The sequence below is a fragment of the Lithobates pipiens genome, unplaced genomic scaffold (assembly GCF_037356315.1).
Source record: "Lithobates pipiens isolate NorthernLeopardFrog02 unplaced genomic scaffold, aLitPip1_a1.2 Scaffold_1, whole genome shotgun sequence".
Lineage (NCBI taxonomy): Eukaryota > Metazoa > Chordata > Amphibia > Anura > Ranidae > Lithobates > Lithobates pipiens.
The window spans coordinates 209,065,242-209,209,420 of NW_027507685.1; the positions used below are offsets into that span (position 1 = coordinate 209,065,242).

Below are 144,179 nucleotides of genomic sequence, written 5' to 3' on the forward strand. Positions count from 1 at the left end.
GCGCTCTCTCGTCCCCCTCTCTTTTCCTGTGGCCTGCCAGGTTGCGTGCTCAGATAAGGGCCTGGTATGGATTTTGAGGGGGACCCCCACGCCATTATTTTTGGCATGGGGTTCCCCTTAAAATATGGAAAAGTATGGAATTTCGGGGGACCCCCACGCATTTTTTTTCTTAATGTTTTTTTCTTAATGCTAATGCTAACATGACCTGTATGCAATGCAAATAGCCTTAAAAAAAACATAGAAGACCTACACCATTAGAATCCTACTATAGCTTGTACTCGAAATATAACGGCCGGGAATGTATGATTGCAGCATCATAAGTGAGTTTCGCTGCTCCGTCGAATCTTCTTTAAACATTTCAACAGACACCATAAGCCTTCAATGACAGATTGAACGTAATTCATTTGGATTTTCAGATGAATGTAATTTTTTAACGAAATGCAAAATAAATAAAAACTAATTTCGGGAGTAACTAAATAAATGCATTTTTCAGACGAAAACGAAATTCCGAAACAAAATATTTCAGTCTGCACATGTCTAATGCTAACCCTACCCCTAAACCTATACTAATCCTAACACAACTCAAAGCCTATCATAACCCTAACTATATACTAGCTCAAACCATATCCATGTGCTAACCATAACTCAACACTATGCTAAACCTAAACCAACACTATCACTAGGCTAACCATAAGCTTACATGGAATTTGGGTTGGGATTGGGGGATTGGAACTAGTGGGACTAAAATTAGGGTTAGGGTTAGGCTATTGGGACTAGATTGTGACTAGTTTGACTAGGATTAGGGTTAGGGTTAGTGAACTGGGACTAGTAAAACTGGGATTAGGGTTAGGGTTAGGCTATTGGAAAAAAAAGACACTTTGCCACAATGATGTTAACAAGAAAAAAAAAGGGATTCTGAGAGTTAAGCTGATTTGAATCCATGAACAACAAAAATCTTACTGAGTGGTAATAAAAAAAAAGGCTATTGGGACTAGATTGTGACTAGTTTGACTGGGATTAGGATTAGGGTTAGTGGATTGGCACTGGTAAAACTGGTATTAGGGATTAGGGTTAGGCGATTGGGACTAGTTTGACTGGAATTAGGGTTAGTGTTAGTGGTTTGGGACTAGTAAAACTGGGATTAGGGTTAGGGGATTTTGACTAGTAAGACTGATAATGGGTTATGGGATTGGGACTATCTTGACTGGGATTAGGGTTATTGGATTGGGACTATTAAAACTGGGATTAGGTTATTGGGACTAGTAAAACTGGGATTAGGGTTATGGTTAGGTAATTGGGATTTGTAATACTGGGATTAGGGTTAGGGGATTGTGATTGTTTGACTGGTGTTAGGGTTAGTGGATTGGGACTAGTAATACTGGGATTATAGTTAGGGTTAGGCAATTGGGACTAGAACGACTAGGATTAGATTTGTAGGATTGGGAATAGTGGCACTGGAATAGGTTTATGATTGGGACTAGTGGGACTAGCATTTTCATGTATGTTGCGATGCTCATACGTGTGTAATTTCTGAACTTTATAGGATGCTCTCTCAAGTCTTAATAAAGCAAGACAAGTTGTCCCCTTGAGCAGTGGGTTTGTAGGATGGGATGAACCCAAAAGCGACATTGCTGCCTCTGTTTAAGGATTTATTCTCAATAATTTATTCTCAGCAGCTCTGAAAACTCCATCTTCCCTCTGTTCTCTCTCTTCACCCATGGAATACCAGCAAGAGCACAGGATGTGATGTAGGGGGTTATCACAAATCAGCTGCGGAGCTGATCGGTGTCTTACTGATTGCATACATTTTTTACCTTTTGCTGCTGTAGGTCTGCTGGCACCTGTGGTTCCACGAGCTTGTACTCTGCTCTTGCTGCACTGACTTGCAGCTATGGGTGTCGCCGGCTTCACCTGATGGTTAATATAACTTCCTTCCTGCTACTTCCTGTCCAGCCTCCCATGTGTTTCCCTATTTAAATTCCACCCAGACCAGTTTCTGATTGTTCCTGAGTTTGTTCCTGAGCCCCTTTTGTGTAACCATTCCTAACTTGACTTCACATGAACTGATCTCTTGTGTACCAACTCAGCTAGTTCTGATTACGTTTGTCTGCTGCCCCCCTGACCTTGGCTCATTATCCAGCTCTCCTTTTGCTCCATCCATCTATCCATGCCTGCACTGTGTCTTTGGGTACTCTCCTCGCAAGCAGGGTGAACCTTGGGGTCGTGACCTAGGGTCAGCATGCAGCAAAGTCCAAACTCCCGTGAGGGGGTCCCTGGCAGAATAGCGGCTGGCTCTTATGCTCTCTGTACACGCGATCAGACTTTCCAACAACAAAACCGTGGATTTTTGTTCGAAGGTTGTTGGCTCAAACTTGTCTTGCTTACACATGGTCACACAAATGTTGGCCAACAATTCAGAACGTGAGAAAGCGGTGACGTACAAGACATACAACAAGCCAAGAAAAAGGAAGTTCAATAGCCAGTGTAGCTCCTTCTGCTTGTTTCCAAACATGCGTAAACTTTTGTGCGACGGACTTGTGTACACACGATTGGACTTTCCGACAACAAAATTTCGTTGGCGGAAAATTTGAGAAACTGCTAAGAAACATTTGTTGGCGGAAAGTCCAAAAGCAAATGTTCGATGGAGCATACACACGGTCAGACTTTCCGACAACAAGCTCACATCCAACATTTCCCTTTGGAAAATCCGACCGTGTGTACGAGGCATTCGATTCCACACCCTGGGGGATCCCCTGTCACCTGCTAGCCTGTGGGCCCACACCAGTGGCATTGTGACAGAGATGGGGTTGTCAGCTAACTCAAACACTTCAAAGTGATTGAAAAATGCCTTAAAAACACATGCACGCTAGCGCTACTTTTAACGCTAGCACTGTTAAAACGCGGCTAAACGCATTAATTGCGCTGAAGTTTTTGAGGTGTTTTTCAAGGGCCTCAGTGCCAAAGTGGCGTAAAAGTTATATACAGTATAGCTTGGCAGTAAAATATCAATGTTAATACAAGCACAAGTCAAATATTATAAAATACATGTGGCAAATAAAGAAACATTGTAATTTGCATCATGTGTCAAAGGTGGATGTTTCTATACACTCATCTCTTTGTTTCTGATGTTCTTTAACATGTCATCACATTGTTCTTTTCACAACGTACCAAGTTAATCTTTATTTAATTAACACTTAAGACTTACATAATCAGGAAAGGAAAATAGACAGTTGGCAGCTCTAATATTATGATAAAGTTAATACAAGAGTAAATAAATGTAATTAAAGTTAAAATAAAGGGTAATAAAAGTTATTTAACGTTAATACAAACAGTTGTAACTGTAACCTGTTTAGATGTCTTTTCTGAGCAATAGCTGTTGAGTTATTTTGAGGGGACAGAAAATTTACACTGTTATACAAGTTGTACACTCACTACTTTACATTGTAGCAAAGTGTCACTTCCTCAGTGTTGTCACATGAAAAGATATAATAAAATATTTACAAAAATGTGGGGGTGTACTCACTTTTGTGAGATACTGTATGTACAAATGGCACAAAAGTCTTTATACTAGTGATGGGAAATGTAGTTCCAAAACATCTGGGGTGCCAAGGTTCGCCATAACTGCTCTATACAATATCTGCATGTCCATTTTAGGATAAACAAACTTTACTGGTTTATTTATCAAATAGATAATATAATAAAGGGTGCAGCAGACACGGGCAAATTAATCTGTCAGAGCCTGATACTGAGGTTGGAGTGTCCATACTTGATACGTGTGCTCCCTCCCCCATCACTGTGCTGTCACACACGCAGAATTGAAGTTTGTAGTGCCATGACTATAGTTTCTCAGTTCTCCATCAATATCCATCAATATCCATCTAGTTAATCAAGTAATATCCCAAATATGTTGTAAATAAATAAGATGCTCTGTTTTTGACTGGGATATTATCCTAAAAATGATTAGGTAACAGATGCAGTAAACAATGTGCAATAAGCAAAATCAAACAATAATGAATGATCAAATGGCAAAGTGTCACTAGATAACTGAAACTCTTGTTGCCTAGAATGGTGTATCAAGTGAATTACATAAAAAATATTTTTCTGAATAAGTAACCACGATCTGTTAACAAAAAAAATTACAAATAATAAAAGGTGTAAAAAGTTCATAAATAGTCCCGTGCTCCACAAATCAATGTGTTTAGTAAAAAGATAATGCTCCAACTTTTCGTTTGTAGTGCAGCTGAAATAAGACACTGGAATGTGTTTTACTGCTGTGCTCTATGTGTGAAAATTGGCCGCTTACCGAATCAAGAGATCATATGAGTGTGCGTTGAAGCACCTCTGAAGACAAGCGGTCATCCAGCTTCAGGGAATGTATTCAGCCTTATGGTGCTCCTTAAACTGGAGGGCCACTTATAAAAAAAAATTGCCTAAAAATGTTCCTAAAAAATTGGAGGAAATTTTTTTTTTAACTGCCTGTTGCTAGGCAGATCTGCCTCTTCCTATTCTGCGGTAATCTTCAGTCTTCTTCTCTTCACGTCTAGTGAATGTGGTGCGGTGTGTTCTGGGAATCGTGTGTCCCAGAACACATCGTGCCCCATTCACAAAGTGCTGCGTGACTCGTGCATGCGCAGTAGGAAATGGCCAGTGAAGCCACAAGGCTCTACTGCCTGTTGGAATGGCGGCACCAGGACCTAAGAGCCGAGGGATGGTCGGCCTCGGGCGGCTGACCTCGCGGGCACCCGGGACAGGTAAGTGTGCTTATTAAAAGTCAGCAGCTACAGTGTTTGTAGCTGCTGACTTTTAAAAAAAAAATCCCAGCTGGCTCTCCCTTTTAAGCTCGTTAATCACATCATGTTGTTATAAAAAATAACAGAAGATGCTCATAGTGCACTAATGTGTATAAAGCTGGTTTAATAAATAAAAGTTGCACTTACATCAAGAACAGTGAATTTGAGTGATATAGGATAAAATCTTGCACAGCCACCTGCAGTGGGGTCCACGCTATTTGACGTCCTTTTGCTAGCTACAACCCATCGCGTTTCCTCTCAGAAGGCATCGATTGGGGTGAAGGCATTGCCCTATTGGGTAACAACATCACCACTCTCCCTGGCCCCTTTGTTTACATTTAGCTTTCAGCTGGGAATCTCCCGGGCCAACAACTGAATGGGAAGAGGATTAGAGCTGTGTTAAATTAATGACAGATTTCTGGCACAGACATGCCCCACCCTGATTCAGCCCAACATCATTAGTTGGTTTTTAGACATTTAGGTGCAAGGTACCATGTGGAGAGCATGTGGCCTGGTATGGTTCAGGGAGAGGGGACGGCATAGGCTCAATGCCCCTCTCTCCCCTGGCCTGCCAGGCTACATGCTTGGATAAGGTTCTGTTAAAGGTTTTTAGGGTGATACCATGCAGCTATATCAGGTCACATTACTGTTAACATGGTACTTGGTAAATGTCAAGAAATCAACCAGTGATGCTGGCTGGCATGGGGCTGGCTCAGGGTAGACTATCTAGGAATGGGGGTCAGTTATGGATTTTGGATTTTCTTTTCTCAAATTGTTGTTATTCAGGAGGGGGCACGTAAAAAAACAGAAAAAATAAATAAATCATAGGGTCCCCTAAAAATCCATACCAGACCCTTATGTTTCCTTGATAAGGGTCTGGTGTGAATTTAGGGAGGGTCCTCAGCCCCAAACAGAAGTGGGGCCCCCCCAAAATCCAAAACAGACCTTGATAAGAGCTCCCCTGGCAAGGCACCATGTTGATAGGGACAAAGGCTTCATCTCCACATCTCTGGCCTGGTGGATGTGGGGGTTTGCAAGGGAATTTTTGGAAACTGGAAGCCCCCTTTAAAATAAAGGAGCCCCTCAGAAAACCAGCCCCCCCCCCCCCCCCGTGTAAATGATTGTGTATACATAGTACTACTTATTACTAGACATGTACATTTGTTTTCGTCCAAATGCATTTTCGTCCAAATTTCAGGTATTTTCGTTTTCGTTTAGACAAACGATAACGAAAGTGCAGAATCCGAAAAACGAAAGATCCAACATAAATAAATGCTTAATTTTTGTTTTCGTTGTTACAACAGTTCAATATAGAATAGGAGATTCGACGTGACTCTGACAATAACAATCTGTGTCTATTGAACATGTGGTCGAATGTGCCTAACCTTACCTCTATTAGTCCAAGATTATATAGAGAAAAGATTCGACAGAGAGAAAATATTCGACATAGAGAGAAAAGATTCTAGAATTGGGTGGGGGGAGTAAAATACAAATAATTATGTTGATGAATGTTATTGGCTGATTGTAACCAAAGAGGAGGAGCAGTAAAATAGCTAGAACTAAGTACACACCTACAGCCAACTTACTTTCACTTACGATTGCTAGCAGAGGGAGACACAGACACTGAATCATTTTAGAAGACAGTCAATCTTAGCTGGTCCATTTGAATTGTCACATTGTTCAGAGAACCTGAGTTATTATTAAGCAAAAGCACAGCAGCAGAACAATAGTGAAGCAAGCTACAGTTCAACTTAGCTTATTCCTAATAATCTGCTGCTATTGTGTTAGTGTGAGAACCTTATAGTGATACTAGTGTTGCTGCTAGTGTTGTTGTGATAGCCTCAGAGGCTGCCTGTGTTGTGGGGGGGGGGGGGGGGTTTATTATTATAGAATCTTGTTGCCTGTCTGATCAGTGATCGCTATCACCAGTCCACCAGTTTCTGTTTGAACGAGTATATAATATATATACAGAAACACTTGTAGATGGCCCAGGAACCTCCTCCAATGCCTCCATGTCGCTCTCACAATGGGTTGCCGCCATATTCGTTATTATTAGTCACTCACTATCTGACACCTGACACTGTGAGACTTAGACCATTCATTCAACATGATTCGACAAAGCAACGAAAAACACACACGTTTATAATAATATTTGACGGAGCATCGAAACTGTACGACGCTGCAATCATACATTTCCGGAGTCAAATGCTCCGCCTATAGGCTATATAGAGTTTAGCAGCTCCGTAGAATCTTCTTTATACATTCGACAGACACCATAAACCTTCAAAGACAGATTTGACTGTAATTCATGTGGATTTTCGGACGAATGCAATTTTTGAATGAAAAACTAAATAAATAAAAACTAATTTCGGGAGTAACTAAATAAATGTATTTTTCAGACGAAAATAAAATTCCGAAATTAAATATTTCACTCTGCACATGTCTACTTATTACTCATTCACACACAAATTTTTTTTATGAAAACCAAACAAGGAAAAATGTCCTATAGTGTAAATACATCATTAACTACCTCCCACCCACCGTATAGACAAATGACAGTGGGCGGGATCCTCTCTAGTCATATGAGGTTGCCCCAGTCTCACCGCGCTTGAGCACCTGCGGTGGTGTGCCGCATGGTGATCGCAGGCGCTGTATGTCCCTGGCAAACGGCTCAAGCTTGGTAAAGAGTCAATGACGCGGCTCTTCACCTATGTGATCAGCTGTATCCAATCACAGCTGATCACGTGTAAACACAGAAAAGCTGTTTATCGGTTCTCCTTGCTTCACACTGACAGACTGTGAGGAGAGGAGAACCAATCAGCAGCATCTCCTCACGGGGGAAACCTGTACAGATAATCAGGACACTGATCATCAGTGTCCTGATGATCAGTGCTGCTCAACAATGCCCAGCAGTGATGCTAGTCAGTGCCCATCGGTAATACCAATATGTGCCCATCAGTGATGTCAAACTGTGTCCATCAGTGATTCCAATTTGTGCCCATCAGTGATGTCAATCTGTGACCATCAGTAATTCCAGTCAGTACTGCCTTTTAGTGCCCATCAGTGCCTGCTTATCAGTACCTCCCATCAGTGGCAGCCATCAGTGCCCATTAGTGCTGCCCATCAGTGCCCACCAGTGCTGTCTATCTGTGCCGCCTATCATTGCCCATAAATTCCACTCATCAGTGCCACCTATCAGTGTTCATCAGTTCCGTCTATCAGTGCCAATCAGTGTTGCATATTGTTGCCTCCTCATCAGTGCCCTTCAGTGTCGTCTCATTAGTCCCATCAGTGCAGCCTCATAAGCGCATATCAGTGAAGGAGAAAAATTACTTATTTACATTTTTCAGTTATTTTTTATTTATTTTTATTTTAGCAAAGAACAAAAAACTCAGGGGTGATTAAATACCACCTATTCTATTTGTGTGAAAAAAGTGCTAAAATGTATTTTGGGTACATTGTTGCATGACCGCGCAATTGTCATTCAAATTGTGACAGTGCTTAAAGCTGAAAATTGGCCTGAGGTGGAAGGGGGTAAAAGTGCCCTTTATTGAAGCGGTTAATCATGTCGCCCAGTAATGTAGATCTATAACCAATCACAATGAATAAAACTTGTGTGAGGACACTTTTACTGAGGGGTGTTGCTGTTACCCAGTTATGCCAGCACAGACCACTGAAGTGTGAAAGCATCAATTTTTAAGAATTAACAGATTTTTAGAGCATTTCCAAGAAAAAAATGTGCAAATCACAACATTCTGTGGGTATAGGAATATGAAGTGGTAAAAAGTTGTGGGACTTCAGCTGGACTTTATGGTATTAGCAAATCATACCATCTCTACTGTGTGACAGTAAAAGTAGGCAAATACATTTCCTTATTTCTGTTTCCTTTTGTGCCTTTTCTTATACCTGAAGTGTTCCTTATGTGCATATTCTAAGAACAATGTCTTAACTAATCCAACCACAAGACAAACATCAGCTGGGAAGAGTGATATACACGTATACATAAAACGTGCCAAATGGCAGTTGAGAATGTTCCTTTGTGCTTAGAGACCTCATTGTCCTCATATCCCCCACCTATGTGTGCTCATTCCTTGCTTCATTATCAAAATGAAATGTTTAAAAGCATTGTGATGCAACTTTATCTTCATAAATACATATATTTGCCGTTAAGTGATGGACAATGTGGGCAATGCCAACTTGCTGTTCTTTATGACTTTATTTCTAGTGACTCGGGTCACCTTCAGTGTAACCGCAGGTCACTTCATTCAGTTCTTCTCATATTATAATTTATTAACTGGGAAACTAAAGTGATACTAAATTCTGGTTTAAAAAAATTCAATTCAAGTATGTTAACTCAGAAGTGTCCCTTTTTTTGCTCTCAGCCTCCTCTAGATCTTCAAATTCCTTTCTTTGCTGATGAGATTCGACTACCTATTAGAGGGTGGCTACATTCTTTCTCCATGGCCCCACAGTATGTACAAAAACATCCTATCTTGCTCACTCCAGTCATGAGATGGATTATGGACTATGATATGTGTAGTGTGTATAGAGCAGTGTATAGGTCAGGGGCGGACTGACAACTCACGGGCCCCGGACAATAGGAGATTATGGGGCCCCCTGGCAATCAGAGATTATGGGGCCACACAATATACACACACGCAGTATACAATCACAAAGTATACACATACACACAAAGTATACACAGACATGTTTCTATTGGCTGAGAAGGTACTGGAGAGGTGGGGCAGATATAATATCAGGATTTTTAGACCAAAAGGATGTCAGTAAGGGAGACAGATGTAAAAAAAACACAGATTTTTACATAGTGTACCTGGATTTACTGAGGCTGGCAACCTTGATGGGGCCCCCTAGTGGCCTGGGGCCCTCGGGCAGTGCCCGAGTGGACGAATGGTCAGTCCGCCCCTGGTACAGGTCCACAACTAATGTGCACTTTTCATTCCAAACAAATGAAAGAGAGGAGAGAAAAATCAAACTCCTGTAATTTAAAAAAAAAATGTTTATAATGTAATTTGTTGTAATACTTACTCAATTGCTCAGTCTGTGACAACTGGTTTACTAAAGCTGCTCTGTGTGCTTGTCTTGGACTGGTCTTGTTGTTTGTTGCCTCCTAATCGGTGTAGGATTGGATGTCATCGGGTGCTCGAGGTCCACTGATTAAAGTAAGCATCTGTCTGAGAAACTGTATTTTTAAAAACAAGCTATAGTTGCTTTTGGTGGGGGAGGGGGCAATATGAATATTTTTTAGATGGTCTTAGTTCCGTTTTAATGCTCAATGTGTCAATGGTTTTAAATTCCTGCCTATTGAAATATTTAACTAGTGTGTTCTCTGTTCTGCCACGATTCTTATAGCTGTTCGGTCCTCACTGACAAACCTGGTTGTAGGTTGGAGGCTGTACACACCTGAGTAACTTAGTATGCAATCACTTTATAACAGTACACAGAAATAGGCCACAAGCAACTGGTGGTAGATGCACTAAGGCAATGCATAAATCATTCAACATGCAAATTAACAGATTTAAAGACACTAACCAAAAAGATAGGCATCAACTAAACTATAGCAATGTTCAACCAAGTTATAACTGTGCAAACAGGGTGTCACGGTCGTTCCACCACCCCGGTCACCCAAGTAAGACTTACCCGCAGGTTCCCGGTACGAGGGGATCGTCGGTGCCTTCGGACGCGGGTTGGCGCTAACGAACGCACGCGAGTGCACATAGTCCCCAACAGGCGCACGCGGGTGCGCGTTGACACGAGCGGGCGCACGCGGGTGCGCGACGAGCCGAACGGGCGTACGCGGGTACGCGGGGTCACGAACGGGAGCACGGTCACCCGCGGGGATACGTAGACGTACCGTGCGACCGTTCTTGGCGCCCAGTTGCCTACTTAAGGGACCTGCTTCTGCTCCTCTGTGCTGTCCCGTCTGCAGCTTTCCCGTGACTCCTGCTATCTGTTCCTGTGTGTGTGTTCCTGATTCTGTACCCGGCCTGTTCCTGGACTTTGCCTGTTTGCCGCCTGCCTCCGACCCTTTTGCCTGATTGACCACGCTTCTGCCTTCTGCCTTGTACCTCTGCTGCCCGATTGTTGCCGACCCAGCTCGTCCCTGACTACTTCTGCCAGTCTGCCTACGGACCTGCTCTGACTACTACTTCCGCAGCTCCTGCCTGCTCACCTGTGCCAGCCGTCCAGCAGTTCCTGTCCGGCATCCTGCGCTGGTTGCACCCTCTGCTCCGGTCCACCATCTGCTCCGGTCTTCTCTACCAGCTGACCAGTCTGGCACTTGTGCCCTCCGGACTCCTGAATCCCTGTTCCCATCTCCAGGGGCTCTCGAGCCGGGGCTTACGAGGCACCGCTCCCTGCACGCTTGGGCTCTCCAACCAGGTACGTGACACAGGGTCAAAATATCAGCCTCAACTAACCCAGAAGGAGGAAGAGGTCATTGTGTGCAAACTATACATACAGACCAAATAGTGGGTGGGTCTATGCATTCCTGACAAAGGGGTACTCCTGGAGATGATTGCAAAGTACCTTGCGCCTACATGTTAGTGTTTGCTGGCTTTTGTTGGGGCCCTTCTGTAAGGTAGTGCACATAGAGCTGTCCCTTTAAGTGTGTGTAATGAAATGGCTGATAAAAAGCCATCTCATTTGTGTTAACTGTGTGTGTAGTAAGAGAATAAGTGTTGTGTTTCCACTCAAACTACTGACAAATGACAGGCCTGGCCCCATATGCCTGGCAGTCAGCTGTTTCAAAAGTCCCTGTCCTCACAATTGGTTCCTCCCTGACCAGAGGAAGTCACCAGACTGTGACGAAACCGGTAGGAGGAGCTTGATTGGCTGACGAGAGTGGTACCAGGAAGTTTTGCAGAGCTGACATAGGACAAGGGGAATGCCGTGAAAACCGAGGGTTGCAGAACTGGACCACAGGTGACTTTATCAGCCCTCAGAACTATAGCACTTTAAAGGGCATTTTTATTTAGTTGAAATGTGATTTGTATATATGTGGAGTTCTGTATGCAATTAAAATGTTTTAAACATTATCACGCTATTGCATGCCTCTGTCATTTCCCGCATGTGATGTATGTGAGGAGAGTCTCTGAACATACCAGTAGAAAATAGTGACCTCTGAGCTGGGTTATTATCGGAAGTAGCAGGGGGCCTGTGTTCCATACAAGTGTCCCATAAACCTGCATAGGATAAAGGAAGAAAAGGAGGATTTCTGCAGGCTATTGCTATCAATTACAGGCTTATTTTTTAAGCCCCTAAGGTGAGGGTACACCTGGTAAGGGTTGTGTGTGCACAACGTATGAAGTCACAATTATCACATGGTTGATGTTAATATTGAATTTTACTGTTTCGTTTAAACACTCATCAAGGATTAATTGAAAGCCATGAAGCACAAGCACTTTATTTTGTTATATATGGACTGTTGCTGTTTAGTTTAATAACTTCACTGAGGACTGAGTGCAATATTACGGAGCATAAGCACTTTATTTACAGTGTTCATATGTTGATATGTTTTAGACATTTATGTTATATATAGTGTTTATTGGATTCATATATTTATATTAGCATTGTTTCCATATACAGTATCTCACTAAAGTGAGTACACCCCTCACATTTTTGAATTTTTTTTTTTATCTTTTCATGTGACAATACTGACGAAATTACAATTTGCTACAATGTAAGTAAATGTAAATGTCCAAATTGGGCCCAATTGGCCATTTTCCCTCCCCGTGTCATGTGACTCGTTAGTGTTACAAGGTCTTAGGTGTGAATGGGGAGCAGGTGTGTTAAATTTGGTGTTATCACTCTCACTCTCTCATACTGGTCACTGGACGTTCAACATGGCACCTCATGACACAGAGCTCTCTGAGGATATGAAAAAAAAATATTTTTTTGCTCTACATAAAGATGGCCTAATCTATAGGCAGAATGCCAAGAACTTGAAACTGAGCTGTAGCATGGTGGCTAAGACCATACAGTGGTTTAACATGACAGGTTCCACTCAGAACAGGCCTCGCCAGGGTCGACCAAAGAAGTTGAGTGCACGTGCTCAGCGTCATATCCAGAGGTTGCCTTTGGGAAATAGACATATGAGTGCTGCCAGCATTGCTGCAGAGGTTAAAGGGGTGGGGGGGCAGTCTGTCAGTGCTCAGGTGATCAACTGGCTAAGCATGTCTCCAGACCTAAACCCTATTAAGCATCTGTGGGGCATTCTCAAACAGAAGATGGAGGAGCACAAGGTCTCTAACATCCAGCAGCTCTGTGATGTCATCATGGAGAAGTGGAAGAGGACTCCAGTGGCAACCTGTGAAGCTCTGGTGAACTCCATGCCCAAGAGGGTCAGGGCAGTGCTGGAAAATAATGGTGGCCACACAAAATATTGACACTTTGTGCCCAATTTGGACATTTATTAGTTTATAGTTATTTTGAGGGGACAGCAAATTTACACTGTTATACAAGCTGTACACTCACTACTTGTAATTTCTTCAGTGTTGTCACATGAAAAGATATAATAAAATATTTACAAGAATATGAGGGGTGTACTCACTTTTGTACTCTCCTCCTCTGTATACAGGGAGTTGTGGGTAGTGAAGTCCAGCTACATCAGCATCCATTGACTTGTACTGTGTAGTCCCCTTTAAGAACCACATTTCCCAGAATCCTTAGTTTTACTTCACAACCCCCCAGTGTTCTGGCTCTCTGACACTTCTTGCCAGGAGGGAGGGTGGAACAGGAGCGAGTGGAATCACCACAACCCACTCTTTCATTCAACATTAACTATTTTTAATCCTTATCCTGCTAGTATTAGTACATTAATAGGGGGGTATATTTATATTTACTTATTTCTGCTTTCTGTTTTCTTGCTTAGGCCACAATGATGTCATACATGCCAGGAATCTTCATGGGCATTTGTTTTTACTTCATCTGGAGGAGGGGCTTTCTCAGCTAAGTACACCATTCTGTCTGCATGCCTGAGCAAAGGGCAGATTGATTCCAGGAAGTAAATACAACATTAAAGCGGTGTTTCAGCTGAAAATTATTTTTTTAAAGTCAGCAGCTAAAAAAAAAGTAGCTGCTGACTTTTTATAAGGAGACTTACCTTTCCAGGGCGCCCGCAATGTCGGTCTCCAAGGCCGACATGTCCCTCGGAGGACAAGGAGACGGGGAGAGAAGACAAAGATCACAGAGGAGCAGGAAGAAGGCAGATTAGGAAGACTGCCTAGCAACAGGGATTTCTGACCAGGAATTTTTTTATTTTTTTTATTTTTTTAAGAATATTAATGATCTTTTTTTTTTTTTAGAGTGGCCCTCCACTTTAATTATTTTTCATTACACAATATGGCAACGGCTAAAAATGCTAGGGAGGCGTTTTTCAGAGTGATCTCTCAACAAAATAAAGCATGGAGACATGGATGGATGGGTGAGTTTGCTTTAAATATTAACAATGAAATAAATAGCATTCTCAGATTGTGGTGCTCAGATAAAGTTGAATTCTGCTTTAAATGGAGCCTACTGTTGTAGAACTACTTAGGTTGACAAAACAGATAGCTTTGTGTAAAAACAAAAATTGTAACTCAATTGAAGCCGTACACCTTTTTATCTTTTTAGAGTCCTGTACATCCACATGTTGACTGATTTTTTTCTTTATTTCTCAGTAGAAGTGCTGCCTTCAAGCTTTTCCACTTCAGCATCCTGTGCTGGCATAGCTGAGTTAGGCCTCATTCACAAAGGCAATAAAACAGACAGTTCAGCTTCATTTTTACTGCACCTTACCTACCTCCAAAAGAATATGGTGCCTTTTTGAGGTCAATAGGACCTTGCCATATCTGTAAACAAAAAGCTTGGATCGCTGTTTTGGCACAGTAGTTGCCATTCTCCATTCAGCTAAGAAAAGCAGGCATTTGGAAGGTTGCAGTATCACCTCCTGAAATCCTACAAAATGTCTCAACTCCAGTAGGGATTTCCTCTAGTATGAACTCCTAGCATAAGCAATAAGTGAAAGTCTCTGTGTAGCAGCAGTAAAGGGATAGTCTTAAGTCCTAACTCTTCACCCGGATAGCATTGGGGCCCAGTTGTACTGTTGATGCATATGAGAATAATCCCATCCAAGCCTGTAGGCATCAATAAGGCTATTAGATGGCTGTATGGTCAATTCTTAAAGGGCTCTCTAGCAGCAGATAGTTAATCCTTACAGCAGTAGCTCACGATCCCCAGCGATATTGAAGCTCATCATCCGATTACACATGGCAATTAGTCCGCTCTCTGCTCTGCACAAAGGTAACAAAGCACACTTGGACTGAGCACTCCAGATTATGCTCAGGCTACCCGTTATGGAGTAGTAGTGGTGCAATATGTGCACTCTCTTCATGGCAAGAGGAAGCTGTGTCCTGTAAAGCTTGAGAGAATGCAGGTCTTTGCCCTCCTGGCAATCTCTGTCTTTGAAAATGCAGTTCAAAAGCTCTTGTAATAGAAAAACGCATGAGAGGTCCTACGGTCAAAAAGATCTCAGATCTCATATTTGGACTTAAATGCAATAAAATAAGATAAAATTGTCATTGAAAAAATGACATTGAAAAAAAATGTGCCTTTAATAGGTATGGGTGGAAGTGACATTTTGAATCTAGGAGCGTTGTCTTGCATATTTAGGGGCCCTTATTCAATTCCAATTCAGGAAATGGGCCTGGCAGGAAACTAAGGAGCCCTTAAATAGATGTGAGCCATGCCAGCAAGGGGAGTCAGATGGAAGATGGAGATGCAGTGCTAAGGAAATCTGATGGTGGTTCCTCGTGGGACCCTTTCTGGGAAGGGGCTCCACCTAGGGTTGGGGCTCAGGTGGAGGGTCTGGAAGTATCCTACCACAGGACAAGTTGGAGGAGGTTTTCCAGAAGAGGCAGAGGGAGCAAGAAGAGACAGAGTGATTAGATCAGCATGATGCAAGGACAGACAAGGGGAGAGACTGCCATCTGTAACAGGTCTCTCTTGAAGACAGCGGAGTGCTTAAGTCTTCAGCCTTGCCCTGAAAGATCTCCAGTGTGTGTCAGTTGGGTAGACTGGGAAGAAGAAGCAGCCAGGCGGGCTGGTGAAGTGGCAGCTAGGTGGGCTAGCATATCCTGCAAGAAGAAGAGCTGGGACCAGTGTCTACAGGGGAGCTGAAAGTGTTTCAGGAAGCAGTTCACTCCACATATCCTACTTTTCTAAGGGACTGAGAGTTCCTAGCCTGTAAGGGGCTGATGCTAAGCTGATTTAGCACCCTGGTGTTTAGGCAGGGTTGCTAAGTAAATTTAGTTTGCCAGTCAGTAGTTGCCCTGGTTAATTGGTAGTAGATCCACTGATTCCTCACTAGTTCCTGACCTGATGCGCCCTCTCTCTTCTGTCACTAGGTGGCGTTATGCTGCTGACATTAGATAGACAAGGGATTAGCAAGGTCAGGTTATGAATGGATGGGGTGTCTCAGCCAATTGGTGGGGGGTTTCTTTACCTGCTGGGAGAGCTTATTTATTTTGGTGGAGTCAGGTGATTGGGGTGCTGTGCCACTTGGATGGCTGTCTGGGTGGACATGTGTTAAGCTGCCCAGGCCTATCTCAGTGGGGAATCTGGCTGCTAAGCTGTCTGAGGCCTATCCTACAGTAGGAGAAGCAGCGCAGGGTTGGGACTACAGTATTGGAGTCCAACCGAGAGTAACAGTTCCACCGGACAGGGAGCCAGTTGTGGTCGGAGGTAGAGGGCAAGCTGACACCACTAAAGGACCATCCACCTTGTTACCGGAGACCACTGTGAGTAAGCTGGAGCCAGTACCAGAGCAGTCTTCTCACCAACCGGGGATGATGAGGAAGTGGGAAAACTTCAGCAAGTGCCAAGCCAGGAACCCAGCGGGACATCAGAGGTAATGCTTAGGAGCATCAGTGAATGCAAAGCCAGGGACCTAGTGGATCAGCAGGGGTGACGCTTCAAGAATATCTGTAAGTGCCAAGCCAGGGACCCAGCATGGAATCGGGGGTGAGGCTTGAGGAAGATACTGAGTAGTGGAAGAGCTCAGGGGATTCAGTGGCAATTGGGTCTGAAAGTCTAATAAGAGACTGGGAGCTCAGTGAGTGAAGACCTACAGTGAGCGACTGTAGTGTGCAAAACAAACTATTCTGTTTTACCAATAGTTAAGTTCAATTAACTTTAGTGACTGTTACAAGATTTGTTGCCATAAGAGACAGCTGTCCTACCTATACAGAAGTGGTGCCCGGCTAGAGGCCTTCCACTGTATAGCTGTCTACCTCTAGAAGTCTCAGAGTCTGCCAATCATCATTGCATCTACTTAGGGTGTTCTGGCCCTAACCCTCTATCCCACAGTTCTTGTTCAAGAGACAATTAATCTCTTTGCATTCAAAAAATTACACTTCAACTTGTATTACGCCCATCATGCCTTGTAACCCAATCTACACAGAAGGATGTCAGCCTTCCTGACCCTGGAGGTCACCATTAGGCCTCGGGAGGTCCGAGACCTCACTACACTAACAAAAAGATTGTTAGCTATTAAAGGAGTGGATCCAGTGGAGCTGTACAGAGGCTCAAGATATTGTGCAGGAAGAAGGAGACAATGCTGTAAATAGGGAGGAAATTGTCCCTGGTTCTGACATTATTGTCAAGTTGGGCATCCCATAATCCCTCACCCCATCCAAGTTGTTATTCTCTAATAAAACAACAAAACCAAACAAAAGACTGTTTTCTGTAAAATCCTATGTGACTGACTGTAGGAGTTGCAAATGTCAGAGTACCCCACTGCTGCACAGAGGTAGTGCTAAATGTACATTGGTTCCTTAGGAATGACAAATTACACAATTTGTAATAAAACACTCTGACTTCCACACAGTGAGAATGTACCACACAGATCTTATAGAACATAATGGATACTGGCAATAATCATTATTGAACACAAGCATCTTTCCTTACAGTGGAACTATAGGCAAACCTTTTTTTTTTCATTTAAAAAAGTAAGGGTAGTTCATAACCCCTGTCAGTTATTTTTTCCATTTGCCATCTGTGTCCCATCGGGGAGATTTTCCTTCACTTCCTGACCCGCTGCCAAAGCAGAAAGTGGGAGGAAAGCGATTGAAATCCTTGGTAGTCACCAGAACTAGTGTCACCAATGGAAGATTTAGCTTTAATACTATGCTGGTGGCAACCCAAAATTAGGGATTTTATTTTACTTTCACTCTTGTCATAACAGTACGGTAAATAGAAAAAAATAAAGAGGAGGGATCTCCTTAATGGGGGGACAGACCTGACAGGGGTTCTAATCTCTCCCCACGCTATCCGATGCTAAAAAAAAAACCATATATCATTATAGTTTACTGGATAGGCTTCAGTACTTTTTTTTTTTAATCCAATCGATTCATCGATTCATAATAAGCACAAACTGCCTAACAGCAACTAATATATATTTGGAGCAAGCAAATATATATTTGGAGTTGTTTGGCTATAATCAATATCAATATAACCATGAACAACTGAAAAATTGCGTTGCTCTCTATTTGATTCAAGATGCAAGTTGTTATACAGCCAGTAGATGGAACTGTGCATCACATACTATAATTGCAAGTGTTCACTGAGCTGCAGAAAAATATACAACCACAAGATGGCACTATTTGTCATTAGACTTACATCTGTGATCTCTATGCAGAAAGCTAAAGCGTATGTCAGGGCAAAATAAAAATTCAACATATTTTGTGCATCTCTGCAGTGCATGCACATTTCCCCAAGTCGTGTCCCTTCAAATACACTGCAAGTACAGAAAAATATGTGTTGATGTGCCAGAAATATAGCTCCTATATTCCTCTTTGACATGACAACACATCTCTGAATTCCTAAAAATGAAGTGTCAGCCCTGCCTACTTCTTTTCTAGTGGAATACAGACCTCCACTCCTCTTTTTTTCTGCGGATCACTGCTTCATTGCTGTGCTGTCAGCTGAGCAAGTAGTATCACTACAGAAAGCAGTGGCTGCCACAAAGCACCAGCACTTCGCTGATCCCCGCTGAGCCGGTGGATGACAGGTCCGTCTCTGCTCACTGTGCAGAGCGAACACGGACACTCTCCTCTATGGGAAATCGGGTGGAAATGGACTGCATGTCCGTTTTTATCCAATCCTATCCGATCCTGCCAAATGGATGGAAATAGGACCACCATCTATCTGGATTTTGGGGACAGGATCAGATGGTCGGCGGGTGTCAGAGGACATGTGTCCGCTGACATCCGCCTCTCCATAGAGGAGACTGCAAGGTCTGATCAGGCCTTATTTAAAAGATGCCACCACAGCACAACAGTACAACACACAGTATATGATGTACCTGACAGTACCTGAGTGGCTGAAAATGAGCAGAGGGGGAAAGTGAGAGAGGGGTACAACCCCAGCAAGGCAGGATGTCATCCAGGGGCAGATCACCGCAAAGTGGAAGGAAAAGCTGCTATGTTCCACTGGGTGGCAGAGCTCCAAAGATGTAGGGCACTGTTGTCCCCTGTCAACTCCCCACAGCTCACCTATCTGGGCCATTTTCAGCATGTGTGCAGCAGACCGTACCATTTTTATTTGCACTCTCTGCCTCCAGTGTATCACGCATGGCAATACCCCCAGCCAGGGGCGGACTAGGAGGTCCCATCAGGGCTGCCAGCCTCATAAAACCAGGGACAGTATGTAAACATCTGTGTTTTTTTTACATCTGTCTCTGAAATGTCCCTTACCGACATCCTTTTGGTCTAAAAATCCTGAGATTATAGCTGCCCCACCTCTCCAGTACCTTCTCAGCCAATAGAAACATGTATGTGTATACTGTGTGATTGTATACTGTGTGTGTGTATACTGTGTGATTGTATACTGTGTGATTGTATACTGTGTGGCCCCATAATTTTGGATTGCCTGGGGGCCCCATGAGTTGTCAGGCCGCCCCTGCCCCCCAGCCTTTCAGATACCATTCATATGAAGAAACACCAGACCTTTTACTATTTGACTCGTTGGGAACAGCACTACAATGCTATTCAAGAGTCACACTCCTCCTCATCTTCCCAGCTTCTCCCTTTCCATTTCAGTCCCAACTGTATGTAGCAATATTGACTACAATCGTAAAGTACAGTACCCTCTGGCACTTCCATGCATTGCATGTCCCTTTAGTGATCAGTATAGGGGGGTGACATCATATTTGTGTGCCAAACAAAGGGTTTGTGGGATGAGTAGTTCTCCCGACTGATAATTGTTTTGCATGATTATGTGCCTGGACTACATATCCCAGATATCTTTGCTACCATCTGGAAGATTTCTGGGAGTAGCTCTAAAAGAAACAAAACCCTACACGGAGCTCTCTTCCCCCCAGGCCTGATCCAACCTATGTGTGTGATTATATGTCAGTATTACATTGTATATCCCTGTATGTTGAGTCGTTCAGGTGCTTATCTAATAGTTTCTTGAAACTATCAATGCCCCTCGCTAAAACCACCGCCTGTGGAAGGAAATTTCACATTCTTGCCGCTCTTACAGTAAAGAACCCTCTACGTAGTTTAAGGTTAAACCTCTTTTCTTCTAATTTTAATGAGTGGCCACAAGTGTTGTTAAACTCCCTTTTGCGAAAAAAAAGTTTTATCCCTATTGTAGGGTCACCAGTACGGTATTTGTATATTGAAATCATATCCCCTCTCAAGCGTCTCTTCTCCAGAGAGAATAAGTTCGCAACCTTTCCTCATAACTAATAACCTCCAGACCCTTTATTAACTTTGTTGCCCTTCTTTGTATTCGCTCCATTTCCAGTACATCCTTCCTGAGGACTGGTGCCCAGAACTGGACAGCGTATTCCAGGTGTGGCCGGACCAGAGTCTTGTAGAGCGGGAGAATTTTATTTCTGTAGTTGATCCCCTTTTTAATGCATGCCAATATTCTGTTTGCTTTTTTAGCAGCAGCTTGGCATTACATACCATTGCTGAGCCTATCATCTACTAGGCCACCCCAGGTCCTTTTCCATCCTAGATTCCCCCAGAGGTTCTCCCCCCATTGTATAGATTGCATTCCTACTTTTGCCACCCAAATGCATTATTTTCAATTTTTCTACATTGAACCTCATTTGCCATGTAGTTGCCCACCCCATTCATTTGTTCAGATCTTTTTGCAAGGTTTCCACATCCTGCGGAGAAGTTATTGCCCTGCTTAGCTTAGTATCGTCTGCAAATACAGAGATTGAACTGTTTACCCCATCCTCCAGATCATTTATGAACAAATTAAATAGGATTGGTCCCAGCACAGAACCCTGGGGAACCCCACAACCCACCCCTGACCATTCAGAGTACTCCCCATTTATCACCACCCTCTGAACTCGCCCTTGTAGCCAGTTTTCAAGTACTCACTTGTGTCAAATGCTTTTGCAAAATCCAGATACACCATGTCTATGGGCCTTCCTTTATCTAGCTGGCAACTCACCTCCTCATAGAAGGTTAGTAGATTGGTTTGGCAAGAATGATTCTTCATGAATCCATGCTGATTACTGCTAAAGATACCGTTATCATTACTAAAATCTTGTATATAGTCCCTTATCATCCCCTTCAAGAGTTTGCATACTATTGATGTTAGGCTAACTGGTCTGTAATTCCCAGGGATGTATTTTGGGCCCTTTTTAAATATTGGTGCTACATTGGCTTTTCTCCAATCAGCTGATACCATTCCAGTCAGTAGACTGTCAGTAAAAATTGGGAACAATGGTCTGGAAATTACTTGACTGAGTTCCCTAAGTACCCTCGGGTGCAAGCCATCTGGTCCTGGTGATTTATTAATGTTAAGTTTCCCAAGTCTAATTTTAATTCTGTCCTCAGTTAACTATGGAGGTGCTTCCTGTGATGTGTCTTGAGGATAAACACTGCAGTTTTGGTTACTGAAGCTCCCCGATTCCCTCATGAAGACTAAGGAGAAGAATAAATGCAATACCTTTGCCATCTCCCCATCCTTTGTAACAAGAATTCTTTCCGCATTCTTTATTGGGCCAATATGGTCTGTCCTCCTTTTTTACTATTTACATACTTAAAGAATTTAGTGGGATTTTTTTTGCTCACCTCCGCTATGTATGATAACAAATAATGTAGCGCTATAGTGTCAAAAAATGTAAAAAACCTAAATATAAATCACCAAATGATCTGGTAGTGAAATCAAACTTAAAAGGCCAGCACACATATCACATGTTGTGCAGTCCCATAAGGAATACAGAAAATGTGCTTCAGTGAACTAACAATATGAGCATAAAAAAGTCCAGCTATGACAAAATGTGAAACGTGAGTCCAGATATTCCGTTTGTATGAACTATGTATAGCCTTCCGTTCACAGCCAGAAAATATTATAGAAAATGGTGAATACCCTTACAGAAAATGGTGGACACAAACTACTATATAGTAAATGTGTCATGCAAGCTTATGTGCGTCACACACCATTCGTATACATCAGGTCATGGATCACCATCCGAATAGTCGCTGCCCACTTCAGCATCGATACACCTCAGATCTCCAGGGTTTTCAATTCTCTCTCGAAGGTTCCGGTCAGCTAGGAGCTCGGAGCGGGTTCACCATAAACAAAAGGTAAGGACACAATGTCTCTCATAGTGAAATTCCACCATTAAAAGGTTTTTATTTGAAAAAAAAAATTCCAAATGACATAAAAAATGACATAAAAAATATCCAAAAAGAATCACGTGATCCAATAAAAATGAACGATAAAAAGAGCAATATGGGGAGCAGGAAACGCTAGCCCGATGCGTTTTGACTAATAAGCCTGCTACTGGGGCATTACCATTAGAAATGCCCCAGCAACTTCCGGTTCCGGCGCCGCATGGTGTAGCTGTCCCCTCTTACAGCTCCCGCACACCGGCCTCAAAAATCGGCTTTTACAGCGGCGATTTCGCCTGCAAAACCGACCGGCAGCCTCCCCGTCACACCGGCTCCACGATGGACCATTTTGTAGAAAAAACTGGGCCGCGATCGTATGCAGCCGCCACCGCGCGGCAGGCCTCACCGCAAATCGAGGCCCCGGCTTCGGCCTACTCAGCTTCGGCCTGCGCGGCCCCTCCGGAGGAGACGGCACATAATATGGAGGTAGGCGAACACACAGCAGGCCAGACAGCATCAAGGGACACACCATCCCCACAGTCTCCTGCCCATCCATGTCTGGCTGGCCACGTTTCACCTCTCCACATGCAGCAATCCCTGCTACCTCCGCCATTGCAGGACTGTAAAACAGAACTACTGGCACAGGCTGTGGCTGCTCTCCTCTCCCCTATGATAGCTGCCTCAGTGGAAAAAGCCATCAGTACAGGCATACAGAAATTTCAAGCCCAACTAGGGGAACATGCTTCTAGGTTGAATGAGGATGAAAATCGCATCTCCAACTTGGAGGAAGAACTCTATCAGACGCAGTCCCTGGAACAAGCCCAGGATAGAACTAATAAATATATTCTGGAAAAGCTCGATGACCTCGAAAATAGGTCCAGGAGGAGCAACCTGCGATTTGTAGGCATTCCTGAATCGCTTCCCCAATCTACCTTGTCGGAACTCTGCTCGCGCCGCATTCCTGAGGCTCTGGGTCTCGGGGGGCCCTTCACAGTGGAACGCGCACACCGTGTGGGAGCTTTCAACTCAGAACGCAAATCCGATATTAGCTAAATATCTCAATTACTCGGACAAAACCTCCATTCTGCAGCAGTATCGACAATCCAGGTCTCTTCAGATTGATGGGGCCAAAATCTTAATTTTTGCTGACTACTCGGTGGATGTTTCCAAGAAATGAAAGGCCTTCCAACATATATGCACGGTACTCCACCAACGACAACTGAAATTCACCCTGGCATTCCCGGCGGTTCTGCGGATCAAAGCGCCTAACGGCGAACAACTTTCGTTTCATGACCCCAATGAGGCGACCCGTTTCCTGAAATCATTACGCTCGGGCCCTCATCTCAGCCCCACACCCAAGGCGGCTCCAGTCAACTGAGCCCTGGACCAAAGAAGCCCATGGAAAGACTCTCCCAAGCGCTTCAGGGCACGCTAAAACCCCACGTTGAAGGGCTTTGATACCCTACAGGTTTTCTCACTTCTCCCCCGGACTTTAGGCCTTACACCAACCCTTCTCTCGCCTGGATGAAGTGACCCGTTCTGAACCGTTCCCCTCCTGGGCCGTTCACACTTCTCAGGTAGTATTGGGGTAAAGTAAGGGCTCTTTGAGCCATCCTGCTATATACCGTGTTCTCCTACGCAATTTATACTGTTCCTCATCTCAGATGAATGTTTTCATGTTTTCTTTCTCTATGTTTGTACCTGGCATTCACACCCTCCCCCCTTCCTACTCCACCCCCTCTTCCTCCTCGCTAAGCCTACTCACAAGCAGTCTCCACTCGCTGTTATCGCTCAGAAGGGCATGTCGGCCCACCATAATTTACCGTCCTCACTTTTGCAGCTCTCTAGGCTGACCAGGCTAATGATTTTACTACGTGCCTGTTATGTCCCTTTTAACACTCCATTATGCTTCAGATAGTCTCATGGAATGTGAAAGGGCTTCGTTCCCCCTCTAAAAGATTGAAGGTACTGAGGCACTTTAAAAGGCTTAAAACAGATATAGCGCTGCTACAGGAAACCCATCTCTCCTCAGCTGACTTTGTCCGGATGAAGAAGCTATGGGTGGGTGATGTAGTTGGCTCTGAAGCCATTGGCCGTAAGGCGGGAGTACTTATCCTCATCAACAAGACTCTTCCCTGTAAGATCTTATCTACAGACGCAGATCAACAGGGCAGACTCCTCTCTATCAGGGTCCGAATAGGGTCCAAAGAGCTTGCAATATCTAATATATACGCCCCGAACAATCCTACAAAACAATTTTTTAGCACGTTAACTAGCTGGCTCCTGCTTTCCCCTCACCTTCCACAAATTGTAGGGGGCAATTTCAACTCCGCTTTCCACCTGCTTGACGATAGGTCCTCGTCTCTGCGCCCAGCCACACCCCCAGCCCCTAATAACCCCACGAGCCTTGCGTCGACGATAGGTTCCCTCCACCTTCATGACATCTGGCGACTACACCACCCGACCGACATCTTATGTACAAACGACCTGATACCCTTGCTCCCAGGAGCAGACATTCATGACATAGCTATATCAGACCACGCACCCATCTCAGTGATCTTAGAGACACCAGACGTACACCCCAACCCCAAAATATGGCGCTTTCCATCCTACCTTCAACACAACTCAGACTTTCAATCATACATGGAGAAGGAGTGGGCAATTTACACACAAACGAATGTGATACACACCGATAGCCCCAACCTGTTTTGGGATGCTGGCAAAGCATTTCTCAGGGGACGCATTATCTCCTATGCATCCTCATTTAAAAAACACGCCCTTCATAACTACAAAACTTCCAGCTCCAGATTGCATCAAGCCCAACGAGCACTCTACACTAATGACTCCCCCGAAAATCGGACGGCTTGGCACTCAGCCAAACAGTCTTTTGACGCATGGGCTGAAACCTTGGAAATCACCAAAAAAACATACCTTGATGCTACTTTACATAAATTTGGCAACAAAGCTGGCAAACTTCTTGCCAGACTTTGCAAAGGTCCCTACCGCCCGACGGTCATTCCATCCATTCGCGACACAGACGGTCATGTTACAACCACCCAGAAGGGCGTAAACGCGGCAATGCTACGCTACTACTCTGCCCTCTACTCAGCAGACCCTATTGACCAGGGCACGGCGTGAGACTTCCTCGGTAAAGTCGAGTTGACCCGAATATCCTCCGACCAACTCAATGATTTAAATGCTCCCATCTCCCCTTCGGAAATATCCTCCACGATTCGGACCCTAGCCTCCTCCAAAGCCCCTGGCCCTGACGGCCTGACAGGCGAACTTTATAAATCTTTAGGTCATTTGCTGACTCCGACTCTTGCTACAGTCTACCAACACATATGGTCTGGCGGCATCTATATATCTTCAGGCAACCAAGCGATTATCAAACTGCTAGAAAAAAAAAGGGAAAGACCCACAAGAACCTGGGTCGTACAGACCCATTTCGCTCCTAAATCTTGATGTCAAGATCCTTTCTAAAATAATAGCCAACCGCCTGGCCAACATCATCCCCTTCCTGATCCATTCCGCCCAATCAGGTTTTGTTAAGGGCAGAACAGCAACCATTAATATGAGGAAGGTGATGATAGCACTGGAACACGCTAGATGCAACCCTAACAGTGATCTGGCCATTGTTACCCTAGATGCCGAAAAGGCTTTTGACAACGTTAACTTTGAATGGCTGTCCATGGTTTTGGGCGAGATGGGCTTCTCTGGCCCATTTCTTCACCTAATCAGCTCCATGTACACCTCCCCAGCAGCTAGGCTTGTTGCCGCAGGCCTCCTATCAGATGAATTTCGCTTGCATAAAGGAACCAGACAGGGCTGCCCTCTATCCCCTCTCCTTTTTAACATTGCTATTGAGCCACTTTCTAGGTACTTATCAAATGTAGCCCCTCTACATGGGATCAAAATAGGGTCACGCGAACTAAGAACGACTCTCTTTGCAGATGATGTTCTTATTTTCTCTGCCAACCCATCTGCTGACATGCCCACGATCAAAGACACTTTTGACCAATTCAGAAAATGCTCGGGATTACGTATAAATTACTCCAAGAGCGAGATACTCCCCTTAGGCTCCCGCCCACATCCAATATGGATACAACACTCCATTTTTACAATAGCAAAAACAGATATTACATACCTGGGCATTAAAATAGGGAAACTACCTTCTTCTCTCTACCACCTGAATTACCCTCCCCTCTTTGCCAAAATTATACATGAATTTGAAAACTGGATGGATCTGCCTCTTTCGCTTCTGGGAAGGTGTCATCTAGTTAAAATGGTCAGTTTCGCACGCTTATTATACCCTATTCAGACGATCCCACTACTTCTTCGGCACAAGGACATCAAACTCCTGAATGCCGCAATCTCCAAATTTATATGACGAAACAAGAGACCACGCATAGCATTTACCAAACTCCACCTTCCTATAACCGAGGGAGGTATTAGTCTCCCTAATCTGAGAACCTACAACCTAGCCTGTCTGTTGAGGGTAGGCATGGACTGGTTAACCCAGAAAGCCCGTTGCTCAAACTATCAACTGGAGGCTGAAATGACACGTCCCTATTCACTAACTGCCCTTCTGCACTGTCAGTGGAAACGTCTTGAGCCGAAACTCCAACATAATTTTCTCCTGAGAGATACAGCTATCGCCTGGAGAGAGGCCAGAAAAGGTCTCAAGCTATCTCCGTTCATGTCAAGACACCTCCAGATACAGGGTCATCCAAACTTTACCCCAGGTCTGGTCCACCATCCTTATGCAGCATGGCGACAGAAGGGCCTTATTAACTTCTCATCCTTATGTGACTTGGACTCTGTTCATGCATTATCTTTCCGGTCCTTGGCCCAAGAATACTCCTTGCCGGATTCATCTGCCTTTCACCACGGACAATGCCTCAGCTTTCTTCAGAAATCCTGCAGGGTAGAGCACTCGAGGTTCAAATCTTCTTTCATTGACACACTTCTACGCAAAGACTCCTACAAAATCTCTGAAATCTACAAACCTTTGCCTCTTAAAACAACGCCTCCTCTAAATTCATCCTCAGTCTCTAACTGGGCGAAAAACTTTTCGGACGATGACATAGTCGAAAAGATTCTGCACGGCCTCAACTCTGTGTACAACCTAGTCCCGAATGAATCCTGGAGGGAAACCCAGTTAAAAATTTCCCACCGAGCAAACATACCGTTCCTGCCATCAGGGACGCTACATAAATCTCCTGCTTCATTGTGCCCTCTCTGCCAACACTCAAGACCTTCCCTTGCCCACAGCTACTGGTCCTGCTTGGTCATCTCATCGTTCTGGGATCAAATATTGGCATTTATCTTTGAGATTACACTTCTGAAACTTCCCAAGGATCCGTTACTCCTCATCTTTGGGTACTGGGACCCCAAACTGCTCCCATGGTCAGCTACTTCCTCACCCCCGGGCAAGGAATGGGCCCTGATTTGCCTGTTACTTGCCAGGAGAGCCATTCTAGCAAATTGGACCTCCACTGCCACACCTTCAGTTTCTCAAGTCAATAGAGACCTCATGCACCTTCTTTTCCGGGACAAACTTAATACAAACCTGCACCAACCAAAAGCCACACAGCGTTTCCATAACAGATGGGACCTGTACATTGCCTCCAAACCCACTCTTCAGGAACAGACCCACCTTGAAGATTATTCTTTCATTCGCAAGGACCCCCTGCTACCAGCAAACTTTACTATATCGTGAAACTTTAGTTTACAGTTTACAAAACAGCGCACCTTCTTTTCTTCAACGCCTCACCCCCATCACCGGTTAGGCTCCCCCCCCATGTGCGGACTGCTATACCAGACTCAGCAAGTTCCTCCCCCCCCCCCTTCTCCCCGCCCCCTCTAGTCGTCTGTTATATCTTTATACATGTTTCATGTATGACCTTGGCTCCTCTGAAGGATACCAAGGTGCCATACTATTCGCAGATCCATCCAGTTGAGGCCACCCCCTTCTCCTTCTTTTGAGGGAGATTGGTTTGGCTTCCTGCAAAGAGTACTATGTTCACAATACATTTAAATGTCATGTGACTGCTTGTATACGACTCATACTTCCTCTTCAAAAAAAATTCTTTGTTCTTATTACGGTATTTTCTTTGCCATGTACCATCCTTTTCAATAAAAAAAATTTGAAAAAAAAAAGAAATGCCCCAGTAGAAGGCTTATTAGTCGCAACGCGTCAGAATAGCGTTTCCTGCTCCCCATATTGCTCTTTTTATTGTTCATTTTTATTGGATCACGTGATTCTTTTTGGATATTTTTTATGTCATTTTTTATATGTCACTTGGAATTTTTTTTTCCAAATAAAACCTTTAATGGTGGAATTTCACTATGAGAGGCATTGTGTCCTTACCTTTTGTTTATGGTGAACCCGCTCCAAGCTCCTAGCTGACCGGAACCTTCGAGAGAGTTAAAAACCCTGGAGATCTGAGGTGTATCGATCCTGAAGTGGGCAGCGACTATTCGGATGGTGATCCATGACCTGATGTATACGAATGGTATGTGACGCACATAAGCCTGCATGACACATTTACTATATAGTAGTTTGTGTCCACCATTTTCTGTAAGGGTATCCATCGTTTTCTATAATAATTTCTGGCTGTGAACGGAAGGCTATACATAGTTCATAAAAACGGAATATCTGGACTCACGTTTCACATTATTTTGTCATAGCTGGACTTTTTTATGCTCATATTGTTAGTTCACTGAAGCACATTTTCTGTATTCCTTACTGGACTGCACAACATGTGATATGTGTGCTGGCCTTTTAAGTTTGATTTCACTACCAGATCATTTGGTGATTTATATTTAGTTTTTTTACATTTTTTGACATTATAGCGCTATATTGTTTGTTTGTTTGTTATCATTCGTTATTTTGACTTAGTTTGTTTGTATGTTAGCTGCTGTTTTGTGTTATATCACTTTGTTGTATACAAGTTACTGTCCGGAAGACATCATATCGGCCTGGTTGTTGGTAAGAGGGCAGTCGCCAAACCTTTACAAATCCCTTATCCTGGTTCCACTGGGACACTATCAGGGAATGATTAGACCAGACTGTGTGGTCTGCACAGAGGAAACCCAGAACGCATGTGAGTGAAATAACAAAGTGTTTATTATAAATAAAAGGAAAGTGAAAACAAACCATGCACTACCAACCACAACAACAGGGAATATATGTATACAATAAATGGGAACTACCGGAGACGTCAACGAAAGCCAGACCGAGGTCATACACCGGGGAATCAGTAGATGGGTAAGGACGGATGGATGGGCTCAGGATTGGAAAGGAACAGGTCAGATAGATACAGGGTTCAGGTTCAGAAGTCAGGGCACATGGAGAGAGCGATATCAAGGCCAGCATGTTAGGGCTTACCGGGTATTTATAAGACTACTGATGATTACCCTCACGTAACAGCTGATCACAGCAGGTGCTGTCTGCTCCACACTGCCGGAGTACACCCGCTGGTGGGCGCCGGTACTACAGTCCAGGGATCCAATAGTGCCACCAGGAGGTAGGTCCTCTTATTACAGGCCCTGGGTGTTAGAAGACACCCGCTGGTGGACACTTGTACTGCAATCCAAGAGATCAACAGTGCCACCAACGGGTGGACCTTTTCATGACAGTACCCCCCCTCAAAGGAGCGGCCTCCGGACGCTCCAACTAGGTGTAATTGTCCAAAGTTAATGGCCTCAAACCACACCACGGATGAGGGCACGTCAAGCTGGGTACCAGGCACTTCAAACCGGACAGCGGGCACCTCAGGGCAGACAGCGGGCACCTCAGGGCAGACAGCGGGCACCTCAGGGCAGACAGCGGGCTCTGGGTCTTTGAGCTGGGCAGCAATCACCGGGTCGTCGAGCTGGGCAGCAATCACCGGATCGTCGAGCTGGGCAGCAATCTCTGGGTCCTTAGGCCGAACAGCAAGTACTGTAAGGGCAAGCTGGATCACAGGCACTGGCTCAGCAAGCCAAGTAACGGGCCCCGGCCCAGCAGGCTGGGTGACGGGCCCCGGCTCGGCGAGCTGGACACCAGGTACTGGTCCAGCAAGCCGAATAACGGGCACAAGCTTAACAGGCCAGTTAATGGACACTGGTTCAGAAGACTGGGTAGCGGGCACCGACTCCGCAGACTGGGTAGCGGGCACCAACTCCGCAGACTGGGTAGCGGGCACCAACTCCGCAGACTGGGTAGCGGGCACCAACTCCGCAGACTGGGTAGCGGGCACCAACTCCGCAGACTGGGTAGCGGGCACTTCACACTGGAACACCAATATCCAAGCATCAGGCTGGGAAGCTGGCACATCAGACTGGAAATCCGGCACATCAGACTGGCAAGCAGAGACATCAATCTGGAAAGCTGGAGCATCAGGCTGGGAAGCTGGAGCATCAGGCTGGGAAGCTGGAGCATCAGGCTGGGAAGCTGGCACATCAGACTGGAAGGCAGGCAGTAGGACATCAGACTGGAAGGCAGGCAGCAGGACATCAGACTGGAAGGCAGGCAGCAGGACATCAGACTGGAAGGCAGGCAGCAGGACATCAGACTGGAAGGCAGGCAGCAGGACATCAGACTGGAAGGCAGGCAGCAGGACATCAGACTGGAAGGCAGGCAGCAGGACATCAGACTGGAAGGCAGGCAGCAGGACATCAGACTGGAAGACAGGCAGCAGGACATCAGACTGGAAGGCAGATAGCAGGACATCAGACTGGAAGACAGGCAGCAGAACATCAGACTGGAAGGCAGGCAGCAGGACATCAGATGGAAGGCAGGCACGACATCAGACTGGAAGGCTGGCAGCACGACATCAGACTGGAAGGCTGGCAGCACGACATCAGACTGGAAGGCTGGCAGCACGACATCAGACTGGAAGGCTGGCACGACATCAGACTGGAAGGCAGGCAGCAGGACATCAGACTGGAAGGCAGGCAGCAGGACATCAGACTGGAAGGCAGGCAGCAGGACATCAGACTGGAAGGCAGGCAGCAGGACATCAGACTGGAAGGCTGGCACGACATCAGACTGGAAGGCTGGCATGACATCAGACTGGAAGGCTGGCACATTGGACTGGAAGGCAGGGGACAGGACATCAGACTGGAAGGCTGGCATGACATCAGACTGGAAGGCTGGCACATTGGACTGGAAGGCAGGGGACAGGACATCAGACTGGGAGGCTGACACGTTGGACTGGAGGGCAGGCACTGGGACGTCAGGCTGGGTAGCCGGGGCGTCGGGCTGGGTAGCCAGGACGTCGAGCTGGGTAGCCGGGACGTCGAGCTGGGTAGCCGGGACGTCGAGCTGGGTAGCCGGGACGTCGAGCTGGGTAGCCGGGACGTCGAGCTGGGTAGCTGGAACTGGGACGTCGGGCTGGGTAGCTGGAACTGGGACGTCGGGCTGGGTAGCTGGAACTGGGTTGGTTCGTGCGGAGGCGGGTTGGGTTACTGGCAGGATTGTGTGGGTCGGAAAGAACTTTTGTTTCTTTTTTGACTTAGCCACTGCAGCTTTGTATGTAGGTGCAGGGCTGTAAGAAAATAAAGTATCTGGGCAAAAGGAAGACCAAGGAACAGTGGCAGGAGGAGGGTTTTGTGGGACTGTTACAGGTGGAGGAGAAGAGGCAGGTGGATTGAAGGCAGGATAGGTGCAACACTTGGTGACAGGATAGTAGTATTTGGTAGGAAGTTGAGTAGACTGGGCTGTAGCTGAGGTTGCCATAGGCAATGGGGAGATAGATACTTGGGAAGGCAGGTGATTAATGACAGGGCTGGAAGGTTGTGGCTTGGCTAAATGCAGGAGACCTGACCATGCCTGTAGCACAAGTTGAACAAACACTGATTCACACACAGCCTGACTAAGCAGAGATTGCACTGAATGGATGCAATCAGACAACACCTGCTGTGGACAAGAGGAATAACATTCCATGAAATAGGCTGGATCATCCTCTAACAACCATACCAGAGATTCAACTTGGCCCAAATTGAAGGGGGGAGAAAAATCATCACTTCCTTCGGGATAACATGACAGGGCTGGCTTTGCACATAATTGGATTAAGGGCTGAACATCCTCAAATGACATGTAGCCCTGATCCACCAGGGAATGAGCTGATCGGATGGTTTCCATCAGCTGGTCACTAGTCCACCTTTTTAGAAGCTGGTGACAATATTCACCATCCTCTTCTGCCAGAGAGTAATACGAGATTTCATTGAAATCCATATTGGCCGACTAACAGGTCAGGATGGTTCCTCAATGCAGCCACGTCTGGTCAAGGATGGCCTTGGTATACTATCAGGGAATGATTAGACCAGACTGTGTGGACTGCACAGAGGAAACCCAGAACGTATGTGAGTGAAATAACAAAGTGTTTATTATAAATAAAAGGAAAGTGAAAACAAACAGTGCACTACCAACCACAACAACAGGGAATATATATATTCAATAAATGGGAACTACCGGAGACGTCAACGAAAGCCAGGCCGAGGTCATACACCGGGGAATCAGTAGATGGGTAAGGACGGATGGATGGGCTCAGGATTGGAAAGAAACAGGTCAGATAGATACAGGGTTCAGGTTCAGGTTCAGGTTCAGGTTCAGGTTCAGGTTCAGGTTCAGGTTCAGGTTCAGGTTCAGGTTCAGGTTCAGGTTCAGGTTCAGGTTCAGGTTCAGGTTCAGGTTCAGGTTCAGGTTCAGGGCACATGAAGAGAGCGATACCAAGGCCAGCATGTTAGGGCTTGCCGGGTATTTATAAGACTACTGATGATTACCCTCACGTAACAGCTGATCGCAGCAGGTGCTGTCTGCTCCACACTGCCGGAGTACACCCGCTGGTGGGCGCTGGTACTACAGTCCAGGGATCCAATAGTGCCACCAGGAGGTAGGTCCTCTTATTACAGGCCCTGGGTGTTAGAAGACACCCGCTGGTGGACACTGGTACTGCAATCCAAGAGATCAACAGTGCCACCAACGGGTGGACCTTTTCATGACAGACATTTTGCACAGACATCTTTACCTTAGAAATCCTTTTCTGAACTCGCTTTAAACACTGTGCCTAGACACCTTTAGTTTTCTTTACAAGGAACCTATTGCTTGTTACCACACCTTATTGGATTACAGTTAATGAGCTCCTACATGCCAGTGCAGAACATCAGATCTGCAACAGGGACATTACTGGCATTACTGCTATAAGGGCCCTTATATTATCACCTCTAAGTCTGACATCTCATTAGGGTAACGGTTATAGGCTGGCCAAGGACCCTATCTTTAGAAATGGGTCAGTATATTCTGAAAGCTGTGTCCATCCTTACAGATGCTAGCAGTACTTCATTAACCCAATGTATATAATATATTGTTTTACTTGATAATATCTTGCTTTGTGTTACTTGGAGGAATTCCTTTGCTGAGTTGGTGCTGTCACCTAACACTCAGCAGATCTATTACCTCCTCTTTGTGTCAATATGCTTTTCAATCTATTCTAGTACACATTATCAGAATGTGAATACACAGAGTTGTCTGACTTATTTTAAGGTGGTGCGAGGATTTCGGAACCCAGAGTGTCAGGTGGGTTGGAATTTTCACCAGGTCATGGCAGTGCAGATGACCAGGTAATTCCAAGCAGTCCCTTAGGGGGTCATGCTACATGTACATGTTTCCCTCTCTGCTGCAGTCTTCAGCAAAAGGGATGATGGTACTGTATATAAAGGTGTGTGATGCCGCGTACACACGAGCAGACTTTTCGACAGACTAGGTCCGACGGTCTTTCCGACGGAGTTCTGACGGACTTTGCGAATTAATGAACTTGGCCACACCCAATCACACTAAAGTCCGACAAATTTGAACATGATGACGTGCGACCGTACTAGAATAAGGAAGTTCGAAACCAGTAGCCAATAGCTGCCCTAGCGTCGCTGTTTTTCCGTCGGACTAGCATACAGACGAGCGGATTTTTCGTTAGGAACTGGATCCGGCAGAGTTCCTGGCGGAAAAATTTGAAACAAGTTCCATTTCTAAAGTCTGTCGGATTTTTGCAAATCAAAAGTCCGCTGCAGCCCACACACGATCGAATAGTCCGCCGGAATCGTCCGCTCGTGTGTACGCGGCATTAGAGGTCTATCCTATGGCTGCTCCAAACAGGGAAGAGTGTCTGCATGGGTCCACGATGAATAGGGGCAAGCAAAGGCTGCAGCCTTTCACTAATTCTGCCAACCCCACCTTAGTAGCTTTAGCACTGAGTAGGCAAGTTTCGCTGCTCCCCCCATGAACCCCATTGTACAGCAACTAAATGCCAGCTTGGTCAAATTGCTGGCTTTATAACACATGCATTTCTAGCTGGTGGATTCTGCCCCCATTTGGGAATTTCAAGCCAAAGCTGTACCACAGTGACATGTTCCCAGTCACCATTTCTTTGCCCATAAGGCCATCCCTGCCCTTCACCATCGATGTTTCCGTGTCACTGGACCACGTAGTCAGCACTGAGTCCACCTAACCAAGTCTACATAACCACAGACACATGGTCCAGCATGTACGGGTGCGGGCACGGGTATAATTTAAAACCCATTGGCTGACTTTGCTGGCAGCTAGTAAGGGTGAAGCACAGTGTGTAGTGGTGCCCCCGTGGGGCCGCTGAGTGTTGTAGTTCCACCTGTCACCCTGCTCAGCCAGGCATTCATTTCCAGTCACTCTCCACTAAACAATGAACAGTCCAGCAGCTTGTTTTTGTTGTTTTTTGAGGGATTTCACTTGGATGGGGTAAGGGGAACATGGGATGCTCAGATAAACTAATTCAAACAGATGAAGAAGATAGTTTGAATCTGTAGCTGCAGTCTCTATAGCTCCTCACTCCTCCAGCACATCACTTATGAGTGAATGTTGTTTTATCTACTGCAATGGTTGATTCTTGACACAGCTAGCACATTGTTAGGCCCCGCTTTGAATAAGGCCTATCCATGCAGTCCCCCTAATCTGCAGTCCCCTTTGGTGTAACAACCAATAGCTGTTGAAAAGAGTCCTTGTGTGCTAGCTATGTTTTAGGTGGACTACTCTTCCCAGTCAGTCCTGTACAGGCTCTGCCAACCCTCCTGGCTGCAACAGCCTGTCTTTAACACCAGCAACATCACAGTCTCTCACTTTGACTGTGCCTGTTTCTCACTGAACCACGGATGGATCCCTCCTGATGATTTGCCTGGCAGTGTTCCTGTCCTTTCCCCTGCTCCTGTTCAGGACACTCCTCAAATGGGTTGTATGGAGGGTTTCCTTCCCAGCTCTCTGAGCCCTGGCCCAAGTTCACCCCCCCCCCCCCCCCAGGATAGGGGGCTCCCTCAAAGGCCCCCAACAGCCTAACAATCCATCACTCAGTTCTTCTACCTGACATCTCCTCCCACAGCAGGCTGACCCTGTCTATATCAAGGAGGCCTGCCCCCTGCCAATCCTAGTTGGCGATTGGTCAGGGCTCCCTGATACACCCCATGCCACGCCAATTCTCTCTCCCCGCCTCTCAGGACCTTCTAGAAACCAAAGGAAGGCACCAGAGAGATGAAGTAACATGTCAGTTACCTGCTTCTACTCTAAACCACTCCCCAGCCCCCAGATCAAAAACAACAGCTAGGCCTGCCTAAATTTACCTGCACTGGCTGAAATAAAAAAAAATGCCTCTAGCATAACCTACCTAAGGTAGAGGGTGCTATAAGTGCATATAGTAAGAACTTTACCACCTGCCCTGCACCTTCCAGCTGCTGGTGATGGTGCCAGAGCCGTCACCTCCTCCTCCTCCTCAATTCCTGTTTCCACTGAATCTTCTATTCCACCCACCCCCCTTAAGTGTTAAAAAAGCTATTCTATGGCTCAAGCTAAAAGATGTCACACATTGCTTTAGCCGGTTTGCCTAGGGGACAGGAACCACACAGGGAAAGAGATTCTTTCATCTCCGCAGGGGCAAATCCAAAGATGATTAACCCCATGGCAGCATATGCCAGGAATGGTGGTGTAAAACAACTGCACCAAGCTGCTGTCTACCCTCCAGCAGGGAAAGTTGAGACACGTATCTTGCTCAGCACACAATCTCTATCTGTTGGTTCAGAGGTTTCCAGATAGGTACCTAGAGTTACAAAATGTTCTGAGGCTGTAGCCATTTCAGGAGGTTCTACCCAGCTGGGTAAAATTCAGCGGGAATTGCAACTGTCCTCAAACCGCCCGATCTGTGACATGCCCACCAGGTAAAACTCTGCCATGTGGGAGAGAGCTATTGAGGAGAACCCATGGGAGTATGGCATGAAGACTTTTTTCCCCATGCCAGTGGTTGCTGATACAAGATGCATGCATTGCACTGTCATCATTTGGGGAGGCAACAAGAATCTAAGAAAGGGAACTCGAGGCAGAGCAGCGGAAGAGCAAAGAGGATTTCCTTGAATCTCAGAACTCTATCCAGATACTGTTCCTGTGAGGTCATAGCAAGTACAGGGAAGGAAAAGTATGGTTGCTGTGGAGACACTGGGGCTGAAGTAAAGTAAAGGAATAGACAAGCAATTAATATGATGCCAGAACATGGTGTCGCTGACGCTGTCTCTGTGAGACATAACTTTCTCTAATACCATGTACAGCTTTAGGGTACCCCTGAAGCATGTAATTTAAAGGTATTGCATATTTCTTATGTTGGCCTTTCATTCACCCCAAAAAGGATATCCCCATTGAACTTATCTTTTTTTTTTTTAAATCCTATGGTACATATCCCCCAGGTCAGTTCCCAACTCCCACAGATACAATTTTTTTGTCAATTCCTAGACTTTTAGCTTAGAAAATATCTATTATTGAAAATAATGTTTAACTCCCATTGATTTCAAAGGGGTTTGGATTCCAGACCTTAGCTTCAATAAAGTTTGTCAAACATTGCCGAACAGGGGCATTCGGGTCATCATTATATTTTACTATTTCGCTATTATACTCGTGGAGCTGTCTGGCACTCTGGAGAGGACCTCTTGTTAGTGATACTTTATAAATATTGTGTATTTTTGTGTTGAATATCCTCTGCTGGCCTACGTACTGATACAGGCTGCCAGACAGCTCCACAAGTACAATAGCTAAATAGTGAAACATAGTGATGGCCCAAATGATCCTGAATTTTAAAAGCAGCGACAAGCCTGCTCATCTCATAGGTTTGCTAAACTGTAAAATGCAAAACTCAGATGGGTGTAACAAGATGTCCGCTTTCCCCCTTCTCAGTGTATCCCTACTATGAAGGAGTGTGGGGTGTAGCAAGATGGCGGCAACGGAATGTCACTTCCGTTACACATTCTAATGGGTCACCTAATCTGTTGAAACACAGGTACAGAAGAGAATAGGAGAGCTGTGTGTGATGCAGACACGCACAGACTATTATCTCTCGGCTTAGCAGACATGGTAATCGTGGTCAGAACTTGGGGGGGGGGGGGGAGTCAGGACATGGCATTATCGAACAGCTATTGTAGGGAATACAGAGGGATAATTTAAAAAGCAAAAGCGCCATGCTGCTAATTGCACATTAAAGGGACAGGAGCACTTTTTTTTTCTTTTTTTTTTAACAAACACAAACACTAAGTTTTACTGTTTAAGCTGGCCATTACTTGGCCTTTATTATTTTCAGCAATTACAACCAATGCAAACGGAAAATAATCACTTTTCTAACAACACGTACAGTAAATCATAGTATTGTGCATTGAACTCTTTGTATTTAGAAAGGTATTTATTTTTAACTGATACTGGTGGTTACTCTGATGCTTGCTTAATTACAACAATTGTGCTAAATCTTCTACATGATATTACTTTTCCAATTTTCTAGAACCCAAATTGGTAGTAGTTGCTCTGAAACTGAACACAGGTGGTGCCCAGGGATTGTAGTAGGCTGTGTATATTTTCCAATAGCCTGGGGATCCTAATGACTAGTTGTGGGTTCTCCTTTGTGGTCCTGTTCAGAAAGCCTGGGTACAGTAACGCTTAATTAGAAAACATTGGGATGTACCCCAAAGCAATAACGCATATCAACCAATCATAATCAATTTCCATCAGTTTAGAGCAGTTAGAAGAAGTAGTATACAGTATCAATCTATAACAATCACATAATAAGGGTAAATGATGAATTGTTCAATTCAGTATCTCATGATGATATCAGCCGTATTTGATTAAATTAATTTTTGTGTCAGATTGGCCCAGAAATACTAAAAGTTTATTTCTTTTTTGGCATGAAAGTGACATAATACGTGAACAGGAAGCCCTCACTGTACATGTAGAGCTTGTGGTCATTTGGGTTGTAGGACAGACTATGCATTGTGTCCTTCATTTTCTCAATGTGGATACTCAGATGCGCTTCCTTGCCAGTTTTAGTGTCGTACATGTAGAAAATTTCCTCCATCTTTGTTCTGTAAACTCTAGTAGCATACAATACTCCACAGACCATGAAAGCATTGGAGACACCTGGCTTGTATAGGGAGGTGGACCAGGTTTGCTTTACTTCCAATGTGTTAGCATCAAGTTTGCTAATAAGAATGTTCCCTCCCTTTTGTTCAGTAGCATAAATGACCCAAAGACCCTCTTCATCAGCCGCAAGATCAATGTCCTGCCAAGGTGTGGATGAATAGGAGAAGCGGTTGTTGTAAGTTGCATCCCTTAATGCTAATTGTTCTATTACATTTGTTTTCATGTTGTATTTACAGAGTTTATTGGAATTGTAGCAATTATAATACATTGCATTGTTGTACATAATCATTCCACTACCTTGCCCATAATTTGCACCGCTAAGGCTTTTTGATGAGGCTTGTTTGTAGAGCAGGAGATCATTATAAGAAGCATAAGTGCAGATATAATTCATTGTGCGTCCATCAGTATTTAATGGAGCAACCCAAAAAGTGTTCTGGTCAGCCCCTAATAATGAGTCTTTTCCCCATCCTCCCCATTTGTAGCCTGCACCATATTGATTGAGCTGTACTAGATAAGGCTTACTGATATTTACGATGTGTCCATGGTCACAAGTACCTATGCAACATAAAAAGAAATTATACAAAATAGAAAAGTCATTTTCTAATATCTGCCTGGGAGAAAATTTCAGTGTTAATTCCAAAAAGTGCATATGTAAAAACAGAAATCTTATCAATAAGTCCTACCAATTGGCAAGCAAGTGAAGATCAGTTCACTAACTATGCTATGTGACACCAAGATATTTCAGGAAAACTATTGGTGAAAATCACTCCACTTGAGTTACCAGGTCCAAACACTTTTAGAGAAAGTAAAATAGTCCTTTTGGCCTACTTACCTAAATTAGGCAGCTGCAGCCCACAGGAATCAAAATAGAATCCGGCCAATATCTTTTTCCCTTGGTTACCTAGGCCAGTCAATCACTATAGACCAGGGGTCTCAAACTGGCGGCCCTCCAGCTGTTGCAAAACTACAAGTCCCATCATGCCTCTGAGTGTGGGAGTCATGCTTAAAACTGTCAGCCTTGCAAAGCCTCATGGGACTTGTAGTTTCACAACAGCTGGAGGGCCACCAGTTTGAGATCCCTGCTATAGACTTATACTGGGCTGTCTCCTGATACACAGCCCTGCTTGGGAGCGCATCCACATGTGTGCCCTTGAAGCTCATGGCTTGCTATGGGGGCACACTCAGGAGAGGAGGAGCAGACCAGAAGAAGCAGTAAGGGGCAGTTCTGTGCAATATCCTTGTACCAAGCAGGTTAAGTATAAATTAGTTTTTTTCATATTCGATAAAAAAAAGGGGGATATAAATAAGGGGATAAAAAAGGGGATATAAATATCACTTTAAATGTATTTCTTCATTGAAGATCCTGCCTTTTACTGTATCTATACTTTTGCTATAATCTTTTTTGATGTAAAAAATCAAATTTTTTTGATTTCTGTCAGAAACACCAAAGACATTTGCCCCAGAATGCACTGGGCATGCACATTCGGAGCACACACATAGTTTAAAATTCCACTACTGTTGTTTTAAGCATTATTAGAAAAGAATTGAGGTTTCACTGTAGAATTTCTATTTCTGCTCTTAACTAAATACTGCATTGAAAGATAATAGAATACAGTAAAATCTTGGATTGAGAGTAACTTGGTCTGAGAGTGTTTTGCAAAACAAGCTAATTTGTTTTTATAAATTTTGACTTGATATACAAGCAATGTCTTAATATAGCATCTTATCACAACTGAGTATGAAAGAGAAGAGAGGCGCCTCTAAGTGTAGCAATATGGTTACATTTAATGAAGGTACAACATTTAGCATCTCACATGGTTAATTATTAAAACAGGCACATCTAAGTATGCAGGCATCTGGGGTAAAGCTGTCCACATAGACCATCCTCCACACCTTTCAGATCGCTCTACTGCAGGGTAGTCTTCCTGGACACAATTGCAGACTAACAGCGGTGAGAGCCGGCGGTGAGGAGGATGGTCTATGTGGACAGCTTTACCCTGGATGCCTGCATACTTAGATGTGCCTCTTTTAATCATCAACCATGTGAGTTGCTAAATATCATACCTTCATTAAATGTAACCATATTTCTACACTTACAGGTGCCTCTTTTATACTCTGTAGCTCGTGTTGGATTTTGCTTCTACTCCCCCGTGGAGGCTTCCATTTGTGGATGGACCTTTTATGGTTACACAACCTATCACATTGCTATAATCTTTTTTATGGACTATAAACTGAAGGACTTATGAATAAATGGTTGTGGAATGAATCATCTGAGTTTCCATTATTTCTTATGGGGAAATTTGTTTTGCTATACAAGTGCTTTGGATTACAAGCATGTTTCTGGAACAAATTAGGCTTGCAATCCAAGGTTTTACTGTAATGTCAAAAAGAGGGAGAATTCCCTACAGTACAACAGCAAAGTTGCCAATCTGGGATCTAGCCAGTAATGGATGCTTGGTTGGTTCAGTGCAATGTTCTCAGCAGTACATAAAAGGTGACATATCCTTTGCCAAACTTTCAACATTAACCAATTGCATAAATGGAAGGAATAATCAAAGACTGTGCAAATCCGCAAATAAATATATAAAAACATAAGAATTTATCTATCAATGTTCAGTGACTAGTGTAAAAACAGCAGCAAAATGAACAGATGATTGTTAGCATAATTAGTCCATGAATAGAATTGTGAATAATCACATAACATTCATAGAGTATTATACAATCACTCCAGCAGCCCAGCAGCAATATTCCATACAAGTTATATATCACATTAGCTACAGATAAGCTACTAGGTGCCTGCAGCAGTTGGCCATTTAACATCACTGTATTCTACTCAGAGTGATAGTGCGGGAGTATCCACTACACATTTATTACACACTACATAAGCTACATGCCTAATGGGGCTTACATTTTAAAGTCAACAATTCAAATTAACCTTTATAGGAACGTTGGCGCCAATCAGGTTAATGGGGGATAATTGGACTAGTCAGACCCAGAAAAAAAAAAAAAAACGGGGAGCTTTCGATCCAACATTCTAATATTTATAGTTGCCTTTCCTTTCCTAGTGCTATTTTCTTTATGCTTTTCTGACCAGTAGCATAACCAGTAGTAGTAGTTCTGACCAGTAGCATAAAGTGTATCACAGTGTTTAGTTCACCTTTACAGAAATAATGTAAAGGTGGACTAACATCAGACACCCTCCCACAGTTGTACTTACCTCCAGGGTTGTTGAGCTATCAGCTGCTCCAGCAATCAGGAAATTTGAAATCGCCAATCTTCTCCCTCCCACTTACAGCACAGACCAGATCTATTCTGATTGGTCACATTGACACCAATTTCTGCTCCCACAAACCCTACTGAATCTTATTTTTACGTAGCGGTCAAAATTTGAATCTGAATTAAAAGGCAAATCACGTTGGGCCTCATCACTTCACTGTCTTACTTAAAACCATATTTGCTTGCCATGTTTATACTCAGAAAATACATTCTACTGTTAGGTACATTTTTGGCACTGAACTAATTATATAGAATTTGGGTCCATAGACACAGAATGCCAGATTCTGCCCCGTCCCCCCCATAATTGGATTTGACTGACAGCAGTGGGAGCCAATGGCTGCGCTGCTACCAACATATCCAATCAAGAGCCGAGTCAATGGGCAGAGAGGGTGAGCTTTTCTCCGGCGTGGGAATTACGGGGCTCAGGTGTGTAAAACGGGGGGTTGGTCAGTGACAGAAATCTTTTCACCTTAATGCATAGGATGCATTAAGGTGAACAAACACAAGGGTTTACAACCCCTTTAAAGTGGTTGTAACCCTAAAAGAAAAAAAAAATCAGAGATCATGTTCCCTTATAGCAGATTAAACACAGCATAGTGATTGTGCTGTCTAATCTGCCCCTTTCTAAGCTGTAAAGAACCTGGCTGATCCTGCCTGTTCCTATGTCCCCCTTTGTGTGTTGACCATGGTAATCATGGCTGCTGTTTACCATGGCAAGTTTACGTGCCTCTGCCATCCTGCTGCTCTCCTCTCTGTGTGCGTCTCCCCCTCTCAGCTCCCCCCCTCCTGCCGCTATTAGTAGCTGGCAGTAAAAGTAAAGAACAATTACAGCCAGCCTGGTATAGTAATCTCTCCTACACATGTAAATGGTTTTGTAAAAAAAAAGCCTGCAAATACCTTATTTTTTTATCTCATCTGACCGGTCACAGCGGTCACATGATGTCAGAGGGGGATCTCGGCCCCTCCCTCTTTAGTCTATAGTTTGGAAAAGGAGAGCAGCCAGAGGTCACATGACCGGCCACAATAGATTAAAGACATTGGTATTTAAAGGCATCATTTAAAAAGAAAAAAACAATTACACAATGTAGGAGAGATTAATAGAAAAGAGGAGCTGGCAGTAATTGTTCTTTACCTTTACAACCATTTTAAGTAACTACTAAGGGAATTATTTTGGACAGCGGTATGACAAGTCGCAGGGCACAGCCGTAAAGTCAGGGAAAATCAGAGAGGAGCACAGGTCTTTGCTGGCTATAAAGGTAATAGTAGGCATGTTGTCCTGCCTAATCTTAGACAGCACGTTTACTTCTGCCAGCTTCCATGTTTCAGTCTTGACCGGTTTCCAGGTATAATAGGACGGTGGCATAATCTAGTCAGTTTTAGTCAGATCATAAAACAGTCATGGTACTGAGAGATCCCTGAAGATATCACCTTGCTCACCAATCCCAGGGGGAGATATAAAGTTGTTTTACCTAGTCACTGTTATACCTTGTGATAAAGCTAATGTATGGAGGTGTTTACCATGCAAGAGCATGAAAACGGGACTGATACTAATTTACACTTGCACTCATACCACTAACTAACCTATTACTCTGCATGTTTTTGGAATGTTGAAGAAATTAAGATAAAAAAATACATACATAGATACAATAGGATTCATTAATAGATATTGTGGGGAAACTGTTAGAAGTATATTTTGAACAATGACATGCAATTACTCCTGTGACCTACCGTAAGCTGGCGGAGGAAGAGAAGGATAGTCTGGTTTTGTATTGTTCTCACAATCCTCAAGGCGTTTTTTCAGACTTTGAATCTCACGTCTGATCACCAACACGTTGTTCTTATCATATATTTCCAGCTGATTCACCATGATGGAAATGTTACGGATCTAAAACACAAAGGCTGATTGTTTGTATCTCAATTGATTAGCTTACCAAAAAAATTACGGTACAGTATGCATACTTTGGGTTGCATGGTTATAAAATTAGTTTTATCTATATATTTCTTTCTAAGTATGCTATAGATATAAAATTCATAGCAAAAATATGTCTATAGAGCAACAAATATTCTACAGTCAATAACTCAAGAAAAGAGAGACTAATTAAACAGATGTGTAATATTCTGATCCCTATCTTCAGTTTTTTTGCCACTGTTCCCCCTTTTCCTTCATGCATTATAATATACATACCGATATAGCACCCTGGGGTCTAGGCAGGGATGCTCCTCACAAATTTACTTGTCAGGAGCAGATACCCTAGTTGATTGTTAGAGTGCTATTGATTCCTCCCTAAGTTTTGCCTGATTGCACTTGTCTCTACTACCACTAGGTGGCCGGGTACTTGGTGGTGCTAGATATGAGAAGGGCAACGCAAGGTCAAGTTATGGGTATGTGGGTATCTCAGTCAACGGGCAAGGGTTTCTTAGCCTGCTGGGATCACCTATATATTTGGGTGGAGTCAGGAGATTTGTGCTCTGTGCCACTTGTAAGGCTGTCTGGGTGGACGTGTGTTGTGTTTCCCCGGGCTGCTAGGCTGGAGATTGGGCCTATCCTGGGGGCATCTGGCTGCTAGGCTGCCTGAGGGCCTATGCAGAAGCAAGAGAGCAGGGTTGGGATTGCAGCTTGCAGTCCAACCAGAAGTGATGGTTCATGGTTCTGAGAACCTGTCAGTGGTCGGAGGTAGAGGGGAAGCTGACGCCACTAAGGTACCATCCACCTTATTACCAAGGACCACAGTGAGTAAGTACAGGAGCAGTATTCTTGCCGAACGGGCACGATGGAGAATCGGGAAACCTGAGGTGGTAATCAAGTAATCAAGTCAGGGACCCAGCCAGTGGAGGTGATGCCTGCAGAGCAGCTGTGTGTGCCAAGCCAGGGACTGGGCAGGCCAGTGCGGTGACGCTTGAGAAGTATCTGTGAGTGCCAAGCTAGAGACCCAGCAGAGAGGCGGGTGATGCTTGAGGAAGATACCACCATGAAGATTGGAGGACCTCAAGGCAGTGGCAGTGAATCAGAGGGCCTAGTGAGAGACTGAGAGCACAGTGGGCTGAAGAACTACAAAGAGAAGTTGTAGTGGAAGTGAAAGGACTGTTTTGCTTAGTGTTAGGAACTGTTAAAGACTGTTGCCATAGGAGACAGGATTCCTACACATGCAGATGTGGCGTGTGGCTGGAGGCTTTCCTCTGCATGACTATCCTCCTATTAAAGTCTTGGAGTCTCCTTTTTGAACTTGGAACTACTTAACAGTGTCCTGGCCCTTACCCTCTTTCTCCCATAAAAGTTTGTAAGAGAAATAAAAATCTCTTTTACATCCAAGGAGTGTCAGACGCCCAATAACTTTATCCATCTTGCACCCACTATGCCTCACAATCCACCATATACAGAAGAATGTCAGCTATCTCTGGCCCTAGAGGTTTTCATTAGACTGAAGGAGGCTGGAGACCTTGCTACATCAACATACAAGTTTATAGAATAGGCAGCTAATAGACATGCTCTGAGGTGGGCAGATCTTACCCCCACATGTCTCATGTTTCACCCCCTTCATGACCAGGCCATTTTTTGCAGTACATTGCTTTAACTGACTATTGCGCAGTTGAGCGACGCTGTACTCAAACAAAATGTATGTCCTTTTATATAGCTTTCTTTTGGTGGTATTTGCGGTTTTTATTTTTTGCACAACAAAAAAAGACTGTCAGTTTTGAAAAAAATTTTTTTTTACTTTCTGCTATAAAACACATCCAATAAAAAAAAATGTAAAAATCAAATTTCTTCATAAATTTAGGTCAATATGTATTCTGCTACATATTCCCAATAATCCCAATAAGCGTATATTGATTGGTTTGTGCAAAAGTTATAGCATCTACAAATGGGATAGTTTTATGGAATTTACATGGAATTTACATTTTTTAAATTTATTTTTACTAGTAATGGCGGCAATCAGCGATTTTTAACGGGACTGCAGCATTGCGGTGGACAAATTGGACACTAAGTGACACTTTTTGGGGATCAGTGACAGTAATATTGTGATTAGTGCTAAAAAATGCACTGTTACTGTATAAATGACACTGGAAGGGAAGGGGTTACCACCAAAGGGTTAAGTGTGAGTCTAGGGGGTGGACTGATTGGAGGAAGAGAGACATCTGTGTTTCTGATTACCAGAAACACAAGATCTCTCTCTTCCCCGCAGACAGAATGAGGGTCTGCCCTGTTTATATAGGGGGGACTACTGTTCTGTAGATTACGCCCCTTTCCGCAAGTGCCCGCCCCTTTCCACAAGTGCCCCGCTGCCTGCTGGGAAACACACAGATCCCAGAGGCAGCGGGGACCGTCCTTATTGCGCAGCGCGACTCGCGCATGCGCAGTAGGGAACCGGGAAATGAAGCCGAAAGGCTCCACTTCCTGATTCCCATACCCAAGATGGCGGCGGCAGCACCCGAGAGACGATCTACAGATCAGCTTCGGGTGCCGACATCGTGGGCGCGCTGGACAGGTAAATGTCACTATTTTAAAAGTCAGCAGCTGCAGTATTTGTAGCTGCTGGCTTTTAAAAAAAAAAAAAACGTGGAGTCCCGGCGGACTCCCGCTTTAAGGCCAGTTTCACACTGGGTCGGTATTCAGGCGTTAAAGCGCTAAAAATAGCGCCTGTGTAGCGCCTGAAAAAAAGCGGCCCCTTTCACTCCAGTGTGAAAGCCGGAGGGCTTTCACACTGGAGCGGTGCGCTGGCAGGACAGTGAAAAAAGTCCTGCTAGCCACATCTTTGGAGCGGTGAAGGAGCGGTGTATTCACCTCTCCTAAACCGCTCCTACCCATTGAAATCAATGGGACAGTGCGGCAATACCGCCGGCATAGCGCCGCTGCAGCGGTGCTATGCGGGCGGTTTTAACGCTTTTTCGGCCGCTAGTGGGGGTTAAAACCACCCCGCTAGCGCCCGCAGACCGCCGCTAAAACGACGGTAAAGCGCCGCTAAAAATAGCGGCACTTTACCGCCGACGGCCGCACCGCCCCAGTGTGAAAGGGGCCTAACAGAGGTTAGTAAATATAAGTTCATGGTGATGTGTACATCTACAGTATTTGTTCAACTTTATTACTTTGCTACTCTATGAAATACATGTTGGTTTACTCTTTGCACTGTTGCCAGCACTCAGGTGTATTGCTCAGGGAGAATGTACTAGGCTGCAAAGTATGATACATAAAATAACAGTCGGAAATACTGTAATGCCGCATACACATGATTGCACATTCCGACGACAAAATCCATGTTTTTTTCCAACAGATGTTGGCTCAAACTTGTCTTGCATTCACACGGTCACACAAATCTTGTCGGAAATTCCGAACATCAAGAATGCAGTGAAATAAAACACGTACCACAAGAAAGATGAAATTCAATAGCCAGTGCGGCTCTTCTGCTTGATTCCGAGTATGCGGGGAACACTAATTGTGTACGGGAGAGTATGAGAGAGTGAGAGCGATGACACCAAATTTAACACCCCTGCTCCCCATTCACACCTGAGACCTTGTACCACTAACGAGTTACATAACACCGGTAAGGGAAAATGGCTAATTAGGCCCAATTTGGACATTTTCACTTAGGGGTGTACTCACTTTTGTTGGCAGTGGTTTAGACATTAATGGCTGTGTGTTGAGTTATTTTGAGGGGGCCGCAAATTTACACTGTTATACAAGCTGTACACTCACTACTTTGCATTGTAGCGAAGTGTAATTTCTTCAGTGTTGTCAAATGAAAAGATATAATAAAATATTTACAAAAATGTGAGAGATGTACTCACTTTTGTGAGATACTGTATATATATATATATATATATATATATATATATATATATATATATATACCGTATATACTCGAGTATAAGCCGAGATTTTCAGCCTCTTTTTTGAGGCTGAAAGTGCCCCCCTCGGCTTATACTCGAGTCATCGCTGTCTGCCCGCTCGATCAGCGTGTCGAGCAGACAGACAGCGGCCATTCTATTCAAAAGCCGCGCCTCCGGCTCCGCCTTCGCCTGTGATAGGCGGAACACTGAATTTCCCAGCAGCCTGTGTTCCGCCTATCACGGACATCGTATCATCCTCGTACTACGGACGAGGATGATACGACGTCTGTGATAGGCGGAACACAGGCTGCTGGGAAATTCAGTGTTCCGCCTATCACAGGCGAAGGCGGCGGCGCAGCTTTTGAACTTTACAATGGCCGCCGACGAAGAGGGCACGGGACGGCACGGCACGGGACGGGACGGGACGGGGGCAAGATAAGGCACGACACGGGACGGATGCAAGGAGGCAAGGCACGGGACGGAGGCAAGGATGCAAGGCACGGGACGGAGGCAAGGATGCAAGGCACGGGACGGAGGCAAGGATGCAAGGCACGGGACGGAGGCTCGGGACAAAGGTAGGCTGGACACACACACACACACACACACACACACACACACACACACACACACACACACACACACATGGATGGAGACACACACAGGGATGGATGGATGGATGGAGACACACACACACAGGGATGGATGGATGGATGGATGGAGACACACACACACAGGGATGGATGGATGGATGGATGGATGGAGACACACACACACAGGGATGGATGGATGGATGGATGGAGACACACACACACAGGGATGGATGGATGGATGGACACACACACACACAGGGATGGATGGACACACAGGGATGGACGGACACACAGGGATGGACGGACACACAGGGATGGACGGACACACAGGGATGGACGGACACACACACAGGGATGGACAGGCATGTCTCACCCTCGGCTTATACACGAGTCAATACGTTTGCCAGTTTTTTTGGGGGTAAATTGGGGGCCTCGGCTTATATTCGGGTCGGCCTATACTCGAGTATATACGGTATATTTATTTTTTTACTAAAATGAATCAGAGTGAGGTATGTTGCTGTAGTTAACCAAGGCATTTGTACAGGAAGTAAATCAATTACATAGCTAAACAGACACCAACTTCCTGTTGCATATACTGTATGTGAATGAAATGGAAAAGAGATGGCTTCAGTTCCTGTTCTCCACCTGTGAAGAACTCCTCAAATAAGTTTGTCCTTATCAGGACTTACCTGTAGAGATCTCTACGATTAGGCCCCAGAAAAGGGTGAAACTCGTCTGAGGAGTTCTCTATAAGTGCGTAACAGGAGCTGAAGCCATATTTTATTCACATGTTTACAACAGAGATTCGATGTCTGTGTGCAGATGGCTGCCATTTTGTTGAAATCTCCTGGAGCCTGTCTTGCACCAGTCTATCCACAGGCTGATCCAACTGATATAAGTTTGGGGGGGGGGCGGGGTGAGTGGTACTATTTTCTTTGTTATAGCCTAATATGTGATTCGGAATCCAGCTGTCCGATCATGTGCCATGTGGAACCAATCATACCTTGGGGCTGCAGACTAAAAAATTGTCTGAACGCATCAGTCAGACGGCCACCTTCTCCACCGCTCCTTCTGACCGAAGCCTCAGCATAACATTTTCCAGGAACAGGAATTTGTAACCTCCCAGTCTCTGGGAACGCGTTGCACAGACCTTTCTGCAAGGCCTCCCGGAGATGTCTCATCCTCTGCTCCCTCTGCGACAGAAAGATAAGGTCGGCAACCTTACCCTTGTACCGCGGATCAAGGAGAGTGGCCAGCCAGTAATGGTCCCTCTCCTTGATCCGAAGAATACGAGGATCCTTCCGCACGCTTTGCAGGATCAGGGAGGCCATGCAGCGTAGGTTAGCTGAGGCTTTCGGTCCGGAGTCCTCTGGGTCACTAAGGACAACATGATCCGCAGCTACCTCCTCCCAGCCACGTACAAGTCCATGGGTTTCTTGGGACTGTAAATCATCCCTACAAGACTGCTGCTCCTGAGTGCCAGCCTCCACCTCCATACTGACACAATCATCCTCCTCCTCCTCCTCCTCGTCCTGTGTGATGGGTGGGACAGCAGGAACACTGTCTGAATAAAGGGGGCCTTGAGAGGCAAGGAAGTCCTCCTCTTCCTGCCTCTGTTCTGCCTCAAGTGCCCTGTCCATTATTCCATGCAGCGTATGCTCCAAGAGGTGGACAAGAGGTAAAGTGTCACTGATGCATGCACTGTCACTGGTCACCATTCTTGTGGCCTCCTCATACGGTGACAGGACAGTGCATGCATCCCTGATCATGCCCCACTGGCGTAGTGAGAAAAAACCGAGCTCCCCTGACCCTGTCCTGGTGCCGTAGTCGCACAGGTACTCATTGATAGCCCTCTGCTGCGTGTGCAGCCGCTGCAGCATGGCCAACGTTGTGTTCCACCTGGTGGGCATGTCACATGTAAGTCGGTTCTTGGGCAGGTTCAACTCCTTTTGGAGCTCAGCCAGCCGAGCACAGGCATTAAATGATCGGCGGAAATGCACACAGACTTTCCTGGCCTGCTTCAGGAGATCCTGTAAGCCTGGGTACCTGCTCAAGAACCGCTGCACCACCAGGTTAAGGACGTGAGCCACACAGGGCACATGGGTCAGTTGTCCCTGTCGGAAGACGGAGAGGAGGTTGGTGCCATTGTCGCAAACCACCAATCCTGGCTTAAGCTGGCGTGGCATCAACCACCTCTCGGCCTGCCCCTGCAGAGCTGACATCTGCCCCAGTGTGGCTCCTGTCCCCCAAACAAACCAGCGCAAGCACGGCATGGCATAATTTTGCCTGCAAACTTGCGTAGCCCCTGGAACGCCTACGGAGCACCGCTAGTTCTGAGGACAGAGCACTGGAAGAGAATCTCCAACAGCTGACTGAAAGCTCAATTACAGAAGAGCAATATAGCTAGCTATATAGGTGGATAATGGTGTATACTGGGGTCAGGGCACGCAGACAACACCCGCAATCTCCTACAGCTGACTGAAAGCTCAATTACAGAAGAGCAATATAGCTAGCTATATAGGTGGATAATGGTGTATACTGCGGTCAGGGCACGCAGACAACACCCACAATCTCCTACAGCCGACAAAGCTCAATGACAGAAGAGCAAGAACGCTAAATCGGTGGATAATGGTGTATACTGCGCTCAGGGCACACAGACAACACCCACAATCTCCTGCAGATGGCTGAAAGCTCAATTAAAGAAGATCAAGAACGCTAAAATGGTCGATAACAAACGGTGTATACTGTGTTGAAGGTACACAGAGAATACCCACTAACTCCTACAGACGCCAACACACTACACAAGCCTGCCGCGTTGGCGGCCTTATATAGTGTGGGGCGTGTACTACACAGACTGAGCTACGATTGGCCACAAGCATCCTGCCTGTGGCCAATCATGGCTCTCCTCGCTGCCAGCACTGTGATTGGCGAAGCATGCGTGGGTCACAGTGCATGCTTGGCCAATCATGAGCCAGCAATGCACTGGGATGGCGCAGTACATTGTGGGCCATGAGCGCCACACGAATTTGGCGTGAACGGCCCATAACGTTTGTTATTTGCCGAACGTGCGAACAACCGATGTTCGAGTCGAACGCCAAGCTCATCCCTAGTCCCTAGCATGTCAGTTTGAGAATGTGACCTGAGCAGTTAGATTTTGTGTCAAAGTCCTAATATTTTACCCTTTCCTCAAAGCTCTCTATTTTTTCATATGTGTTGCCATTGATTTAGAAAGTTATCCTGCCATGACATAGACATAAGAACATGTCTACCACAAAAGTAATAGCAACAGTTCTGTTCTCACCTCTTTGTACAGGGTATCTATTATGACACTGGAGCCATTAAATGACACTTTCAGCTGCAGTATGAGGGACTCCATCTCTTTGATCTCCAACTTGATGAGCTCAAACTCCAGCTCGGTGTAGGAGAGACCTCCGTTCTCCATGATCTCCACACGTTTGGTCAGGTTCTTCATCTGCTCTACATACCTTGTCAGTGTGCTCTGATAGATGTAGATCTGTACAGAGATATCACATTTGTAGTTAATAATGCCTGTATATATTGCTGAAAGCAGCATTCCTAAAATATAGACATCTTATTTTAGATTAAGTGCATAGTCATGATCCATTTTTAATAAAAATCTGCAATTTTATCTACAGCCATTTAAGTGACTTTGAACGTGGCATGGTTGTTGGCGCCAGGCAAGCTGGTGTGAGTATTTAAAAAACGACTGATCTACTAAGATTTTCAAGCTCAACCCTCTCTAGGGTTTACAGAGAATGGTCCAAAAAAGAGAAAATATCCAGTGAGTATTAATGTTCACATGGTTTTTGTTGCTACCCACCAGCAGCCACAAATGCCAAGAACATGCTGCAGGCAACAAAGGAAAATGTGTTGCTCTCCTTGTAAACACAGTGGTGTCTGTATAGCAGTCACACATGTCGCCTTGCCTTGTCATGACTACGGTGTGTTTCCCCCATTGTAGGTGGCACTCAATTGGAGTGGTACTGCAGCTGGAGAAGAAGTCTTGGTTTCTCTATGGTTTCCTCAGTCTCCTGCAGCAGTGTTCTGGTTGGCTGCAATGCATCCAGGTGACCCTGGTGGCCATCTTGGGTTAAGCAGAGTCTTTTTAAGTCTCTGCCCCCAGGTTTTGGTGCACATTTGTGAAGTGGCTAGTGTTTGGAGAGGTACCCTGTCTGTCTGTGACAGCACTAGCGGTAGGGAGAGGTTCCAGATGAGTAGGGAAAGTGTAGGGCCTATGTCTACACTTCTGCAAGCTCCCTCTTTGGTCAAACTGGCAACGCCACACAGCACCTCCTTCGCCAGGTGCTGTCTTCAGCTCGGGCCTACAACCACTGACTCACCACTGCATTGACTGTAAGTTCCCATATGGGCCTCCTCTCCACTAGGTTGTTGTGACTGTTCTGTGGGGATGGGCAAGCGGTTCGGGCTGAGCATAAGTTTGAGCCCACCGAGCACACAGTCAATAGGTTGTTAAGAAAAGAGGCCAAGAAGCATGCCGCCGCGTCCTTAACAACACATGAGCCATCAGCTTTCAGCATGCTTCCCCATGCCAAAATGTAAAAATAAATGGTGTGGGGTCCCCCAAAAACCATACCAGACTTTTAGGTCTGTCATGGATTTTAAGGGAAACCCCCATGCCAATTTTTTTTTTAAATGACATGGGGTCCCCCCCAAAATTCATACCAGACCTTTATCTGAGCATGTAGCCTGGCAGGCCAGGAAAGGGGGGGGGGCGAGAAAGTGCCCACACTTCTGAACTATACAAGGCCACATGCCCTCAGCATGTGGAGGTGCTTTGGGGCAAGGGAACTCTGCCCCCCCCCACCTAAAAGCACATTGTCCCCATGTTGTTGGGGACAAGGGCCTCTTCCTGTTAACCCTGGCTGTGGTGGTCTGTGGCCAGGGGGCTTATCTGAATCTGGAAGCCCCATTTAACAAGGGGTCCCCAGATCCTGCCCCCCCATGTGAATGAGTATGGGGTACATTGTATCCCTATTCATTTACCAAAAAACGTGTCAAAAATAAATAAAAACAGTACACCTGGTTTTGACAATTCCTATATTTAAAAAACAAAAAATTTAAACAACATTGTCCACCCCCCCCCCGCTGTAGATCCTTCCTCAATCATGATGCCTGCCACATAACTGGACCCAAAAAAGAATAAAAAACGCTCCACCCGCAAAGAAAGACCAACCGCCAACTGCCAACTGCCAGCTCCTCCATTTGAAAGTTCTTAAATAGGTAAGGTTAGGTAAGTGACCTGGTGGCCCCACTCTGATGTTACCGACTGATGCATACTCGCTCAGTGATGTCAAAAGGGGGCAGGGCCACCCTATGATGTCACCAAGTGGCCCCATCCCTTACCTATTTAAGAACTGTCAGATGGAGGAGCGGGCAGTCTGTGGTTAACCTTCAGACCCCCACAACCACTGCCCAAGGCTGTAGGGAAGAGGCCCTTGTCCCCATCAACATGGCATCAACCCATGGCACGTGTGAGCAATATATCATTTAAGTGACAACTTAGTATAAAAAAAATTATTTTTTTTGTTGTCATTTTTCAAAATCTTCCATGTGCTCAACATGCCTCTCAGCAAATTCCTTGGGGTGTCTACTTTGCCAGAAAGGGGTAATGGGGGGGGGGGGTGGGTTGTACTGCCCTGGCGTTTTAGCACCTCAATAAATGTGATAGGCAGTCAGAAAGAAAAAGCTGTGTAAATTTGAGTATATACAGTATACCATAGTTTGTAGACACTATAACTTTTGCGCAAACCAATCAATATACACTTATTGGGATTTTTTTTTACCAAGGACAAAATTTGAGTTTATTGGTTACTTTTAATAGCAAACAGTAGAATTATTATTCTTTTTTTTTTCATTTTCAGTCTTTTATAGTTTATATCGCAAAACATAAAAAACACAGTGGTGATCAAATACCAGCAAAAGAAAGCTCTATTTGTGTTAAAAAAAAGTATACAAATTTAGCTTGGGTACAATGTTGCATGACAGTGCAATTACCAGTTAACCACTTACGGACCACCCGCCGTTTCTTCTGCCCATAGCTCTTAAAGGGACATTTTTATTTTTTTTCAAATGGCAAAATTTATTTTAGTTTTTTTTTTTATTGCATTTTTGTGTAATGCAATACATTTTTGTGTAATGCAATACATGCAATTCTTGACCCCAGATCTCATATTTAAGCAGTCCTGTCATGCTTTTTTCTATTACAAGGAATGTTTACATTCTTTTTTAAAAAGAACAGTGTAAAAATGACAAATAAAAGGTGCCCCGACCCGCCAAGCTCGTGTGCAGAAGCAAATGCATATGTGAGTATCGCCCACATATGAAAAGGGTGTTCAAACCTCATGGGAGGTATCGCCGCAATCGTTAGAGTGATAGCAATAACTCTAGCCCTGGACCTTCTCTGTAACTCAAAACATGCAACCTGTAGAATTTTTTCAAAACGTCGTCTATGGAGATTTTTAAGGGTAAAAGTTTGTCGCCATTCCACGAACGGGCGCAATTTACTCAGCGCAACATTTTCTTTCACAATATAAAAATAACTTTACGGCTGTCTTATTTTTTATTTAAAAAAGTGAATTTTTTCCAAAAAAAAGTGCACTTGTAAGACTGCTGGGCAAATAAGGTGTGACAAATATTATTACAACAACCTCCATTTTATTCTCTAGAGTGTTAGAAAAAAAAAAGTATAATATATATATATATATATATATATATATATATATATATATATATATATATATATATATATAATGTTTGGGAGTTCTAAGTAATTTTCTAGCAAAAAAAAAAAAACTGTTTTAAACTTGTAAACAGTGAATCTCACAAAGAGGCTCGGTCCTTAAGTGGTTAAAGTAGCACAGAGCTGAATAGCAAAAAAGGCTTGGTCAAGAAGGGGGTAAAACTTTTACGGTGGTCAAGCGGTTAAGCAGCTGGTCAGAGAGGCTGGTTGATGGCTGTTTTTCTCTCTCTGGTGAGCAGACCTGGATGCTGCATGGAAGCCTCCATACTCTGACTTTAACCAGCCCACTAACACCAATAGTAGAGATTATTTTGACACCCACTTACACCAATGGCAGGATTTATGTTTGCATTCACTCAGACCAATGATGAGGTTTATTTGTACATCCTCTGACACCAATGTAGCACTCTAGTCTTAAATATGGGCTACTAATTATATTTAACTGTGCTATTTTGTAGTTAACCTTGCTGATTTTAAGTCTTTTTGATCATTTGGGTTTTCTCCTAAGCCTGGTTTAGCTGTGGATCCTCCATTCTGTCAGTAGGTGACACTGTTACCTTTGGCATTAGTATGAGGAGCTACAGTACAGCTAGGTTATGAATATGCATACTTCTCTCAGCCAATCAGTAGGGGTTTCATGGCCACTGAGCATGCTGGAAAATAGTATAAATATTTGGGGAGGTCAAGTGATCAGGGTCCTTCCACCCAGACCTTAGTCTGGTATGGATTTGTGAGGAATAATTGCTGTTCCGGGTAGGCCTGAAGCCAGAGCCCTCTTTAATATTGATTGGACCCTGGGCAAAAATTTTCTTGGGCCCCCCATGCAGTTTTGCTCTCCACCTGCTCTGAGACATACAATCCGTTTACTGAATCAGATCAGGCAGCTATTGCGATTGGTTGCCAGAGGTTACAGTGTATTATTACCGCTTACTGACTGGTTGCTAGAAGTTACAGCACACATTACAGCTCACTGATTCGTTACAGCACATCATCTCCTCACTCCAGGGGTCATGCTATACATATGGATGCCACCTTTAGTTACATATCTATGCAGCTATTTACATATGAAAGCTGCTTCTATTTACATATGAATGCTGGTTATTTACATGTAAACATATTTACATGTAAACATACATTTACATATGAATGCTGGTTATTTACATGTAAACACGGGGTCTGCAGGTGAGTCATCTGTGCACAACAATAGGGCAGAGCTGGGCAGCATTAGTAGCAGCACTTCACACTGAGTTAACAGGACACAGCAAGAGGCAAGGAAATTTAAAATGGGATAGTTGGCAAGTATGAGACAGCTGCTTTGGGCCCCACAACAATGACAGGGCCCAGGGCAGCTGCCCCTTTTGCCCTGCCTTAAAAATGGTCCTGCCTGAAGCCTAAGGACTAGCCATGTGCTGGAGGCTCTGCCAATGAGAGCCTGTTTGTTGTCTGGAGGCATGAGGAAAGGATGGAGACTTGAGACAAAGTACCAGAATTTACTCTGCCATAGACTGGGGAACTGTGGCGAGCCTGGGAAACCATTAAGATGGCCTCATACAGAGAATTCCTGACCCTTTTTCTGAGCATAAAAGTGATGGCGCCCATTTTTCTACAGGTCCGCCACCCACCATGCCATGCAACCTGCACCTTGAGGTGAAATGTCAGCCCTCCCTGCCTCTGGGGGCCGCCGCCATTCCTCTGGAGGTCAGGGGGCGCCACACCAATAATGGGGTTTATTTTGACACCCACTGACTTCAGTTGGTAGGATTTTTAGATACTGTTTAATAATTGTTTTAGTACATATAGGAGCTACAGTGATATTTTAGGTTGTTGGTGCAAAATGTGCTAGTCCGTATGTTTTTCAAGTTTTTTTCTTATAGTTTTTACTCATATATAGGAGTACCTATACCTTAGTGATTTCCTTCTCCACAGTGATTGTCAGGTTGCGGTTTGATATCTCCAGCTTTTCAAAGCGGTCAGCCGGGAAGGTGGTGTCTGGGAGGTTGACGGTGCAGTAACAGACTCCATTCTCATCCAGGGCTCCAGAGCCAGTTTCAGAGATAAAACTTTGCATCTTTAAAGAGACAAACATATACACAGAACACGCCATTAGACTCCATTGAAATATGTATATACTCATCATGTATTTTTAAGTATTTAAAGACATTATTGATTATTTGGAAAATAGTTATACACAATTGAATAAACAACTGGGAAGTAAAGGTGCACAGAGGAATTTTAGATTTTAAGAGGAATTGTTTCTCTAAAATTGGGGAAGTCTGAATTATAAAGAGGATCTTCCTTGTCAAACAGGAGGTCTCCTGTCCTCCAGCACAGATGGCTTTAAAAAGCCATTTTAACCACTTCAGCCCCGGAAAATTTGGCTGCTGAATGAGTGGGCCATTTTTTGTGATATGGCACTGCGTTGCTTTAACTGACAATTGCGCGGTCGTGCGGCGCCGCACCCAAACAAAATTGATGTCCTTTTTTTCCCACAATTAGAGATTTTTTTTCTTTTGGTGGCATTTTTTATTTTTTGCGCTATAAACACAAAAAGAGCGACAATTTTGAAAAAAAAAAACACAATATTTTGTACTTTTTGCTATAATAAATATATATCTTTTTTTTTTTAAAAAGCAATTTTTTTTCTCAGTTTAGGCCAATATGTATTCTTCTACATATTTTTGGTAAAAAAAATCACAATAAGCGTATATTGATTTGTTTGTGCAAAAGTTATAGCGTCTACAAAAAAGGGGATAGATTTATAGCATTTTTATAATTTTTTTTTTTACTAGTAATGGTGGCGATCACACCAAAGTCCGATCGTTTAGAACGCAATAACATAAAACACTTATGACCGGACTAGAAAAAGGAAGTTCAATAGCCAGTAGCCAATAGCTGCCCTTGCGTTGTTTTTGGTCCGTTGGAACAGCATACAGACAAATGGTTTTCCTGATAGAAATTGATTCCTGTCGGAAAGAATTAAAACATGTTCTATTTCTAGGTCCGTCAGAATTTTCGAAAAAAAAAAGTCAGCTGAAGCCCACGGAATATCCAATGAAATGATTCCGTCTGAATTTTTCTGCTGGAAAGTCAGACCGTGTGTACACGGCATTACAGGAGTGAATTTCCCTTCCTAGGGGTAGATTTCCTCTCAGTTCCTGTTTTCTCCCTCCGTTTAAGTAGGAGTCGTTACTAAGTCAGATGTTTGTAACTAGGGGACTCCTGTATACGTTTAAAATAACCTATTTGAAGCAGAGAGCACTATGGTTTCTCCATTTCTATTCTATGACATGCTATATAATTGATCAAGAATAAGAGGTGGAAGAACGGGATTCATGAGTGCTACTTGAAGGAGAGTTCCAGTATCATTCTAAGTGGATTCTACTAAGACCAATATGACCCTGTGGTGGGGTCAGATACTGAAGTTGATCGGGCACATTACCTGAAGGTGGTGGGCACCGAACACTCTGGATGTATTTATATTTTACTTTGTTCATAACTATGGTGGAGTTATATTTTGGGACTTCGAATTGGGACTTTTTTTTATCACATTAGCTTTTTAGCTAAATTGTGTTTTTGATATATTTTGTCACTATAGGAACTATTGAGTTATACTGTGTTTTTGATATGCATCGTTTATTTACTTTATGATTGTGCTGCACTTATAATTTGCACTTAAAGAGGTTGTAAAGGTTTGCGTTTTTTCACCTTAATGCTTCCTATGCATTAAAGTGAAAAAAAACAACCGACAATACCGCCTCCTCTAGCTCCCCCGTTTTACTTACCTGAGCCTGTTCACCTGCTGCGCTCGCCCCCTCTTCGCCGCTCAGCCTGGCCGTTGATTGGCTAGAGTGGATAGATTGAAAGCAGCGCAGCCATTGGCTCACGCTGCTGTCAATCACATCCAATGACACAGTGCGCCGGGGCGGGGCCGAGTGATACAGTGAGCGGCTATAGCCGCCGGCCATATCACGGAACCGCGCCCGCAAGAACTAAACACCATGCGAGAGAGCTTGCATGAAGGTGGTTAGTTCTTGCAGGGAGGAGCTGAGACAGCCAGAAGACCAGTTTCGGGGCCACTCTGTGCAAAACGAACTGCATAGTGGAGGTAAGTATAACATGTTTGTTATTTAAAAAAAAAAAATTCCATGTACATAAGTATTCACAGCCTTTGCCATGACACGCAAAATTGAGCTCAGGTGCATCCCACTGTTAACAGTGCATGTCAGAGCACAAACCAAGCCATGTAGTCCAAGGAATTGTCTGTAGATCCCTGAGACAGGGTTGTATCGAGGCACAGATCTGGAGAAGGGTACAGAAACATTTCTGCAGAATTGAAGGTCCCAATGGTCCCAGTAGCCTCCATCATCCATAGGTGCAGTACAGGTACAGGTGCAGCCTCATGCACCTGATCTCCCGGCACTGTGACATGCAGTCTTGTCGGCGGCAGTCCAGTGTAACAAAGCCTTCTCCTCATTCTCATCCGTAAGAGGTGGAACACTGACTCCCTGATGGGAAACTGAATCAGTGTTCCGTCGGGGATGAGGAGAAGGCGGGGCTTTGTTACACTGGACAGCCACCGACTAGACTACATGTCACAGCGCCAGTGTTCTGGAGATCAGGTCCATGAGGCTGCAGAAGGACACAGTGAGGCAGGGAGATGGGCACAGTGAGGCATGCAATGGGCACACTGAGACATACAAATGAGCACAGTGAGGCATGCAGTTGAGCACAGTGAGGCACGCAGATGGGCACAATGAGGCATGCAGATGAGCACAGTGAGGTATGCAGATGGGCACAGTGAGGTATGCAGATGGGCACAGTGAGGCTGCAGATGAGCACAGTGAGGTATGCAGATGGGCACAGTGAGGTATGCAGATGGGCACAGTGAGGCTGCAGATGAGCACAGTGAGGCATGCAAATGGGCACAGTGAGGCTGCAAATGGGCACAGTGAGGCATTCAGATGAGCACAGTGTGGCTGCAGATGGGCATTGTTGATCCTCTTTTCCACTTAAAGTAGCTGCTGCATTTCTCACCCTAGGCTCGAGTCAATACGTTTTCCCAGTTTTTTTGTGGTAAAATTAGGTGCCTTGGCTTATATTTGGGTCGCCTTATACTCAAGTATATACAGTACGGTACTTCCCTTCCTAGCTATATAGAAAATAATCCAAATATGAGTACATTGCCTGGTCCCCTAATTCATCTGACTTAAATCCTATTCAGAACCTGTGGGCCCTTGTTGAACATGGCATTTACAATTAGGGAAGGCAATACAGTAAAACCTTAGACTGCGAGCAGAATTTGTTCTGGAAACGTGCTTGTAATCCAAAGCACTCATATATCAAAGCAAGTTTTCCCATAGGAATAGTGGAAACACAGATGATTCATTTCACTACCATTTATTCATAACTCCTTTAGTCTGTAATCCATATAAGAAGATTATAGCAATGTGACTATCAGGCAACTTTAAAGCCTCGTACACACGAGCGGACTTTTCAACATCCAAAGTCCGACGGACTGATTCCGTCAGACTATTCGATCGTGTGTGGGCTGCAACGGACTTTTGATTCACCAAAGTCTGACGGACTTTAGAATATGGAACATGCTTAAAATTTTCCCGCCGGAACTCCGCCGGACCCGGTCCCTTCGAAAAATTTGCTCGTGTGTATGCTATTCCGACGGACTAAAACCGACGCTAGGGCAGCTATTGGCTACTGGCTATGAACTTCCCTATTTGAGTCCAGTCGTACGTCATCACGTTCGAATCCGTCGGAGTTTAGTGTGATTGTGTGTGGCCAAGTCCGCTCAGTCGAAAAGTCCATCAGAACTCTGTCGGAACTCCGGCAGAACTCCTTCGGAAGTCTGTCGGACATAAGTCCTCTCGTGTGTACGGGGCTTAAGGCAACTTCATGGAATGTCTGGGTAATCTTCCTGTAATATCAGATCTAAGTGATATCAGTTAAGATGAGGAGCCGACTTGGGACTCATGCACACTGCAGCTCAAAAAAAAAGAAGCTTTTACAGGCATTTGAGCTTTTATTTCAGCTTGAAGAAGCTTGTGCTTTTTTGTGCTCTTGTGCACATTTTTATTGAACTTCTTTGCACTCTTTTGAGCTTCTTTGAGCTTCTTTGAGTATAAGCATTTTTTTCACAAATGCTCCTTAAAGTCTATGGGCACAAGTCAGATAGAAGACACCTTGAAGTAGTACAGAAAATGTTTCTAAAGTCGGAGCGACTTCAGTAGTAATAATTAAAGACAGCTCTCATTGATTAAAATGGGATTTTCACATGTCACATGACTCGGAGTCTTACAAGTTGGGTCCCAAGCTATTCGTATTGCAAGACCTCACTCATTTATCAAGTTATAAAAAAAACATTGCTCATCTCATAAAACACTTGCAGACCAAGTTGCCCACAATCCAAGGTTTTACTGTACATATCTTTGAATAGAATTTGAGTAACTGTGGTTGCTATTTTAGCCAAAGTACTTTGTTAAGAAATCAAGAAACTGGCAGACTCCATGGACAGGAGGCTTATGGCAGTTATCTAAAAGAAGGGTGGCTATATTGGACACTAAATATTTTTGAAAGACCAAAAAAAATATTTTTTATATGTCATGTATTTGTTACATTTACTGCAAAACCCAAAGTGGAAAAATAAATAATAACATACAGTATATGTTGCACATTGTTAATACCATTAACTCAGCAGACCTTACTTTTCAGATTCCCCCTGGTTGATCCTGCTAGCAAGTCCAATATGTTTCAACTTCCTTTAACAGACCAACCTGTACAGCAAAACTGGCAGTTAGAGGGGTAAGACAACCCATTTAATTCTGACTGGGGGGCCTGGGATTGGCTTTTTATTCACTTAGTTAAAACTTTTATCCCAAAAGAAAAAAAAACTGTTGTTGTAACTGCTTAAAAAGTTTTAGCTGGAGTTAAGTTTATTTTGTTAGTCACTTATCTAAAGTCCATCTAAATCTACTAGTCTATCTAACACAACCTTCTATGTGGGTTGACAATTGCTATTTAAGGGTGGATATGGTGTTCCTCCAGAGATAGAATGGAGGACTGAGCATAGCCATCCTAAGGCATAAAGTAAGTTATTGGCTGTGTTAGTTCATCGCCTGATGAAAATAATAATAAGAAGCCTAAAAAAGGAAAACAAATGCAGCCATCACATCTAAGCTTGATAAGCTGCAACACAATACAACATTTTTCTTTTTGGATTTATAAACGCTTTAAGAATAAATAAATGAATGAGGAAAATAAGTTGCCCAATAATTCTACACACTGTTAGGCCCCTTTCACACGGACAATCCGTTTAGGTGCACCTGTCAGTTTTTTAGGCGGACATGAACGGACACTCCATAGAGGTCTATGGAGGGACGGATGTCAGCGGTGATCATCCGTTGATCCAACCCGCTCCGATCCATCTGCGGATCGGATCAGGTGACGACGGACTCTACGGTCCATCGTCATCCAATCCTCCATAGAGGAGAGCGGCACTCTGGCAGGTCCATCCCTGGACAGTCTGCAGAGATAGACCTGTCATCTTCCTGCTCAGCGGGGATCGACGGAGCGATCCCCCCACTGAGCAGAGCGGGCTCCGTACATGGACACATCTGTGTGAAGGAGCCCTTAGGCACCTAAGCAATCCATGCATTTATATTTTGTTTTTGCAAACATTGTACAGTATTTGTTCAAAAATAATCATTAAAAAATAATAATAATAATAATAATCCAGAGGAATACTATTTGCCTAATTATTGTGTATAGACTATAGAAATTATGTTTTTTATGGCTGTGTTTTGATTTCTACATTATTATACTGGAAAATAATGTTAGTTACTCTTTGATGCAGCTATATATATATATATATATATATATATATATATATATTATAGTGTAACAGTACAGTTCCCTGTCCTAGTAATTGTCGCCCAGGTTTCTCAAATAGGCAGGTTGAGGGGCTCCAGGGGTATTTCATGTGGAGGAATCTGTTTTATAAGTTTCCTCCAAAGTTTGTAAAATCCAGTTGGGGACCTGGAGCCCGGAAATTCCATAGCGTTATGGGTGGAACGGAATCTCCAATCCTGGGACCGGGTTTTGGGAACAGCCAATCTGGCTGACTGATTGAGCAGGTGGGTCCTGGGCTTATAGCAGAGTCAGGATTAGGATTCTGGGCTCCACCCAGCGAGACAGGAGGTCTCCAGGAGTCCAGAGAGTGCAGGTGTGCACTAAAGAAAGCCAGAGACCCAAGTCTGAGGATCAGAGCAGTGAGGGGCTGCTTTCTAGATAGACGCTGTGTGTGTTGAAGCTGTGTGCATCTAAGGAGACAGATGAGAGCCTGAAGTGGAAGGCCTGAGCAGCAAGGAAGCTGAAAAGAGGTACAGTAGTTGTACAGGAACCCTGTTATATGGCCAAGAGGGCTGAAGTGTAAAGCCTAAGTGGCAATACTGCTGAAGAGAGCCAGGTGGCTCAGCATTTTTAATTTATTGTTTTTGGGAGAAGAACCCCTGTGTGGGCAACCAAGTGTATGTATGAACTTTATTTTGTTCCTCTTAATAAAAGTGGGCTACCATGCCCTTAAACTAAAGTTTCTGGTCGATGTGAACTTACTGAAAAGGCATCTGCCACTGAGTTAAACATCCCCCAATGGCACAATAGCCAAAGGTATATACATTGTATTTTGAAGCTAAAGATGGAAATTTGGTTGCAGTAAAATTTTAGAAGTAGAATCAAATGACAAATACCTACTGTATGTACCCTAACCTTTAAAGGTATCTCCTGAGAAAGTAAACACTTTGGGAAGCAACAAAGATCAATTCCACTAGCCCCAGATATAGAGTGCCTCGAAAAAGTATTCATACCCCTTGGAATTTTCCACATTTTGTCACGTTACAACCAAAAACGCAAATGTGTTTTATTGGGATAGGCCAACACATAGTGGCACATAATTGTGAAGTGGAAGGAAAATGATAAATGGTTTTAATTTTTTTTTTAATGAATAAATATGTGAAAAGTGTGGCATGCATTTCTATTCAGCCCTCTTATACTTAATTAGATACTATACTTTGTAGAACCACCTTTCAATTACAGATGCAAGTCTTTTGGGGATGTGTCTACTAGCTTTGCAAATCTAGAGAGTGACATTTTTTTCTTTTTTCTTTGCAAAATAGCTCAAGCTCTTGCATATTGGATGGAGAGTGTCGGTGAACAGCAATTTTCAAGTGTTGCCACCAATTCTCAATTAGATTTAGGTCTGGACTTTGACTGGGCCATTCTAACACATGAATATACTTTGATGTAAACCATTCCCTTGTAGCTCTGGTTGTATGTTTAGGGTCGTTGTCCTGCTGGAAGGTGAACCTCCACCCCAGTCTCAAGTCTTTTGTAGACCAGGTTTTCTTGCCCTGTATTTGGCTCCATCCATCTTCCTCCCTGCTGAAGAAAAGCATCCCCACAACATGATGCTGCCACCACCCTGTTTCACAGTGGGGATGGTGTGTTCAGGGTGATGTGCAGTGTTAGTTTTCCATCACACATATCATTTTGCTTTTAGGCCAAAAAGTGACATTTTGGTCTCATCTGACCAGATCACCTTCTTCCACATGTTTGCTGTGTCCCCCACATGGCTTCTCACAAACTGCAAACAAGACTTCTTATGGCTTTCTTTCAACAATGGATTTATCTTGCCACTCTTCCAGGGCTTCACAGGACAGCTATATTCATACTGAGATTAAATTACACACAGGTGGACTCTATTTACTAATTAGGTGACTGTTTCCACTAGATTTTTGTCAGGCGTATCAGAGTGAAGGGGGCCGAATACAAATGTATGCTGCACTTTTCACAAATATTTGTAAAAAATGTTGAAAACCATTTATCATTTTCCTTCCACTTCACAATTATGTGCCACTTTGTGTTGGTCTATCACATACAATCCCAATAAAATACATTTATGTTTTTGGTTGTAACATGACGACAAAATGTGGAAAATTTCAAGGGGTATGAACACTTTTTCAAGGCACTGTATCCACCATGTTATTTGCAGTATTTGCTTTCCAATGAGAATAAAAAAAAAGAAATGTGCATTGTATCCCCTAGGAAACTTTTCCTTTACACATCAACAGTAAACAATTACATTAAACCTCTGATAAGACTTACCAAAGTGACAGCCTGAGACTGCCAGATGGTGAGCAGAAGAATGAAGAAGGTGTACATGGTGCCTCTCTGGTCTTCTGTACTGATAGGCTCCTGCTGTCCCACTATATATACCTAAAGAAATATGTCAACCCCGTTAGTTCTCATTGCTGTTCATTAATCAAAGTGGGAAGTGAAGACCTAAAAAAGATACCAAGATTATAAAAATGTAACAAATAATGATCTGGACCATGTCAATCTGATAACTGTGCTGACCTTTAAGCGGAACTAAACTCTCTCAATAAACGTTAAAGTGTTACTAAACCCAGGACCCTGCATTCACTATATCTGGTCTCCCACAGTACACAAAACATAGAAATGCAATTATTTTAGTAACTACAAACGGCTAAATACCTTTTCTCATCAGCAGTTAGAGAAGTCTTGTGACTTCTAGCAGTGTCCAGCCATGCACTGCGACATTACGGCGGACACCTTAGACATTTTTGACACATTTTTGGGACCATTGTCATTTATACAGCAATCAGTGCTATACAGATGCACTGATTCCTGTGTAAATGACACTGGCAGTGAAGGGGTTAACCACTAGGGGGCAGTGTAGGGGTTAAGTATATCCTGGGGAGTGATTCTAACTGTGGGGGGGGGTGTGGCTACATTTGACATGTCACTGATCTCTGCTCCCGATCACAGGGTGACACTGTCACTAGGCCTCTCCATGAGGCGATCACAGGTATTCCCTCGGACATCGAGTATGCGGGACCCGTGACCCGACTCACGAAGGTCCCGACTGGCACGCGCGTGCACCGCCAGTGGAGCGCACGCGATGGCGCAGCGGAAAATTTAAAGGGAACTTGCATGTATGCCCATTTGCCCAGCTGTACCAATCTGCCGACGTACATCGGCGTGTGCCGCTTGGGAACCTGTTAAAGAGGTTGTATACCCCTTTTTGTACATTTTTACCTACAGGTAAGCCTATAATAAGGCTTACCTGTAGGTAAAATGTATATCTCCTAAACCTACACAGTTTATGAGATATTCACCCTACATGCAGCTGCTGACATCAGCGGCGCATGCGCAGTGAAGGTCCGGCAAAGGTCTGGCGTATCATGCTGGAACTTGCTGGAACGAAGGACTCCCATGCGCATGAGTGACGCCATTGCGGCTCTGGTCACTCATGCGCCGGAGCCACGAACCCAGGGGAAAAACGCAGAGGGAAAATGTCAGCTCCCTTCGCAGTGACCAAGATGTGATGCCGATGCTTCATTCTAAGGTAAATATTTCATAATGAACTTGTATGCGGTGTATACTAGCTTATTATGCCTTTGCCTTATAGTTTGTTTTTGTTTTGTTTTTCGTTTGCGGGTATACAACCGCTTTAAGAATTAAATTCCTCATGGAAACAGATACAAAATGGTGACATTGGTAATCAAATCTCAAAACATCATAAAATGATCAAATCAGCAAATCAAATAAAATACATTCCATACATACTGGAAGTGATGTGCAAGGGATATAGTAAACTACAATCAAAATAAAGTGATGAGGGGAAGAGGGCAACAACTTAAAGTATAATGCAGCATTATAGTAAGAGCAAAAAAAGAGGTAGAATAACACATTTTTAGAGGAAAGAATGATAGTCACTCAATTGAATTGCTGTTTGTGAGTACCTACCTTCTATGAATTTTATTATTTATTAAATGTCATTGGTAATGCACTAGGTGTGCATGCCTTCCATTTTTTTGTAGTTTTTGTAAAATTTTGAGTGTTAAATGCATTCTATGCATTAAGGTGAAAAAACCTTCTGTAGAGCATCAGACCCCCAGAGCCCCCCTTTTCTTACCTGAACTCAATCTTTCCAGTGACAAGAACGAACACAGCAGTTCCAGCTGCTGTCTTGGGTTCTCATTGGATAGATTGATAGAAGCAGGAGTCATTGACTCCTGCTGCTGTCAATCAAATCCAATAACGTGAAAGCTGAGGGGCAGGGCTGAGTCCTGCTGTCTGTATCAATGGACGCAGCAGGACTTGGGAGCGTGCCCCAATGTGTGCTCCCATGGAATGTGCCTCTCCGTGAGGGCACTCGATGCAGGGAGGAGCCAGGACCCCAGAAGAGGAGGATGGGGGCAACTCTGTGCAAAACCCTTGCACAGAGGAGGTAAGTATGACATGTTTGTTATTTAAAAAAAGAAAGGAAAAAAAAAAAAAACGAACCTTTACAACCCCTTTAACACATGTGAGTATCCTACTTGTCATCTTCCGATGTTTGCTTGTGGTTATCTAGTGCAGTTATAAGTAAGTTTTAAGTAAAACTCAATGTTAGTAAGCATGAAAGTCTCCTGGCTCTAATAGTGATAAGGGTAAAAAATAAATAAGGAGCAGAGAAGATTGAAACTCCAAACCAGTTAAAAGGGAGCTAGAAGATATGAAGTCACTCTCTGAGTACCTTCAATTCAAGTTCTGTTTGAGAATAGATACGGCCAAAGGGTATTTCTGCCTCTGGAATCAATTTAAAGAAATACTAATTTGGATACTCATATGGGTGATGAGGCGGTACCCGATCGGCTTTCTTTTTTATCACAAACATACTGGAACTCATGATACTGTGAAGGCAGCTCATCACTACAACCGCTTCTGAAACCCTGGTCAGTGGAGGACTTGTTTGGCTAGATTCTTTAGAATGTTTCTTGCAATGGTTGGATGTAAAATATATAGTCGTTGTCCCCATGTTGATGGGAGGATTATGGATAGAGAACCAAGGAATGCACAGGATGATAATGAATTTGGGTGATGTGATCAACTGATAGCTGATAGTTTCTTGATTGTCAGCCTCAATTTGGAGTTCAAGTGGGACATCCTCATGAGTAATACTGTAGGTCCTGATGATAAAGCTGGGCCATCCACTTTTTGCAAATCCATAGGGGCAGGTTTATTTCTTACTTGAATTCAATGTCCATGAAATTAAGTTCCCCCTGACACCAGAGTCTAGCATAGCAGAGGAAAGGATTTCACTGCTTTTTTTTTTTTCTTTCTTTAAATACTCTTCATTAACCGTTTCTTTTTTCCTTTTTATACAACACATACATACAATTTAATAAACAAAACACGTCTCCAGTTATTTTGATAGTTGGACACTCCACTGACATGCAGTGAATACTTACCGTAATTATTCATTAACATTAATCTACCCATGAATATATGTACGTATACATGCACACACATATATAAACGCATGCCTACACTTACACACACACATACATATACCCATACCCTTTACAACCTCCCCATTTTATAGATATAACATATACAGTATCTCACAAAAGTGAGTACACCCCTCGCATTTTTGTAAATATTTTATTATATCTTTTCATGTGACAACACTGAAGAAATGACACTTTGCTACAATGTAAAGTAGTGAGTGTAAATTTGTAAAATTGTAAAATTGTAACAATGTAAATTTGCTGTCCCCTCAAAATAACTCAACACACAGCCATTAATGTCTAAACCGCTGGCAACAAAAGTGAGTATACCTCTAAGTGAAAATGTCCAAATTGGGCCCAAAGTGGCAATATCTTACTTTTGTGAGATACTGTATGTATGACTCTCTAAATATCTGAGAGATTCTCCACAATTTCCAATATTTCATTTTGAGTTAAATAATTATTAATAGAACCACCATTTATATATATCCTATCACCAATCTATAATTGCCTAGTGGTTGACACCAAAGTCCTGCAACTCAGCAATAGTGACGGGCGAACGGTTCGGCCCGAGCACAAGTTTGGGCCAAATTTTGGGCGAACACCAAACAAAATGCGGTGTTCGGGGCAAATTTAAAAGCCGCTGGAACATTGTTAAAGTCTATAGGACACGAACATGAAAAATCAAACGTGTCCATTTTAAAGGCTTGTATGCAAGTTATTGTCATAAAAAGGTCCTGCCCCATGGGACATGTATCGATGCAATTTAGTTTTTTTTTAAACTGATGTTTTTTCGGGAGCAGTGATTTTTTTCTTTTTAATGCGTAAAGTGAAACAATAAAAATGAAATATTTCATTAAATATTGTGCCTGGGGGGTGTCTATAGTATGCCTATAAAGTGGCACATTTTCCCGTGTTTAGAACAGTACCACAGCAAAATTACATTTCTAAAGGAAAAATTGTCATATAAAACTGATCGCGGCTGTAATTAATTGTCGGCCCTTCAGGTCTGGTATGGAAATTAAGGGGAATCCTGTGACAAATTTTAAAAAAAATGGTGTAGGGGTCCCCTCCAAAATGCATATCAGACCCTTATCCGAGCATGCAACATGGCAAGCCACAGGAAAAGAGAGGGGGCAAGAGAGTGCCCCCCCTCCTGAACCGTACCAGGCCACATGCCCTCAACATGGGGAGGGTGCTTTGGGGTCTGACCCCAAAGCAGCAAGGGAAGTGCTGGTGGAGTAACAGTCTGCAGCAAGTGAAGTGCTGGAGGAGTGAATGATAAGAGGTCTTAAGCAAGTGTTGTGCTGGAGAGAAGACTGGAGTGTATATACTAGAAGTGTATATAAAGGTCCCAATCAAGTTTCACTGAATTTCATGGGCATTCCATAATTTCTAATTTTCCATCCAAGTTTAATCCTCTCAATAAAAAACAAAAACAAATCTTATGGACTGTTCTATGTCTCTGAGTGACTGAGAGATGGATGTCTGGCTGGGCAGGGTGACAGATGAACCACTGCTTTCAGCATCCCCTACGGGGGGCATGGCTACATTTGGGTGTGTCGTCCAGGATCACCTGTCCCAGTTAACCTGCCCCTGTTGCCCCTAGCAACAGAGATTGATCGAGCCAGGGAACTATGATTTGTTCCACCACCAGTTGAGGAAATAAACTTGAAAAAAGACCCTGCCTACTACTCGGTGCTATAGTAACAAATGTTGTTGCCCATAGCAACCAATGGGAGTTGCCTTCAAATCAGTTTATTGCTGTTTGCTCATCCAGGTGCACCAACCACAGCTGAGGCAGACACCTGTGCTAATCCTGCAATGCAGGAACTGTTTACCATGTGCCGATGGATTACAAATAAACCTAGTGTTCTGCTATGGCTGGGTGTCCTAAAGTGAATTACAAATATGTCCAGCGATCTGTTGTTGCTGGATATTCTGAACTTTTGCTCCAAATTCCTGCTTTAAACCGAAAAGTGTACCTGTAACTGTCTAATGTTTCCCAGAGTGATCGGTATAAATCTGCGGGTACCTGCTGGCGGGACTGTGCTAAATGTTTTCCCTTCAGTGAGGCATGGGTTACAAACTTTATTGTTGCTACCGTCAACAACCGGAGAGGTCAGTGTACATCTGCTTTTAGTTGCTTGGGCACAGTCGGTGCCAAGCGACATGCCTTGACAAGTCCTGCTATTTACAGCATGCCTACAACCTTCAGTTTTGCCATCAAGGGACTACAACAGCATGCTACGGGAGGGGCCTGCCTATCAATTCTTCAGATGCTAGTGTGTCTGGAAGCGAGGGGGCAGCGTCATGCCCTAGAGGAGAACCAGCATTCCCTGCTAGCAGCAGACACCATGGGGTAGAGGAGAAAGGTGGCGAAGAGCAGATGCATGCTGCCCGCACTGGCCTGGTTGTCTGCTCTGCAGGAACAGATGCTGGTTGACACCGGTGTCCGGCTAAAGCATCACGGGGGATTCACCCTTGGGATGGTCGAGGGGGTGTGCCTGCTGTGCCCAGAGTGCCAAGTACGAACAGTGGTGGTGAGTGCCTGGATCCGGTGCAGTCATTATGGCGAACTGCTCACCCTGCTTGCATCCATCCAGCAGGATCCGTGATACTACCAATTGGACCTGCCTTCAGGACTCTGCACACTATAGCCAAGGATATCCTGGAAGGCCAGAGCGGGCCTGGAGTCATCCCAGAAAGGTGGGGTCGAGCCTGGTGACTCCCCTGTGAAGAAAAGCGACATTGGAGAAGAGGCGCCTGCTATGCCTTAAGGCCTGGTCAGGGACCTGACAACTGTGAGTACTGCCTTGCAGTAGTCAGATGTCTCTGAAATGCCTGCTGCATCAATGTCTCTTGCTATCCCAGACCAGAAGGAACCAGTGTTGGAGGGGAGTCTGCCCCCAGGTGAGCTGGAAGGGGAGTGCAGGGACAAAGCCATAGATTGGGGATCCCCCAAACTGATAGCGGAGTTCGGGTCCCTAGAGAGGCTAGCGGAATGGTCGTCTCCGGAGAGATGCTCAGGGGAGCAATGAGAGATAGGAGGTTCCCAGATTCTGGAGGTGCCGTCTGATGAAGGAGAGGAGCCCAATTTTGCTGGGGAACCCGGAGGAGCTACAGGTATATTACTATATACTACATATACTATATATATATATATATATATATATATATATATATATATATATATATTACTGAGGCTGTTATACGCATCTACTGTACATCATATTAAAGTGATTGTTCTTCATTCTTGGGCTGCTCCATGCAATGGGAGGCTCCTGCTGTCTGACAGGTCTTATATAATGGAACCATGCGTCGGGGGGGGGGGGGGGCACATCCAAGGAATGAAAGCAATCTCTCTAGGGTTTGACAGCCGAGGACATAGTGACAGAAGCACAATGTCCCCATTTAGATGAAAGGCCGAAACATCCTTTGGTAGAAACGAAGGCTGCGGTGCAGCAATTCCTTATCCTTGTGGAGGACCAAGTAGGGAGACTTGCATGACAAGGCCGCCAACTCAGAAACCCTCCTAGCTGTCACAGACTGAGGGGCCCCCCGCAGGACTCACAACCCTGACCCAGGTGCTGCGCTGTGCTACTGCTGTCCGCTCTCCCCTGTGTTAGCCACGAGGTGTTCTGTGTAAAAGCGCACTGTTCTAGAAGGAAACAAGCATCCAGCGCTAGAAGCAAAACAAGCTGAGGCTACTAGAAAATGGCCGCCAGCCACCTCCGAAAAAACGTCTGAGGGCGCCCGGAAAATGGCCGCCGGACTTCCAGAAAATGGGCAAAAGGAAAAAACTGGCTGTGGCTACAGAAAAATGGCAGATTCCTCAGGAAAATGACCGTGGTCCACGCGGCGGCCTCCCCACATGGCATACACACCCAAATACCCCATCCTGGCCCAGAAACAGGGAAGAGGATGAGCGTACGGACCCCCAACACCCAGCGCAGCCCCCTGCCAGGACCTTGAGCCCCCCCGGAGGACCCCCGGCCAGGTACGTGCACCGCACCTCCATGTGCCCAGTCACACAGCGGCCCATAGCATGGGCAGGAGGAAAGGGACAGGGAGAGAAGGAAGGGAGAGTAAAAGATCCCCAGGGAATGGCCAGCTTCTCCATCCTGCCGAGACAGGTGGAACCATACTTACCCCTCCTGTAGGGACTGCTGGACATATTCCACGGACAGACCAATCACCCGAGCAGTACGGGGTGGCTGTTGGCCATGGCACACTGTGACAAGGACAGCAGTAGCCTGGTCATATGTGTGCCCTGGAGCATATAGCTCACCGGCCATCCCTGGATCAGACGGGGCATGTCGTGGCCGACCCAGCGCATAGCTAATGTCTGCTCACGCTCCATGGCCAGGCTGAGGAGACTACCACGATCTATATTATCCAGCCTGTCACCCAGCCTGGCTGTTGATTGTAGATCACAGGAATCAAAAATGCAGAAAAAAGAAAATATTCCCAAGACCATTGGTCCCACCGGGATCCAGGTCCTTCTCCTACACTAGGCAGAAAAAACTGAGCTGCTGGATGCAGTGTGAGGGGTTATAGCCAGTAGTACCACCCCCTGGGCGGGACTGTGCAGATTTGCTGTTTTTAACATGTTCTGCCTAGTCCTCTCCTAATGGGGCGATATAACCCTAAGGTCAAGATGAAGATGCTGTGTCCGTCAATGAACGAAAAATATAAAAAATAATTATGTTAAGGATATGTAAAAAAAAATCATTAATCACTTACGGACCACCCACCGTCATTATACGGCGGCCCTTTGAAGAGAAATATCGTTGATATGGCAGCAGCTAGCCGCCATAACACTCCTCTTCAGCAGGTTGTCCAGTTTCCGATAATGGTGGTCTCAGTGGTGGATTCGCTGCAAGATCACTTTTATTGGGGACGAGAGAGGGCCACCCCTCCCGCCGCGCTCCGGTGCCCTCCGTCATTACCAGATTGTGTCGTATCCCCTCTGTGGTATAGAGTGAGGGGAAGATGGCCCCCACCCATCCCGCTGAGCTTACGTGCAGAAGCAAAATCATACGTGAGTAGCACCTCCATATGAAAACGGTGTTAAAACCCCACATGTGAGCTATCACTGCGATTGTTAGAGCAAGAGCAATAATTCCAGCCCTCTATAACTCAAAACATGCAACCTGTACAATTTTTTAAAAGTCGTATAGGGAGATTTTTAAGTTTGTCGCCATTCCATGAACTAGTGAAATTTAGCACTGTACCCAATTTTTTTGTCACTGTTTTCCACACAAACTGAGCTTTCTTTTAGTGATATTTAATTATAATTTTTATTTATTTTTTTAGTTATTGCTGATATAGCGCCCTTTACTTTTAGGTAGGGGGCTTTATAGTATTTTTCTGATAGTGTAGGATATAGAGACAGGCAAATTTAGCCAGGGCCGTGTTATTTACTAGGCCTGGTTGTTGGTTCAGGGTTGGAAGTGTCAGAATAGAAGGGGGTATGGCCGCCTACACTTGGGTTCAGGTATACCTTCTCTGCTTGACAGTGGATTGTGCTGGAAAGAGAGGATGGGCTGAGACCTGAGTGACAGGAAACCCATGTGAGAGGATTGACCAATGGTTAATTTAAAATGGGGTCAGAAGGGGCATCTCACATACCTCACTGAATAGCCCCACATTTTATTCTTTGTTTCTGTTATACAATTTTGAAAATAAATAACCTTTCTTCATAAAATTAGGCCAAAATGTACTCTGCTATTTTTTTGGGTAAAAATAAGCCAAATCCATGTATATCATTTAGTCTATTGTATATACTGTATATCTGAAAATTGATCAATCCTGATGTACTGACAACCTGAGGTCTGACGAGGAGCGATCTGTGCATGGTCCAAAATGCATTCCCACACCTGGCTGATGTCACTTCTGGCCCATGCTGCTGGTCGGCTTTTCTTCCAGAAGGTGTTGGTTAGAGCCAGGTACTGAAACCATTTACTGATATGCCTGTTTTCCCTCGGATCTTGTAAGTGTTTTTAACCACTTGTGTTATTACTGTTGAATACTGCACTTAGAAGAGCCTTTTTGTCTCTTTTTACAATTGCTATGTGATCTGCTGTGATTGATCAGAGCAATCGGTGGACACGGCAGGTAACAGATCGTGTCAAAGCACAGCCCATGATCCTGAGAGGACATCATACCCAGGATGGCAGCACTCCCACCAGGCCATCATATGTTTATAGGCTGGGTGGGAGGTGGTTAATAACCCAAAAATCAACCACAGCATGCAGATTTAAAGCAGTGGTAATCAAGCGTGCCACTGTAAAGAATGGGCCCCACTGTTAGCCGATGGAAACCTGCAAACCAAGTTCTAGATACTGTACAATAACATCCCAAGAGTACCCCTTTTCAGGAGATATATAGTACATACACCTACATTCAGGGACATACACAGAGTGCACCCTAAAACACTTTTTGATCATTTGTTGCAGAGGGGTACTGCAAGACTCTTCCTTAAGGTTTATGCTGTTTATTTTTATATGGTTTACTGTTTATTTTGTTCTTTACCAGTGCTGCATATACTAGACTGATCCCCATGACTAAGCTCCGGGGGCCGGAGTGAAACGTGTTGGGGCATGGCCTGGTTGGAGTCCAGGCTGAGGTTACCACATTACTTATCACTCCAGGACACCTAAAAGTGTGACCTTAAGGGCAACCCCATTGTACGCTGCATATAATAGGATTGTTTGCTTAGTACCACAGTAATCTAGATGAACTGTCATATTATAGCCTAGTATTCTCATCAGTTTATTGGACTTCAACCGACTCATTTACTTGTTCACTGTTTTCTGTGTTGCCATTTATTTTGCTTGGTGAAAATATACTTTTTTTTTTTTTACTATTACATAGTCTGGTGCCTATTTCCTGTATTCTAAGACAGTTGCTATTATATTAATAATTGCATTTTCTCATTACCTATTGTAACCAGGTACCTTCGGGGGGTGAGCGCTACAAAAACAGAGATTTTTATGAGGATTCTGATGTAAAGGAGATTCTTTTGGGGTCCCTGATGTAAAAGGGAATCAAACAGGGACTTTGATGGGAATTTTTGGCCCGTGAATGTTGTAAACTACGCAATCTTGCCCTAACAGTGTCGTTAACACCAGAAACAGGGAAACGCAAACATTAGCGGCTCGATTGAGGATAAGCAATTCATTTTACAAGTTCACAAAACAGTAACTGAAATCTTAGCTTTTTTTTGAGAACCCAATTGAGTACTAATACAATTACCTTTCCAATAGAACAGCATCCTAGCAGTGCCAGCCATGTAATGTACACACAACAGATGTTTCTAAATTGGTAAAATCTGACTAAAACCCAACTGTAGAGTCTTTGCTGTGATCTTTGAGTATCTTTGAAAAGAAATAACTTCAGCAGTTACAGAGATCATGAATAAAGCTCTTTTACTAGTTGTTAAAAATATGCATACAGCCCGGTGCTGGCTAACTTTGCCTGTGTCATTGTGGGATATTCGGTGACACCGGCTGCAGTGGGCCTGTTTCCCTTTATTGCTTAGCATAGACAGTGTGTTGTCTTCTCCTGAATGCAGAGCAAGCAGAGACCACAGCCGAGAGCAAGGGATTATGGGATATGTGGTCCGAGGAGCCAGGATTTGCATTGGAGCCAGACTGCTGCAGTTTGCAGATTCCAGCCGTTTGGGAGCGAAAGAAGAATACTGGGTAAGGACATAAATAGACTGGTCCAGGGTGGAGTCTTTCCCTTGTGACCACGGCCTTCAGCTGAGGGCAGGGACCCGGTTGCTCTGGGGGATGCGAACAAGCATCGTGGCTTAGATGATGTGGAGAGTCTCAGGCGAGTGAGCAAGCACATCCACTATTGCCAGCTCCCTTTCAGCCGAGTGACTGTCAGGGCTCATTCTCATTGTCACCGTTTACAGCAGAATCCCAGCGTCGTTAGGCGCACAGCCAAGCACCCTTCACTGGTTGCAGATTCTTTAGGAGGCTGTTCTATTCCCTTGAGCCTTGGAATCATCAGGATTGGTGAGCGGGCGGAAGCCCAACCTGTGCACACCCCACAAAGGCACTACATGCAGACACCTTTATCCCATCTCTTTACATTAAAGCCTCAAAAAGGAAACACTTTGGACATGCTATTTTCTGTTGCTGGTCACCATTGCACAGCAATTTTTCTGGGCCCTTGTTGAGATAGCTGAAGGCACTGAACATCTACATTTAAATGACTCCTCTAATCTCCTCTTCCTCCACCACTTAAAGGACTCTTTTCACAATATCTGCACGCAATAAGGGGAACTCCACCATTGCATTTCTTGTAACTTGTTGTTTTATAATTGTGCCACAAAGGTTGTTTGGGCCCATGGCATCAAGATTTGAAGGGGGTAGTCTGACATAAAAGGTCATTCTCTTCTCTTTTATACCTGGGGTCATAGGTTCTTTCAGGATAATTTTGAAACATGTCTGAACCCAGGGTGTCAGAGGTGTCGGGAGGCAACCTTTGGGGTCAGTCATCTTCCAGTGGCCCTCACAGTGGTGGTGCTATATGTATATACTTTAATGTTCTTAATCCGGGCATGGATGCAATTTAAGAGCTTAGTGAACTGGCCCTTATTTATGAAAATGTCAGAAACAACAGCAGCCTGGGATGTCCATACCATTCAGTAACATCCTTTTCATTCTCTGACCCATGCTGGCCAAGATGGAATGTGGTTGGTTGCAGAATATGTAGAACTCATACAATTCTTCTTTTGAGGTTCAAACAAACCAAGATTTAACTACTTAATATTAGCCGATTCCAGAAGATGCGACTGATTTAGACTCCATTGATATCACCATCCCTTAAGAGAAAATGCTTCTCATACAAGTTACCTATGGGAAAGTCAAACAAAAACAGAGATTAATTTGCCAAGAATCACAAATTCAAACCTCATCTGATAAGATAGACAGCAGGTTTGGGGAAGTAACCCAATTGTCAATACCAAGGCATGGGAAAAAATTGTACTAAAAACATTATAAATATACTGTTATCTAACATTTATATTCATATAAATCTAGAAATAGTGCACAAGGTTCATACACTGCTCATTAGAAATGTTTGGCTTTTATTTGACTTTAAACATATTATACATAATTTACAAGATGGGTTATGTAACAATATTTTAAATTTGACTTCAGGAAGAATTTTTTAATTAATCTATACCTAATCTATAATTATTTAGGTGATTATTGCAAAAAAATAAAATAAATCGGAGTTCCACCCAAAGGGAATGTGACCCCCTGACATGCCACATTTGGCATCTAATTTTTTTTGGGGGGGGGGCGGAAACCCTCTTTTTAGAGGGTTCCAGCTCCCACATCCTCCCAGGGCACCGCGGCGCTGGAAGTAAGTTCACCTCTCCCCCCTCTCTCTTGGCAATCATCTGGTACAGGTACACATCACAGGCCCCAGATGATTGCCCAGCCAGTCAAAGCACGCAGTGCGTCTCGCGTGTGTGCAGTGTGTGCCCGGCTGTGATGCCACAGCCAGGTGCCCACAGTGACAATGCCGGTGTCGCAGAGAAGAGGGGGAGAGAAGCACATCGCATTGCTGGACCCTGGGACCGGTAAGTGTACGATTATTAAAAGTCAGCAGCTGCAGTATTTGTAGTTACTGACCTTTAAAAATATTTTTTTAGTCGGAAATCCACTTTAAGTTGAAATGATTGTGGTGCTAAACAGATATAGATATAGGTCTTCTTGTCCAATTCTTTAAACAACTGTTATTTTTGCACATTAGCATGGAACATCTGTATGTTTGCGCTTGTGATTGGAGAGCATTAAAAACACACACTGTTTTTACCATCCCCCAAGCTCCCCTCTTAAAATGTAAATCGAGGCAATTTATACTTACCTTTCCTCATACCGTGCTGTACCTTGCCGGTGCCATCATCTTTTCCTTTGTGCTGGTTGTTGGGCAGCTTCACTGGCCAGAACAGGATGATGTGAGGAGGCTGCCATTACAGGTACACAAGGATTGGGCTGGCTGCTGTAAGATGTAAGATGATCGCTGTGAGAAGGCAAGTAGGTGTGTTTTATTGAAGAAATAATATTGCAAAATAACCCTGCCTGCTCGCAGCAAACAACAGTGGAACTTTAGTTCCACTTTAAGGCGGCAGAGAGCGGCACAGTGCTGGGACAAGATAATCTAAAGGCTGGGGTGAACATGTCAAAGTGCACCTCCCCCCCTCCCAAGATATACAGTATCTCACAAAAGTGTGTACACCGCTTACATTTTTGTAAATATTTTACTCTATCTTTTCATGTGACATATGGTTTCCCATGTTTAGAACAGTCTGACATCAAAATGACATTTCTAAAGGAAAACAAGTCATTTAAAACTACTCGCGGCTATAATGAATTGTCGGCCCGACAATATACATAAAAGTTTATTGATAAAATGGCACGGAATTTCCTCACAGGGGAACCCCGAACAAAAAAAAAATGCTTGGGGGTCCGACTACCACGAAGAAGCGGAAAGAAGAAGAAATAATAAAGGACTTCTCAAAAACCGTCTCTTGTGTTTTTTAACCCTCTTGACACTTTTTTTGTGCAATCGTAGGGGTACATTTGTATCCCATTACCAATTCACATGGGAGGGGGCCGGGATCTGGGGGTCCCCTTGTTAAAGGGGGCTTCCAGATTCCGATAAGCCCCACAACCACGGGCAAGGGTTGCGGGGATGGGGCCCATCTCCCCATCAACATGGGGACAAGGTGTTTTGGTTGGGGTGCGCTACCCCAAAGCACCCTCCCAATTTTGAGGGCATGTGACCTGGTATGGTTCAGGAGGGAGGGGGCGCCGCTCTCTCGTCCTCTCCTCTTTTCCTGCAGCCTGCCAAGTTGCATGCTCAGATAATAGTCTGTTATGGATTTTTGGGGGGATCCCAAGTTTTTTTTTGCCGCGGGGTTCCCCTTAATATGCATACCAGGCCCTTCAGGCCCCCCTTGCAAAAATCAACCCCCCCCCCCCAAAAAAAATCTCCCCTCCCAGGATAAATCCACCCTCCTAAATTTACATTCCTAGCACAAATACCTCCAATTATCCCTACTAGCACAAATTTACCTCCATGATATCACCACTTCTAGTGCAAATACCCTTAATCCCCCCTTCTAGCACAAATCATCTTTCCCATCTCCCCTCCTAACAGAAATCCCCTAAATCACAACTTCTAGCACCTCCCCCAACTTTTTTCCTCTAAGAACAATTCATACCCTCTGCTGCCCCCCAAATTACCTCTTCCAATACAAGTCTCCTTCCCCTAATCTCCTTACGGTGCCCCCCCCCACCTTTCATGATACCACAGTGCCCAGGGCAGCCTCCCTTCCTGCCCACCCCTTGTCTGGGCCCTGCAAGGGTGTACATATGCTTCAGCCAAAAAACAATCCACCTATTGCATTCAATGGGTAGTTCCACATGCTGAACGTGACCTATTCAACTGAATGGGGTTTTTCTGCAACTGTCCCTCATCCATGTTCATTGCACGGGGTTGCAGTAGGGAAGGTTTTAAGGGGTTAAACAAGAGGTGAGGTGGTGACATAATTCCTTCTTACCCCCTTTCAAACACCCTCTGAAGAGTGATCCACTGTGGATTGCTCATCAGAAGGCAAAGTTAATGTAAATGAGCCCGTACATAAATGTAATACCCCATTGTGTGCTTTTTTTTTTGCAGATTTAGCTTTTTTAACGGTTTCACTTGGTCAAGAAGAAATACAAAGACAGGGAAAAAGGAGTTAAACAAGAACCCCTCAAGAAGAAGTTTCTCACAAATCAGGAAGCACCTACAGTAACATTATAGAAAAATAAAATGAATAAACACTAAAAAAGTGTAAAAGCCCCCAGTCCCCACATACAAGACTATAAGTATGCACATGTGCATCAGGTGCACTCTTATGTACAAAAACATAGATTGAGTTACCCATATTAAGCATCACTGGAGTGAGAGTAATAACTCCATGGTCATTATTCGCAGTTAAAGTGATTGTAAAGCTTTGATTATTAAAAAAAAAAAAATAACAAACATATCATATTTACCTCCACGGCGCAGTCCATTTTGCACAGAGTGGCCCCGAACATCCTGTTCTGGGGTCCCTCGTGGCTCTCTCAGCTCCTCCCCGCATTAGATAACCCCCTAGGAAAAGCGCTCTCCCGGGGGGTTACCTTGCATGCGCACTCCCAAATCCATAATTCGGCGTCCATAGCCGCCGAATGTATTACTCGGGCCCGCCCCCCGGCGCCTGCGTCATTGGATTTGATTTACAGCAGCCAATGGCTGCGCTGCTATCAATCTATCCAATGAAGAGCCGAGAACCCCGTGCAGAGGGTAAAGTAAAACGGGGGGGGGGGGGGGCCAGTCGCTGCCAGGTTTTTTTTCACCTTAATGCATAGGATGCATTAGGGTGAAAAAACACAACGGTTTGCAACCCCTTTAATTCTAAATTCATAAACTGTAAAGGCTTTTAAAGCATTGGCTATGGACAATTTGGAGTACCATAGTATTTTGACATTTTTATGGGTACACAATTTTGAGGGTTGACATGTTTCGGAATCTATTTACTTAACACAAACACTAGAGTGTGAGGACAAGGACCATCATTTTCATTGAGAGAAAAGACACATTACTACCTTTACTAATAAAGTTTAGTCTAAAGAAAAGTCTAAAAAATGTATGTTACACCAAACACGTTCCCCCCCCCCCCCCCCCAAAAAAAATAATTGAGCCCCCAACCCCCACAAAGGAACATAAATATACACTTAGGGGGTGTCTACATAAGAAAGCATCAATTGCGCTATATATGTTACATATTGCCCCACACACCGAGTTGGACCAAGCCTTCTAGGCTCATTAGTCACAGTTAATTCTAAAACGATGACCAGTAGGAGCTTTTAGTATTGCCCATGGAAAATGTGACATGTTGGATATCTATTTACTCGGTCCAACCTCATCCTTTATATTTTACTAAACAATTGTTTAATGTCATTTGTGTAGCGCACCCCCTTAGGAGCTGCAAGTAGAAAGGGATCCCCCACCCTGTACAGCCAGGCACACTGCATCTTCACAAGCACACTGCAGTCCGGAAACAGTCCAGTGCATTGTTTTTTTTTTGTTTAATTGAGGGGAATAAACTTGGATTGGACAGGGGTATTATGGGATGCCCACTTGACTTGCAAAACTTCCTCAGGGACACTTAACTATACAGAGTCTCTATGAACAATCTGTTTGGATGGGATCTGACAGGACTCTCTTGCAGATTCAGCAATTGCCCATTACAGGCAAGGCCCGTCGCCCCTTTGGTGTGTAGAAAAAGTCCCAATGTCCAGCTATTTCCTGTGGTTACTGATTCCAGCACCACCTCTTTAGGCACTGCCGGCCCACCCGTCTGCAGCTGTCCCTGTCACTAGTCCTCCTGACTAATCTTCCCACAGTCATCCCAGACTGTCACACTTACCAGCCACGCAGATGGTGATCTCCTGGACACTGGCTCCTGCTGTCCTCACACCTGCTTCCATGCATCCAGGACAGATTCTGCTGTGTGTTGTAGAGGGTGCTTCCAGCACCCAAGCCCCAAATCCGAGGTCATTCCCCCCCCCAGACTAGAGGTCTCCTCCCAAGGGTCTCTGACAGCCTCTTTAACACTCAATCTCCAGCTTCCACTCAAACTCTCCTGCCCCTGCTGGGCTGACCCTGCGTATTTATGAGGTTGCCTCCTCCCTGCCAACCCATCTGTTGGGGATTGGTCAGAGCCCTCATAAACACTCCAAACAGCTCCTCCCAACCTTCCTCCCATTCTTTTGGAAGTTTCTGTAAAGTTCCAGCAAGTTAGGGGGAGGTAACAGTGGTGCTGCCTGATGAGTCATCCCAGCCTCCCTGGATCACTCACCCTGACCCAGATTCAAACACAGGCTTGGCTGCCAGCCAAGCAAAAACATTTTACCTACACTAACAATAAACCCTAACACTACTTACTCTAGCACACTAAAGGGTGCTACATTTGTGTGCCCTAAATTTGACTTTAGCGTATACTTAACAGAAATTTTACACTTAGTAAACTGTTTTTCTAATCATAGCACTGCAACTATTTTATTCTCAATGGTCTCTGCTTTCAAAACATTTCATGTTTTGGAGATTTAAGTAATCTTCAGGCTCAAAATAACTTTTTCAAACTTGTGCAAAAAAATGCAAAAATAGCTCGGCATCATATCCGAAGTCAAAAGTCAGCAGATGCATTGTCTTGTTTTTGTTTCCTTTTCTGTCCTGTCTCAAATACTCTAAGAACAAGAACAATGTCATTCATTACTCCAACCACAAGACAAATATCCGCTTAGAAGAGTGATTTATACAGAATATGCAAAAAGGGAAGCTGAGAATGTTCAATATTTTTCAGAGAACTCATTGTTAGTGATGGACGAACTTCCGACGGGACGTTTCGCGAACGCGAAACGCGAACGGACACAAACGTTCGCGAAAACGACCGTTCGCCGCGGGCTCCATTGACTTCAATGGGAGGCGAATTTCGCAAACCTTTAGGTCGAATTTGCGGCCACGGGGTAATTATTAGGGGGTAGCACGTAGTCCCACCACCTGGACAATAGCATAATACATGTATGAGGTGAATTTGGGATCGATAACTACAAGCATTTTTTTTTTATTTGGGAAATTGTTCTGACAATTCAGGACTATGGAGCTAATGAAGGCAATGGAGGAGAGGGAAGGTCAGGGACCAGGGTAGGCAAACAAGAGGGTGCAGGAGATACAGAGCACTGACAGCAGCACCGTAATACAGAGCACTGACATCAGCACCGTGACATACAGCGCTGACAGCAGCTCCGTGACATACAGCGCTGACAGCAGCTCCGTGACATACAGCGCTGACAGCAGCTCCGTGACATACAGCGCTGACAGCAGCTCCGTGACATACAGCGCTGACAGCAGCTCCGTGACATACAGCGCTGACAGCAGCACCGTGACATACAGCGCTGACAGCAGCTCCGTGACATACAGCGCTGACAGCAGCTCCGTGACATACAGCGCTGACAGCAGCTCCGTGACATACAGCACTGACAGCAGCTCCGTGACATACAGCGCTGACAGCAGCTCCGTGACATACAGCGCTGACAGCAGCACCGTGACATACAGCGCTGACAGCAGCTCCGTGACATACAGCGCTGACAGCAGCTCCGTGACATACAGCGCTGACAGCAGCTCCGTGACATACAGCGCTGACAGCAGCTCCGTGACATACAGCGCTGACAGCAGCTCCGTGACATACAGCGCTGACAGCAGCTCCGTGACATACAGCGCTGACAGCAGCTCCGTGACATACAGCGCTGACAGCAGCTCCGTGACATACAGCGCTGACAGCAGCTCCGTGACATACAGCGCTGACAGCAGCTCCGTGACATACAGCGCTGACAGCAGCACCGTAAGCAGCCCCAGGAGGAAGTCAGCACAGCACAGGGATGGTGTGATCCCCTCATAATAAGAACCCCCAGGAGGAAGTCAGCACAGCACAGGGATGGTGGGAGCCCCTCATAATAAGAACACCCAGGAGGAAGTCAGCACAGCACAGGGATGGTGGGAACCCCTCATAATAAGCAGCCCCAGTAGAAATATGACACCGCTCAACCTCTTCAAAGAGGAGGGTAGGGGCATATAGTACGGTGTGCTTTTTTGGGTCAGGGAAGTGAGCCAAATGAATTAAGAAGGTCTGTGTGCTTGATTCCAAAAATTGTTTATAGACATATACATGGTCTACTGATCACATGTGTTGAATTCCTCCGAGATCCATGCCTCATTCATTTTTAGAAATGTGAGGTAGTTAACACTGTGGTGAGCTAGGCGAGTACGCTTATCGGTCACAATCCCCCCTGCTGCGCTGAACGTCCTTTCGGACAGGACACTGGATGAGGGGCAAGCCAACAGTTCGATTGCAAATTGGGCAAGCTCTGGCCAGAGGTCAAGCCTGCCCACCCAGTAGTCTAGGGGTTCATCACTCCTCAGAGCGTCCACATCGGCCGTTAACCCAATGTAGTCGGACACCTGACGGTCTAGGCGTTCCCTGATGCTGGATCCGGATGACACCTGTCGATGGGTCGGCTGAAAGAATGACCTCATATCCGAAGTCACCAACACATCTTCAAACCGGCCTCTTCTTGCAGGCGCTGTTGGATTGGTACCCGCAAATCCTTCTCTGGGAGTGGGAATTGCTCCTCTGCCAGCGCACGCAAAAGCAGAATGCAGCATTTCTCGAAGCAAGGCCTGGAAGTGCTGCATTCTGACAGCCCTCTGCGACGGCGGTAACATTTCCGCCATTTTGTGTTTGTACCGGGGGTCTAAGTACGTTGCCACCCAGTACTGGTCCTTGACCCTCATGCTTTTTATACGGGGGTCCCTATTAAAACACTGGAGCATGAAGGCCCCCATTTGCACTAAAGTGGAAGCGGTGTGGTGGCCTGGCTCCTGCTCATCATCCAGGATAATGTCGTCCTCTTCATTCTCCTCTCCCCATCCTCGCACAACAGGGATCCCAGAAAGGTTTAAAGCATGCTCTTCTTGCTCCTGCTCATCCGCCCCGGCACCATCCTCCTCTGACTCCTCATCAGACTCCTGTTGTTGACTTGTCTCAGATAGAGTAGCCCCCCCTGGGAATTCATCCAGCATTGCGACTTCCTCATCTTCCCGCTCCTGCTCCTCCACAGCCTGATCAATGACACGACGCAATGCACGCTCCAGAAAGAAGGCATAAGGTACCATGTCACTGATGGCGCCATGGCTGCGACTGACCAGTTTGGTGATCTCCTCAAATGGCCGCAGAAGTCTGCATGTGTCGCGCATGAGCAGCCACTGGCGCGGTGAAAAAAAACCCAGCTCCCCAGAACCGTTTCTTTCGCAGAGTTCATACAGGTAGACGTTAACTGCACGTTTCTGCTGGAGCAGCCTATCAAGCATATAGAAGGTTGAGTTCCATCGCGTCGGGCAATCGCAAATAAGACGTCTGACCGGCAGATGGTGTCGCCGCTGAATGTCAGCAAGGCGAGCCATGGCCGTGTAAGATCTTCTGAAATGGGCCGAGATTTTCCTTGCCTGCCGCAAGATGTCCTGGACCCCAGGGTATTTGACAAGGAATCGCTGCACGACCAAGTTTAAGACGTGTGCCATGCACGGCACGTGCGTGATTTTGCCCTGTTTCAATGCGCTAAGCAGATTGGCACCGTTGTCACACACCACTTTACCAACTGTCAAATTGAGCGGTGTTAGCCACTCATCTGCCTGTGAACGCAAAGCTGAAAGGAGTGCCGGGCCAGTGTGGCTCTTTGCTTCCAGGCACAACAGACGCAGCACGGCATGGCAACGTCTCACCTGGCATGTGGAATAGGTTCTGGGGAGCTTGGGCGGTGCAGTGGAAGAGACGCTAGCAGCGGAAAAGGAGGAGGCAGCTGAGGAGGAGAGGGAGGAGGATGGAGTAGGAGGAGGAGAAGAAGAGTCAGGCCTGCATGCAATCCGTGGCGGTAAAACCAAATCTACACGGGTGCCACGGGTTACATGCTTGACGGCCGTCAGAAGGTTCACCCAGTGGGCAGTAAAACTGATATACCTTCCCTGCCCGTGTTTGCTAGACCACGTGTCTGTGGTCAGATGTATCTTGGCACCGACACTGTGTGCCAGAGATACATTCACTTGCCGCTGAACATGGCCATATAGCTCTGGGATGCCCTTCTCTGAGAAATACTTCCTTCCTGGGACCTTCCATTGTGGTGTTCCAATGGCCACAAATTTGCGAAAGGCCTCCGAGTCCACCAGTTTATATGGCAGTAGTTGGCGGGCTATGAGTTCTGACAAGCCAGCCGCCAACCGTTGGGCAAGAGGGTTATCCGGCGTCATCATTTTTTTACGCTCAAACATTAGGCCCACGGAAGCCTGCCTTTTTGCAGAAAAATGTGAGCTTGGCGTGATGGAAGGTGGAGTGGAGGACAATTGTGAGGAGAGAGGAGAAGGAGAAGTAGAAGACGAGGCTGGACGGTGAGAGCCTGCAGTGTGGCTTTGTGTGTTCCGTTGCTCCCACTGGGCTCGGTGATGGCTGCTCATGTGCCTTCTTAAGGCGGTCGTCCCTAGGTGAGTATTGGGCTTACCGCGACTAACGCGTTGACTGCAAAGATTGCAGATGGCAACGCTATTGTCAGCAGCGGACACGTTAAAAAAAGCCCACACTGCGGAGCCATGTGCCGGTGTCCTGGGAGCGCCAGATGTGACCGTACATGGTCGATGACTCGCTCCTGATACATTTGCAGTCTGCTTTGTCCCTGCTGTGCAATGTAAGTCATTGCTGCTTCTCCTCCCTATCTGCTGGTCCATATCTCCCTCTGAACTCCCCTCCTCTTCCTCTCTTGTGGGCACCCACGTGACATCACTAGACACGTCATCATCAACGTCACCTTCCCCACCGCTATAAGTAGAGTAGGCAGCAACACCGGGGACCAACCTCCTCCTTGGGCTGATCTGGGTACTGGCGTCAGACTGCTGAGTAGCGCTTGTTGCTACCTCCTCTTCCTGATCCAATACCAAGAGTGGCTGCGCATCAGAAATGTCCTCTTGATATGGATCGGAAAATAATTCCAGTGACTCAAGCGGAAGGTATGTGGTGGTGGTGGTGGTGGTCGTGTTGTTGGTGGTAGTGTCTTTGGGGGTGCACATAGCAGAGAGTGAAGAAGAGGGTGCAGATCGAGAGGATGAGGAGGGTGCAGAAGAGTAAGGCTGAGCGAGCCACTCAACCAAGTCTGGTGCATCCTTTAAAGTAATTGAACGCACCTTCTGCAACTTCCCACTTTGGCTCAAGCCTGTTGCTCCTGCCCTACCCCTACCACCCCTGCGGAAGGGCCTGCCTCTTCCTCTGCATGTCATTTTTTAAATGACCCTGTGACAAAACTCTTAGTCCCTATACCGCTGAAGGACTGCTGCAGTATAGGTGAGCGGTCAGCAGTGGTGCACGTCAACCCTATCTATTGTGGACCTATAGCGGTCCTTACAGAACAGCAGACTGTACCGCACTCAAGCCTATGTACCGTAGCACCCTATACCAAGTTACCAGTCCTTATAAGAACTTTTGTGGACCAAGCAGGTTGTGTATTAGTGTTTAGCAGACTGTACGTCAGTCCCTATACCGCTGAAGGACTGCTGCAGTATAGGGCAGCGGTCAGCAGTGGTGCACGTCAACCCTATCTATTGTGGACCGATAGCGGTCCTTACAGAACAGCAGACTGTACCGCACTCAAGCCTATGTACCGTAGCACCCTATACCAAGTTACCAGTCCTTATAAGAACTTTTGTGGACCAAGCAGGTTGTGTATTAGTGTTTAGCAGACTGTACGTCAGTCCCTATACCGCTGAAGGACTGCTGCAGTATAGGGCAGCGGTCAGCAGTGGTGCACGTCAACCCTATCTATTGTGGACCGATAGCGGTCCTTACAGAACAGCAGACTGTACCGCACTCAAGCCTATGTACCGTAGCACCCTATACCAAGTTACCAGTCCTTATAAGAACTTTTGTGGAACAAGCAGGTTGTGTGTTAGTGATTAGCAGACTGTACGTCAGTCCCTATACCGCTGAAGGACTGCTGCAGTATAGGTGAGCGGTCAGCAGTGGTGCACGTCAACCCTATCTATTGTGGACCGATAGCGGTCCTTACAGAACAGCAGACTGTACCGCACTCAAGCCTATGTACCGTAGCACCCTATACCAAGTTACCAGTCCTTATAAGAACTTTTGTGGACCAAGCAGGTTGTGTATTAGTGTTTAGCAGACTGTACGTCAGTCCCTATACCGCTGAAGGACTGCTGCAGTATAGGGCAGCGGTCAGCAGTGGTGCACGTCAACCCTATCTATTGTGGACCGATAGCGGTCCTTACAGAACAGCAGACTGTACCGCACTCAAGCCTATGTACCGTAGCACCCTATACCAAGTTACCAGTCCTTATAAGAACTTTTGTGGACCAAGCAGGTTGTGTATTAGTGTTTAGCAGACTGTACGTCAGTCCCTATACCGCTGAAGGACTGCTGCAGTATAGGGCAGCGGTCAGCAGTGGTGCACGTCAACCCTATCTATTGTGGACCGATAGCGGTCCTTACAGAACAGCAGACTGTACCGCACTCAAGCCTATGTACCGTAGCACCCTATACCAAGTTACCAGTCCTTATAAGAACTTTTGTGGAACAAGCAGGTTGTGTGTTAGTGATTAGCAGACTGTACGTCAGTCCCTATACCGCTGAAGGACTGCTGCAGTATAGGTGAGCGGTCAGCAGTGGTGCACGTCAACCCTATCTATTGTGGACCGATAGCGGTCCTTACAGAACAGCAGACTGTACCGCACTCAAGCCTATGTACCGTAGCACCCTATACCAAGTTACCAGTCCTTATAAGAACTTTTGTGGACCAAGCAGGTTGTGTATTAGTGTTTAGCAGACTGTACGTCAGTCCCTATACCGCTGAAGGACTGCTGCAGTATAGGGCAGCGGTCAGCAGTGGTGCACGTCAACCCTATCTATTGTGGACCGATAGCGGTCCTTACAGAACAGCAGACTGTACCGCACTCAAGCCTATGTACCGTAGCACCCTATACCAAGTTACCAGTCCTTATAAGAACTTTTGTGGACCAAGCAGGTTGTGTATTAGTGTTTAGCAGACTGTACGTCAGTCCCTATACCGCTGAAGGACTGCTGCAGTATAGGGCAGCGGTCAGCAGTGGTGCACGTCAACCCTATCTATTGTGGACCGATAGCGGTCCTTACAGAACAGCAGACTGTACCGCACTCAAGCCTATGTACCGTAGCACCCTATACCAAGTTACCAGTCCTTATAAGAACTTTTGTGGAACAAGCAGGTTGTGTGTTAGTGATTAGCAGACTGTACGTCAGTCCCTATACCGCTGAAGGACTGCTGCAGTATAGGTGAGCGGTCAGCAGTGGTGCACGTCAACCCTATCTATTGTGGACCGATAGCGGTCCTTACAGAACAGCAGACTGTACCGCACTCAAGCCTATGTACCGTAGCACCCTATACCAAGTTACCAGTCCTTATAAGAACTTTTGTGGACCAAGCAGGTTGTGTATTAGTGTTTAGCAGACTGTACGTCAGTCCCTATACCGCTGAAGGACTGCTGCAGTATAGGGCAGCGGTCAGCAGTGGTGCACGTCAACCCTATCTATTGTGGACCGATAGCGGTCCTTACAGAACAGCAGACTGTACCGCACTCAAGCCTATGTACCGTAGCACCCTATACCAAGTTACCAGTCCTTATAAGAACTTTTGTGGACCAAGCAGGTTGTGTATTAGTGTTTAGCAGACTGTACGTCAGTCCCTATACCGCTGAAGGACTGCTGCAGTATAGGGCAGCGGTCAGCAGTGGTGCACGTCAACCCTATCTATTGTGGACCGATAGCGGTCCTTACAGAACAGCAGACTGTACCGCACTCAAGCCTATGTACCGTAGCACCCTATACCAAGTTACCAGTCCTTATAAGAACTTTTGTGGAACAAGCAGGTTGTGTGTTAGTGATTAGCAGACTGTACGTCAGTCCCTATACCGCTGAAGGACTGCTGCAGTATAGGTGAGCGGTCAGCAGTGGTGCACGTCAACCCTATCTATTGTGGACCGATAGCGGTCCTTACAGAACAGCAGACTGTACCGCACTCAAGCCTATGTACCGTAGCACCCTATACCAAGTTACCAGTCCTTATAAGAACTTTTGTGGACCAAGCAGGTTGTGTATTAGTGTTTAGCAGACTGTACGTCAGTCCCTATACCGCTGAAGGACTGCTGCAGTATAGGGCAGCGGTCAGCAGTGGTGCACGTCAACCCTATCTATTGTGGACCGATAGCGGTCCTTACAGAACAGCAGACTGTACCGCACTCAAGCCTATGTACCGTAGCACCCTATACCAAGTTACCAGTCCTTATAAGAACTTTTGTGGAACAAGCAGGTTGTGTGTTAGTGATTAGCAGACTGTACGTCAGTCCCTATACCGCTGAAGGACTGCTGCAGTATAGGTGAGCGGTCAGCAGTGGTGCACGTCAACCCTATCTATTGTGGACCGATAGCGGTCCTTACAGAACAGCAGACTGTACCGCACTCAAGCCTATGTACCGTAGCACCCTATACCAAGTTACCAGTCCTTATAAGAACTTTTGTGGACCAAGCAGGTTGTGTATTAGTGTTTAGCAGACTGTACGTCAGTCCCTATACCGCTGAAGGACTGCTGCAGTATAGGGCAGCGGTCAGCAGTGGTGCACGTCAACCCTATCTATTGTGGACCGATAGCGGTCCTTACAGAACAGCAGACTGTACCGCACTCAAGCCTATGTACCGTAGCACCCTATACCAAGTTACCAGTCCTTATAAGAACTTTTGTGGACCAAGCAGGTTGTGTGTTAGTGTTTAGCAGACTGTACGTCAGTCCCTATACCGCTGAAGGACTGCTGCAGTATAGGGCAGCGGTCAGCAGTGGTGCACGTCAACCCTATCTATTGTGGACCGATAGCGGTCCTTACAGAACAGCAGACTGTACCGCACTCAAGCCTATGTACCGTAGCACCCTATACCAAGTTACCAGTCCTTATAAGAACTTTTGTGGAACAAGCAGGTTGTGTGTTAGTGATTAGCAGACTGTACGTCAGTCCCTATACCGCTGAAGGACTGCTGCAGTATAGGTGAGCGGTCAGCAGTGGTGCACGTCAACCCTATCTATTGTGGACCGATAGCGGTCCTTACAGAACAGCAGACTGTACCGCACTCAAGCCTATGTACCGTAGCACCCTATACCAAGTTACCAGTCCTTATAAGAACTTTTGTGGACCAAGCAGGTTGTGTATTAGTGTTTAGCAGACTGTACGTCAGTCCCTATACCGCTGAAGGACTGCTGCAGTATAGGGCAGCGGTCAGCAGTGGTGCACGTCAACCCTATCTATTGTGGACCGATAGCGGTCCTTACAGAACAGCAGACTGTACCGCACTCAAGCCTATGTACCGTAGCACCCTATACCAAGTTACCAGTCCTTATAAGAACTTTTGTGGACCAAGCAGGTTGTGTATTAGTGTTTAGCAGACTGTACGTCAGTCCCTATACCGCTGAAGGACTGCTGCAGTATAGGGCAGCGGTCAGCAGTGGTGCACGTCAACCCTATCTATTGTGGACCGATAGCGGTCCTTACAGAACAGCAGACTGTACCGCACTCAAGCCTATGTACCGTAGCACCCTATACCAAGTTACCAGTCCTTATAAGAACTTTTGTGGAACAAGCAGGTTGTGTGTTAGTGATTAGCAGACTGTACGTCAGTCCCTATACCGCTGAAGGACTGCTGCAGTATAGGGCAGCGGTCAGCAGTGGTGCACGTCAACCCTATCTATTGTGGACCGATAGCGGTCCTTACAGAACAGCAGACTGTACCGCACTCAAGCCTATGTACCGTAGCACCCTATACCAAGTTACCAGTCCTTATAAGAACTTTTGTGGAACAAGTGAGTTGTGAATGTTTAGCAGACTGCAGCAGAAGGGCAGCAGTCAAGTATAATATCCTTTCTATATTTGGAAGAAAGAATATTATACATGTACAAGCCTATTACTGTACCACTGATACCAGTCCTGAAAAGAACCTTTGTGGAACTAATAATAACAGCAAGTCTTTAAAATTACCCTCACTGCCTGACAACACTGCTTCCTTCCTGTCCCTATACAAATTGGCAAAAAAAGAGAACGATTAGTGGTTACTGGAACAGCTCTTTTGTGGACCTTGATAGTAACAGCTAATGATGATGATGATGATGATGATGATGAAAGACTAATCTGGCTGTCCCTGTAGCATACACCGTCCTTTCCCTTTCTCTAAACTAACAAAAGACACTCAGGCTGCTGCAAGAATCAGCAGCACAGCAAACCTATCAACACCTAACACCTATACCAGTCCTGAAAAGAACTTTTGTGTACCAAATAGCTAGTGGTTTATCTCTCCCTACTCCACACAGGAACCTGTCCCTATCTTAACAGAAGAAAGAATGTAAAATGGCCACCGGATCGGGTGTATTTATAGGTTAGGGGGAATGTACAAGTGTCCATGTGCTGTCATGTCTCAATTGGCTGTCCTGTATCACATGATAAACGTGTCACCAAAGGTTAAAGTTCTTGTATACATTAAACACGTAAGTCCGCCGCGGCGAACGACGGAAAAAGGCGTTCGAACGTGCGGACCGCGAATGTCGGAAATTCGCCGCGAAACGACCGCCGGGCGAACCGTTCGGCCATCACTACTCATTGTCCTTGTGCAACCGCACCCTCACATGCTCGTCTTGCTTCACAATGTATTCACTAAATCTGTAATCAGGTTGGCAAATGGCACTACAGTGAAATGTTTTCAAGAATTCATGCAACTTCAACTTCATGAATAGATATATTTGTCTTGATGATTTTCCTTGGACATTGCGCACTTCCTGCTCACATTCCAGCCCTGAAAATCGAAGGAGAGCACTACAGATTAAAGTCAGTGTGAGAAACTTTATTTTTCATAAAGCTACACTTTGCTTATGGAAAGGATAATATTTTTTTTTAAGGAGTTCAGTTTTAATTTAAAAAGTGGAATTCCAATTTAACCCCAATTGCTCTTAAAAATGCCCCCTCCTAACACCTAGAGCTTTAGACTGGGCTTCTCACTCACCAACTTCGGAATGGATCCCTCCAGAATGACTTTCCCGGCAGTGCTCCCTGCTGTCTTCCTCCTGCTCCTGTTCCAGGACACCTCTCGTGTAAAGAGAGGCTCCCTCCCAGCTCCTGAGCTCCAGGCCCAAGGTCACCCCCCAGAAAGGGGGTTCCCTCAGTCGCCACCACAGCCTAACACTCCATCATTCAGTTCTTCCACCTGACAAATCCTCCCCCAATAGGCTGACCATGAGTATATATAGGAGGCCTGCCCCCTGCCAATCTTAGTTCTGGATTGGTCAGGGCTCCCAGATACACTCCATGCCACTCCAATCCTCTGCCCTGCCTCTTTTCCAGAATCCTCTAGAAACAGAGGGGGCGCCCGAGAGATGAAGTACATGTCAGTCACCTGTTGCTACACTTAAAACCACCCCAGCTCCCAGATCAGAACAAACAGGCCTAGCTCACAGCTAGGCCTGTCTAAATTGACCTGCACTGGCTGTAACAAAAAAAACACACTACTCTAGCAACCTACCTACCTAAGGTAGAGGGTGCTACAAGGACGTAGTACAAAATATTTTGTGAAGTGTCTGAGGTGTTCCTGCTACCATTGGGTGTTTGATGATCGTTTTCTGTTCTGACTGATTAGAAAGCCAGGGAAGTTCAGCCAGAGGAGGCTATATCAAGGCTTGGTCCAATTGATCCATGGTTTGTAGTCTGATTGGGGACACCAATCGAGCATCTTAGGTAAAGTGGTTGTAAAGGCAGACAGTTTTTCATCTTAATGCATTCTTGGGCTCTGTATCTGAATGGACACACAAAGCTGCTTGGGTGCCCCCATAGCAAGCAGCTTGCTGTGGAGGAAATCGACAGGAGGGAGAGGCCTGGATAGCTGAAGAGGGACCCAAGAAGAGGAGGATCAGGGCTGCTTTGTGCAAAACCACTGCACAGAGCAGGTAAGTATGACATGTTTATTATTTTTATAGGAAAAAACAACTGACTTTACAATCATTTTAATTGCATTGCTGCATGGTATTTAAGTATGTCAGGAACCCCCTCCACCCCTTCTTTTAGGTAAGGTCAAAATGGAAGGCCCAAATGAATTTGAGAAATCTTGTCTTCAAACTTTTTAAGAAGCCATTTGGGAGTTGAATTGAGAGGGCCTGCATCAAGTTTAGCAGGCGTGTGAGAAATTATTTTCTTCCAATTGACATCAATAATGGAGCACTGTTATTCCCACTGATACCAACAAGAGAGCATATTCCTTCCACTGATACCAATGACGAGATACCATTACTCTCACTGATACCAACAATGGGAAATTATTCACCCTCCCACTAATCGCAGGTGCTACACTATTTGTTGCTCTCATAGCTCACAAACCAGGGAGTATGTTTTTCACTCCCAGTGACCACTGAAGCCATTGTTAAATCTTACTCACACTGGAGCATTTTCTACCCCCATCCAAAAGCCTGGCCCCTTTAAAGTCTAAAGGACATTGAACTTGACCTTTGTTTAGAGAGTTTGAGAACCCCTGCTTTAATATCTAAATATATGATCAGTAAATCTTTCAAATTTATTTTTTTACGGGGCGCATGCGCGCAGCTCGACGTGATGGACGTCTGCCATTAGAGCTCCGCACTCCCCGCAACGGTCCCGGGACTTTATAAAGCTACCGACATCACAACAACCAGGCAACCCGCCGGTACGGTTCGCCGATACCGCCGAGCACCCCCCGGGATGGTCCTGACAGGCCATCGGGGTAAAACAAAGCCGAAGCCGATCAAAGAGGCACTCGCGCGGGCCTCGTCCAAGATGGCCGCGAAAGCACAAGCACAAGCTCAGGCTCTCTCGCAGCGCTCCAGCTCTCCCGCTGACACAGCGGATCCTCACAGCGATGATTCCGATGAGGACGGTGGGCGCAACAAGGAGGACTTCCCTGCACTTCCAAAGCCAGGTATGCCACAAGCTGACCTCCTTGCCCACTTTGAAAAAATGCTGCATAAGGCCCTGAAAGTGACCTCAGAGCAAATAACCACCAAACTGACACACGAGATACGTGAATTAGGACAGTGCACTGCTGACCTTGAGACCCGAGCAGACGACATGGAATTGACCCTTAAAGAGCATGACCAAGAGCATTTAGCACTTCGTGAGGAAAACGCAATGCTTCTTTCCCGGCTTGAAGACGCCGAGAATCGCTCAAGGAGGGCGAATTTGCGCCTCCGTGGCATTCCGGAAACGGTGCAAGATATACAATCTTTTACTACAGCCCTATTCCAAGAGCTTTCCCCATCGATTCCGATTGAGCGTCTGGAATTTGATCGGATACACAGAGCCCTGACGCGCCGGCAACCTGTTGGCCCCCTACGGGATATCATTGTGAAACTTCACTTTTTCAGATCCAAGGAACAACTTCTTGCTGCTGCCCGTAGCAAAGAAGACACCCTCACATTCCAAGGGCATGCATACCAGTTATTTACTGACTTAGCCCCTCTCACAATTGCAAAACGACGGGCCATGAAGCCACAGCTACAAGTACTTATCCACCACCAAATCAAATATATGTGGCGTTTTCCTTTCGCTCTTCACTTCACCTATAACGGTCAACAGTACACCTGTGCCTCTCCGGAGGCTCTCCAGCGCCTCCTTGAGTCTCTACATCTAACAACGCCAGAACAATCAACTGAGACTTCACTTCCACGCACCCCTGCTCGTCTCACCCCATATCCTCACACGACGACCCCTAAACGGGACCCCAGGGACATACGTTCTCCAAGATCCATCCGGAAGGGTACACCAGCGAGGGCCTCTGCAACAAATCTCTACAGCCCTAGAGTGTTTGTACCTCGTTGATCGGACTCTACCGCCCTACTGATCGTCTTCTTGTTTTCACCCACATTACGGGCGCTCTGAGCCTTAGCCCGGTGGTTCAATTTACCTGTTAAGGTTACTGGTCACCTATGTAATGGATGCACTTTTGACCTTGTTTTTTAGTTTTGCTTTTTGATTTTTGATTTTTGATCTTTGACTTGTTGATTTTTGATTCTCGATTATTTGCTTTTGGTTTTCGATATACTTTTACGCATTATAGCAGGTCCCTTCTCCTTCTACTGTATTGCACCCATGGACCCCCTTGTTTGCCATGTTGATTTTTTACTTATCGTAGGGGTCCATGGAATCTGATCTTCCGTTAGCCAAGGAGAATGCACCTGCTAAGCTTGCTGTCTTTCCTCAATGTCCCCTTTGTAGTTGATCTACCCCTACCCCTTTCCATTCCTTCCCTCCCCCCCCTCTTCCCCCCCCTCCTTACCCCTCCCTTTTCCCCCTCCACCCCTCCTCTTTCCCCCCCACACAGGATTTGACATTAATACTGTTATTTTTATTCTTATATCACTCTATGTTCCATGAAGGTTATAGTTAGAGTATATTTTTTGACCTTAATTGAATTACTTTCGACTGTTTTAGCATGTTTTATGTTATTACTTACAACGTTTCTCCCTGTCCCGGTATGTTGCGGGGGACAGCCACTGCTTCCCCCCACCTAGGTGCGCTCTCCCCATGGCGGATTCCTCTGCTGTCGGGACCACGCACTTTAGAGTCGGGCGATCCAGACTTTTCCGACTCGCACCAGTTTACCTAATTTTCGCCTTACATACTTACTCTGATGTCTCTCTATCTTTCTTTCCCTTCACTCTTTTATCTCCCAATTCACTCTCTTTTCAAGCCTTTCTTACTATTTCTGGTCGGTGGGCCTGGAGGGACCCCAGGTCTCGCTATAGTACTTGCCCATGTCTTGACCCATGGCCCCCCTAAATATACTGTCACTTAATGCTAAAGGTCTCAACTCTCCTAATAAAAGGGTTAAGGCATTTCGATCTTTCGTGTCCTTAAAAGCAGGTATAGTAGCGTTACAAGAAACGCACTTTTCTACAAATAATACTCCTAAATTCTTCAGTAGCAGTTACCCCTTGGTGTATACAGCCTCTGCGGCTACAAAACAGCGGGGGGTCCTCTTGGCGCTCCATCGTTCCCTCCCGTTTACCTTTGCCTCAGTTATCCAAGATCCTGAGGGACGATATATTATCCTGTCGGGCTTTCTTCAAGAATCTAAAGTAACTTTAGTTTCCTACTACGCTCCCAATTCCAATCCCATCCCCTTCTTTTCTCACCTTTTTCAGGTAATTAAGTCGCATCTTAAAGGCACCTTGATTATGTGTTTGGACTCAAATCTAGTCATTCACCCATCTATTGATAAATCTCCCTATGCGCCGGACCACCATTCACTATCGGTTAAGTTCCGATCATTGCTCCAACAATACTATCTATTGGACACGTGGAGGGAATGTAATCCCGCAAAGAAAAATTACTCTTTTTTCTCTAATCCCCACAATTCATTTTCCAGAATTGACCACATATTTATCCCAGTAGCATCCTCCCCCGTCCTGCTCCAATCCCTTATTCACCCAATCACCTGGTCCGACCATTGTGCAGTGATTACCACTATCTCTTCACTTGTGCCACAATCCAGCGAAAGGTTCTGGCGCATGAATGACAAATATCTCACGAACGAATCTTTTCGACTTGACATCGAAGTAGCATTACGTGATTATCTCGTGCACAATGCCGTCCCAGGCACCTCCCCTGTTCTTCTATGGGAAGCCCATAAACCTGTCATACGGGGTAAATGCATTTCTACCGCCTCTTTCCTCAAAAAGGATAGACTTAATCGTATACAACATTTAGAATCCGAATACCAACGCCAGTTCCTGCTATTTCAAACTACACCTTCAGAGACGAACAAGTCTAAATTAGATAACATCCGTCTCGAATTGGACTTGCTCTTTTCTGAAGCAGCTGACAAATCTTTGCGTAGGGCCTATCACTCTATCTACACAAAATCTAACAAGCCTGACACATTTTTGGCTCTCCGCCTTAGACAACCGGAGCGTATCCACAAACCAATTAGACTCAAACTCCACAATGGGACCCACACTAGCAACCCAGCTAGAATAGTGAATGAATTTTCTAAACGCCTCGCTAAACTATATGAATCCCCTGCCCCCTTTCCTCTTGAGAAAGCTGAGGCTTTATTTCGTAATTTACCGATTCCCTCCCTCCCTACCCCTGTCCGCAGTGCCTTTGAGGAAGAGATCTCGCCTTCTGAAGTATCTCAAGCTATTAAATTACTCAAACCCAATAAACAACCCGGCCCTGACGGTTTCACTGGGTTGTACTATAAAAAGTTTACGGAAGTCCTGTCCCCTCTCTTGGTGAATTCCTTTAATGCTCTGCTGAAGGGGGGAATCTTCGGTACCGAGACGCTTACGGCCTCAGTCTCTATGATACCCAAACCTGATGCTGACCACTCTGTGTGGTCGAACTACAGGCCGATATCACTCTTGAATCTAGACGTAAAACTTTTAGCAAAAATTCTGTCCACACGATTAAACCCACATATTGGAGGATTGATTCATAGGGATCAGGTGGGATTCATTCCCAAACGTCAAGCCAGTGATAACGTGCGCCGGGTCATTCTATTGCAGCATTTGGCGAGAGCTCGGGGTGTTCCTATGCACCTCCTGTCTATCGACATTCGGAAAGCGTTCGATACCGTCTCTTGGCCCTATCTTACATATATATTGACTAAATGGGGCTTTGGCCCTCACTTCCTTCGTTGGATTGAGGCACTATATGCCAATCCCCAAGCATTCGTTAGATACTCCGGCTTTAACTCTAATAGATTTCCGATCCAACGTGGCACTCGGCAGGGGTGCCCTCTGTCGCCCCTGCTCTTTGCCCTTGCTATTGAGCCCCTTGCAGCTCTGATCAGATCTAATCCTGACATTAGGGGATTCGAATTAGCCTCCACGATGCATAAACTATGTCTCTTTGCAGATGATGCCCTATTATTTATAACCTCGCCTCATACTACTCTACCTAACCTGTTTAAACTCCTTGACTTGTTTGCGCAAATCTCAGGCCTTGAGGTGAACCAGGCTAAGTCTAAGGCTCTAGCAGTATCCCTTCCTACAGATACACTTCAAATTTTACGCACAAACTATCCATTTCAGTGGTCCACCTCTTATATTCCCTATCTAGGAGTGAAATTAACCAGTAACCCAACCCATTTATACCAAACGAATTATTTACCCATGCTTCGCAACCTATCATCCCTCCTTAATTCCTGGCAACCCTTATGTGTTTCTTGGCTTGGTCGCATTGCGGCTGTCAAGATGTCTCTGTTACCTAAGTTGTTATATTTATATAGAACTCTTCCAGTTATGGTCCCTTTATACTTTCATAAGGCTATTCAAAGTCGAACCTTTAGATACATATGGGGTAATATTAGACCTAGGGTCTCTAAGGCTGTTCTTTTTCGACATAAACTCCGCGGGGGCCTGGGTATTCCACACTTCAGAAATTACTATTATGCAGCGCAGATAGCACAATTGACCTTATACCATGCCAAGTCTGAAATCCCGCTGTGGGTCAGTCTAGAAGCAGTGGAGGCACATCCAATCTCTGTTTCCAATTTACTTTGTTTTCACTATCTACAAATAATCCACTTTTTCCGGGCACATATTACCCCTGATTCTAATCTTAACTCCATGACCCCATTTGAATCAATATGCTCCTCTGACCCCCATGCCCCGGGCATTATTTCATGTCTATACTCTTGCCTCTCTAATATAGCTGAAGACCTCCCGCCCTATGCTACCGCATGGACCAGGGATTTGTCGCTTAACCTTGACGCGGAATCATGGTCTGATATTTGGGCCAACACTAAAAATTAATCGCAAAATGTTGTGGCATCTGAAGCAAATTACAAGGTCCTGATGCGATGGTATCTGGTACCCTCTAGAATCTCTAAATTTGTTCCTGGCTATTCGCCGGATTGCTTCAGGGGCTGCAACGAGCAGGGCACCCACCTCCACATTTGGTGGACCTGTCCCATTGTGGCAAATTTCTGGTCTTCGGTTTACCATTTGCTAACCACATTGTTGCAATACCCTGTGACACCAGACCCAGCGTCAGCCTTGTTAAACTATCTGCCCCAGGATCTTAATAAAGCCCAAAATAGACTTTTCCTTCAGGTGCTAACTGCAGCCAAACAAACGATTGCGAAGGCCTGGAGGACCCCATCACTGAATATAACTGAGACCAAACATAGAATCACTCAAGCGATGATACACGCTAAAATTGAAGCAATAGTGTTGGATAGGATCCCCTTTATTTAACAGAGTATGGCAACCTTGGGTGGACCATTTTCTACCAAAAGATTTTGATACGCGTCTTATGGCCCCTTAGCTCACGCTGATTATTAGTCTGGACTCTGCGGGTTACCCAGACCCTCCGACCATACCTTTTTCTCCTCTTTCTTTGCTTCTCTTCTTGTCCTATGTCTTTTTTCCTATTCTCCTTTCTTCCTCTTATCCTATTTTTCCCTCTGTTTCCTTTCCTCTCTCTCTGTTATATGTGTAAAATTCTCCCAGCGGAACACTACTCTACAAAATCACCTGAAGTAATTGCTGCCACCACAGCATTGTTTGTTACATGTTTCTCCTCCAATGGAAGTGGTTAATTTTCTTTTTCTTTTTTATTCTGTTATGACCCCCTACTTGGATGCTTCTTGTTTGCTAACTCTAATATCTGGAGGGTTCACGAGTGCACTTTAGTACTGTTTGGTCTATTCCCTTTGGCGAAAATTGGTAGCAGCCTGTTAAACTATAACCTGTATCGGTTGTTAATGTAAACTGTTCTGCTTATTTCTATGTGCCTTGTTTGACTTTTCAATAAAATATTTGAAACAAATGAATTTTTTTACTTATATCACTTAGCCTTTATTAGCTATGGTTTAATCTTCTAGCTTATTTCCCTAAAAAAACAACTCACATATACAGAATGTACTTTTCGTTTGGAGAAATCTAAATATATAAAACAAATAAATACATAAATAAATAAAGTATGCATTTTTTTTTTAAATCCATAGGCATCTGCAATCATGGTGGTTTTAAAAACATCACCAAGCCATTTGTGGTACAGTTGAACTGGCTGGGACTCTCTTGCAGATTTGGAGGTTGGGGCAAGGACTCATTAGTACTCATTTGGATTCATTTGTACATGCTGATCATAATATAGACTGGGCGGCCCCTCTAAATACAGACAATCGTACCATGAATATCATACGATTCTACCGCACTATTGATGAACTCTTGCTCTACAAAATACAGATAAGGTCCTTACCAAGAAGTTGGATGACAACAAACAGTACTGACTATTCTGCTTGTGGCCAAGGTGGTGGTATGATCTTATTCGAAAAAAGCAAAACACTGCGCTACTTAAATCAAAATAGCGGCTAACATTCAAACATACAGTTTATAATAAATGTGAAAAATAAAATGTAGCGCTAAACAAACATTAAATTCGAAACAAACCTTTTTTGAGTAGGTGTAAGTGACCTATACTCAACAAAGAAAAAGCTATTATGCTAATTAGCAAACAGGTGCAAACCACAATATGTGCAGAGATATAGTCCCTGGTGCTAAATAAAAACATTAGTGCATGGACAATATAATCACATTAGGGTCACATGACATGGATCCTGAAAAGAAAAGAAAGCATTGCCAGTTCATCAATCTGTACACAAGTCCACTTGTATGGCGAGAGAGTGGCCAATCTTCTCAAATAGACTTTAACTCAAAGTATCCACAAGACACTTCACAGCAATCTGTTGGTCTATGGGGATAACTGTAGATGCAACAATCTGAAGATATAAGATGGATACGCTTACCAGAACAGTTGGACCCGCATGCCATATGACAATGGGTCAAAAGAGCTTGCAATCCCAATGGATTGTACTCCAACTTCTGGGAAGAAAGGGTCCCTGTGTGAAGTCCTCTCAAGAGCATCAGCAGTCCCAAATAGGAACAGGTGAATCGGATGATTACCAGCCAGTAGTTCCCATGTTCAGGGGTGAAGGTACCTCAAGGGCCCAATGTATCTCACTTTCAATTCAGGGGTTCGTGCAGGTAGTATATAAATAGGAAGAAGAAAAAGATGGTGTAGGTCAAAAAAACCAATAGGTTTTAATAAAAAAATGCGTATTATACAAATATAAAAAGTGATCACAAAAAACAAATGAACTAGAAACAAAGCGATATGGGGTGCAAGTAATGCCTACTGACGCGTTTCGACACAAGTGGTCATCAACAGGGGCTTAGGCATATTGCTTAGTTCATTTGTTTTTTGTGATCACTTTTTATATTTGTATAATACGCATTTTTTTATTAAAACCTATTGGGGTTTTTTTACCTACACCATCCGGAGCCTTTTCTTTTTCTTCTTCCTATTTATATACTACCTGCACGAACCCCCTTCATCCCTGCTTACTCACATAACCACAAAATCATAGGCGTGCACATAGAGAGTGCCAGATGTGCCTGGGCATACCCTAATCACAATGTGTGCACTAGCATTATTTACAATATATTGTAAATATATGTTGCATATATACATTTTTTTTCTAAGTATATTGGAAATATATTTCTCTTCCACCTGGGTTGGGGTGCACACCTCAGTGCAATAGGCTGCACACACCTATGTACGGAATCATTGATTGCCTCCTGCGATATCCATCAGGCTCTTCCTAGTGAAGGAGATGTAGACATGCACCACCAAAGGACAGCTGGACTTTTTCCCACCAACTTCCTCCTGGTCTCTCTCCAGTGAGCTTCTCCCGACCCAACTTGATCCCTGGACTCAAGCTTGTGAATAGCCCCCACAGCTAAGCCTAGCTGGGACCTCGTCGTCTTCCTAATGGCTTCTTGTAGACATCTGCCCCAGGGGGGTCCTCCAGCAGGACTAGACCCAGGAACACTATACCCTGCTGCTCAGGCCTCAGACTTTGTGGGCTCTCACAACAACAACTGGGCACACCTCCCCAGATTTTGGCCAGAGTGCAATAACTACTCAGAATACATGCACTGCTCTCCCTCCTACTGGAGTTGAGAAACACTGCTCTAGAAGACATGGAGAATTAAAGCCGCCAATATATGGTTTTAATTTCGGCTGATTCAGCAGGAACTGGCCAAGATTCAAACCATGTATGGGCAGGCTAAATGTACCCAAGTTGAGTGATCGATCAACCTGGACACAATCAGCCTGACAAATTTTACAAGCAATTATTGTTAGCATCTATTATAGCCGCTAGCAGTAATCACTGTAATCTCCAGGTGCGGATGGCTCCCCACGCCCCCCACCCCACTGGGAAAACACAATGGCTCCTTATGAGGGATTTGCTCGATTCCCCATCAACATGGTTGGTGTTTATGGGGGAATCAAGCAATTTTCTTCCCTTACAAAGCAGCAGACTGTAAAGGACTGAGCAGCCCTAATTAATCAATCTCTGCTTTTCTGTTTAAAGTGGAGACAACTAAATTTACCTAGCAGCCACATGGTGTGATGATGATCAGGGATACTGTGACTGGCTGCACTGGATTGGTAAGACTGTACTGGTGTGATGGTGATCAGGAATGATGTGGCTTGCTGCACTGGATTGGTAATATTGTACTGGTGTGATGATGATCAGGGATACTGTGACTGGCTGCACTGGATTGGTAATATTGTACTGGTGTGACGATGATCAGGAACGATGTGGCTGGCTGCACTGGACTGGTAAGACTGTACTGGTGTGATGATGATCAGGAATGATGTGGCTTGCTGCACTGGATTGCATAGTTGCCAACTGTCCCGAATTTCCCGGGACATTCCCGGGATTAGGACATTTGTTCCGAATTAATTTTGTCCCGGGAAATGTCCCGGGAAATTCGGGTTGTCCCGGGAAATAGAATTTCCCGTTTTTTTGCTGCCGGCCGCTAGAGGTCCGCGGCCGGCGGAGACAATGTCTACGCCGGCTGTCATTTTTAAGAAGACCAGAAGTTGGTCTACAATAGAGTACCTGTGGCGCCGCCCACCCCCGCTGCCAGTGTGTGTATGTGTAAAGTGCAGTGGGGGCGGCGCCACAGTTAATTGACTCTCTGCGCGGCAATGGCGGCATTTCGGGGGCCAGTCTGTCACTGTGGATGTCGGGGTGGGGGCCAGTCGGATGTCGGGGGCCAGTCTGTGAATGTGGGGGCCAATGGTATGTCGGGGGCCAGTCTGTGGATGTCGGGGGCCAGTCTGTGAATGTGGGGGCCAGTGGTATGTCGGGGGCCAGTCTGTGGATGTCGGGGGCCAGTCTGTGAATGTGGGGGCCAGTGGTATGTTGGGGGCCAGTCTGTGGATCTCAGGGGCCAGTCTGTGGATGTCGGGGGCCAGTCTGTGGATGTCGGGGGCCAGTCTGTGGATGTCAGGGGCAGTGGTATGTTGGGGGCCAGTGGTATGTTAAGGGCCAGTGGTATGTCGGCGGACAGTCTGTGGATGCCGGGGGCCAGTCTGTGGATGTCGGGGGCCAGTCTGGAGATGTGGGGGCAGGTCTGTGGAGTATGTGGGGGCAAGTTTGTGGAGTATGTGGGGGCAGGTCTGTGCAGGATGTGGGGGGGCGGTCTATGGATGTGGGGGGCCAGTCTGTGGATGTCAGAGGGGCACCAGATGTAAGGAGGGGCTTCGCTGATGGACACAGATGTAAGGAAGGTACCTCTGATGGGGCACCTGATGCAAGGACTCCGCTTGGGACACCTGATGGCATCTGGTGGCAGGCAACGTGGCTAGTGACGCGCTCAGGGCTCCCACTGATTCTGCATTATGGTGAGTTGAATAATTTAATTTCATATTACAATGTAATAATATAAATAATGCGCTTCAATCATCCTGACACCATAACAATCATGGCGCCGGGATGATTGAAGCACCAACACCAGGTATTTGGAGTATCTTTATCTGCTGATTGTCAAACTCTGGAAAACACATATTGCTATTGTGGTGTAGGATCGGGGGGCTGCTGTCCCTCCTTTCCCTCTCTCCCCCCCTCCTTTCCCTCTCCCCCCCTCCTTTCCCTCTCCCCCCTCCTTTCCCTCTCTCCCCCCTCCTTTCCCTCTCTCCATCCCCCTCCTTTCCCTCTCTCCATCCCCCTCCTTTCCCTCTCTCCATCCTGCATTCATCTCAGACTCTAACCACACCCCTTTGAGCCACGCCCCATGTAAGCCACACCCACTATTTACCGTAAGCCACGCCCATATTGCGCTGCACCACATTTTTACCTTTTCTTATGCCACACATATAAACGCATGCCCCGCCCCCTAATTATACCACGACTCCGCCTACTGCCCAAAAAGTGTCCCAATTTTTTTTTTTACAATGTTGCCAACTATGGGATTGGTAATATTGTACTGGTGTGGCAGTGATTAGGAACACTGTGGCTGACTGCACTGGCTCTAGTGACAATTGCAGTGTGGGATAGGCTTCCCTGGAAAAATGAGTTTTTCAGGGATCTCCTAAAGGTGGACAGGGTAGGGGCTGATTGGACTGGGGCAGGGAGTTCCAGAGGATGGGAGAGGCTCCGGAGAAGTCCTGAAGATGAGCATGAGAGGAGGTAACAAGGGAGCTAGAGAGCAGGAGGTCCTGGGAGGAGCGGAGGGGGCGATTTGGGCAATATCTGCAGATGAGGTTGAAGATGTAGATGGGGGGCCAGGTTGTGAAGGGCTTTGTATGTTATGGTTAGCATTTAGAATTTTACACGGTGGGGTCAGGGGAGCCAGTGAATGCAATGTGAATACAATTGCATTGAATGCATTAAGGTGAAAAACCGTGACAGTTTACAACCTCTTTAATGATTTTCTGTTACCCTATATTTCGTGTCAGTGTAACCTGAAAAACAGGTGACTTATGGGATAGAACAACATTCTTTAACTGTACTATATTCCGTATATATTTCTTACACATTATGATATAACATAAAGAGTACAACCAGCACTATACCTCAGAAAAAATACCGTAAATGCAACAATTCATAATAGATGCCATCACTCTTGCTTTATATATCCAGTATAACAAAACAAAAAAAAACAAAAAACAAAAAAAATCAAGTGGATTTGTACAGCCACATAATGCATAATGTTCTGCCCTCTCCAAAAAATCCACACCAGCAGCTTTCAAAATAAATGTAAGATTCTTAAACATGATCCCCAACAATTGTTCAATAGAAGTAAATGGCAGGAGTTGATGCTTCACAACTGCATCCAAACTCTGTAAGCAGCATTAATTTTGTGTCAACACGAGGCAGCAATAATGCTGCAGTATGAACACTTCCATCCACTCCCTATTTTAACAATTTTTAGTGCCGTTGATAGGTGGTTAAAACACAAACTAATGAACAACTAACAGATCGCAGTGCTCGCTTTATGATTATAGTCATGTACAGATGCAATACTGCTCTGCAGCCAGTAGATGGGACTATGCAACATATGTCAAATAGCTAATGTTCACTTAGATGCAGGAAAATATATAATCACAGGATAGCTGTGTGCTATATGACTGTAAACTGTGATTGTCACTGCAAAAAGTTAAATGTAAAAATTTATATATATATATATATATATATATATATATATATATATATATATATATATTTATATCACTTATATTCATTATTATTATACATGATTTATATAGTGCCAACAGCGCTTTACAATGTATAGGGTGACAACACAATTACAGTGCAGTTCAATACAAAAGGTACAGGAGGGCCCTGCATGTAGAGCTTACATTCTAAAGGGGGGGGGGAGGGGGTGGTACAAAAGGTAATAGCTGCAGAGAATGATTTGATGGGGGTGGCTCGGGGACAGTTGTTAGGTGGGTGTGGGATAGGCTTCCCTGGAAAAATGAGTTTTTCAGGGATCTCCTAAAGGTGGACAGGGTAGGGGCTGATTGGACTGGGGCAGGGAGTTCCAGAGGATGGGAGAGGCTCCGGAGAAGTCCTGAAGATGAGCATGAGAGGAGGTAACAAGGGAGCTAGAGAGCAGGAGGTCCTGGGAGAAGCGGAGGGGGCGATTTGGGCAATATCTGCAGATGAGGTTGAAGATGTAGATGGGGGGCCAGGTTGTGAAGGGCTTTGTATGTTATGGTTAGCATTTAGAATTTTACACGGTGGGGTCAGGGGAGCCAGTGAAGCGGAGCAGCAGTCACGGATCGGTTAGTGAGGTGTATTAGTCTAGCAGAAGAATTTATAATAGACTGAAGGGGGGATAGCTTGCTTAAGGGTAGGCCATTAAGGAGAGAGTGAATAAGTTGCTTTGTGGTGTCATTAGTCAGGAAGGGTAAAATTCTGGAGATGTTGCGGAGGTTAAGGTGGCAGGATTTAGCCAGTGATTGGATGTGGGGGCTGAAGGAGAGGTCAGAGTCAAGGATTACACCCAGGACCCTGGCATGTGTGGAGGGACCAATGGTTGTGTTGTTGATATTAATGATAAAGTCTCGGGGGGGGGGGGGGGGGGGGACGTGAAGGAGGAAATATAACAAGCTCAGTTTTAGAAAAATTGAGTCTGAGGAAGTGGTTTGACATCAATATCGATATTCAGTAAGTTTGAGGAGGAGATTGAGGGGGTGAGTTGAGGAGTGGAGAGATAGATCTGAGTGTCATCGGCATAGAGGTGGTATTGGAAGCCATGGGAGGTTATCAGATGGCCCAGGGAAGAGGTGTAGAGTGAGAATAGGAGAGGCCCAAGGACAGAGCTTGTGGTACTCAAACAGAAAGAGGAAGGGGAGTGGAGGAGATGGAGTTCTAAGTGACACTGAAAGTGCGCTGAGTAAGGTAGAAGGAGAACCAGGAATAAAGCAGAATCACAAAGGCCAAGGGGAGTGTAATTTGCTTAGGAGGAGCAGGTGGTCAACTGTGTCAAAGGCAGCAGAGAGGTCTAAATTATACAAAGTAAGTTAGAGTGTTGTATATAGTAGATATGCATATGATGGATCACATTCTCAGATTATGATTTATGTTACTGGCAATTACCTCTGTGTTACTCCTGAAGCAGCAGGCCAGTTTCTCCATCAACCGACATGACAAGGGTTGATACAATATAGAGTTGGATTATGTTTAGCTGTGTAAGTACTAAGGCTGAAGGATATGTAATGTACAAACTTATGGAATACATGCATTTGTTTCAAATCCTTTTATTGGAAATTATAAAATGAAACAACATAACTAGTTGAAAAAGCAAGATACATCAAATACAAGAGTAATTAACTTGGTTACAGTGAATATATAAGGGTATAACATAGGAACCAGGTGGCTATCCCCTTGCTACCGAAATCCCTTGTCTTAGCAGTGTCAAGGGTATTTGTAGACTAACATTAGAGCCAAAAGGTACAACAGAAAAGACACAAAATTGTATTTTATTCGTGTTCATCTAACCTTGCTGATGCTTTTGGAGGGATCTATCTAATGGCCAACTTGTTCCGGCTTCGCCAGTTACATCAAACACAGTTAATCATTTAGGGATGAAGTAGGGATAAGGTCTAGGTGAGCATGGATGCGTATTCTGGTGAGTTGTGGAAGTGAGGCCATGGAATACATGCATTTAATTGAACAGCAATAAATACGTACATATTTACTTTATCTACTATAAAAAAATATACGGTACTTTAAATACAATAAAAAAGGCATTTTACAATGTATTTATTGTGTTGGTAAATTGAGTACCTGAAAAGTCCCACAAATTTGCAGCCTCGGATTGGTTTACGCTTCTACCTTTATTTTTGACATAACAGCACTACTCTGAATTCATCAACACATGGTATCAACCCTGCCTACTTCATTTTCAGTGGAACACAGATCTCTTTTCATCTCAGATCACTGCCTCCCTCTCTGTGCTGTCACCTACACAATCAGTATCCTCACTCACCACTCAGTATCACTACTCAGAACTCTTCTATATCCCCCCTTCCCACCTAAAGGATGCCACCCGCAGTATTACAGTATGACCAACAGGCAGTATAATGTAAAGAAGAAGTGAAATAAAGAACAACGCAGATAGCAAATAACAAGCATTTCTAATAACATAATCAGAGCACTTGATAGGCATGAGTCCTCCTACACTGCTGGAAGGTACTAGAGGCAAGCTTGGTGGGTGAGATGGGAGGAAGCAAAGTGAAAAGTGAAGAATCTCATACATTTCAGTTGCTGAGGGAGAAGTGCTACACATAGCGGCTGCTTTCATTATTGCACATTAAGAATATCCATTAGTATATAGGGTCTAACTTTCTGGTGAGCATTCAATAAACTTATTTATGAAGTAATGTATGGAAGACAACTTGAAGATTAGAGTGTGTCTATAAGGGGACCTATTTGGGGAACTATGGTCTTTCCAGCTGCTGGAGTGTTTTGATTTTTTGGGGAATTTTCCCAAGCTCGTATTTTATAAATATTTAATCTTTGGAGAACACTTTCCGGTTTAGAAGCTGTGCTTTGGCCAATTCTTTCCATTTAGACACCATAGGGGAGTTATTTGGATAGAACTGGTCCTCTGATAACTCTTCTGTGGCTCCCCCCAGATTAGGTGCTGCAAGGACTGTAGCTAGGTTCACTTGTCCGATCATCATTCAAGCCTGAAGCTTTATTGGAGAATCAGTAATATTGGATACACTGACAGAAACTTTTCCATGGGTTCTCTGTAGAATCTTTGTCAAAGCCACTTCTGGGATCAACTCCAAACTCAAATGTTTCCTCTGTAGATCACCCTGAAGAATAACATAAGGACCTGGTGGACTCAAATTCAATTTCACCGATGCCCACAGACACATTATTTCACCTTTTCCATATTGCCCAACTTTCAAAGTTTTTCTCCACTTCTTCAGCTTGGGCCTTCTGCTCTTGAACCAAATGCTGGTACACTGACTGCAACATGGGGTGTACACTTTCAAGGGTGGCATCACTCTCTGAAACAAGGGGAGTAAGTATCCATCAGACCAGGTCAGTGTTCATCACCACTCTCATGGAACTCCAATTAATCCTGGAAGCAGGGAGACACACGGTATCCAATGTGTCAGAAGTCTCTGGCCATCCTACCATCTTGGGACCAAATTTAAGCTTGACTTGGAAGTACCCATCATAGGGGAGCTTCCTAAACTCTATATCCCAGATCTCTAGATTTAGTAATTGTAGCATCTGGGGCAGATGCGTCAGGTATTTGTCATAGAAGTCACAGTAGGGCAAGATCACTTGAGCCCCAAAGTCTAGAAGAGCTTTTGTGTACACCTTTTGCTTGAACAGGCACTATGATAGAAGGGCCTACCAGCTTTTCAAGGAACTTGCTTGGAGTAGATGAGGTGACTTGTTTCACTGCTTGAGCTGGAACCCCTCTTTGGCTGATGGCAGTTCTGTTGGCATGTAGGCTGACAGCTTTGGGTTTGGTGTGCACCTATCTCCTGTGATCTGAGGCCAGAGTCTGAGAGTAATTTGGGTAGCCTACCTAATGCTTTAAATGAGGCCTGACACAAAGATTTGGGCCTTTCCCACTCTTTCTTTTGAATCTGGGAACTGGAGCAAGCTGACTTATTTGAGTATCCAGTTGGTTACTTCACTGTTCTCTCTGTGATCTAGATGGGCTGGAACAGTCAGGATGGTAGGGACTATTACCTCAACAATTAAAACATACCAATGAACCGGATTGCTTTCAGTGGGAGCATTCTGTGGTTCCTCTGTCTGAGTAGGTCTTGTTGAATCCTTCCCTGAAGGTGTGGACTTTCTTGGTGGACATCAGAGTCATCAGCTCCATCATCTGAAACATCTATGTCTTTAAATTGGTTATTCCAGACTTGATATCCACTATGCTTATAGTTCCTACCTCCACAACAGATGTGTTTGGTGCAAAACCATTGCACAGAGAAGGTAAGTATGACATGTTTGTTGTTTTAATAAAAAAAACAAAAAACAAGGCTTTACTATCAGTTTAATGCTCATCCTGGTCTCTGGTTTGATGTTTTTGCAATACAGGGCCCCTTTAATAGTCTGTGTCAACAAAGCCTTGCTCATGTTGCTTGGCTCCATGCTGCATACCAAAGGATTCCTTATTAATCTGGTGTAGAATCTATCCAGCCACATAACAGAGACAGGGAATGCCTCTCAATTATTTTGATAGGCATGTGAAAACATGTAAACCACTCCAGAACAGTCTTCCTCTCTCCTGTAAATCTGTTGCAAAGCTCCTAGACACTCAGTAGTCCTGAAGCCTGGCTCTTTCAAACTTCCGGGTGGTGTCAGAAGCAGGAGTTCTCAGACTTTCGATTATCCTCTGTCTCCTGATTGTGTTGGCGACTTCCCACTTTTTCACAGTATGGACTGCTTGATCTATCCAGCTCTCAAAACCTTCTTCCCCTGATGGCATTGAGACTTCTACAGAATAGAACCTCAACTTGTGATTCCCATGACCTATGCATTTGGTAATACACCCCTACCCAGAAATGTTCCATTTACCCTACCCCATACCTTTTACCTTTTTCCCTTTACCTTACCCCCCAATAAATGGACCACACCGGAGTTTGGAGTATAAAATTGGCCATAGCAGCCTTTATTTTAACCAATCTTCAACCAAAATAAAATAAATAACTTTTATTACTTTAATATAAAATACTTATATTGCAACAGCAATTACAACTCCCAGTCGTTTGGTCTTTGACGGTACCTCGGTTCTCCTTTTAACGTTACCCTTTTCACCAATACACTGCGGGGCCAACAGTTTTACCATACCAGGTCTCCGGCCGTTTATCAGCCCGGAGACAACCCACTTTCCCGCAGTGTCACCAAACCCGTATCCCAGCCTACCCTTCCGCTGGGATATACCAAAAGGGGGCACATACCACCTATGAGCTCCCCACACACTTCTATCACATCAGTTTCTTTACTCCGTCAAAGACCAAAGACACCGCCTTCTGCTGCTATGACGACCCTCATCACCGAACCTGCAAGAAAAAGGAAACACTGACAACATCCAGAAATACCAAATAGAACATCAACCTAACCTAAGGGCTGGTGGGTGGGCAACTTCCTGAATCTTGTGACCCACGCTTGCTGCTCGACTCCTCCCCACGTTTAAATAGTGCTCCGCCCCCCTTTCTTCCTGACTCTCAGCTCCACCCACCTTCTCTTCATCTGTCTCTTAATTTAACCCTGCAGGGGTTTACCTAGCATTAGTCCTGCCAGCCCTGCACCTCCGTCTTTGCCTGCGTTTCCATGCCTCCCTTTATTGTTGGATGCCGCTGACTTTTGAACTAGGGTTTCTACTAGCTTTCCCATATCAGTGAAGAATGAGTCATGAGGAAGCCCTGAGGGTGGCGTGGGAGCAGTAGCTGGTACTCCTACTCTATGGAACCAAAACTTTCTAGGTGTCTGTTCGGCATACTTGACTGTGTATGCTGAGCTTTAAGATCCCCTGGTAACTATTGGTTATCAGCTTGAAAGCCAGTCGAGATTCCTCTCCAACATTCTAATAACGCATAAGTGCAAGAGGCTGCCTGGTCAACTTTCGTATCCACCACAAATGTTTTCTGGTCAGGCACCAATGTCAATACCAGTCCCTAGAACGGTTCACCTGTCCAGGTGACGCTAGCAAAGTTCATAACTACACAGAGTCCAAACTTGTTATTCTGCTCTTCATACCACTTGGCCGTAGTAAAGGCTTTCATTGTGGTGACTTGGCTGGTGGAGGCAGTCATCACTATTTTTTTCAGTCCCAAAGTTAAATCTTCGGGTGAGCTCCCACTTGTAGCCCAACCCCCAGAGGAGCCACTGAATTGTTTTGTGATTTCTATGCACAGCTAAAATTGACAGACCTCTCTCACCCAGGGCCTACCGACACAACATGAGGTATTTTTAAGAATTTATTGTGCCTAAAAGGAGAAATTATTAGCAAATGTACTCATACAAACAATCGGTAAGAAAATAACGTCACTATTCTAACAGTAATTAACGGAACTGAACTGCATTTACCTACTAACAGTATATAAGAGCAGGCATAACTTGCTATAACAGACTCAGTTTTGTCACAATGGCCAGTGAAAGATGAAAAAAAAAAGGTTTGTCTGCAAAGTTGAAGAAACTTTTATGTTCAATAGTTTTTATTAAAAGTTATAGTAGTACAAGAAACAAAGGAACAAAAGAAAAGATAAACGAGATATCAATAGTACATGCAGTAGTAAAGTAATACACCTTGTGTCCAGAAACTTTACAAATAATACAGGATTTTTTGTAATGTACAATTAAGACAAAAAGGAGATAGAATATCAATACTCAGGGAATATCCTCCCCCCAGACACCCCAAATGGGATCTTGCTGTGTACTGGAGCAAGGATCAGCTGCAGAGCATGAAAACGTAATATGAAGGTTTTCCCCGAGAATGCAGACAAGCAATATGGGTCAGATGTGACCAACTTTAAAGAGAAAGACAAGCAAAAACATGTATAACGCTCAACATAGTTGAGATGCATCAAACGTAAGAGCAAACAACAGTTATCACATGAATACCTGGAAACAGGTAAGTGGTGGGTGTATTAGATTATGAGTATGGTAACAGGTGAGAAATCTTAAAGCATAAACAACAAAAAAACAAAACAAAAACAATTAGGGGGGGTGAGGGGGGAAAGGGGTGGATGGAAAGGAGAACGGGTTTGGGGAGGTGAAAGATGAAGTAGTAAGAGAGCAGTTAAGTGAGCCCATACTGGAGTGGTAGTATTAGAGGAGTAAGGGATGGGATTTGTCAAACCATTGTAACCAAGCTTCCCACAGTTTTATGGTTTTGGGTAGGTGACCCTCAGCAGTGGCGTACATGCGTTCATACATTCCGTGCAGGTGGGTTGTTCTCACAACTTCAGCACAAGAAGGAGCTTCTAGGGATTTCCAATTTCGAGTCAAAGTCAATTTTGCTGCTAAGCAGATGTGTGTTACTATGCATCTAAGATCATGTGGGAATTGTTCAATGCCAATGTTGAATAAAGCTAGAGCTGGATCAAGTGGGGTAGCAATGTGGGTGACTGCCGATATAAGATTGAAAATGGCTATCCAAAAGGGAACCAATTTAGGGCAGGACCAGAAGGTATGATAGAGGGTTCCTGGGAGGCCACAGCACCTCCAGCAGGCAGAATTTGCATTCTCAAAATATTTATGTAGAAGGTTTGGGGTAAGGTACCATCTGAGATTAATTTTATACGTGAGTTCCCAAAGATTGGCTGATTTGGTCGCAGAATAGACAGCTTTTATGGCGAACGACCATTGTTGTGGTGAGTAAGAAATTCCAGTTTCAAGTTCCCATTTCACCAAAGGGGGTAGTTTAGCGAAGATCATTTTATCATTAAGTGTGGTATAGAACAAAGAGATACCCTTAGCTGTAACAACCTTACCCGATATGTATTGCCAAGTTGCTTTTGGAATACTCACATGTAGATGGGGATTTTGTAGTAGGCAGTGAGTGATTTGAAAGTATTTAAAGTAATCGCGAGGGGAAAGATTAAATTCCTGTTGGAGAGACGTAAAGGATTTGAGGAGTCCAGAATCATAAAGGTCTGCTATATGTGTAATCCCATTGGTTTTCCAAGAATGGAGACGCAGATCAGAGATCAGTAGTTCAATAATGTCTATCGGAAGGGGAATTTTACAGTTGGTGGAGTTCGCTTTTGTGTGGGTAATCAAGTAATTGAATGCTAACACTGATGCTACTATAGATGGGGAAAGGTGAGTACAATTAGTCTTGAATTTAGGCGCTGAGAGGAGCCACAATCCCAGATTGCAACCAGGGACTTGGCAGGATCAGTAGGTCAAAGATCAGGGGCGACAAGGGGCATCCTTGGCGAGTGCCATTGAAAATTTGAAATGGCGTTGATAACATGGACGAGCAGTAAACTTGGGCCGAGGGAGTAGAATAAAGGGCTAAGATGGCTGAGAGGATATGGTTCTGAAATCCAAATTTCTCTAGGGTCAATTTTAAGTACTGCCAGTGGACCCTATCGAACGCCTTCTCCGCATCCAATGACAGAAGCAGAGAAGGCGTTCGATGGGCCGCCGCGTGATGGATAAGATTGATCATCCGTCGTGTAGCATCCGAGGTTTGGCGCCCCTTAATAAATCCAGACTGGTCAGGATGAATCAACATTGGCAAGACGTCGATCAATCGTTTAGCTATGACTTTAGCATAAAGTTTCACATCGTGATTCAATAATGAAATAGGGCGGAAGTTTTGAGTTAAGTTTGGTTCCTTCCCTGGTTTCGGTATAGTCACTATTAATGCTCTAAGCATCTCTTGAGGAAAAGAAGCAGAGGAGGCAGCAGAGTTGAACAGCGGTGTCATGTGCTCAGTGAGAATGGAACTGAATTGCTTATAATATTCTCCCACAAAACCATCAGGGCCGGGCGTTTTACCATTGGGTAACGTTAATATGGCGGATTGAATTTCTTTTTGTGTGAAAGGGGTGTTTAATTCTTCCAATTGCTGTGAGGTTAGGCTAGGGAGTTTCACAGAATCTAAGAATGTTTGTATCTGTGCGGGGGTGGGTTGGGCTAGATCAGGAGCGTTCTTCAAATTATATAGTTTGCCATAATAAGCGCTAAAGGCATTAGCAATATCTTGTGGGTTTTGTAATTTAGAGTTAGAGTCAGGATGATGGATATAAGGAATGGGACGTCTAGTGAGAGGTCCCTTAATCTGGTGGGAGAGTAATTTGCCAGATTTATTACCTGCAGCGTAAAATTTCATTTTGTGCCTTCGCTGAATATAGTCATGTTTTTCTAGAAGAAGAGCCCTAAGTTCCAATCGTAATGAAATTAATTCTGATTTGAGTGCTTGAGTGGGATGGGATTTATTGAGCAGATCAGTATTTTGAATGCGCATGAGAAGTTCGTCCATCTGCTGCCTCCTTCGCCTGTTATCTCTAGCTCCAAATTGTATAAAGAGTCCCCGCATATATGCTTTATGCGAGGCCCAAAGAATATGGGGGTCTGCAACAGAGTCTTTGTTGTGAACAAAGAATGCTTCTAATTCGTTTTTCAATGTTTGCGCATAAGGTTCAGATTGTAGAATTCTTGTATTCATTCTCCAGAGGTACGCTGGGGAGTGCCTGATATGATCTTCCACGGTAATGCTGACAGGGGAATGATCAGACCATGTAATCAGGTGTATGTTGGAGGAGGATACGGTTTGAAGGGTCCTGGAATCTGTCAAAAAGAGGTCAATGCGGGAGTAAGAGTTATGACCTGGGGAGAAATATGTGTAGTCCCGTTCGTCCGCATGCTGACATCTCCACACGTCCAGAAGATGTAACTTATTCAGTAGAGGATTCAGTGCCAGCCTGCTTCTCCTGGGCTGGAAGGATGAATCTAGATCAGGATCAGGAGTACTGTTAAAGTCTCCACACCATATTGTAGTGCCTTGTTTTTCTGCTTGTACTTTCTTATGTAGTTTTCGTAAGAAACGAGATTGATGAGTATTGGGAGCATAAACATTAACAAAAGTATAAGGAGTCCCATTGATGATACAGGATAGAATAATATACCGGCCTTCAGGGTCCTTGGTGCATTGAACCAGTTGAAACGCTAGAGAATTTTTAAAAGCAATAAGCACCCCTTTCTTTTTTTTAATTGCATTGGCTGTGAAAATAGTGTTGAAGTCTCTGTTGGTGCAAGTAGGGGGATTACTCTGTTGGAAATGTGTTTCTTGTGCACATAGAATTTCACATTTAGTATGCTTGGCTAAAGCCCACAAGGACCTTCTCTTTGCAGGGTGATTTAGTCCCTTCGCATTAATTGTGACAATGGTGATAGGCATATGTAGAGCAGGTACTTCAAAAAGAGGAGAAAGGTATTACTTGAGAGAGCGTAGGGCTAGAGGAGACTAGAACGACAGTGAGTGATGAGATATTGTTGAGTTGTAAGGCAAGTAGATCGAGGCTCTCAAAGCGCTGTGTGAGGCAGAGCTGCAGGAGGGGAGGTAGGAAAGAGGGAGAGGATAAGAGCGTAGGGAAAGAACAAAAACCAAAAATGAAAAAGTACAAAAAGGTGCAAATGTAACTCAACGGTCCAAGAAATAACAATAGCAGTGAAGTAATATGACTTGGAATGCTGCTTAGTAAATGACCGTAAACTGTAACAAGTGTTTCGAGTGAGGAGGTACCTCAGCGCTTCCGCGCGTAGAAACACTAAATAGGGGTAACGAGTCTTAAGACCGGGCGTGAATAGATGGCAGCGCCAAACGGCAATTGTGAATACTGGCCCCAAACCACATAACTAGTGGGAGGCATGTTTCTGCCTCCTTGGGGGCAGAGGTTGGGTTGAAAGAGAACCTGTGTTACTTTGATCCATAGGTGCTGCATCTGGGGGAACAGGGATGATGTCCCATCTTTGTAATAGGTGCAAACCTTGTTGCAGAGACGTAATTATGTGTTTCCTTCCCTCACGATGAATAGATAGTTTAGCAGGTGCAATCCATTGGTATGGAAGCTGATGATTACGGAGAGCTTTAGTTATTGTGCTCAATTGTCTCCTTCTACTCAGGGTGTGCTGTGAAAGGTCAGCGTAAATTTGGAGACGGGAGTACGGGTCTGGTAATGATTCCATACCCCTCACTTTGTGCATAAATTGTTCCTTGATGTGATAGAAGTGCACCCTCAATATGACATCTCTAGGTATTGCATCTGGTAAGAACGTAGGTTTAGGCAGTCTGTGAATGCGGTCTATGACCAGCTCAATATTTTTTGCCTCAGGAAGCACCATTTTGATTAGACCTTTGGCAAAGGCAGGGAGCTCCGTATTTTGGACAGATTCTGGGATCCCTCTAATTTTAAAATTATTTCGTCTGGCTCTGTCCTCTAAATCCGCCATTTTGTCTTTTATCCAAGCAATTTCCTGCGAATGTGCTTCCTGAGTGTCAATAACATCGTTCACTGTGCCCGTAATGTCGCTTACAGTAGCCTCAACATGTGTGATTTTGTCCTCCATTGCACCTAACTTGTGGCCAAAACTATGCATGAGGGAGAGCATGTCAGCTTGCAAAGAGCTCCTCAGAGACATGAGCATGTCCTTTAAGGTAGAGTCTATTACAGCCTGTCCAGTAGTAGGAAATGCTGCTATGGCGTCAGGCTGGTGGTGCATCTGAGGGTAGGTCTGAGGCATCCCACTGGTCTGATGCCCTCCCTGGGCCTGTTCTGTGTCATCCATGCGCATTTTTGCCTTAGCTGGGCTATGGGCTGTGGGAGTTCCCGGGGGAGAAAGAGAGTGTCCCGGTTTGCTTACCGTCGTTTCCGAAGTGACGTGATAAGCGCTTCCTTCAATCGAACGGGATGCGGCCTCAGCCTGTGAAGATTGTATAGCCGGTTCGGCGCCATCTTGATTTTTTCGCGCGGACGGCTGATACATATACGCCGTCAGTTTGCGGGGAAGCCGACTGTCCTTTCGTTTGAGCGACATCACCGGGAGGTAGTACGGACGTTCCCCCAGGTATTTAGATACAAAAAGAACGGATTGGGGCCGCTGAAATGCCGCTTCAGAAGCCGTTCAGACAGAGAGCAATCTCCTCACGCAGCCATCTTAGTCACGCGCCGGCCACGCCCCCCTTGAAGAAACTTTTAAGAAAGCACACTAGGTCAGATTAACTTGCATGATGTTGGTGTCTTACCAGACTCAAGGCACCCTCTTTTAGGTCTCTGGACAAGTGTTCTGGTTCTGTAAAATTTAAGTTCAAGTCATACAGGGATAGAAGTTTTTGTGATCTATCTCTTTCAGTCGTGCTGAGACATTCCCTGGTTTCCTTCCTTACAAGTGGTGGGAGTGCTCTCTAGTACATCTGTAATCTACATCTTGTAATCCAAAGAGGCAGGGGCGTAACTATAGGGGGTGCAGCAGTCGCGACCGCAACTGGGCCCTGTGATGCAGGGGGCCCATTCAGCCACCTCTACATATGGCCGGCAGCAGCATAGGCAGCTAGGGGTACCAGTGCACCATGCACACGGGTGGCTGGAAGTGGAGGGTGACTAGCAGAGCTCCATGCTCGACTATCGCACTGGCTGCTCTTAAGTTGTGCATTCCCCGCATGACCTGTGTCCTCAGCCGGCTCCTCAGAGTACCCCTCTTCTGCTCCATGCATTGCCGCTCAGTCCAATGTCTGTTCTCCCAAGCCAGTGTCCCCCCCCCCACGAGTCTGGCCCACACTGCACTGCATACTTCTCCCGGGTAAACAAACTTTAAGCACACAGATGCAGTGCAGCCCTATGAAAGCCGACTCCCTGGAGGACACTGCAGGCTTGTCTGCCAGCCCCCCTCCTCCCCCGCCATACACAGATGATGAAAGGTCTTTCTGGGAGATATGCTGATTGCCCGTCCAGCACACTAGATGGAGCCCAGGCCAACATGGATGAGTGCGCGGCCTACAGCTTGGTCATGGTGAGTGAGAGGACCCCATCCTCCACACACCATTACATACCCCCCTCCATCTCCCCCTGGGGACAGGGACCCCTTCTCACGTGGGGACAGGGACCCCCATCCGCTTCTCACCTGGGGGCAGTAACTTCATCTGCCCTGGAGAAAAGGACCTCATCTCTTCTGGGGACGGGGACCCCATCCTGCCTAGGGACAGTCCCCCAATGGGGCACTTAAAAAAAAAAATTAACATAAAAAAAACTACTGATACCAGTGGTGGAACTACAGGGCTCACAAAGGTCATACCTGTGACCACGCCCTGGAGTTCCACCGCTGAACTCGGAGGGAAGGGCCCTGGCTGAGGTTCAGGGGGGCCCTTCATGGTTTCTTGCATTGGGGCCCTGAAGGTTCTAGTTACGCCACTGCAAAGAGGCACTGTATTGCTGACAAATAAGTGTAAGGCTGACCGCAAGTCAAGCCTGTATTTGTAGGAGGAGTCAGGCTGCATAAAGCCTGCACTCCTCTTCCTCCTCCTCATGGACTTCGGGTCTCGTGTACCACTCTATTCTCTGCGTCCATGTCGGCTTCCAGTGTGGGGATGATTCTTCCAGTATGGGAGGAGAGGAGGGGAGGGGATGGGGTGATCGGCTGCCCCCAGCTCCTCTCTCTCCCATGTGTATTGGTCCGTCCGCCTGCTGTTTCTGCCGGTGTGGAGGGAGAGGAGGAGGAGGGGGTGTGATTGGCCACCCCCAGCTCCTCTATCCCCCATGTGCGTTGTGCTGTCTGCCTGTCATGGCTCCTCTTTCTCTCCTCGCCTGCCCTCTCCCCATATTCATGGCTCCACGATTTGCTCTGCCCGCCGATTTCCCTGGTGAGGGGAGGGGGAGGTAGTCGGCTGCCGCCGGCTCCCCTTCTTTCCTAGCATGTTCGGGCGCCCGCGGTTTCACACATGCAGAGCGCCCGCCGGTTCTCCTGGTGGGGGGGAGGGAGAGGTGATCGGCCGTCGCCGACTCCCTTTCACCCCTCACATGTGCAGATTACCGGCTGATTCTCCTGGTGGGGGGGAGGGGGAGGTGATCGGCCGCCGCTGGCTCCCCCTCTCCCCTTGCATGTGTTCGGGCCTGGCCGTGCCTGCCGCCCGTGGTCTCCCCTCGGCTCTCCTGCGGGGGGGGTGGGCAGTCGTCCTCCTCCTTGTGTTCTCCCCTCGGCTCCGGGTGGCCGATGTGTGGCTGCCCGGCACTCGGGGGGGGGGGGGGGTGTTCCCGCCGGGTCGAGGGGGGGTGGTCGGCCGTCAAAAAAATAAATAAATAAATAAAAACACTTCAAAGATTGCATACTAATGAATTACATTCAAGAAGCAAATGAGGGGAGATGCATGCAGGTGTCACTTTCCATGGAGGAAGGAGATCAAGCATTGCACAAACAGCAATAGAGAAAGGAAAGCAAGCTTGGCACATGGAGCAATGGAGGAGGAAGGGCAAGCCAAGCACATGCGACTTTGGGAATGTAGTTTCATGAATGGATTGCACTGCTTGTAAATCACATCCTTCGCCCGCGATTTTGACGATCAAGATCTTGACTGGACTAAAAATGATTGATCTCCTACGTAACTAAGATGATCCTGCGCCACGGGATAGAGAAAGAAGAGCGTTGAAAAAGAATCGCACGCTGAAAGCTTTACAGTGCCTGGAAAAGGTATTCTATACCCCTTGACATTCCCCACATTTTGTCACATCAGACAGCAATCAAAAAAACAAAACAAAAAAAAACCTGACTATGGTTCTAAGGTGTTTCCTTACGTGTTGTCCTGTGTTTCCTTCCGTATTTCCCATGTGCCGCACGTTTCATGTCTTATGCCTTTCATGTCATTACCCTGGTGTAATTTCATGATTCTCAGGCATTTTACGTTCCTCATGCTTGTTAGTGTCGTAATGTATTGTACGTGTCTGATGCTATTTACGTGTCTCATGCATCTTCTCGCGTTTCCCATGTTTCTTTTGTTTCTCGCGTTTTCTTGCCTTTTCTCGTGTTTCTTACATATTCCTATATGCCACACGTTTCGTGTCTTATGCTTTTCTTTTCTCTTGTGTACCCCCCAGGGTTTTCTCTTGTGTACCCCCCAGGGTTTTCTCTTGTGTTTTTCATCGATTTGCGTGTCTCGTGCAAACTGCATTTTCTAGGCAGGTCGTGTTTTCTAGCAGCTGCGGTTCTTATGCCGCTCACGGTGATCAGATCATGCTACTCATGTTTTCGTTCAGTCATGTTTCCTTATCGCAGGTTTCATTCTTGTCGCAGGTATTCTTTGTCTGATCACGATTCTCTCGCTAGTTGTGTTCCTGATCAGTTGGGTGCCATTCCTCACTATTTTTAAATTTCCTAGCTGCATCCGGCCAGGAGTTGCCCTGGGGTATAGAACGTTTGGTTAGTCAGTCTTTCGCTGATCCGCAGTTTCTACTGGCTCAGGGGCTTTCGTGGATCACGGGGCCCGGGCCAGTATCTGTAGGCTCGGGTCTCAGAAGCAGGTTCCAGTGACGCACTTTCTTTTCAGTTCCAGTTGTGGTAGATTGGTTTTCCATTTGGTTGGCACTGCAGCCTTGATCATTGGGTTTTGTTTTAAATTCCAGGAAGGCCCATGACACTGCTTGGCATGTTTCCAGTCCTGATGGTGAAACATCTAGTTCCTTTTTTGCTTTTCTGTTTTGTTTTGTTTTAGTTTCCTTTTTTGCCTCCTCCAGCTTGTATCAGTCCTCAGCACTTTCTGGGCGTATCGAGTTAAAGGGGTTGTAAAGGTAAATGTTTTTTCACCTTAATGCATTCTATGCATTAAGGTGAAAAAACATCTGACACTGCCGGTGCCCCCAGTCCCCCCGTTTTACTTACCTGACCCCTCGAAAATCCCGCGCTCGCCCCCGCCATCCTCTTCGCCGCTGATTGGCTGGAGTGGATGGATTGAAAGCAGCGCAGCCATTGGCTCGCGCTGCTGTCAATCACATCCAATGACGCAGCGCGCCGGGGGGGCGGGGCCTTGTGATACAGCGAGCGGCTATAGCCGCCGGCTGTATCACGGGAGCGCGCCCGCAGGTGCTTCTCACCAATGCGAGGGAGCTCGCATGAACGTGTAGGTATGCACTCAAAGGGTCCTCACTCATAAGCTAGCACCCAGCAGTAGTAGCCAGTGGTCCTCTCCTGATGGTCAGAGTGGTCCTCTCCCGATGGTCAGGGGTCTGCTGATGGTCATAGTCACTCATAGCATCCAGCAAGTTAAACACTCTTTCCCAGTGCAGGCTTCAGGATCCAGATCTCCTCATACGTAGCATTGCAGAGAATATAATGGCAGCTGCAGTCTCTGATCAGCATTTTTCTGGGCAGCACAGCATTACATCGATCCATCAGATTCTGGCCACAAACCATTGTCTCCCTCTCACTGCAATCTTGTGGTGCTTTCTCACAAATGCTCAGAACAGGAAATAGTTGCAGCAGCACATGGTCCCCAGAGTCCTTTACAGACCGAATCTAAAAGGAAGAGTCTGGTTCATTATAATCACCTAGGGAATTGCCAGTGTTCTAATGAAAAAAGTAGCAGGGTCTGCATCCCTTTAGAACTTTTTAACTTTTGGGGAGTGTCTTGCTAAAACTGAAATTACTATTGCAAGTTGTGATTAAAATGTGACTTTTATCCTAGTTAAGACTTCAGGGAAAACCATTGAGCCAATCACACAAGCACACTAACATTGTACAGAAGGTCTCCAGGTTGCCACATTGCAATCAATTTTACAGAAAACTACAGTGGCTGCAGATTGAAAAGGATAACTATTTTTGATACTATTAACCACTTGCCTACAGGACACTTTCTCATCCCCTTCAACCCCACGCCAATTTTCAGCTTTCATCGCTGTCACACTTTGAATGACAATTGCGCGGTCATGTAACGTTGTACCCAAATACATTTTTTGTATTTTTTTCCCCCATAAATAGAGGCTTCTTTTGGTTTGTTTTGGTGGTATTTAATCACTCCTGGGTTTTTTTTTAATTCTTGCTAAGAAAACTAAAAAAGACAACAATTTTGAAAAAAAAAAAAATTTTTGTACATAAATATTTTTTCTCCTTCACTGATGTGCGCTGATGAGGCTGTGCTGATTGCCACTAATAAGCTGTACTGATGGGCACTGATGAGGGGGCACTAATGGGCACCGATGAGGTGGCACTGAAAGGCACTGGTGAGAAGGCACTAATATGCAGCACTGATGGGCCCTGATAGGTGGCACTGATGGGCAGTGATGGGCAGTACTGATGAGCAGGCACTGATGGGCACTGAAAGGCAGCACTGACTTGCATCACTGATGGGCACACAATGGCCTCACTGATGGGCACAAATTAGCATCACCGATGGGCACAGACTGGAATCCCTGCTGGGCACTGTTGGGGCTTCACTAATATTTAGGGCACTGATAATCAGTGCCCTGACTACCTGTACAGGTCTCCCGTGCACGGAGATGCTGCTGATCGACTCTCCTCACACTCTGTCAGTGAGAGGCAAGGAGAGCCGAATACCGTCACTTCCTGTTTACATGTGATCAGCTGCCGATCACATGGGTAAAAAGATGTGTCATCAGCACTTTACCGAGACACAGCACGCCCCTATGACGCAGAACGAGAAGGAATCCCGCTGTCATTTGTCAATACGGCAGGCAGGAGCCGGTTAAACAGCCTAGAAATGGAATATTAATCCACTGACTTTTAATAATAGAATACTTAACTGTCCAGGGATCCAGTGCTGTTTCCATCTGAGCCAGTTCTTTAGCTGTCTTAGGGTCCATGTGCTGGCATCTTTACTTTGGGAAGCCAGCTGTGACTGCCAGCTTCCCACTGTGCATGCGCAATCTGCGCTGTACTTTGTGAATGGCTCCACTATTTTCTGGTACTTTTGACATATCCCACAAGGCTGCAGGGGAAGGGGAGGGGGGTGAACTTCCACTCAGGTTGTTGTGACGATTCGATACGGGAGCAGATACCTATCAAAACTAGGTACCCGCTCACACCAAAATAACCAAGTGGCAAAATTTAAAGGATGGGTGGGGGAGACAAGAAGCACTTCGCCTTTTGGGTGAAGTTCTGTTTTAAATTACAACATGGCTTGTGTAGAAATTCTGTATGGTATATTATTTATTTATTTATTATATTGCTGTCAATTTTAATTTCTATGAAAGTGCAGTTAACCTTTAAAGATCTACTGCAGAAAGGCCAAAATAAACAGTGACTAACAATGTTGTCATTTGTCTTGTACTGCGCTCATCCAGATTGTGCAATCAATGGGCATAAGCTTCCAACTATACATGATCACATTCTACATTATACTGTACCTGCATGGAAGATGAACATTTTGATGGGAATTTCGCCTATTACAAAACACAGCTGTCTTTTACATTGTTTAAACTGTTTAAACTACTTTTAGCTTTTATACATAATCTCATCATATCTAGAACTGCATAAACTTCTTACCTATTTGACCTGACAAAACCTACTGAACAAAACATACGTAACCTACCGGTAATTCTGTTTCAGATTACAAACTGATAAAGCCTTCCTGCCAGAACTGATGGTGGAAACATGTTGAGTTTACCTGAAGAAGATTATTAGTACTCAGTGTATATTTTTGGATGTAGTGGATTTTTTTGATATTCACCGCATGACATCATCATCATAGTATAGTTAGGCCCGCAGTATATCCAAAAGACATTGACTTAGGGACTACAAGATTGAATTAAAATGGAAGTTTTGGCATAGAAGGAGTTTTGGTAATTAAAGTAATCATGGAGTCAAGGTACTTACATAACTGGCGAGTGGGGGGAGGGGGTGTTTAGGGATACAGGAAGGACCGGGGAGAGTCGGGAGGACAGGTGACGTCAGGGAATTTTCTCCCCCTACTTCACTTCATCGTTTTATTTGATGGTTATTGTCCTTCTGGTGTGGACTGTTTCAGGTTGATACATACAGTTGGTGGGGTTCAAGGTCCTTCAAGGACCATCACGGTTGTTATTATATTAAAAATGTGAATTGGTAGAGCTCCATCTTAGGTACGGCTCCCCTTTTTTTGTACGGCTCAGTGACAGTGAGCTGGGGTTCATGGTAGTGTCTGAAGTTACTGGTGTAATTGTCTCCCAGTCAATGTTGTGCAGCTGGAGGCCTACCTTGTGAGTTTACACAGGTACTCACAGGTACACAAACTGTTGGCCCTATATAAATTCTGTGGGTTACTCGGGTATCTGCATGTGATTGAGTGGTGATCAGGCATCATAAGAGCCAAATTCATCTTTACTACCCTCGTCATGTCTTTATAGTGACAGGTATAGGGTTAAGTTAACTTTTAGGTATATTCTACTAGTTTCAGAACACCCCCATTTTTTACAGTTTTTATTGAAATGTATGTAGTTTAATGTCTTAATATTGTTTTCAATGAAATCAGAGAAATAATAAACAACTGGGCATAAAAAAAAGAAATAACTTTGTTTAATAAAAAAAATTTAATCTGAGTTTTTGCAGACATTCTCATGTTGACTCGAAGAACCATGCCTTTTTACTTTATTGTTGCTTGGGTTCTGCCAGACCCATTCTTGTCACAATTTCCTCCAGTTTGATGGTGTAGGAAATTGTACTCACTGACACCTTGGTATTTGATCACCTCTGCGGTTTTTATTTTTTGTGCTACAAACAAAAAAGAGTGACAATTTTGAAAAAAACAAACAATATTTTTGCTGCATTTCTGGTGATACTGATGGAGTTATTGCAAACTAATTTTCAAAGGCTTTTTTTTTCAAGAATAATATTATTATGCTTTTTTTTTGTTTTTTTATTTGAGCAAGTTACCACAAAACCATTATCCCGTATTTTTCCAGATCAAAGGCTCTTTACTGCATTTGGTGTAGTGGTGTGTCAGAATGACACACAGCACCACTGATGCACACCCCCAAGCACACGCGAGAGCAGTCGTTCTGGAGGGCCGTCATATGACGTACACCCAGAACGAGAGCCGCACCGCCCAGCCACCATTTGATGGTCTGCGGGCAGGTAGTGGTTAAAGAGGAGGTCCGTTTAAAAAAAAAAAAAGTCAGCAGCTGCAAACACTGCAGCTGCTGACTTAATAAACACACTCACCTGTCCAGGGCGCCCGCGATGTCGGACGCCCGAGGCCGACCCGTCCCTCGGCTCTCGGGTCCCGGCGCCGCCATTCCCTCTAAGGGAAACAGGCAGTGGAGCTTTATGGCTTCACTGCCCGTTTCCTACTGCGCATGCGCGGGTCCCGCAGCTACTGCGCATGCGCGAGTCCCGCAGCGCTTTCTGAATGGGACGCGCTGTGTTCTGGAACACACAGTTCCCAGAACACAGCGCGACCCATTACCCAGAAGACGCCGCGACGAAGAGAGAAGACAGAAGATCTCCGCGGAGGAGGAAGAGGAAGATTAGGATTATGTGCCTAGCAACAGTCATTTCTGGTAAGTAAAAAAAAAAAAATTTTTCTTTTTTTTTTTTAGATTTTTTTGTAATTTTTTAAAAAAATTTGTTTTCAGGGTGGCCCTCCACTTTAATATAGGGGGTCAATAATGCCATGGGGTCCGTCATCCAGAGATAATTCTGAAAATCATCTGGGTTATTCTTCTGGAGCTCCCACAGCAAAGGCATATGACATAGTTGGTCACGATTAATAAAGCAACCAATTTTTGGTCCAAGAACTCTTCCTCCTCCTGTTCTTGGACAGGACTTGGGTCAAAGCAATAACTCCAAGGCCAATAATAAATAACATGTTATCTCCTCCTATTACGCAAGATGTCTGGTTGATGAACGGCCATTCAGAAAGAAAATGAAAAGCGCAAAATGAAAAGCGCAAAATGAAAAGCACAAAATTAAAAGCGTGATATGAAAAGCGCGAATCAACACGAAATTAGCAGAAGGAGCCCCAAGGGTAGCTCTAAAGAGCTGAAAAACCATGTAGTACGTCACTACATTCATGTTTGTTGGCAGACAATTCCTTGCCATTTGTATGCAAGACAAAATCCAGGCTCACCCCCTCGGACAAAAGTCAGAGGTTTTGTCTGTGGAAAATCCGATCGTGTGTATGAGGCTTTACAAGTGATTTAATATGTTGAAAGTACTTACTGTATATGTTGAAACTAAATTCAAAAAAATGTTGATTACTTTCCTTTGTCCCTCACATAACATACTGTATATGAGTTCCTATTATTAACCTGTTCAGATCCGCGCTATAGCCAAATGATGGCCACAGTGCGGACCTGCTTATTGACTGCACGCACCCTGCCCAGCACGCCCGGTGTGCTCTGTGATCAGCGAGTCTATCAGACTCAGTGTATCACTGATCGGAGTAAGGGGTTGATCCCAACCCCTTACCATGTGATCAGCTGTCAGCCAATGACAGCTGATCATGTGATGTAAACAGACTCGGTAATAGGCTATTTTTTCTCCTCGCGCTAACAGCTGATCACCGGTGGCTGAGAGAGGGACATCAGTCCAGATCACGGAGAGCTGTCTTCAGCTCCTCAGTTCCCACCTGTGCCTGAGCCAGTGCCACCAACAGTACACAACAGTGCCGCCTACCAGTGCCCACCAGCACCACCCATCAGTGCCCACAGTGCCACCTATCAGCGCCCACAATCAGTGCCTCATCAACAGTGCTGCACCTATCAGTGCCCATCAGTGTCACCTACCAGTGCCCATCAGTGCCCATCAGTAGAGCCCATCAGTGCCACCCATCAGTGTCCATCAGTGCCATCTATCAGTGGTACCTATCAGTGCCCATCAATGCTATCTTTTCAGTCACCATCAGTGCCGCCTTATCTGTGCCCATCAGTTCCTGCCTTTTCTGCCCCCATCAGTGCCTCCTTATCTGTGCCCATCAGTGCCACCTTAACTGTGCCTATCAGTGCCCATCAGTGCCACCTTAACTGTGCCTATCAGTGCCCATCAGTGTAGCCTTTCAGTGCCCATCAGTACAGCCTATCAGTGCCCACCAGTGCAGCCTCATCGGCACATATCAATGAAGGAGAAAATCACCTGTTTGCAAAAAATTTTAACTATGAAACATGATTTTTTTTCAAAATTTTCCATCTTTTTTTGTTTAGCAAAAATGTAAAATCCGAGCTGTGATTAAATTCCACCAAAAGAAAGCTCTACTTGTGGGAGAAAAAATGATAAAAATTTAATTTGGGTACAGTGTTGTATGACCACGCAATTGCAAAGGTGCGTCAGCGCTGAAAGGTGAAAATTGGTCTGGACAGGAGGGGGGTTTAAGTGCCCAGTAAGCAAGTGGCTAAAGTAAAAATGCCTATGTACAGTAAATACCTGCTGATCCTGCCAGGCTCATTGATTAAGAAGCCTTTCCTGTATGTTTCTGACCATGCTAACCATGAAGTAGACCTGTGCTATTGTCCTCGGTTGTTGATTCTGCTTTGAGGTCTACTAGACACAGAACAGGACAAAAATAAAAGTATTCATAGTGATGGCAGGTTATGGGAATTTTGTAGGGTTGCTGTTTTTCAGCTAAGACTTTACAGATACTTCAATTACTTGAGCTTGGGAAGATTTTAACCCCTTCGTGACCAGGCCATTATTTTTTTTGCTATTTGGCACTGCACTATTTTAACTGGCAATTGCGCGGTCATGCAACACTGTGCGCAAATTAAAGTTTTATCATTTGTTTCATACAAATAGAGCTTTCTTTTGGTGGTATTTAATCACTTTATATTTTTGCTATATTAACTGGTTCCCGACCAGTGCACGCCAATGTACATCGGCAGAATGGCACGGGCAGGCATATTGGCATACAGGTACGTGCAATCTTCAATGCCACTCTGCCATCGCTGTAAACAGCATTTCTCCATTCTACCTTGCAACTAGTGACGCTGATCTCTTCTCCATGTGATTGGAGCAGAGATCAGTGTTCACTAAATGAAAGCCCAACCCCCCACAGTTAGTATCACACCCCTAGGAACACCTAACCCCTACACTGCCACCCACTGGTTAACCCCTTCAATGCCAGTGTCATTTACACAGGAATCACTGCATTTATATAGCAGTGATTGCTGTATAACTGACAATGGTCCCAAAAATGTGTCAAAAATGTCCGATGTGTCCACCATAATGTCGCAGTCACAATAAAAATCGCTGATCGCCGCCATTACTAGTAAATAAAAAAAGAATAAAAAATTATTAATAAAAATGTCATAAAACTATCCCTATTTTGTAAACGCTATAACTTTTCCATTGTATTTTCTCCTGTGTATTTCTGCCAAATCATGCTGAGGTGTGGAACAGCCAATCCTGGCAGAGCAGCAGAAGAAAGCAGTGGGAGGAAATTAAAGTGGAGGGCCACCCTGAAAAAAAAAATAGTAAAAATTACAAAAAAATCTTTAAAAAAAATGGAAAAAATATTTTTTTTTACTTACCAGAAATGCCTGTTGCTAGGCACATAATCATAATCTTCCTCTTCCTCCTCCGCGGAGATCTTCTGGTCTTCTCTCCTCGTCGTGTTGTCTTCTGGGTAATGGGTCGCGCTGTGTTCTGGGAACTGTGTGTTCCAGAACACAGCGCGTCCCATTCACAAAGTGCTGCGTGACTCGCGCATGCACAGTAGGAAACGGGCAGTGAAGCTGTAAGGCTCCACTACCTGTTTCCCTTAGAAGGAATGGCGGCGCCGGGACCCGAGAGCCGAGGGACGGGACGGCCTCGGGCGGCCGACATCGTGGGCGCCCTGGACAGGTAAGTGGGCTTATTAAGTCAGCAGCTGCAGTGTTTGCAGCTGCTGACTTTTTTTTTTTTTTTAAGCGGCCCTTCGCTTTAAAAAATAATGCATGTCTCTTAGGCTAGTGCACGAGATATGTAAATCACCTGTCACTCACAGCAAGGGGGAGGATTTGACAAAGTTTTTCTCTGTTTGTCAAGATTTATATCACTGGCGTTACAGACAGAGGAGAAATTAGTGTGCCTTCGCGATGAACTAAATTTGTTATTAATGGATAAAGTAAAAGCTAAATTAGCTTGCGGTAGGCGGGTATTTTATGAATATGGAAATAAGCCAAGCAGATTGATGGCAAACGCGCTCAGAGAGATGAGAACACGGAACCATATCGCTCAGATTAAAACACCTGAGGATGTATTGGTCCGTTCCACCCAAGCAATTGCAAAAGAATTCAGAGATTTTTATATTGGTTTATATCAAATTGAGAGTCAAGTATCGGCTGGAACAATATCTAAAAAAAAGAAAGGAGGCAGAGGAGTATATACTAGCAACAGGGATGCCAAAGATATCTGAAGGGGGAGCAAATGACATAGACGGACCAATTACAATAGAGGAATTTACAGGGGCTCTTAACCTCCCTGGCGGTACGATTATTTCGGATTTTAGGTGCTAAAAGCGGTACCATTATTTTGCATGAAAATTTGGCATTTTATATTGTAGTCCTGCAATTCTTAGGAATAACTCTCTTAAATCTGTCCAAACCAGAGTCTAGCAGACATCCCGGGTATAATAAAGTTTGAAAAATTAAATCATAAATTATAATATAAGAAATAATTATAAATAATTGTACCAAATAATAATATAACAATAATAAAAATTATTCAATAATGTAATCACATCAAAAACACTGAAATTTGCTCAGTTGCAGAATTGTCACTGTCATTACTTTTCAGTATTTGATGACGAATCTCCCCACAAATCGCTATCGCCCAATTCTGCGAGTGATTCTAATTTATTATCGCTGTTTTCTAGCTGCTCTAAAATCATTTTTGATGTACAGTGACAGTTTTGGTTGCTATGGACAATCTCCAGTTTCCAGGTATAAAGAACAGTTTTTATTATATAAAACTGCATGCAGGACACTGGGCAGACCACTAGGGACACTGGGGATGTGAAATATTTACATACAGCAATGTAATCTGTAAGATTACATTATACTGTATGTTTACTGTGTGTTTCACTTTTTGAATTTGGCGCCGATCTCCGTGCCCGTGCGTCGCAACACTCGCAGGGCACGGAGATCGCCGATGTGATAGATCGAGCGAGACACGGCTCGCTCGTACAGCGGGGAGACGACGCTGGATCCGAGGGAGAAGGTGAGTATTCCTCCTCCTGGATCCAGCGATGCAGTCCCGAGTCTGACTCGGGGATACCGCTTTTGGTATGAAAAATCCACCCCGAGTCAGACTCGGGAAAACCGTCAGGGGGGTTAAAGCGGTTTTGTACAGAAAATTGCAAGTTCATCTTATTCAAATGGCTTTGGAACATAGATGCAGTTATGACCGTTGAAATAAAATAATATGCAGTATTTACCTTTTATTTTTAATGTTTATGCCGACTTCCGGGCTCTCCTCCCGTGGGAGTAGGCGTGTTTATCGGCTTTGCAATGGTCCCTGGGAACTTTTTTAGCTATTTCCCAGGAATCCATGGGGGACACAGTCAAGCCGAAATTGCCATTTTGAAAGTGGGCAGGCAGCTCTATCAGCCATTACCACTATAGCACACGAGACAAAAGGAAGGAAAACAAAGAGGACACTCAATGAGCATGTGCGAGATGGAGCAGTGGATTCTGGGAGCTCAGCGTCATCGCATCCAGGAAGTAAATGCCTGTGGGCTTCAAACGCCCACAGTGAAAATGGAAACCGCCGGACTGCTTTTTAAAAAGTTTTCCTTAGCAATGAAATCGTCACGCCGGGGGTTAAAAAGACGCCGATCGTGGCTGCAAAGACACCGTAGGAATCGCCCACCAGTGACACAGGTAAAAAAAAAAAAATGGCAGTGGAATCCCGCTTTAAATCATTGAAAATAGGTAAAGCACCAGGACCAGACAAGTATACACTGCCTTATTATAAGACTTATGCTGAAAAATTGGCACCAGAATTTATAGCTGCATTTGACTCAATTTGGGAAGGAAAAAGGATGCCCACAGAGACATTAATGGCCCATATTACAGTCATCCCTAAGGAGGGAAAAGACCCAGCACAACGAGCTAGCTACCGTCCAATCTCATTACTATATGTGGATTTAATGAAAATTTTCGCCACTAGACTATTGACATATATCCCGGCCCTAATACATCCTGATCAAGTAGGATTTACCCCAAATAGGGAAGGCAGAGAGAATACACAAAGAGTTCTAAGCGCAATATATTTTGCGAAATGTCATAAGAAGCCTCTGGTACTCATCTCTGCAGATGCAGAAAAATAATTTGACAGAGTAGACTGGACATTTCTGAAAGCTACCCTGGACTGGGTAGTGGAATGTTGAATTGGATTGAAAGTCTATACTCGAGTCCAAGAGCGGACTAGGAATCTCTACACTATAGTGAAGTAAATAAAACATAATTTTTTTTCTTACAATCAGTAAAACAATTCAAACATCAAAATGAAAGTGAAAACGCAGATTTGCAATTCCACCTGTGCTCCAAACTGTGGAAGTAACGTGTCCCAGAAGTCCCACCCAACACGTTTCATCAGCGTTTCGTCAGCAGCATCAAGTTTTTTGATGGTGAGATTAAGTACTAATAATTCCTGGTGTTGGAATCTGTAAAAGTTTTAGACATTTGTTGTATTATTATGGGAATGTGAGAGCATGGTTATTAACCTCCCTGGCGGTATGATTCTGTCAGGAATTCTATTCCAAAAGCGGTACAATTCTTTTGCATGAAAATTTGGTGTTATGTATCATAGGCCTGCAATTCTTAGTAATTACTTACTAAAACCTGACCAAACAAGGCTCTAGTAGACATCCCAGATGTGATAAAGTTTGAAACACAAAATCATGAATTATAATCTTATAAATAATATAATTTTATTCAATAATGTAATGTGAAATAATTAAATTTGTCAAACAAAGAAAATTCAATAAACATCCTGAGTGTGATACACTTTGAAGCAAGGTACAGCACACAGTCCAACATCACAATCCGGACAATAGAACCGGCTTTCTTTTCGGACTTTTTTTGGACTGCTATCTCTCTTTGAGCAGCAAACCATGCACATCCTGGTAGGTGCTGCCTTTTTTGCGGTTGGTGGTATGTAGTCCACAAAGTGACGACCTGTTAGGCGTTCTGGGTTGACAACGTCAACAGCGTGTCGTCCAGGTCTGATCGCAGATCCTGATGGTGTCTGGTGTTGGAGGAAAATCTGCTCAGCCACCTTCCAGGTAAAATCAGCATGAATAAGAGGCTTGCGACTCTGTGCTCTATATAGGACATATGCGTTCCAAAGGCATTGCTCCAGAAGATGCCGGAAAATCTTTTTATAATATTTGTTTTGCTGCTTGCGCATAGCCGGATAAAATGTCATTGCCTGATCGGCTCTGTCCACGCCTCCCATAGTTCAATTATAGTCTATGACGACTTGCGGCTTCAGCACATCTTTCCCATGTTTGGTGTGGACCATGGCAGTGGCGGTATTGTGCACGGTACTCATGAGACACACGTTCCTCTTGTCTCGCCATCGCATTGCCATCATCTTACCCTTCTGCCAGGCAACCATTTCTCGGGTTTTTAGATATTTCCGGGAGAACAGAGATGGCATGTCGCGTCGATTGGGCCTAACAGTACCATACGCATCGGTCTTGTTTTTTAGCAAAACATCAAAAAGTTCCGGAGACGTATAGAAGTTGTCCATGGTGACACAATATCCCTGGTTCAGCAATGGCTCCAGCAGTGGGAGGACAGATGATGTGGCCATCCCATAGCCGCTGTACCTGGGGTTGAACTTCGTGCCTTTACCAGTGTAAATGACCGCATTCCATATGTACCCGGTGGATGACTCACAGAGCATGTAGGACTTTATGCTAAATTTCGCTCTTTTGGATGCAATAATTGTATCCAGCTCAGGCGTCCCTTGTAGGCCATCAAGCTTTCATCCACGCAGACGTCCCTTTCTGGCATGTAGGTCCGCTGGAAATTGCTCACAATAATTTGCGATACCTCCCAGATTTTTTTAAGTTTGGGTGCAGGATGCGTGGCCTCATCAAACTCCTCATTGTTTGTGAAATGGAAATATTTCATGATGAGGGAAAAACGGTATTCGGACATCACGGTGCCATAAAACGGAGTGGCCAGTAATTTATTGGTGGTCCAGTACCATTTCTGGAGCGGTTTCCCCACTACTCCCTGAAGAATGATGAGTCCCAGGAACTGCCAGATGTCCTCTTTGGTCACCGGTTCCCACTTTCTGCTTCGGGAAAACCTGGCATGCAGCGTAGCGGATTGCTGTACCTGGTAGCGATTTGTCTCTGTGACAATTTTTTCAATTACATCCTCATTGAGGAATAATTGCAGGTATGCCAGAGGATTGTCACGTTCGACATCTACCTTCATCCCAGGTGATTCAGTGAAGGGGAATCTTGGCGGCACTACCTGGTCTGTATCGCAGTCGATAGGGCACCAATTGCGCACATCGCTGAGGTCAGGTGCAGGATCCTCACCGCTGTCACTTGTCAGATCCGCGTCAGTGTCAGAAGACAAATCTCCCCACGACTCGCTGTCGCTAATTTCTGCGAGCAACTCCGTGTCGCTATCGCTGTCACTCAGCTGGTCCAATGGCGATTTTGTAGCGAATTGGCGCTTTTTTGATGCCATGTTATATTTTATTTTATTGGAGGCAAGGGGCACTGTATGGTTTATCAGTCAGATAGAGATGATACAGTGTAATCCTCACAGATTACAATGTATCACCTCTATTTATGTGTTTGTGTTGTGTTAACTTTTTGAAATTCCCGCCCAGTTCCTCTCCCGTGCGCCGCTGCTGCTCGCAGAGAACGGAACCAGGAAATCAGGATTGCGTGACCTCGCTGGCGATCGCGTCGGCGATCACAGGGGAGGACACGGAGGACAGCGGAGAACATCGCTGGAGCGCAGGGAGAAGGTAAGATCTCCGCTCGCTGCTCTGCAATGTTACCCCGAGCGTGACTCGGGGTTACCGATAGTACAAGAAAAAACAAACCCAAGTCACGCTCGGGGATACCGCTAGGGAGGTTAATTCACTTTACTATAGCCTTTAGCCCCTGTACACACGGTCGAACATTCTGCCAACCAAATCCGTCGGATTTTGTCCGTCGGATTTTGCCTGTCGGATCTTGTCCGAAACTGTTGCATACACATGGTCGGACTAAGTTGTCGAAAAATCCGATCATTCAGAACGTGATGACATAATTTCATTACGATGGGACTACGTTCAGGCTAGTAGCCAATAGCTTTGATATAGGAATTTGATCTGAGCATGCGTGGCACTTGGTCCGATCAAAATTTTCTACACATGATCGGAGTATGTCCAATCGAACCAGTTGGTCGGAAAATATTTCCAACATGTTGGAAAATTTGGTCCGACGGATATTCCGACGGAATCAGTCCGATGCATACCACACAGTCGGATTATCCAACAACACGGTCCGATAGGACACATTCCGACGGATTCTCCGACCGTGTGTACAAGGGCTTAGACTGTTTTAGCCTTATAACAAGCAACTCCCAAGACAACACACATATTCATTTTGTTATAAAACAAAATTTAAACTTTTACAATTTTTTTTAATTCAAATTCATTTTTGTTTATGTAATTGTCACAATATATATTTGCTACACAAAATTTCCACCAATCACATTTGCGCAGGTGTGGGATTCTATTTATTTAATACCTAAGGTTCTAGTTACACCTCTGATATACACTATATTGTCAAAATTATTGGGACACCTGCCTTTACATGCACATGAACTTTAATGGCATCCAAGTCTTCGTTTGTAGGGTTCAATATTGAGTTGGCCCACCCTTTGTAGGTATAACAGCTTCAACCCTTCTGGGAAGGCTGTCCACAAGGTTTAGAAGTGTGTCTATGGGTATGTTTGACCATTCTTCCAGAAGTGCATTTGTGAGATCAGGTACTGATGTTGGACGAGAAGGCCTGGCCCACAGTCTCTGCTCTAATTCATCCCAAAGGTGTTCTAACGGGTTGATGTTAGGACTCTAACCAAACTTGCTCATCCATGTCTTTATGGACCTTGCTTTGTGCACTGATGCACAGTCATGCTGGAACAGGAAGGGGCCATCTCCAAACTGTTCCCACAAAGTTGGGAGCATGAAATTGTCCAAAATCTCTTGGTATGCTGACACCACTGGAAACTGGAAGAGTTCCCTAAGGGGCCAAGCCCAACCCCTGAAAAACATCCCCACACCGTAATGCCCCCTCCACCAAATGATTTGGACCGATGCACAAAGCAAGGTCCATAAAGACATGGATGAGCAAGCTTGGAGTGGAGGAACTTGATTTTTGGCTGGCGGAAATTCGGACAGCTAAATTCCGATGGAGCGTACGCACGGTCGCATTTTCCGATGAAAAGCTCTCATTAGTGATATATTCACCAGCCGTCACCTTGAACAACATTGCCTTCACCAAAAGCTGTATAGAATGCTTACCATCTCCTGTAGACCCCTTGTTATAGGGGGTCAATCTGCACTTGTGGCTTATACCCAGCCAGGGCCTTTCTTCACATTTTAGGGCTTAGGGCTCTCCATCGATCTGCTGTCACTCAGAGGATTTGATAGAGAATCGTATCACCCTTTCCAATCCATGGTTATAATATGCCTTCCACCCACGACATTCCAACTGGGTGTATGAGTCCGTTCCCAATGTAGAGGCTGTGGTGCATAGGTATTCAAAGATTAGTAAGTACAGATTCCTGCGGCGGGGGGTGTCCGCCCCAACTCCCAGTTGCAGTCTTCTTGGTTGGCTTACCACTCCTGCCCTTCCACCACTAACAAACATATTTTAGTGAGTATTCTAGCCCTTCAGGGGATGTATCTGCCCCTGATGTACCCTTTAACCATGGTGACTTATTATATCAATTTGTCCTTAGAAACATGACGTGTCTGCTCCTGATGAGTGGTCTTGAACCACGAAACGCGTCGAGCTACCAGCCATCTTATATTTACCAATTTCATTGGACAACATATGAATTACCCCTTTAACAGGATTTTTGAGGTCCGAGATCGGGCAGGCATGATCGAGCAATAATTGTTTACCTGATTTGACACTGATGGTCCCTTGATTGTACCAAGCAATGATATCTGTACCATTTTTATTACCTATTCTACCTATCTTACCATTTGATATCATAGTCTGTATGTTTTCACTGGTTATCAGTGTCACTATCCATTCTAGATATTTTGTCAAATACTAATAGGATACTGTTTTATACTATTGTTTTGTATATGAATTATTAAACCGCTTATTTATCCACCATTTTGTGTTGTCTTGCAAACCATGTGCTTCATTTAAAGTCCCAACTCCCTTTTTTTTTTTTTTAATCGCTAGCAATTCGCCCGCGTGCTGAAAAATATATAGTCATAATGACAGGGATGGAAATACACAACCTTACCAGGCCGTAATTTCATTTAAAGTCCCAAAATTTTTCCCTCTCCCCCTTTCTCTCATAAGTACAGATTCCGTTATGATCTGGTAACAGTCACCACTATGTGTTGTCTTGCATCCTCTGGAACGCATGCCTGCGCTGCAACTGGGAAGTGTTTGTAAAGGCACTCTTGGGAAAAGACAGAATGCCAATTGAATGTATTGTATGAATTTTTATATGTCATTTTTTATTCATGTACAAACCCAGACTTAAAAATGCAAACTGTACTTTGATGGAACCCTTTCCACCTGTTATTGTAATCATCATATGGAAAAAAAAATCAGGTTTGATAACCTTTATATGTCATATAACTTTTTCCTTTCAGTGACGTCACCAACGCAGGGACATTTTTTCTTTCCAGTGACAAACCGACTGATTCAGAGGCATTTTTTAACCACTTGCCGACCGATGCACGCCAATATACGTCGGAACAATGGCAGCAGTGGACAAATAGGCGTACCTGTATGTCCCCTTTAAGAGCTGGAGATAGCAAGCGCACGTACATGCCCGTGCAGTGGGGCCGGCGGACTCAAGGTCCCCCGGTCTCCCGGCGATCGTGTCACGGAGCCTCAGAATGGGGAAGTGCCTATGTAAACCAGGCATTTCCCCGTTCTGGCTCATGTCATGACAGAGATAACTGCTCCCTGTCATCGGGAGTGGTGATCGCTGTCATGTGACATGAAGCCCACCCCCCCACAGTTAGAATCACTCCCTAGGACACACGTAACCCCTTCATTGCCCCCTTGTGGTTGACCCCTTCACTGCCAGTGTCATTTACACAATGACCAGTGCATTTTTTATAGCACTGATCGCTGTATAAATGACAATGGTCCCAAAATAGTGTCAAAACTGTCTGATGTGTCTGATGGGTCCACCATAGTGTCACAGTCCCGCCATTACTAATAAAAAAATAAAAAAATTAAAATGCCATAAAACTATCCCCTATTTTGTAGACGCTATAACTTTTGCGCAAACTAATCAATATACACTTATTGCGATTTTTTGTAGGAGATGTCGTTTATTATAAATCGTTTATTATAACAAAAAGTAAAAAATAATGTGTTTTTTCAAAATTGTTGCTCTTTTTTTGTTTATAGTGCAAAAAAATTAAAACCGCAGAGGTGATGAAATACCACCAAAAGAAAGCTCTCTCTCTCTCGCTCTCTCTCTGTGTATATATATATATATATATATATATATATATATAATTTCATTATGTTCCTTTAGATGCACTGACTATATTAGTATAACTATTGTGTTCTCTTCACGAGGTTTCATAACACATGGAAATACTCTTAAGAAATACCAGTCAGTATTAGCAAACACAGATTAGATAATGCTGCCACAATAAAAAGACTGGTAAACCACAGCTTCCTGTTACAGTATGTACAAGTCAGCTATAGATTACAGAATCAGTTCCAGCATTAATGTGGCAAGACATTCCATAACCAGTCAATTATGTATTTTCATCAAAAATTATTTCATATCATTTTCCATACATGCTTTGCACCAGAAAATGTAATACAAGGCAGGTTGATACCTATGATATATACACTATATTGTTAAAAGTAATGGGACGCTTGCCTTTAGACAATGATAGGATTGAAATAATAGGCTTAGAGTTCTACTTAAATTGTTTTCTGCTTTTCTTTCTTGAATATGTATTAAATCTTTATCTAGATGGAATTTGGAACTGCTGATGTATCAATCTGTATCTAGATGGAATTTGAAATTGCCGAATAATCATTACGTGCTTACTAATTAGAAACTTTTTGTACCTTAACCTCATTTGGTAATATCGATAAGATTATTGCTGTCTATAAAAAGCTTTGGCTGAAATAAAGGGTGCAGTCCTTCATATGCTCCGGACTGTAACACAGACATATCTGCCTCCGTGTCATGATCCTTATAGAAGCATTAATTTGACATAGCAATATAAACCTAAGAGCAACTTATTTAAAAGTTGCACCTAACAACGCACATGAACTTTAAAGGCATCCCAGTCTTAGTCTGTAAGGTTCAATATTGAGTTTGCCCACGCTTTGCAGCTATAACAGCTTCAACTCTTCTGGGAAGGCTGTCCATAAGGTTTAGGAGTGTGTCTATGGGAATGTTTGACCATTCTTCCAGAAGTGCATTTGTGAGGTCAGGCACTGATGTGTATGAGAAGGCCTGGCTCACAGTCTCTGTTCTAATTCGTTCCAAAGGTGTTCTATCAGGTTGCGGTCAGAACAAGTTCTTCCACCCCAAACTCGGTCATCAATGTCTTTATGGACCTTGTTTTGTGCACTGGTCCAAATCATTTGGTGGAGGGGAGATTATGGTGTGGGGTTGTTTTTCAGGGATTGGGCTTGGCCTCTTAGTTTCAGTGAAGAGAACTCTTAAGGTGTCAGCATACCAAGACATTTTGGACAATTTCATGCTCACAGCTTTGTGGCAACAGTTTGGGGATGGCCCCTTCCTGTTCCACCATGACTGCGCACCATTTGGATTTGATTTGGACCAGTGCACAAAGCAAGGTCCATAAAGACATGGATGAGGGCGTTTGGGGTGGAGGAACTTGCCTGTACAAAGTCCTGACCTCAACCCCGGAAGAGTTGTTGTGAAGAAGCTGTTATAGCTGCAAAAGGTTGGCCAACTCAATATTGAACCCTACAGACTATGACTGGGATGACATTAAAGTTCATGTGCAATGTAAAGGCAGGTGTCCCAATACTTTTGAAAATAAAGTGTACATCTATCTACAACCAAAAGCCTAATAGAACAATTCCAAAGAACAAATCACATCAGTCAGTCAATATTGTGCCCCCAACAGGAAGTGAGAAAAAAATTCCTCAAAAGAGGAAAAATTATCAATTAAAGCACTTTTGTTTTGCATTAATGTGAGTAAAGGCTAGACAAGCCTATATCAGGTTTTATTTTTGTTATAATGGGAACACAGATAGCAATAAAAAACCCAAAGAAGTGTTAACCTTTTCTCACTCTAATAAAGATTACTAAACTCTGGGCAAGCAGCTAAACACAGATAAAATACAGGTGTGAACAGTTGAATCTGCCAAAAGGTTTGTAGTTCTGTTCAGTCAAGTCTTGCAATTCATTTGTAGTGATCCTAAATAGCCTTTGCATATTAAACTTTACTTGTTGCCTGGAGTTGTTGGTTTAATTAGATGTGTGGACAAATCTTACCTTGTAAGGGTGCCACAAGTTACAGTAGCGCAGATGCTTTCATGTAGCTGCTTGCAAGCTTGCTTTATTTTCAGGGTACCCTGGTGTCCACAAAACCCAGGTGTTCCACTATGCAAATGTACCGGATGACATTTTGGACAAAGTGTCATTCAATTGTAAATTTCGTTTTTTGCCTAAAAACAGTAATGAGGTTCTGAGGGTTAATTATGTAGGTTAAATTTAACATCAGTTTGACTGGGCTGTGTTAGAGTTCTGCTTGGTCATGTGTACAGTGAGGTGCACATGACAGGAGGGAACCAGGCCTGGTTGGACGTTTTGGGTATCAGCTTCCTCAGAGCCAATCAGTGGGTGTGCCGGGCCCCGCTGAGGTGTCTGTGGAGGGGTACTTAAGATGTTGAGGTCACGTGTTACGGGTTGTTGGTTCGTGAGGCCTTAGTGGTCTGTTCCTGATTTCTGGACAGCGGTAGCCCCGTGAGGGGTCCCAGTCACGGGAGCGGTCGACGCTCCGCAACATGCTTCGGTTGGTTAACCCCACTAGACCCACCTGGTCTGGGATAGCGATCCGTCTGTTCCCGAGTCTCGTAACCGGCTGGTCCGAGGTGCAGTAACTAAGGGAGGATTCAAGGTGTCCAGGTGTGCTCTCGGCTTGGAGAGGCACCATAGCTCATGAAGGTGACTGGAGAGGACTCTTTGGAGGAGTGCCAACAAGCTGGCATCCTGAGAAGTGCCTGGTTACTGAGTTGGGAAGGACATTGACGAATCCACGCTTTTTCCAGTACTATCAAGGAGACAGAGAACGTTCCAGGTACTGAGGAAAAGGTTCCTGTTCACTTTCAGTTACAGCTTGTTCAAGGTCAGAGATTTTACAGTTCTGAATCAAATTGCTGACTGCCATAATCTCTGGCTAGAGATTTGTTCAGCCTTGAAGCACCCAGCTGCGAGTGGCTACTCTCTAGGTGGTACTAGAGACTTTGTTATGTCTGCAGTTCAAGGTGCCTGAGTTCTTCACCCTTGCCCTCTGTTCCTATACAAGACTGTGTTGTTGGGTGTTACCCCTGCAAATAAAAAACCTTTCAAAAGGACTTTATTGGTGTCAGCGTCCAAAGTTGTTGGGTATCAACCCTGGGAACCCATAGACGTGGAAGAACAAACCAAGCAGAGGTAAGAACAAAAAGTTAAGGCCTCCTGGCAAAGGGTTATGGCTGCTACACAAACATTAACTAGAGCTATGATGGTTAATATTTGATCTGCCTCCTTCCACCTTTCCATTAGCTTCCAAATTGGATGAGTGGCCTTGGGCTAGAAAAGTTGAGGCAAATATCAACCATGGAAAACCCTGGACACTCTGAAGATATGATAAACATGCCAGCTTGCACCTGAAGGTATCTACTCCATCAATCTACATCTTAACCACTTCCCAACCACCCTGTAGCAGATTTACTGCTATACGTGATTCTGCACTTTCAGGCAAGGGGCAGATCAGCGGTTGCCGGCCAATTGATGTCTGCCGGCGCCCGCTGATTATCGAGGAGAGAGGCTGGATGGATCTCTGCATATGTAAACAATGACAGCAGGGATGGATTTTCTTTACCTGCAAGGGAATAACATCTATCACATACCTTAGTAAAAAACAACACACATATTACACAAAAACACTGGTTAGACACACATTTAACCCTTTGATCACCCAAGATGTTTAACCCCTTCCCAGCCAGTGTCATTAGTACACTGACAGTGCATATTTTTAGCAGTGATCACTGTATTCGTTTTAACTGGTTCCCACAAAGTGTCAGTTAGTGTCAGATTATTCCCCACAATATTGCAGTCCCGTGATTGAAGAAATTTGAGTTTAAATTTTTTTATTGGATATGTTTTATAACAGAAAGTAAGAAAAAAAGTTTTTCGTTTTTTTGTTGTTTGTCTTTTTTTGTTTATTGTGCAAAAAACGCAATGGAGATCAAATACCACCAAAAAAAAGCTCTATTTGTGGGGAAAAAAATTACATAAATGTAATTTGGGTACAGCCTTGCATGATAGCACTATTGTCAGTTAAAATAACGCAGTGCTGTGTTGAAAACAATGGCCTCGTCACAAGGCAGATAAACCTCCCGGAAGTCAAGTGGTTCAAAAGAATGTTTTGCAAAGGAACCAATAGACCAAAAATGGATAATTGGCATGAACAAGGTGGCACAAGCCATTTTCGTATGTTATAATATTGCACATGCTGACACTTGTGACACTGGGTGGCTGGGTCATTTACTTTTAGGCTAAGTTTAGATGTGTGGTAGGACGATGAAGCATCGCAACTGCGTCAAAATCTACCAAACACATTCAGGTGAACGGAGAAGTGCCACAAGTGCATACAATGCACATAAGTTGTGGCTTATTCCTCAGGACAAAATGGGGTTAAAACAGATGGTGAGAAGGTGTCACATCACCAGTTGTTGATCGCCTCTGAACACTGAATGGGCTTCAGAGGAGAGGTTGATTTAGATGCACCCTACCATTATAGCTTCCCCCTTACCCAGCTAAGTTAAGTAATGTGCCATTCTGTCCTATGATTTCAATGATGTAAGGGGGACACTGAAAACCATCATCAGTGATGGGACGAAAGTGGTCTGAAGACCTATGTCACAACAACCCCATGAATTGTCTTACCCACCCATCGCTATTTCCACCACCCTTTTTTGTGTGTTCATTTCACAATTTTCACTTCTGCCAATTGTTTTGGTTTTCCTGGACACCTTTGGGTTGATCCAAAAACTGTGGGCACTTTGCACGCCTA

At 44.8% G+C, this 144,179-nt stretch overlaps 1 pseudogene across 1 annotated transcript; it reads right to left on the reverse strand.

Moving 5' to 3' along the window:
* Positions 1–38,147: 38,147 nt before the first annotated feature.
* LOC143988844 (olfactomedin-4-like) lies at positions 38,148–65,663 on the reverse strand (annotated as a pseudogene). The gene is made up of 5 exons (XR_013276927.1): positions 65,520–65,663; positions 57,253–57,417; positions 51,870–52,082; positions 43,884–44,040; positions 38,148–39,434 (listed from the first exon to the last, which is right to left on the reverse strand). The product of XR_013276927.1 is annotated as an olfactomedin-4-like (transcript).
* Positions 65,664–144,179: the final 78,516 nt, after the last annotated feature.